Genomic DNA, 137,005 nt, shown 5'->3' on the forward strand with positions numbered 1-137,005 from the left:
ATATCACATAAGTTAAGCTTGTATTATGAAGATTTCCCAGACTGGCAACAATCTTAAGCTTGACATCCATATGAAAATGAAGATTTCTATCTACTCCACCTAAAATTTATATTTTCGGAAACTTTGAACCTGGCTGATTTCAAATCATTGCATGAAACTAAGAGAGATATTGTCAATTTTTTTTGGAAATACAGTCTATTCAGAATTTTGTCAATTTTCAATGTTCAAAGCCAAATTTTGGTCTAAAAATAATGGAACCAAAAATTTGAAGAAAGAAAGCCATATGTGAAAATATTTTTTGAAGTTATGCTGAACTTTGCCTTGATCAGGTAACAATATTACTTTCATGTAACATCATGTTGCCTTTTTTCCAACTTGATTTTGTAGGTACAAATTCTTTTTTCCTTTATTAAAAATGAAAGAAATTAAAACTGATTAAAAATAAAAATGCCATTTTTTTAGCGGCTGGTCATTTAGGAGCAGAGGGAGGGGGTTCATACTAAATCTCAGTCGTCATGTTGTTTAGTCTGGGGAGGCACTCAAGGTAAGTGACCTACCGTTGTGCAACCAGTGCGTTTTCAGGCCTCCAAGTGCACTGTAAGGGTCGAAATGAGTAAAGATGAGAGATGCGCTTTATAAAGGGTTAATAAATAGCCTTGGCAAAGTTTTTTGGGCAAAATTTCAGATATGATCTAACATTTTTTGCCTAAAAAAAATGGACAAAAATTTTCCAGAAAATGCACTGTAGTAAGGGTCGTTTTTTGCCTAGATTTACTCAAATTTGGCTAAATTTTCTGTGCTGTAAGGGTCCGATTTACGGCCAAATCTTGGGTTGCACACAGTTCACTTTTTGATGTCTATTTAAAGATGTACAAAAAATCAAGATTATATCCTATGTTCTCAGAAAATGTACATATTTTTTCAGGTGTCGCAATTGTCTCATGTCCCACAACAAGTTATGTTGCTCAAAGACGACTTCAAAGCATACAGCAAAATCAAGATAGATAACCATTTTTATAACAAGTAAGTTCGAATTTGTAAGTTTTTATATTCATACGAATACCTGCCCTTTTAATTATTGTAGACTTTCTGAAACTTAAAGGTTTTATTTTTAAATAAGAGTGATATCGTTTGCTTACTCTTCAATTTTAATTTACAAGCTTTTTGATATTGAATTGACACGGATTTTGAGCAAGATTGGTCAGAAAGAGGAAAAGAAAAACATTTTTTTGCTCATATCAGAATAATAGGCAGACTCTGACCTGGTATGAAACATGTGCCTGATATGAAACGGGAATGCTTATGTAAAAATAAAACCTTTGAATCAAATCGCAATTTAGGAATTTGCTATAATAGCCTGTACCAGAACATTTTCAAATTTGTGACAGAATAGCTTGGCACTGTTTTAGATCAGCGTGTGGTGCTTTTTATCCAACCTTCTAGCGAATGGTCCGTGGTTTGACTCGCGTTCTTTTCTTTTGTGTTGAAATAAAAGCTCAATCGATTTAGTCGTCACAAGACCTGAATTTCCAGATCTTAAGTCATAATTGCTTTCTTGGCGTTATTATTGTTAATGATTATGAATTTTTCTTATTCTAATTTCTTTCAAATAATTGATGTGGTTATAACTAGCTCATTAAAAAAGTGATATAGTCATTTTAAACTTATGATTCATTGAGAATGATCAAGCCTAGTTTTATGGAAACTCAGTCACAGATTCATTTTGTTAATCTAAAACTATTTTCTTCATGAATGTGTCACAAGGCTGGCCGTTCAGAGTATGCCTTCTCTTGTTTCTGACTCAATGTTTTGATAATTGAGGTTCATACTTTTGACGAAAAATGTAAAAGTATTTCCCTAACCTTTCTGCTTTCCCTTGGTCGCTTTTTTACTAACGGAACACGTTTTTGTGTTTTCATAACGTTAACACTATCTTTTATCTCGACTGAAATGTTTGCTTTCTAAATTCTTAGAAATGAGGTTGTTTTTTGAAAAAATATGTTTGTCAGAAAGGGATTTTCCAGTTGTACAGTTTTGTTTTTTTCCACGAGGAAAATGATAAAAAAACCTATCGAAATTGTGACAGGATTAGAAATTGAATTTGAAAGATATGAAAAATGAGTGAAAAGTAACGAATATCAATAATGAATTGGATATGACATATTATTTCCCACCAATAGAATCGGCCCAAAATTTGAATAGCAAGTCAATGAGATTTGCTTATTTCGAGAAGAAGTATTTAAATTATTTATCAACATTAAGGCAAATTCTCTATATACATTTTATTTTAAGGTTCAATATCGATTTCTGTTATGATAAAGGTTTAAAGCATTTGAAGAAAAACATCAGAATTGAAAACCCCAAAACGCTTAAGTCGACGAAACGAACTTCACATCAATATTATTGTGATAAAGATTAAGAATCATTATTAGCAAAAGCCTTGTACAATCTTTTATAAGAAAAAATCGATTCTTTGTGATTTGGCTGTCAAAATTAAGGTACTCTCATCCAAATCTTACTACTTGACCCAAAAATGCTTGAATTTCAGCAATTGCAGTATCAGCATTCTTCTTAAAAAATTATTTTTTAGTCTTAGTTATTCTTTTGAAGATTTTGAGCCTCACTCTTTCTTAAAAATATGAAATTGTTCTGATAAAAAAATGTTAATTATTTTAATAAGTTTTCACAAGTAAAAATTCCAGACAGGTTATAAAAATTGACCTGTCAAATAATGTCTATTACAATGTCGTGTATGAAAACATAATCCTATTATTCGAAATAACATGTCTGTCATCTTATACGCCTTGCATCTGAACTCTCCCTTGTATTACTGTCTGAAAACAAGAACTATCATAAAATATTTTTTAAACATCCCTTTTCTTAGCTCCAAGCAACTCTTTTCAAGTTTTTCCGTTTTTCGTGAAAGAAAATTGTTTCTTTGGTCCATCACCGCCATCACCAAAGAAGCTAGGACAAATAAGATAATCTCAGTCTCAGCTTTCAGAATTTACCAAGAAAATGCTTTTTTTAGCCCCTTTGAGGCTAATAAGTACATTTTCTGATCATTTAATTTTTTAGATTGCGGGGCTTAGCCAAAGCTTTGCTCCTATTGTCTTTTAGGACTTGCGATGGACTGTAATTTTTTGCCATGAATTAGCGTGGAGCAAAATATTGTATTGTCCATTATCGGAAATCTCTACTCTTACCCCACATTCGTAAACCTTTTTGAAATCTCAAAGAAGAATATACTCTTATAAAACAATTAGAGTATTAATGATTAAAATTATACTTGTTTCAATTTCCCTCTACTGTTTTTAATGTGTTTTCTTTGTAGAGAACACATGCCTGGTCACTTCAAATTCAAAGAATATATGCCGTTAGTTTTCCGGAACCTAAGGGAACGATTTGCAATCGATGAAAAGTTATATGCAGTAAGTACAACATAATATACTCCTCATGACATCGTGATTTTAGGGCTGCTCGGTTTTCTGCTATAGAAAATCCCAATCCTGATTTAAATATTCTTTGGAAAGGAGGTTTTTTTTTTGTTTTCAAGCACCTTTCTTACTTGCTTTCCCAAACTGAATAAAAGCCTCTTCACTTTTAAAAACTATTTTCTTGTTTAGTTAATATTGATGTTTATGAAATTTCAATATTTTCTTCCTTTTTAATAGGCTTCATTTTTAATCCAACCGCAACTCAGTAAAGCACAAGGGAATAGCGGTGCAAAATTTCTACTGACCACCGACAAGAGATTCTATATCAAAACATTGCAGAGCGTTGAAGTGGAAATGATGCATCATATAATGCCTAGTTACCACAGAGTAAGTTTGTTTGTTTGCAAAGATTTTGTTTGAAAATCCTCCTTCGTCGTCACAGCAGCATTTGCTTTTCCTTTCGTCAAGTGTCCCATCGTATCTCTACTAAGCCTAGATTACACTTTGATTTGCTAAAGCTTACTTCACACTAACTGTGCAGCAAATATAGTTTTAAAAACCCTCCGAGTACCTTCTTTTGGGCCCCACCCCATTCAGACCATCTGTATCTTGTATTATTGAATTGATCGTTTTTAATCTCTGGGAGCTAACAAACAACTCCCATTGGTTAAGTTGATTTTTGTAAAACAAGGCGGCATTTTTATTTTAATCTCCACAACAATTAGTGTTCGAAAGTATTTCCACCTACCTAGACTATTCCAGACCCTCTTCTATTATGTACGCTAAATATAAACCTTCCACCGTTCACAAACCAATGGTGAGTTTATGTATGAGTGTTTTTCTGGATTTGTTAGATCCTGACTGACTGAGGACGACGGTAAATAGGCACTTTTACAAATCGTTTCAGTCGCTCCGCCGTCCTCAAAATTGCAAATACATCAACTCGCTAATAACTGGGGAGGGGGCGATAGGAATAAGAATGGCTGGACAAGATGTTGGGTGAAGTGTTTATTAGACTAAAGTGTCTCCAGATATAATTGGCAGTGGAAACAAGAATGCCTGTAACTTTTGATAGTTTTTATTAAAAATAGCGCTTTTGATTCTCTAAAACAAGCAAAAGAATTTCCGCAATTATGTTTGACTATCAAAAGTATTCTTGTTTCCACCGCCAATTATCTGGATAGACTTTAGAGACCGTTCTTCAAGGCGTTTTAATTATTGTTTTTCATTTTTAGTATATCGTCGAATCACACTCGGACACACTGTTACCACAATACCTTGGTATGTATCGGACGACGTTGGACAACAAAGAATATTACTACCTCGTTGTACGAAGTGTTTTCAGCTGCAAGAAGAAAGTACAAAAGAAATACGATTTGAAGGTACGAAGATACAGCTGAGTCACTGTTTTTCCTTATTATAGAGAAATTTTTGTTCTTTGCCCTTCTTTATTTAAAGATATTAAGATTAGCCCGCTGATGGGAGAAGAATCTCTCGAAACGTATCCGAACGTAAAATCTCTTTCGTGGGGCAAACCACGGTGGACTTTCAATCTGATTTTTTAATTACTTATCTTTTCTTCATCACAGGGCTCGCGAATCGATCGAGAAGCCAAAGACTCTGAGAAGGTTTGTAGTTAGAATATAGCTTGCTTCTTGAACTCGCCTTAATATTTTTGTGTTGGCTGGTTTGGGCTACTTGAAACATTGGGTTCACTCGGAAAACTTTTTTGCAAACCTTTTTTAACTTGGCTGAATTCTGCCTCGCAACACTTTCGTACGGTCTTGAGTTCATTTCACAGGTTTTCAATGCTTATACGGACCAATTTTCACCCTCCGGAGTAAAGGCAAGCTTAAACAGAAAAAGTAATTTAATCAACTTGAATTAGATTATTTTCTGAAGCTGTCTGAGGTAACAATATATTTTTCAGGATAAGGAAAGTGTCACTTTCAAAGATAATGACTTCACCAAAGAAAATGCCAGGATATTCATTGGTGCTGAACAAAAAGAAAAATTCAAAGATAGGCTAACTAAAGACGTCAACGTAAGTGTATTTACTATGAAAGTGTATGGGCCGAGGCTGTGAGGTGTACATAATGTAAAATGACATTTGCATAGCATTACGACCAGACTCGCTGCTATTCAATCAGCCATCCTCAGTTGATAACCCAGTAATGTAGGACTTTTAGACGATTGAGAGTATTTGTTTTCATGGGGTCCATGACCATGAACATGAACATGAACATGAACATGAACATGCGAAGAAGTGGGGTTCAGGGATTAAGGGGGTTGTGGCATTGAGACGTCTAGATCATTCCATCACCGCTCCTAAAAAACGAATTTTATTTTGCTTCAGTTTCTGTCTGGTCTGAACATAATGGATTACAGTTTATTGGTTGGTATTCACGACACCGAACACGTCGACTCTTCCGAACCGGAAGACGAACAAGACGGTGAAGGACCTGACGGTGGCACTACCGGTGACGAATCTGGCGACGGCCTCGAAGAGCCGGCATCTCCTACTACTGACGGAGAAACATCTGCCGCTACCCCTGAGACGCTTGCAGCACGTCGCCAACGTTACTCGCGAACGGAAAGTGTATCCAGTAGCGATGGTTACGAATCGGAATACTTTGCGCTCCCGTCCTCTGACGGTTTGTATTTTCTTCAACCTAAGAAGTGTATAGGCTCAGAAAACATCACTCACTCTTTATGGTATCCTTTACTACAGTACCTGAAAATGTTAATTTCAAATTTTTTCTTTTAAAGAATCACTTCATTCCGTATATTACATGGGTATCATCGACGTCTTAACGTATTACGGCGCCACCAAAAAAGCGGCACACGCGGCAAAGACAGTGAAACACGGGGTATGTTTTTTTACGTGCTGTTATTTTAATTAGTGATTTTTTTTTTGGTTTGAGGGATTTTATGCACTTGAAAATCTCTGTAAAACCTTTATGTTTGTATTGCAGACGTTGGGCTTACATTATTAAAGCTATAATTTTTAGTTTGTTAAAATTTGATTGTTTGATGCTTGGTTGTGGAAGCTCAAGTTGATTTCTTCGAAGCTGATCAAACTCGTTTTTTAGATGTCCGAAAAGGAAAATTTCTAACAAAAATAATGACAAATTCGCCTAGGGTGAGTCATTAGGATTAGAAGTTAAGGATCGGCTTATTTCAAAGTAAAAGTCGTTACCTTTCCAACTGTTTCGCTTTACTGTTGGAAACCGCTAACGTTTTGTATAGATTTGAAAATCGATATTTGAGGTTTTAAAGTAACAAGATGTTTGAATAATTCATTATGCGAGATGAGAGAATTTCAAAAGATTCTTTTCATGCATTCTTGTTGTGGGTGTTACTAAGGAAAATATTATGCAAGGTTCACTTTCAAAACGTATTCAATTTCAAAAGAGGGTGGTAACGAATTATTTTCTCAAAGAATTTTCGTTAGGTCATCATTAAAGTAAAATGGTAAAATAATTGTGAAAGTGGGCTGGTTTCTATTTGTTAATTTTATTCGTTTATCTGTTGGGTAAATGAACATTCAACTTGTTGTACATCAATTTTCGATATTGCATAGTTTCTAGAGGGGTCAAGACCCCCCCCCTTATGTAAGAGGACCCCCCTTAAGTGCTAACCCCCCCCCCCTTAGGAAATCCATTTAAAATTAGAAACATGTAAATGATTTTTAAAGTTACGTTTAAATTTTTAGTATGAAATAATTTTCCTGTTAAATCGAGAAATATAAAAGAGTTGATACTAATATTAGACGAATATGCTAAATTTTATACACTTTAAAATAAAATATAATCGACGTAATTTTGTTCAATCATTCCAGCTTAATTATAAACGCTCGGGCTAAACCAATCTTATTTAAATTTTCTCACGAATAAATGAATTAAATATTTTTTTAATCTCACTAATCATTTTGATTAATAGGTGTTAAACATAAAACGGCGTTCGACAAGCGAACCCAATATGCCCAACATGAAACTCAGCATGGAGTTTAATAAGGTAATGTAATAATGTAACACTCTTAATTGATCCTTAAATAATGCTTTAAAAATTAACTATAATGTAAAATTTTAAATTGTAATTTGTTAAAATGGATAGCTGAGAATTTCTAACCACGGTACCAAAAATTCCAAATTTCAAATTTAAGTCTTTTTGGGAAACTGGAAATTGTTTTCAGCTGAATGGGCTTTGATTTTTGGATTTACATATAAGTTATATATGATTAAGACAAATCTCAAAATCAAAGATCGGGGAACAAAAATTAGCTCTTTCGTCTTTTCTTCTCAGCGAAGTCTAGAAATTTACCGAAATTCAATAGATTGAAATAGATAGTCTAAGATAACTTTTTTTATAGAGTTATTTTTTGTCTAGAACAAAAGTCTTGTCTGCTAATTATAACCTGATAACAGATTGTGTATTTTCTGGCCCAGTACGCTGAAGCTCTAAAGACGTGGGCGAAAATATACAATCTGAAGAATATGGTCGCGCGCCTGTACGCGGACCGCGTAGAATTTTATTTAAGAGGAACAGGTCCGAGTGCAATGTCGACAGGGAAGGGTGTCATGGCCGACAACTTTTGGGTTGGGAGATATGTTAAGTTCTCTCAAAGCAAATTCAGAACTTTTTTGGAAAAGAAGCATGCTAAACATTATTGTATTTCACAGACAAGGTTCTTTAATGGATGAATATATGCTCAAAAAAGAATCTTTTTTGCTTTAAACTAATCACAAAAGAGAAAACAAAGCATAATAACATCATACACAAATATCACTTAAAAAGAAAGGAAAATCATAAACAAACATCTTTATATTATCAGTAGAAGAAAACTGAAGCTATAGAAAATGAATACAAACCATTACTGAATACTTTTATGAAGTTTATAAAGTATAAAGACCAAAAAACTTGAGTTTCAAAACAATAACAAACATCCATTTTCACCTTCCGCCTCCAATTTGAAACCTTTCCACTCGCAAAGCATTGTGGGACAGAATTTTAATTCCTATCTATAAAACGCACTTTTCATGGAGCGCCATTTTAATTTTTAAGTTTTCGGCACTAAACAAAAAGTTGACTCAAAATTTCTGTAGAGATAGGGCCATTTTCCTCAGATGTTAGTTTTCAGCGATCTTTAGAGCTTTAGCGTGTCGCGTAGAAAACTCCACAGCTGCTATCAGGTTAGCTAATTATAGACGTTTTGTCACTATGGTTATTGTAAAAGAAGTTAAAACGATCGACTTATCGAGTTTTCCGCTAGCAACGCTAAATGATTGACCGTACTTTTATAATGTATTTTACAGGCAGGTGCAGAAATATCCACAGTCAAACCACATCTTTACGCCACGAGGTTTTTAGAGTTCATGGATTCGGTCATGGAATGAAAATAATTTTCGTCTGTTTGATTTTCAATACTTACAAATCTTGCTCTTTTAAATTACGTTGATAAAATGTAACGAAAGAACATTGGTGATTTGGTGATACGGAAATCTGACCGAACCCCCAACAACCTGGCTGTGTTGGGTGATCGATTCGAGTTTTGACGCCTGGTGACTATGCTGCTGAATCTCGGATTATCAGAGCTCGCTTCAACCGTCTTGCTCACCAAACAGAAAGAAACTGTACGCATTTAAACCAGTACGAGGGTCACAATTTGTTAAAATTGTATAAATTGTACATCTTGCACACGTTAGAGGATCTCGAGAAAATGGATTTGGACCCGTTTCACAATGCTGTTAAGTTTATGTTCAATTTGAGATTATTTTACAAGTCTCGATATTTGGTTGTTTAATGATACAAAGAGTTAAGTCTCGTCCAATCTGAATTTTAACTCATATATAATAAAAAAACACTAACCCCTGGTAAAATTCTTGACTTAGGCTATACCCGCCATCTTTAGTCAGAGTTATACTTTTGAAATGGGTACCCGTAAAGAAGACATTGCATTACAACTTTCTCTGATAAAAAACGATGCTACATCACAATTGTCTAACGACAAGTATATCTAGCGCTCTCAACGCATTCACATCACTGTCGAGTAGTGACATTATTAGGGTACTACTCCGATCAAAGGTTTTGGATTGAGAAACTTCCCAGGGTTTATATAAAGTTCAGTGGAAGAAAAACATGTCTTGAAGTCATGATATTGTAAAGATATTTCCCACTATACTTTCATTCCTCCACTTTCGGGATTAAAGATAGCTTAGTACTTTTCCCTCTATGTATCAAGTAATTAAAGAATTTATTTTGCATTATTTTAAAAAACCCGATTTACCAGAGAATTTGTAATTGTATGTCTTAAAATCTTTTTAATGAGGTTTTTGACAGTATTGTTATTTTTAGGTTAGCTTTATCTTTCTTATTAGAGCGCGAAATTTCCCTCCTTAAAATTTAATTAGAATTTAGATGATCTATAATCTCAACTAGATGGTATTCTTCAAATTCAATTCTTAGCTTAGAAGCCTTTACCCAAGCATTTTCAATTTAATTTTAGCTCATAAAAAAACCGCTAAAGGGCGTGCTAGAAAGTGCTTTTCAATGGTAACACATGTTGGGCTGCACCTTGAAAACTTTATAATTATGTATATTTTGAAGCAAAGAATAGCATGTTTTTTGTACATTATTTCGATAAATTTTGACCTTATTTTATTCATGCGGGCCTATACAGAGAGTGGACAAATCTTTATGTAAAGTAAAATCCTTACCTAAAATCAAACCTTAAACTGGGCTTAGAATAATTGGAATAAATTACAATTCTTTTTGTAATAAATAGATATTCAATCCCCAAGATGATTGAATAGGTTCTTGAGATGAAAATATTAAGTAAAAAAGTCATAATATTTGGCATCAATTTCGAGGATTTTACTTTATGTAAAAAATGTTCCTCTTTTTTCGGGACACACTGTATTGTTTGGATATCTTAAATCTTAAACTTAACTGTCTGATTTAGTATGAAAAATCTATAAATGTGGCTATACTAGAACTACTACGTATTGAGTTTTGATCAAAGAAATTTAACATTTAGATTTTTTACATTTCAAAGCCTTGAGATCCGCAAAGATACTTTATTTTTTAGTTATATTTTCCCCTTTTGTTTTTAGTACAGTAATAATTTTTGCTCTTATTGTTTTTTAACAAATTGTCAAAAAGATTATTTCAACATATTAAAAAAAACTCTACAAAATTTTTATTCGCAATATTTTTTAGCATTTTACTTTAGTTATTGTGTCTGTATATTGGCGTTTTTCCCAAAAAACGCAAACTTGGCGGAAGTAATTTTACCGTATACGGCTAATTTTTAAGGGGACTCGTCAATTCTCGCCAAAGTTTCCTATCGCTCAAATTTCTTCTCTAAAGGCATATTGACTTGCCCCAAATTTGAAACAAGTTGATTTGTAAATATTTAAAAAGATCTCCAAATATTTGGTAAAACTGGAATTTCGTCTTATTTACAGAGGTGTTTATCTAATACTGTGTGTATATAGTGTGTATAATGTGCATAGTAAATTCCCATGAGTAGACAGCACCTGAAAAGTGGGGAGTTTCTAAACATCGACCAGAAATGGCGACCACGACCAGCGACCACGACCGGCGACCAGATAAATTTGGGTTATCGAGTTTTTCCTCTTTCTCCACCTTAGAGTCTTTCTCCTATAATCATTTATTTATCGAATTGAAGAGTAAAAACTCACCCCTGTCTCTTCTACAGTAATTATAAAGCCACGTGCAAAACGTGTAGAACAGCCATTTTAACGCTCTTGGAGCTTAAGAATGGGGTGTCAATTTCTATCCTTTTGTATTTTCGGCATCAAATTAATTAGTGGCAAATTTTTTGCTGAAATTCATTTAGGAAGCTTTATATTTGATCATCAGATCATTATTTTGTCAAAATAAGTCATTTTGACAATGTAAGGACAATAGAATAATTGATGAGATTGATATCTCTAAAACTGCCCTTCCCAGCTTTTGCCTGCTGACAATTTCTATCTATTCATACTAAAGACATCTCATTCAGCATAATTAAAATATTTGGTGTAATAAAGTTTACAGGCATCACACTTAATTGCCCTGTCGAAATTTTTGTCAAAAAGTGTCACTTTGTCTAGAAAATGACTGGTAATGTCAAAGGTCACTTTTGGTATTCTAAGCTAGAGTAATTCTCAGCCACGTGCTCAGTGGTTCATTTGAAAGCCACATCAGGACTCGATTTGGATGCCCTCTACGGTGGAGAGAGCAGATAAACTCGATAACCCAAATTTATCTGGTCGCCGGTCGTGGTCGCTGGTCGTGGTCGCCATTTCTGGTCGATGTTTAGAAACTCCCTGAAAAGTGTTATCAAAACATGATTAGGTAGATCAAATTTCTAACTATCCCTTTTCTATTGTTTCAGATGAAAATAGAAAATAACGAAAATAACGAAACCGTGGAAAACGAGTCGTATCGAAATCCATCACCTCCACCATTAACAGATGCTGAAAAGGAAAGTGTAACTGGAGACTTAATTGGCAATACAATTTTCAGTCAGCGATGGGTACTTGATGTGCTACTTAAATTGTATAAGCACGAAGAAGACACTATTTATACATCGCTGGTTGAAAACATCAAAAACGAGGAGAAAGAACAAGGGTCTGAACACACTTCAGATAATAATGAACGTTTTCTGAAAGATGATTTCGAAAATGACCTTTGTCAATTATGGGACATGACTGCGAACAGTGAAGTTGCTTTGTTTATTACCGAGCATGATTCAAAAAATATTCTTCTAGATGCGTTGAGACAGACACAATCCCCACGTTTAATGGAGATTTGTTTCGGAATTCTTGGGAACTTATTTTGTGTCAAAGAAATAGGTTCTTCGTTAAGTCAAGATGGGGAAATGAGATGTGAGATTTTAAGCTATTTAACAGTTATGGATGCGTTAAGCCTTGTGGAGCTTACACGATTGTTGTGCACGTGTTTATCATGTCATTCGACACTGTTGCTATGGGTAAACGACTGTTGCCAAGGCAAAAACCTTGAACATCTTTTGTATCTATTGAATAATACACTGAACGTTACTTTGCTTTGTCATGTTGTTAAAAATTTGGAGATTATTTTTGACGAGTGCGAGGATCCACTTGACTCGTTTATTACCAGTGAATTTATTGATGGAGTTATCGAGTCATTTGACTCGCTAAATGAGAAAGGTGACCGAGTTGAGTATTTAGTCTCGATGATATACTTATTACAAATTCTAACAACTAACAATAAAGGTAATGAGATAATATCGAACAAGAAAGAAACCTTATTACACTTATTTTCGAAATATTATCATTTGGCTGATGTAAAAGGAGGCTGTGAAATGACCGAATCTAATCGGTTAACTATCTATGCTTCTATTTTATCCATTCTCGATTCGTTGGTGTCTGAGCATAAAGAGATCGTCTCTGAAAAGAATCGAAAGTTCGTTCAACAAAGTGTAGAATATTTTTCTCGTTATATTACTGACGAGCTACAAGACGAAAATACTAACGAATTTCAAGTTGTGGTTTTATGTTTCGAGCATTTAGCCTCGTTGCTGACAAAATTGGAGAGCGGTGTGCTAAATCTTTATAAAGAAGCAGTTGACAAACTTATGAATGCCATAAAATCGAGTAAATTCGCATCGACATTTTTAGGATATTTTACAAAACCAGTTTTATTAGTAGAATTTCAATCGTAATCTCTCACAAAATTTTGTAATTTCTTCATAAATTTCAATATACAAGTTTTCAGTAAAACACTTCTTCTACTTTTCCAGAATTATTTTTGGACCTACCCCGGTGGGGTGGAGGTCCTATAAATTCACCTCTGTCCGTCCGTCCGTTCGTTACCAGCTTTTCTCGAGATTGAATCATAGGAATCATCTGATTTTTGGTACAAAGGTGCAAAATGGTGGTGGCCAAAATGTAGCAGAGTCCGATTTTCGAAAAAAAAATTTGGGGGCCAATTTGGGCCAAAAAACGGCTAAAAAACGGGTTTTTTGGACTTTGTGAAAAATTGGATCATTAATTTTTTCTGATTTTTTACATGAAAGTATGTACCATCATAGGTAAAAGATGGCTCAAGCAGATTTTTGCAAAAAAATTTATTTGGCTTAAAAAACGCATGTTTATCTATAAGAATCACTATTAATAAGCATACATCAATGTTCTTAGTCAAATTACTCAATTTTTTTATGAGATATATGTTTTTTTTTGCTCAAAAGGGCTTACTTTTAAAGAATATGTGTGTTAGCCATGAAATTTTGGTTGCTTTGGGTGTTTTTATAGAAAAACTGGCCAAATTCGATATTTTTTTATAAGCACATTATCAATTACTTAGGTATTAGCTTTTCTCGAGATTGGCTCTTTCATTCTTTATGACTTTTTGCACAAAGATGCACAACTATAAACCCTCGAATGTGACGGAGCCCGATTTTCGAAAAAAAATGTTTTTGGGCAAATATGGGCCAAAAAACGGCTAAAAAAAGGGTTTTTTGGACTTTGTGAAATATTGGATCGTTGATCGTTTGATTTTTTGCATGAAAGATGGGTCAAGCAGATTTTTGTAAAAAAAGAACTTTTCAGCTCAAAAAACGCATCTTTATCTATAAGAATCACCATTAATAAGCATACATCAATGTTCTTAGCCAAATTACTCAATTTTTTGATGAGATAGATGTTTTTTGCTAACGAAGTCTTGAATATGAAAGAATATTTGAAGAGCATGAAATTTTGGTTTTTTAAACGTTTTTTTTTTTAATAAGAAACAAACAAGTAATTTTAATAAATCGTCACTATTTGTGTTCTGAATGACTGTTTAACGTTCATATGCTCACGTAGATATCAATTATATATGTGTTAAATGCATAACCAGGTAGGGCCATAAAAGTATCACTTGTTTTTTTTTTTGGGGGGGGGGCGGAGCTTGGCTTTGCCCGGTTTTTAAGTAAAATGGAAAATTTACAACATTATTTCATTAATCTTATTTAAAAAAAAAACCTACCAGTACATTTGAGTGTCTTTAACTCGAACCTCTATAACTAGAATGTCTCCTTAACTCGAATAAGTTTAACGGTACCTTCAAGTAACAATTATTAACCTTACTCCATAACTCGAAATCCCCTTAATTTGAACACATTGCGCTTCCCGTGCGTGTTCGAGTAATGGAGACTCCACTGTATCATAAATAAAAAACAACCCCTACCCCATCTTATCAGACTTTATATAAAAATGGATTTAACTCCAAACATCCGGAAAACTTGGGAACTTTTATTAATGGCATTCTTGCCTAGCCAGGGTATGGATGTCTTTTCGGTAGATTTATTTCTTGTAACTTAAACAATTTTGCGACCACCTCCTTCGTTTAGATTTTTCTATGAGTGTGGTCACTAGTTTTGTTAAAGACAAATAAATAAACACTACCACTCTCTCCTGAGACACAAAACACGGGAAAAGTGTTTATAATAAGAATTCTCATAAAAACAGTACAGCACCTGATCCCGAGAATGTAGGTTTCTCATTTTCAAGCATTGTAGCCTTAACGATAGTTCAACTTCATAAAAAGTTGTATCAGGGCATACTGTTACATATTACTTATTATTTCTAGACATGAAATTTTAACTTGAATTAATTTTTTCCAACGGAAATCTGAATCGAAGTTGACTGGATACTACCCGAATTGAGACATTTTTTAAATAAATCCGCTCTAAATCGAAATCTATTGGAATTAAGTTATGATGATAAGGTATTTTCTTATTCCTAATGAACTAAGGAAATGGGGAAAATAGTCCATTTCAATATTTATTGTTCTAGGTTAGATATTTTGACGAAAATGTTTGACCTACCTTTTGGGGTTAGTTGACCTACAATTTGGGGCCCTTCATAACCTGACATGAAAAGTCTGTCAATAGTTATATAAAACTTGTTTTTTGTACTTTCATTAAATGAAAGTACTACCTGAGAGATAATTAATGTTGACATTTTGAGCTTTTACGACGTGTCCCAGACCTACTGGGACCCAAGCCCAATCAGAAGATTTGCCTAAGTTTGGAACCCTAGAATTTCCATCCCCATTAGGACTTCAGTAGAAATTTTTGTCCCGCTGTGGGAAAAAGTTCCACTGGGGCTGTGAGGTAGGGGTGTTGCCATTCTTAGGGCATTTTTTTTCGAGACAAAAACGTGAAAATGGGTCTCAATTCAAAATTGAGATAAAAGATTTAAAGGTAAAGATATCAAAATATATTCAGAAATTTCTCAATGACAGGATAATTTCCATATGAACCTGATGATACACCGACAAACTTCGAGAAAAAAATAGTCCAAGTTCTTCTTAGTAGGCCTGATTGGTGTAATTATCGTGCAAATTTGGAACAAAGCACCAACTTTGAACCTGACATGCCTAACACCCTATGGATTGATTTTAAAAGGACGACCCAGAAAAATTTTAAGGGTAGCTCTTATTTTTGGACCCATCTATCGAAAAACTAGCCCAAAGACATCACAGACTGGAGACGTTGTTGCTGATATACTGATTATCCATCAACCTGGAAATCGAACGAAATCACCTTGTATGTGATATAAGAACATTTATTTGTCTCGGAGTGAGGAACTGACCTAACACACTCCTGATATTTTGGGTCGAACAACTTTCTTCATCAATCAATGGTTAACAAAAATCACCTTCATCAATGGCGAATCGGTACTGTAAACATTCGAACTGGAAAAGATGATATAAAGCTAGAGAACTGTATTACTGAAATTGCTAAAGCTGACCTTTCTGTATGTGCTTTCCAAGAAGTCCGTCGTCTCAATAGTAACTCGGTGAAAATTGAACCCAAGATAAACGATAAAAACTATAAATATGAACTGTACTGGTGTGGCTATTCTATGAAAAGACAGCATGGAGTTGGTATTGCAATCAAAATCGAAAATGATATTGAAATAGAGGAAGTGCTTCCAGTAAGTCCGAGAATAATTACTGCAAACATTACCATACGTGGCTGCTCCCTTCGAATAATTTGTTGTTACGCTCCGACTGAGGACGATTCAACCTCATCCAAAAACCTCTTCTACGCCAACCTAAACAAACAATTCATCTGTGAAAAGACACGAAAAGTAATCTGTCTTGGTGATTTTAATGCTACCTCATCAGCCACCTTATATAATTCTTCCCTTCGTGAAAACACCCTGATCGATGACCTTATAGTAAATAACAATGGTCTTCGCTTTCATGAATTTTTCAACCGTAATCGACTATCTGTTCTGAACACTTGGTTTACCCACAAAAAGTGCCGTCGAATCACCTGGCATTCGCCAGATGGAGTTACCAAGAAAGTATACGATTTTGTATTATGTTGTAGCTGGCTTCGCCAATATGCCAATAACTGTCGTGTGTACAACAGTTTTGACTTTGACTCTGACCATCGGTTACTTATAGCAGACATCTGTACACCAAGCTCAAAAATTGGTCGATACATTTCAAGAAATAGGACACCGAAAAGTATCAAGCTGAACTTGAAGTGTCTACAGGATACGCAAATTTATAACGCATTTCTCGAAAATACCGTTACTAAACTGGAACAAATCGATTTACTTCAAAATAATAACTCTATCATCAATGAATCGTTTATTACGTATATAAATTCATCTGCAGAAGAATCTATTCCCAAAATTGAGAGATCAAGATTATACCAACCATGGCATAACGATGAGGAATTGAAACGTCTGTACGGATTGAAAGATGAATTAACTCTTCGTAACAATAGTAAGGGACTATTTACTATTAGAAAGAGGATACGATTACGATCAAAACATCTCAGAAATCAGTATTATAAATCAGAAGCTGAAAAGATCAATCAATTTGCCATCAATAGAGAACTCGACAAACTCTTTTCGAGGGCTAAAAACCAAGAGACAACCCTTAGAAGCACAACTGCAAAATGCCCCCCAGAAATGCTTCTAAAACACTTCCAAAAACATTTCAATCCTAGCCGTGATAATCTCATAATCCCTGAAGAACTCTCGACTAACGTGCCAGATTTTATAAATGATCTTCGTAACATTTCCACCAACATCCCTATAGACACTGATACCCGTCCATCGAGGAAATTCAAAAGCACCTTCATCAACTAAAATCAGACAAAGCTAGCAATGACATTGACCCTGAAATCCTCAAAAAAATGCGAGCACCCGTTATGCTCCAAGTTATCCAAAAATTGGCAGAAAATCTTTGGTCTAATCTGGATCTACCAAGCGCCTGGGGAAACTCGAGATTGAAAACGCTTTGGAAAGGGAAGGGTTCCAAATCCGACCCAACCAAATATCGGGGAATCAGCATTGGCTCGACTGTATGTAAATTGATGATAAATATCATACTGGATCGAATCAGACCGTGGTATGAGGCACAAATCACAGATGAACAAAATGGATTTAGAAAAAACAGAGGTACAACAGACGGAATTTTCACTATCAAAAGAACACAACAAATATCCAATCGAAAAACGCAACCACTCTACTTACTGTTTGTTGATTTAACGGCTGCATTTGACCATATACCCAGAGACTGGCTATTTCAATCAATCAGAATTCGCTTTCCTGATAATGCTGACCTAAAACTATTCGATATCTTAGAGAAGTTATACAGTCAAACATCCTTGACCTTCCATGAAGCGAACACTTCATTCCATGTATCATCAGGCGTTCGTCAAGGAGGACCTGAGAGTCCTCTGTTGTTCAACCTCTACATTGACTACGTCATGCGAGTTTTTATTAAAAAATGTAACTTTACTGACGAGGTTAGTTTCTTTAAACATAAGTATCGAATCAATCCAAGATCGATCTCTAGAGCAGAACGACTTCGAATGCGAAATCAGAACGGGAAGCTATCAGGTGAATCATCACTCCCATGGTGTGGGTACGCAGACGACCTGATACTTTTCTTGACTGATCTTTCATCTCTACAATCAGCGTCAACACTTCTAGACAACTTATTCGTTAAATTTGGTCTTCGAATCAACGAAACCAAAACCGAGACGATGATTCTCAATCACTGCTACCTCGAGACAAACTATCCTGATTAGCATCATTAATATTCGCAATGTCCCGTTGAAAAATTCAGGCCAGTTCAAATATCTTGGTTCGCACATCTCTCCAAATGCGCCTAATACCGGAGACATTGAAATCAACTATCGCATTCAGATGGCACTTGGAAAATTCGCAAGTATGACAAACCTCCTTCAGAATCATGGAATTCATCTATCTACAAGAGTTAAATTTTTTAACTCCTTTGTGAGAAGTAGACTAACGTACTCTTGTCAGAATTGGAATCTGACCGCAGCGCAATTTGATAAGCTTGATTCAACGTACAGAAGTCTACTTCGCAAAATGATACGACGTGGTTTCAGTCGAGTCAATACTGAAGAAGGAGACTTTCGATTAAAAATTAATAACGCTAAGCTCCATTCTATATGCCATACTGAAGACGTCAGTAATTTCATTCGAAAACAGCAAAAGAATTATGCAGGACATGTCGTTCGAATGTCTGTAGATCGTGGTATTAAACAGTTAATGTTTAATTCCGATAAATATCATAGAATCGGAAGAACAACTCCCTCTCTCCTAGAGCAGGTGTTGTCAGATAACAATTTGACTATCGACAGATTTATAAATTTGAATATGAAATAGTGATTTTTACCTAACAATTTTTTATGATTAAAGTTTGACTTAGGTCCCATTTACTAGTTATAGTTTATATGGTAAAATAATATATATATATAAAGGTCCGATTTCTATGGAAATTACAAACTCATTTTAGGCCAAAACCAATTATAGAATTTGAAAGCTTTCGAAAAACTAAATAAACTATATAGAAGACTTTTAAGCGAGTATGGTCGATACTTAACATGAGTTATTTGATGAAGAAGTGGTGGTTTCCCCCTCATTTTGGTCATAAATTGCTAATAAAATGACATCCCGTTCAGTACAGAAGTATTGGTTAATGTTCAAGCTCCTTTAACCTAAGTAATTCCAAGAAATAAAATTGTGACGGAATATTGTCGGATTTTTTATGCCAATATTGAAATACAGGCGGCAACGAAGCTCGCTTCAAAGACACAATGGAAGATAGACGTCCAGTCGTTTATATGTTCATGATAAATCCAATAATCAACGAAAACCTATTGAAGGGGGGGGGGCGTACGGGGTTTGCGATTTCCAAAATACCGAATAATTTTACCAAAATTTCCAAAATTCTATAAAAAAATAATTGCAATTCCGATACCGATTTTTTTTTGGTATTTTTCCTTGTTTTGACTAATTTTTCATCAAATTTGATTTTTCATGTATGAACTCCGAAAAAGGGGGATAAAAACTTTATGATACCGAAATTTTAAAGCAAAAATTCATGGATTTCCGATACCGAAACAATTTCAGAATTCCAATGCTTTTCTTTTTTAATGATTTTCTTAATTACTTTGAGTCATAAAATTTGTTCATGAAATCGAAAATAGATTAATTTAAAAAAATTATTTGATGTAACAACAAAAGCGACAAAAAAAAATCAAACTTTGAAAGCAAAATTTGAAAAAAAAATCTACCGTGGTATAATATTCATGGTACATCAGGAATTATTCAATGGCTGTTTTGCCTGCAGGTATGTAATAATTAAACTTAAACATATAAGAAACTTAGAAAAAGTTGTTAAAGACTATAAAACAATTATTTTACAAATTAGAAAAAATTTCATAATAACGTCAAAATTTTGTTGTGAACCACTAAAATACAGCTAAGTGTAAAAATATTAAAAAAGAGTGCAGAACCCAGTTGGCGTAAATTTCACTTCGGAAAAGAAAAAATTTGCGAAAGATAGCCTCTATTTCAATCCCTGTGTCTCGCAAATCTATTATAGAGAATGTTGAATTTAACCACAGATATCGAAAGATGAAGGGTTCGAGCTTCTATACATCTACAAATTGACGCATTTTACTTCACTCGACATTGCTGCTAGGGGATTTTGGATTCCTGGCCAGAAGGCATTCTTCGACGTAAGGGTTTTCAACCCAATCGCCAAAAAGTTCAGGAATTCTACTGTCTCCAAAGCATGCGATGCAAACGAAAGGGAGAAAAAGAACGTTTACAATTCAAGAATCATGAAAGTTGAGCACGGCTCCTTTACCCCAATTGTTTTCACCGCAATGGGCGGAATGGGGAGAGAAACGAAACATTTTTACAAAAGACTATCAGAACTTTTATCTGAAAAACGAAACGAGTCCCTTGCCATCACGACAACTTGGGTAAGAAGAAAGATTAACTTTGCTCTCTTGAGTTCGGTTCTCCTGTGCCTCCGCGGCAGCAGAACTCCATGGAGCAAAGATAGTCTTTCTTCTTCGCTCTCACATAGTTCTAGTGATTCTGAACTTTTGTGTTCCTGTTAGATTTTCGACAAAACTTATTTTATTTAACATATCTAATATTTGGCGTGCCGGGACTGCCTCCGTGCAAAAATTGTGTAGTATATATGTTAATTTGGCGTGCCGGGCCTGCCGTGCGAACCCCACACTCCTCCGAGTCAAAAAAAAAAAAAAAAAAAAAAAAAAATTTTTACTTCACTGTTCAGTGCAATATTTCTATTTGAATTTTCTGACGCAAACTGGAAAATCTAAAGTGATCCTCAAACCGTTATATAGAAAAAATTAAATCAAACTGAATAAATCAAATTAGTGTTTTTTACTCCCTTTTAGTGACCATTTGAATGCGAAAGAAGTCCCAGCAGATATACTGCAAATACACTTATATATAAACGGGAATCTTTATAAATTCACGCCAACTGGATACCCCACTCTAAACAGCAAACTCTTTTATTGCAATCGTCTCGACTCTATTGTAATATTGTTGATTCAACATGGTTAAGACATTCGGAGGTTTTCTTTACTGTCTTGAACACGAGCACGTTGTGAACATTTGATGACAATAAGTGCAGTAAGAAGAACAATGACGATCACTGCCAGTACGATACACACAATCAGTAATGATTGATTCTCCGCGCATACTTCAGATTCTAAAATATAAAAAAATCAGAGAATTGTTTTAATCCCAGTCGAAGCACACATTTTAAGCGATTTCATATATTTTCGTTGTAAGGTGGTTTTAAAATTTTCTTTTCGGCTTGAACAGTACTTGGCAGCACTTGATGGTTTCTTTCGAATCTGAAAGTACCTTTATGTTCTGAGCTTGGTTGAGGTCGAAAAATCGCTTGATGCCTGGAAACGAAATGAAACACCCCTTCTCGTTTTCTATGATTCTGATAACGCTCACAAATGTATCACGTCCATCAGTAAAACCAAAAGGTGGTGCTAGTGCCTCTTGATACGAGAATAGCAAAACATCAAAAGGTCATTTTCAATATGCAGACGTCAGCATATTCTTTAAACTCACCTTTATGTGGGACATATTTCACATCTCTTTCACGATCATTGTAAAAGTTTTGACATACTGGAAAACCATGAGGGGGCGTTTTTTGTTTATCAACGCCTTCGTTAATAAGCATCGCCATCCCATCCAGGGAATGTACTTCAATATGACAATGCAAGAACCATTTTCCTGGATTATTTGATCGAATCCTTATCACAGCATACGCACCGGTCGGGATAATCAAAGTATCTTTACGAGGTGGGTTAACAAGATTAAGTCCAGGGATGTTTCCATTTGTCCATGAAGAATTCCTCCATTTTGCTTCGTTACAGAATTGTTTACCTCCACCGCAGTCCACATCTTTGTTAAACAATTCATTCTCCATGTCCGAAATGGTTGCTAGTTTACCGCTCGTCTGATTCTGTGGTGGATAAGACATTTTCAGGACGTAAAAACTGTGGCCATGTAAATGCATTGGATGACCCCAACCAGCCCCTTTTCCAACATTCATCCAAATCATCTGAATGGTTTTATCGGATGGTATCTCTAACTGATAATGACAATAACAAATCTTATCGTGACCACATTCGTGACGATCGCAATCATACTTTCCGATTTGTTCGTTCTGTGTCAGCGAATTGACACCCGGAAATTCAAATTTCCGGCCATTTACACTACCCGGCGTTACAGATTCACCCGGGAATGCAAAATTCAGGAAATGCTCCTTGCTGTCATTTTCTATGAATTCAGGAGCTGGATCTGATGAATCTGGTGACGTCAAATCAGACATCAAAACGCATTTAATGTTCATTTCTGTGGGGAAATAAGTGAACGGGCAGTTAACGACCGTACATTCGGATTGAGGACAATTCTGTCGGTCAGTATTCGGTTCATCGTCAGTATTCGCTCCTTCGTAATGTAAAATGGCCTTTTCACTGTGATGCTCGACATTTGCCTGTGGAGAAAAATATTTGTTCAATGAAAAATTAAAGGGAATCTTAAAACATGGAACTGGTGGCAAACGCCTGGTTTTTCGTGTGTTTTTGTATGAAAGATTACGTCATAAATATCAAGAATTTATAGCCAGCAAGAAAATACATGTTTTAGGATCTCCTTAGGCTGCAGGCATCCACTAACGGATTCGTGCCCCTATACTACCTGCTGTTTTGTAGAGGGCTGCGATTCCGACTAAGATCTCCTTTAATTTCACGATACCTCGAATCTATACTTCGCTTTCTCTTCGCAAATGCAACGAAAAAAATGATTCCCTATTATCTTCAATCAAAGTCTGAGATTGATAAACAAGAAAAATAAGGAGTGACTTACTTCCATACTAACAATTCGAATCCAATAATTCTCGATTGTTTGATTTGTAGTCAATAGGAAATCGAACCTCTCCCCGGGATTGATTATAAACGACTCGCATTGAACAGGGGCTAAATCGTATCCATCTGAGGCTACAACTGTTAGAGTATGACGGTCAACTGATACACGCAACGGGTATATTGTGCCAGCTTGGATGACACGGAATCGATAAGTTTGATTTGGTTTGACTTTAAAACGTTCGAGTGGTGCTGGAATAGTTTCATCTGTACAAAAAAGAAAGTGTTAGAATGCTTTGATTATAGGGACAAGCTGGAGTTTTTACAAGCTCTTATTTGATTTGGTTGGTCGTTAAGATGTAATAAGAGAATCTTATTGCTTTTTCTAAAGAACGCGTCATCTCTATCACTTTAAATGACTAATTAGTGAAGTATCTTGTAAAAACTCCAGCTCATCCCGGATTATAAGATAGAAAATGTTCTATTTATTACAGTATAAGGAAAAAAAAATTCGAAAGAGTATCAGTAAAAGTCCCTTTGTCTGAGGAATGTTTTTTTTATTCAATGTATTTTCATTTTTTCAAAACCTTTTTCTAATCTTGTCGCACTTGTTTTTACTACATCAGCATCATAAAAAAGTTACCTTTCAATCAAAACAAAACCTTTAAATCAGTTGTGACAAAAAAAACATTAGAAAGTAAAACCAATAACAAAAGGTCTGAAATGACATTAAATTTCAAGTTGGCAATATCTGTATAACTTTTCTGAGAAGAACTAAAATTATTATAGAAATAAAACTCACTGTTGTCCGGATTACGATAGCGGCCCTTTCCGTTGATTAATGCGCTGACCCACGGAACCCCTGAAAATCGTCCACCGTCTAACGTTTTGGTTGTCTTGAACGGAATGCGTCCTTTGAAGTTCCCGTAAATCATCTTGATGTAGACCTGAAAAAATGGAAATTTTTCTGATTGGGTTTTTATAACTTTCTTTCAAATCCGGGAATAAACATTGTTGAGTGATTTGACAGACTATCGAATGCATTATCGGGGGGAAAATGTCGGGGGAAAGTGACGAAAATTTTGAGGGGGTGACGAAATTTTCCCTCAGCGAATTTTCCCCGATATTATATCACCTGACCAAAACTTTTACCCGATTTTTTTATCCCCGACCAAAACTTTTACCCGATTTTTTAAACCCCAACAAAAAATCAAATTCAAATTTTTTACACCTTTATTAATCGAAATTAGTGCTATAACGTCAAATTACAAGATCTTTTTTCGAGCTAGTGAAGGAAACCATTTTATTTGGACAATTTAGTCGGGTGAAAGTGACTAAATTGTAAATTTCCTCGGGGAAAAAAGTGACGAATATGAAATTTTGGTAGGGGGAAAGTGACGAAAATGCCCTCTAGGTGACGAAACTTTTCCCCGACGAAAAAAAAAACCGACTAAATAAAACTCCGACATTTTTTTCCCCTTATATTTCTTCAAGAGCAATTTACCAAAATTTACCCATCGCCAATTTTTGTTAAACCAGACTCACATCTGATAATAAGGAGCAGCCCCCTGATGGAAACCCCCGTGGCAAGTTCCAATTCCCTGAACCGGCGATGCAGGACCCGTAATCGGGCCATGCTTAACTCAGATCGTTAGCCCTGACACCAATGTTAGTTGATCAGACAAACTATTGCCCGACGCGCCGGCCGTTACGCGCCGGAAAGGGAAACCCTCAAGTGGCCACAATCTATGATGAAAGTTTGTGCAAATATAACCAGAACACTTTTGGTTGTAAGATTTCTTGTGGTACTCGCAAATGATAAACATTGCAGAAGATGAGTGTTTTTCAAACAAAAATATCTTTGCTTTGTGTAGATCGAATGTGGACTGAGAGTTTTGGTCTGGAAATGTTTTAAATTTAGATACTGAATTTTCCCTGAAAATCTTCATCTAGCACGAGCAGACACCTCGATAAAGCCACAAATCCTATAAAAAATTAAAGCAATTATCTGCACTGATGTTATGTCCACTTCGTATGACTATTACAGACTTCTTTCAAATTCTATTTCCGATTCCTTGATGTTAATGACTTTGCAGAAGCGCTCGTGTCTCTAGATAAATATAACACAAACGAATGAATATATTTCATAGCCACGGTTTCATCCTTCCTGAAGTCGAACAATCATTATGATGACAGAAAAACAAGTACGATATTTTTATTTTTTAGCATGTACTACATATTTTCTTTTTGATAAGCAAGTATCTTCCATTCTTATGCTTGGAATCCATTGTTCTTAAACAATTGAGCCATTGTTTAGGTACCAATGACTGAGCCTGCATATTCTTATAAAAGTTATAATATAAGAAGAAAAAACATGTATGTGGCCTTTTATTTTGAAATCGTTTAAATAAAAACCCGTATTACTTTTCCAACTTCTATATATTATAGCACGACTGGGTCGGTGCCAAGGGGTGGGGCACTTGAAAATGAAAAATGGTGAAACATCTGGGTGAAAAATCGACCCCTACGGTGCATTTTCTTGAAAACTTTTGTCCATTTTAAAAACAAAAGTTTGCAGATTGTCCAAATTTAGCTGAAAGAAACTTCATTTTGTTCATTATTTACACCCTTATGATAACACACTCATCCTGGTAGGCTGTGGTTCTCGTCGAAATAGGTATGGCTGAAGAAAAAAACAATAACCTAAGATTGTAGAAGAACCTTCAATTAATAAAGGACTTTTTCAAAGAAAGTAATATATCAAACAATTCCTGCCCTTCCTGTTATTGTATTTCTAAAAGAATATTGAGAGACTTCATGGAAGGATTTCCATATCCCTTTTAAGGTGAAATTTGAAGAGATGGAAGAAAGAAACAGGAGACAAATTATACTTTTCCTGTTTATTTCCTATCTAGAATACTGAGGACTTGTTTTGCATGTGGTTATGGGTATAAATTGAAGTCCTTGGACACGGTTTGAGCACACAACAAAATCAAGAAGCAGCCAAGAAGTAGCCAAGAAACAAAAATGAAGTCAATGTTGGTTATAACTCTCCTTCTCATTGGGGGTAAGTTCGTATCTTGTATGTATTTATACTTTTGTGAATGATCTACTTCGTCCAGATCATAGATTTCTGCAAAGACCGAAGGGCTAGATCTAGATAGAGTGTTTTGGCTGAAAAGTGTGCCGTGGTTATGTTGGAAATCCTATCTAGGTCACGTGACATTACAATAGAATTTTTAGCGCTTGACCAATCAGAAGCTTCGCGGATTTTCGAAAACAATAGCATTAATATCTTTTGCTATATTCACTTTTTTTTGCTTCAAAATGCCTAAAGCAAGCACTCCAACTAGGCTTTCGGGCTTTACAGAAATTTATGGTCCAGATACTTAAACTTCGGGATAACAAAATATTTGGAATATGATCATTGACAGTCTGTGCCACTAACTCGATCGGGAAGATTCTTCCGAAATGGGAAGAACCTTCCCGAACGGGAAGAACTTGCTATAATTTTTTCTGCCCGTTCGGAAAGATACTTCCTCTTTGGGAAGTTGAAAATTGACTGAATCTTCGGCGAAGCTGTACGATGACCGGCGAAAGTTGAAACGTTTTTGGAGGTGAAAAAGCATCAAATTTTAAGTTTTTTCACCGAAAGAAAAGTAATATATATCCTTATTTTCCCGCTTCTTCCCGATCTGAAAGTCCGTTTTCTAACTCTTACCCGTTTGGGTGTCAAGTTAATTTCCCGTTCGGGAAGGTTCTTCCCGTTTCGGAAGAATCTTCCCGATCGAATTAGTGGCACAGACTGATTGATTTAACTAACATTCGACCGAAAAAGAAATGTATAGCCTATTAAAGGTGTGAGCATTTAAAAACTTTTTCAGTTTGTCTTTTTTTTCAGTTTTTTTGGCCTCGAAGCCTTTTTTTATTATGTACTTTTGTTCTTATTAAACGTCTACAGTTATACATAATTTCATTGTTTTATTAATCAATTATAATATTTTCATTTCAGCATCTTTAAGTTCAGTAATTGGTCAACTCAGACCACAACCAAGAGTAATAAACGTGAATGATATTGATCTACCAGCGGGGATATGTGAGGATAACTTTTGTGCGGGCAAAGCAGAAGGTGGACATGTATTATTCGATGGTTCTTTAGTTGTTGAATGTGGTCCAAATTGTAATGTATTAGGATGTTTCATATGTGCAATCCCCGAAAGTTCTTCCACATACTTCATAACGGCTAATCCTACCGCGTGCGGGCCTCTGTGAATGGCCCAACTACTGAACCATTCAAGTAGAAGTATGAATCTTTAATGTAGCACTAGATTAACCTTTGCCTCTTTTTCTACCCTTCAGGTTCTTTACTTTATTTAAAAAGGCATACATTTTCACGGACTACTTGTTACTTTCACGGTTTTGCCCCTTTTCGCGAGATTAGGTCAGACCTGAAATCATGAAGAATTTTTGAGAAAATTGATGTGGCTCTTAATTTTGTTGAAATTCAGTGTTTCTTTATCAAGAATTCGCAAAACTTTTTCTTAAAGTCTAAAGTAATAGATCAAGTTACGTCGTAAATATCTATTTTCTTAACCTCGCCTTTCATATACGATAAGTATTTAAGACCCTATTTTATTTTGAATTAATTTAACTAATTGTAATAATTTGGAATGGTTATCGTGGAACTTTTTTTCTATTCTGCTTTGTTATTTTTTGGAAAAAATTATTGATATTGATAACTTTTTTATAAGAACGTTCAATTTTTTTTGAAGCCTTCGGAGGTTCTTAGCTTCTCGAGTTTTCAGCCTAAAAATGTTCTTAAAATGTTCTTATTTTCAACATTTTATGAGCATACTCGTGCAATTTCTTAAGAAATAGGGTGTTTTAGAGTCAACAAAGTCTTAACAATGTTCTTAACTTGTTCTTAATATTTTTATCATCAAAACCTTATGTTCTGATATAGTTTGTTCTTATAGAATAAAACTTTTGTGTATTTATTTCTCACTTTTTGACGCACTTTCACTATCCATGTCATGTCAAATATTTTATATACCTAAATTTTCATTATTTCTATTAAAGTTATCGTTAAGTTAAGCCGGTTGCTTTCCAGTAAAATTAGATGTCTTTATTCGAGAACCTGGCGGTAAATCTTAATAATTTAGCATTTGTATGCAAAGCACGCGAGCCAAGCAACTTATGTAGGAATCCAGCTGAAAACGCAATTCTTTTAAAATCTGAAAAATGTATAATAACTAAAAAGTCTCAATGTATTTGGACCATGATTGTACGAGAAAAAGCGATTGCTAGCGTCGTATTTAAACTCTCTAACAATACACGTACTTCCTTTTTTTGATTCATGTAAAAAAAGTCACGAAAAAACGTCGAGTAAAGCTCTAATTGGCTGAATATTGCACACATGTGCATATTCTTTTCCAAATGTCCAGAACATTAGGTAATCTTTGCATATCTCAGCCAATCAGAGCTTTAATCCACGTTATTTCGTGACTTTTTTATATGAATCTGCTGATAGGAAATTTGTGAATAAGGAGAGGCCAATTTAGTTTGTTGTTTTACGGGCAAAGCTACCCAAAATAGAGGGTCGGTTGGTCGGTGAAAAAATAAAAAGGCAGCAAAAACTGCAACTACTAAAAATGCAAAATAGAAAATAAAAAGTTCTGTTAAAAAGTTCAAATTTATGGATAAAATGAAAAATCGAACATTAAATTCTCAAACCATTGGAAAAACTACAAAAAAATTGAAATTTTGTATTCTGTAAAGCAATGAAAATAAAGAAGATGTACTGCCAAAATTAATCGTATTTTTATTTCGATATTTGGAATTTCATGGTCGACATGGCCCGCAAAACAATTGATCAAATTGGTCTCATTTTGAACGTCTTTTCAAGACTGACAAATGCCCAAGAACAACCAACCAAGAAAAATATTGAAGTCATCTACATTGAAACACTAATATAACTCAAACTGAATGAAACAAATAAGAAATTTTGACATAAAAGCACAAACACACAAAAAGTGACGATGACTGGCTTCTCTTTACAAAGGATGCCTAGTTCTGTATTGAGCGGTCTAGAAGTTGTCTCTTTAAACCCGTCTTACGCTGTAGTTTATACTGCCTGCCAGCTCGAGAGATATTGACACACAGTTTTTCGGATAAAGTACTTTAAACACAAGGGAGCAAGACCAGCGCACTCTCTTCTCATCTACAATATATTGTGGAATCGATACCTAGCACAGTAACCGACAGGTTTCTTAAGTTTCTGTCTACCCAATTCCCTAGATATGACATGCAATGTTACATTCATTTGCCAAGTGAATGACAGCACCGAGTGGGATCGAACCCCAACCCCCTGGACGGCAGTGAAGATTGATAACCACTACACTACTTCACACAAAAGGTACGACCAGTTCAACAAAGAAATCATACCTCTTCTGAACTCTCGTGATGCCAGTCACCAATCACCATGATTTTTTCTTCGTGTTGTTCCTTCACATTCTCTGGTTTCTCTTTTATGATCAAGGCTCCAAACAAACCATTCGATCGTTGTGCACCCACGTGACTATGGTACCAGAATGTCCCTTTTGGTGACGCCTATTCGAAGAATATATACAAGTATAAATTAATCATTAAATATACATTTTTCTTTTAGAACAAACACTATCATAAGGAACTCGAAGCTAAAAATGGTCCGAAAAATAACTAACTTTTACGATTGTTCCGCCTAGTATGTTTATTCCATCGTTGTACTTATACATAGTTACATACTTCGTAAATACAATCTTAACAGTTTAGTAAATAAGGAACTCGATAAGGAACTTTGAGGATAAAATTCTCTGGAAATATAAGAAACTTAAGGCTCGGAGCTTATTAAATGTTCCTTATAAAAAACATTCAGGTTACTGGATAGCTCAATCTCAGCGCTAATGGAGGGGCTAGAGAAAGTGAACAAGTGATACTTTTATGGACCTACCTGGTTATGCATTTAACACATATATAATTGATATCTACGTGAGCATATGAACGTTAAACAATCATTCAGAACACAAATAGTGACGATTTATTAAAATTAGTCGTTTGTTTCTTATAAAAAAAACGTTTAGAAACCAAAATTTCAAGCTCTTGAAATATTCTTTCATATTCAAGACTTCGTGAGCATAAAAAGACATCTATCTCATCAAAAAATTTAGTAATTTGGCTAAGAACATCGATGTATGCTTATTAATAGTGATTCTTATGGATAAAGGTGCGTTTTTTGAGCTGAAAAATTTTTTACAAAAATCTGCTTGACCCATCTTTTACCTACTTTCATGCAAAAAATCAGAAAAAAACAACGATCCAATTTTTCACAAAGTCCAAAAAACCCTTTTTTTAGCCGTTTTTTGGCCCAAATTTGCCCAAAAACATTTTTTTTCGAAAATCGGGCCCAAAATTTCATGTCTAAATACACATATGCTTCAAATGTAAGCCCTCGATCGTGAGCAAAAAAACATTTATCTCATAAAAAATGAGTAATTTGACTAAGAACATTAATATATGCTTATTAATAGTGATTCTTATAGATAAACATACGTTTTTTGAGCCAACAAATTTTTTTGCAAAAATCTCCCTGAGCCATCTTTTACCTATGATGGTACCCTACTTCCATGCAAAAAGTCAAAAAAAATCAATGATCCAATTTTTCACAAAGTCCAAATAACCCGCTTTTTAGCCGTTTTTTGGCCCAAATTTGCCCAAAAACATTTTTTTTCGAAAATTGGGCTCTGTCACATTCGACTCGAATCGAGGGTTTATAGTTATGCATCTTTGTGCAAAAAGTCTTAAAGAATGAAAGAGCCAATCTCGAGAAAAGCTAATACCTAAGTAATTGATAATGTGCTTATAAAAAAATATTGAACTTGGCCAGTTTTTCTATAAAAACACGCCAAGCAACCAAAGTTTCATGTCTAAACACACATATTCTTCAAAAGTAAGCCTTCGTGAGCAAAAAAAACTTCTATCTCATAAAGAAATTGAGTAATTTGACTAAGAACATTGATATATGCTTATTAATAGTGATTCTTATAGATAAACATACGTTTTTTGAGCCAACAAATTTTTTTGCAAAAATCTCCCTGAGCCATCTTTTACCTATGATGGTACCCTACTTCCATGCAAAAAGTCAGAAAAAATCAATGATCCAATTTTTCACAAAGTCCAAATAACCCGCTTTTTAGCCGTTTTTTGGCCCAAATTTGCCCAAAAACATTTTTTTTCGAAAATTGGGCTCTGTCACATTCGACTCGAATCGAGGGTTTATAGTTATGCATCTTTGTGCAAAAAGTCTTAAAGAATGAAAGAGCCAATCTCGAGAAAAGCTAATACCTAAGTAATTGATAATGTGCTTATAAAAAAATATTGAACTTGGCCAGTTTTTCTATAAAAACACGCCAAGCAACCAAAGTTTCATGTCTAAACACACATATTCTTCAAAAGTAAGCCTTCGTGAGCAAAAAAAACTTCTATCTCATAAAGAAATTGAGTAATTTGACTAAGAACATTGATGTATGCTTATTAATAGTGATTCTTATAGATAAACATGCGTTTTTTAAGCCAAATAAATTTTTTTGCGAAAATCTGCTTGAGCCATCTTTTACCTATGATGGTACCCTACTTTCATGCAAAAAATCAAAAAAAATTAATGATCCAATTTTTCACAAAGTCCAAAAAACCCGTTTTTTAGCCGTTCTTTGGCCCAAATTTGCCCAAAAATTTTTTTTTTCGAAAATCGGGCTCCGTCACATTTTGGCCACTACCATTTTGCACCTTTGTAACAAAAATCAAATGATTCCTATGATTCAATCTCGAGAAAAGCTGGTAACGAACGGACGGACAGAGGTGAATTTATAGGACCTCCACCCCACCGGGGTAGGTCCAAAAAGTGTTAATTAAGCGTTGATAAACAATCCACCTCCGTTTCAAAAGCAGCTTCGAGGATGAATAAATTTTCCCAACAAAAACTTGACTAAAAAAGTCAAAGATCTCAAACTAAAGCTGTCTGTAATTTTGTTTGTCAAACTTTGAGCTTTTAAAATCAAAACTCTATAAACGCTGTATGAAACTGTTGATTTAGTACCTTTCAGCTACAATGAGTTATTTATGAACAGAAATTATGGAATTTGAGGTTTTCTACGGTCTAATGATCTTAATCTGGCTAATTTTGACCTTTTCGTGACATCTTCAAAGCTATTTAAGCTAAACAATCGCCTTTCTGTCTGTGCCACAAACTCGAACGGGGAGAACTTACTCTATTTTTTTCTGCCCGTTTGGGAAGATTCCTCCTCTTTAGGAAGTTGAAAATTGACTGAATCTTCGGCGAAGCTGTACGATGACCGGCGAAAGTTGAAACTTTTTGGAGGTGAAAAAGCATCAAATTCTAAGGTTTTTCACCGAAAGAAAAGTAAACTTTACCGTAGAAGTTTTGTTAAATTGTGAAAAAACTGCGTAAACTTTGAAGTGTATATAGGCATAAAAAATACGCCATTCAAGACATTGCACTTTATTACCAAGCATTTCGATCAGAAATGGAAAAACAGACATACCTTAAATTCGTAGGTGAACGTCTGGCCCGCCCCAATCGGACACTGTGACACCCATCCAACGCCATCCATCCAGGGCGTATCTTTCATGTGTAGACCATGCCAATGAATAGTGACGGAATCACTTAGTAACAAGTTGTGGACGTGAACGACGACTGTTTGTCCTTCGTAAACAATGATTGGTGGCCCAGGAACAACTCCATTTACTGTGATAGCCATTCTATTATATCCGTCAACAGTAACAACTTTATCGATGGGAATCTGAAAGCAAAATATACTGTTTGTTCAGCAACTCCTTCTATTTCTCATACGAACAAATTTATAAGAAGAAGGGTTTGGCTTATAAATTTCTAAAATAAGAAAGAAAAGGAAACTTAGCGTTAGGGTACCTTCCAGCAAATCAAGAATTCAAGTTTATCAGCTTGGCAAGTAATGGCTTTGAAGTCCAAAGGGACCATATAATAAGAAAATAAAACAAAAACCAATATATACTACCTGTTTGGGTCAGCACTAGTCTAGAGAAATAGAGTGTAAAGCAAGACTCTCCAAAGCCAACTTTAAAAAAAAGATTTGAGCATACAAACTACTGATGCTTATAAAAATGATTCCTGAAAGAATGTAATTAGTTCCGTGGCTGACTCAGGAAGATAATATATTGGTTTTTGTTTTATTTTCTTATTGTATAGTCCCTTTGGACTTGAAAGCCATTTTTGCCAAGCTGATATTGTTGTTAGAGAAAATTTTTATTGAGCATTGAAAGAGGTAAAGGTGTAATTTTATGCTGACGTGCGCATTTTTGAGAAAATTTGTGATGAAAGAAATTACTTCTAACAGATGCATCTTGAAACGTACTATCGATTAGAGGTTTAGTTTATTGGGTTTCTATGGCTAGATCTTGAGATATTTGAGTTTGAAATTTAGATCCTAATCAACTGAGGATAACGGTGAATTAGCACTTTTACCGTCCTCGAGTTTGCGGGTCAAAACTGTAGGATAAAATTCAAAATCGCTTCAGTGACTTTACCGTCCTCAAAAGTACATGAACTCACTAATTTCTGAGAATGCTTATTTAAGCAAATTTTGATCAATTTTAAGAAATGAAAATAAGCACCAGTACCTGTGTAGCATTAGGTGTGGAAGGTCCTTCATCATACTTGTATAATTTCCCTGATACAGGATACACTAAATCCTTCTTCATAATCATTGTTAAGGTTTCTTTAATGGTGAAGTAATAAGTACATGTTGTGTTCTCTGGTGGACACTCATATTCTGGATACCGTTCAGTGTATTCTGTACCCTCAGTCTTGACAGCTTGAGTGCAGGCTAGTGTGGTGAATGCTAGCCAGCAAACAAGAGCCTGTTCCACCTCGTTCATAGTCCAGTATAGGTTTTACGTTTCTGAAAGATGAAAAAAAGTCCTTAAATATGTGATTTTTTTTACCTCTAAAGCTGAATTTAATCCTGATTGCTCTCTCACTGATGGGTAGAAAGGATTCTAGGATCAAATTCAATTCCTAGCATACAAGTAAAGTATGAAACTAAGATAATAAAAAAAATCCGAACAAACTCTTAATCTACCCTCAAACTCACATACCAGACAGCTCAACCCTTTCCCTATTTCAAAGGCAATATAAACATGCTGAATGGACCTTCCTGATGATGAAAGCTAGATAATAAGGCAATAGGGAGAAAAATGAAAACAATCAGTCAGATGATATAGCGTTGTGCGAAAATGCATAACACATTAGATTTTATCATTGATTGTTGATGGGGGAAGAGGGAAGGGGAGTAGGGAAAATAGAAATAGAAAGTTCCGGTTCCGGTTCATCTTTCATCAGTGCTCAAAATTTCATAAAAAAATACAGCTCGAGAAATTCAAGAAATACTATCTTTCCGGCGAAAATAGGCTGTTCAAGCGATTTTTGAATAGTTCCGGCTTCAAAAATCAATTTTTTTGAAAATTGAAACATGCTTGATGGTGGGCATTGCTATTAATAATGTTTTTGAATGAAAAAACAACCAATTATAAGACAAAAATCCAATGAAAATCCAGAAAAACGGCGATTTCCGGCATATTTCCGGCATTTTCGGCCGGAAAAAAATGCTTTTCGAAAATCGGGCTCCGTCACATTTTAGGCGTTGCCATTTTGCATCATTGTGCAAAAACTCAGAAAAAAATAATGAGTCAACATTGAGAAAAGCTATATTTTCTTATTTGGTTAGAGGGAATTTCCCCGAAAATACGAAAATTCATTTTTTAAGGCGAATAAGAATTTTCCAGGAAAACCCACAGCCATTCTTTAGAGAATCTTGCCCTCCATCTTTGTACAAAAAATCAGAAAAAAAGTCCTATTTTTAGGCAGTTTTTGGCCCAAATTTGCACAAATAATTTTTTTCTCAAAAATCGGGCTCCGTCACATTTTGGGCATTGCCATTTTGCATCATTGTGCCAAAAATCAAAAAAAACTAAAGCGCCAATCCTGAGAAAAGCTGGTAACAGACGGACGGACGGACGGACGGACGAACGAACGAACGAACGAACGAACGAACGAACGAACGAACGAACGAACGAACGGACGGACATCGGTTAATTTATAGGACCTCTACCCCACCGGGGTAGGTCCAAAAATTTTCCATTGTAAGTATTTATTTGCCCATAGCACTGACTAGAAGTGATGATATATATATATTTTTTACAAGGCCAAACTATATAAGAACATAAGGCTTCGATGGCCAAAATGTTAAGAACATGTTAAGAACATTTTAAGGCTTCGCAGACTCTAAACCACCCGATTTCTTAAAAAAATGGACAACAATACTCAAAAAAACGGCGAAAATAAGAATATGTTGATAACATTTTTAAGCTTAAAACTCAAAAAGTTTGTAAGAACATCCAAAGGCTTCAAAATTATGGATGTTCTTATAAAAAACGTGTATTTAATGAACCACATGGTGCGTTAAAAAGACAATCAATTAATGTAATTACCAAAGACGATTATGGTATTAAGTTTTAGATAAAAGAACAGTGTGCTAATCTCCGAGCAGATCCTGGTTACTCTGCGTATGACATGTATTCACTCTAAAAGGTCATGGTTCCGTAAGAGAATTTGTCCGGGTTAGTAGCCCGCATTGATGATTTTCATCCAGATTAGGGACAAACATTTTACAAATGAGCTTTTGAGCGCGGTGATTGGATAAACATTACGTCATTCGTTAACATGAATCCCGTCGTTTTTCGCAAAGCAACTCAGATGATATCATCACATTTTCCACACCTCTTTTGGTGCGCCTAAACTCAAACTAAAAAATATTATGTCTTCGTAACTTCTCGCTCAACAACTTCAACAGAGACCTCCACGATACTTTATCCAACGAAAATATCAAGCTTTTTCGAAAAAGTTCTTGATAAACATGCTCCAAAGAAAATTAATCGTGTTCGAGGTAATCATAAACCTTACATAACTAAAGAAATACGTAAAGCAATCATGTTACTCAGCTTCTACAAGAACAAACGTAAAGAAGCAAAAAATCCATACTGGTCAACTCTCTACAAACGCCAGAGAAATCGTGTCGTCTCATTAAATCAATCAAGAAGAAAAAAGTTCTACGCTAAACTTGGTACACCTGAACCAATGTGGTCAAACATGAAACCATACAAACTGTCGATTTTAACCACTTTCAATTACCCTGGTTGACAAAATTCGTGAATGCTATGATAATCAATGCAACTTTCCCCTCGAGTCTTAAACTGCCTGACGTCTCTCCAGTTTTTAAGAATGATGATAAATTTGACAAAGCTAACTATCGACCTATTAGCCTTTTACCAGCATTTTCTAAAATTTTTGAACGAATAATCTATAATCAGCTGGAAGGATTTTTTCAAGATAGTTTTTCTGTGTTTTTGTGCGGTTTTCGATCAAAGCATAGTACACAGCATGCCCTTCTTCGTCCTTTTTCTGAGTGGAAAAAATCTCTTGACAACAAGGGAAAAGTCGGAACCATTTTAATCGATTTATCCAAAGCTTTTGACACTCTAGACCTACTTATTGCTAAAAACTGTCTCAAAATAATTTGCAGCTGAGACAAAAAATAGCTGTAGCTTTTGATAGAATTTGAATGAAGTTGCGATTTTGTGCTCGTTGAAAAGATTTTTGTGAGTGGAGTATTATCAAGCAAAAAAAAATTGAAAAATAAAGAAAAATGAAAATAAAAAATGAAGAAGAAAAAAATCAACTTCTTGTAGAAATGTGGTATAATTACCATTTTCACAGGAGTGATTCTTCAATCTTTGACCATCATCACTGTGAAAATATTTTTCAAAAATATTCGTTCAATCAAAAGATATCAAACATGGTTTGTCATTGGTTGATTGACAAAAGGCTGTTTTTTTGTCGTTTTTTACTACTTTATAGAGTCAACCAGCAATAATTTTTGTTTGATATCTTTGATTGAATGAATATTTTTGAATTTTTTTTTCACAGTGATGATATTAAAGGACAAGAATTGAATCTTGTTACAGTGGCTGGCTAGAAATATCTCTTGGAGTCCCACAAGGTTATATTCTTGGCCCTCTTTTATTCAACATATTTATTAACAACTTTTTATTTTTAATTGCAAGCATCTGTAACTTTGCGGATGGTAATACTCTCTTCTCATGTGACCCAAGCATGGATAGCATTCTTTCTAACCTCACATCTGATCTTGCCACCGTCTTAGAATGGTTTAAAAACAACATGCTTGTGGCAAATCCGAAAAAGTTTCAGATGATGCTACTAGGACATAACGTTGATCAATCTATTGAAATAAAGATTGAAAATTTTATTATCAAAAGCTCTGATTCAGTTGAGCTGCTTGGTATTGTGTTTGACTCCAAGTTATCCTTTGAATCTCATATTTCTAGTCTTTGCCATTCAGCAAACTACAATGTTATCAGATTCAACAGAATCAGGAAGTTAATCAGCTACAAACTATCTATTTTATTATTTAATGCTTTTATCATTTCAAAATTTATGTATGCCCCTATTGTTTGTATGTTTTGTAAAAAAAAAACTTTACCTAAAAATTCTCAATTCAATCTCTCCTGAAACAGAGGATGTGCCTTTACGAAATCCCACGACTATTTCATGAATCACACCTTCGTCAATCACTTTCTGAAGTCTTCAAATCTCAGAATCTTGGAAATCCTGTCTTCATGTCATGGATGTTCCCGTCCCGGAAGATCGAATGTCACCTTCGTTCTAAAAATCATCTTTTAGTTCGTAAAAAAGTCTTGACGGTACGCCATGGCTTTAACTCTTTCCCATTTCGAGCTAGTATCTTGTGGAATATACTTTCGGATGAGCTTAAGAGTTCCAAAGATATTTCCACGTTTAAATCTAGTTTGCTTAAGCTTAAACTTTTAGATCTATGTACTTGTAATATTTGCAAAATTTACTAAACTCCACTTTTTCAAATCTTTTGTTGTTGTTGGTGTAAATCAGATATTTATCTATGGTAAACTAACTTGAAATAAATGAAATAAATTTTGAGCAGGGCCTCGTGTGCGCAGATTGGATTATGATGATTCTGCTTTGAGATACTCAAGAACAAACAGTTTCAGGACAAAAATAAAAAGACTTAGGGAAATTATATGAACTTGGTCAGATACTGTGAACTCAAAAACATACACGTTTTTTTATAAGAACAAACTATAAAAGAACATAAGGCTTCGATGGCCAAAATGGTAAGAACAAGTTAAAAGCACTTTAAGGCTTTGTTGACTCAAAAACATCCGTTTCCTTAGGAAAATGAGTAAAAATGGTCACAAAATGGTGAAAATAAGAACATTTTTAGGCTTGAAAAGAAGTTAAGAACATCCAAAGGCTTCAAAAGTTTTGGATGTGCTTATAAAAAAGGTGTACAACTCTGGAGAGTTCATTAAAATAACGAGAAAACAACACGTACACACAACATACAGAAAATTTCATATACTTGTCTTATTCGATTGACCCAGTCCTGTTTTTAATACATACTGTATATACGTCCCTGTAAGAGGGGCGCAAAATTTGTGTAGGAGAGCAGGTTTTTACGACACAGTAATTATCTTTTTACATTATAAATATATAATTAATGTGTCATAGAAATCTGCTCTCCTACACAAATTTTGCGCCCCTCCTGTCTACACGCTACTACTAGAGTATTACTATTTGTAATCTCTCCACCCATTGAAAGATAATGTTGCCAAATATTGAATCAATCTGTTTACTTTCAGATAAAGTATTAAAAAATCACGACACAATAAACGGGGATCTCCTTAGGCGAAATACCACTTCAAACAACTTTCCACGTTTCTGTCACGAACTTATATCATGCCATGTTATGTTATGTAAAATATTTAAACACTACAGAGTGTCCCAAAAGTTTATAATACTTGAAACACAAATACAGAAAAAGGGTAAAGGTTATTGATATTTGATCCTTTTTTGAAGGGGATAACAGATAACATGAAACCTGGATATCATCAGTTTACTTAAAACAGGCTTGGTCTACAATTGAATATCTTCTGCATCATAAATGAATAGTTAGAATATTTTTTCAAAATTTGACCCCATGGCTTCAATTCATGATATTCATGACGTAATCTTTTATACGGAAGCACCCGAGATAACCCGGAACTAGTGGCAAAATAACAAAAGACTAGTGGCAAATTTTGCCACTAGTTCCGGATTATTTTGTGTGCTTCCGTATAAAAGATTACATCATGAATATCATGAATAAGTAAAAGTTGGTTATTTAGATTTATTAACCCGAGGTGATGTAATATTCAACGAGGCGAAGCCTTGTTGAAAATATATCACCGACATAACCAACGAAAACCTATTAAATATATGTTTTTTTATATACCTATAGGCAAAAGCAAAATATAAGTTATGTAAATAGTCGAAAGATTCACATAAGCGAACGTTCGAATGTTTTTCTTTTTTAATGATTTTCTTATTTACTTTGAGTCATAAAATTTGTCCATGAAATCGACGATAGATTCATTTTAATAAATTTCCTTTTGATAAACATCAAGAGCGACAACAAAATCAAACTTTGAAAGCAAAATTTGAAAAAAAATGAGCCGTGGTAATAGCAATGGTATATCAGGAATTATTCAATGGCTGTTTTTGCCTACAGATATATAATGATGAGGATTTTCATCTAAAAAGTTTTTTATTTTTTACTCTGGTCTGTGAAATACATGGTTACCCCAAAAACCAGAAAACCTAGCTCAATTGACTACCTTGTTTTTTAGACCAGCCAAAGGAAATCGGATTCTAAAAAAGAGAATAACAATGTTTGATGAGATGTTAGTATCCTCTCGCCCTAAGATTATAAGGCTCTCTCTAATTCGAATTTCAAGGAACGAATAAATTTCTTCTAAATGAAATTTGGACCAGCATTCGAATCAGAGAGATAGTTGACTGTAAGTCGTGTCGAAAGAATTGCCAATTATTCCAAAACTCAACCATGCAATACAGGGTGTCCCGAAAAAAAGTATTGAGTTTGAACAAACCATTGAGTAGAAAAGTTTGCATGTGTTATCGTTAAAATATGAGAACGTACTCCATCGTACAGACTTATTACAAAAGTTAGTTTAAAAAAATATTAATCTATAGCCCTTTTTACTATTCCATTGTTACGTAATGATAAAGAAAAAAGGGAGAGCTCAAAATACAATTTTTTTAAACACACATAAAATCTTTCTACTCATAGTTGTGTTTCGACTCGATACTTTCTTTCAGGACACCCTATACATAGACGTATATCTTATGCTTTGAAAGCGTTAAAAAGCTTATTATGCACAGACTCAAAAGTGAGAATAATTACATCTGGTGAATCTTGGATTTTGCAACTGGCAAAATTGATATGAGACCTCACAGCAATTAGGTAATTACCTTATTACACGAATATTACTAGTCATTTTATTAACACGAATTGAAAAATTTCGTGTTATTAAAAACTTATTTAATTAAAACCAGCCGCTGTTTCCTTGAAAAAGCAGATAAAATTCGTATTAATTTTGCGTGGTAATTTCAAGGCCATTGCATACTTTCCCTAGTAATATTCGTGTAATGATTCCATTGAAATATTATAGTCGTTCGTGTTACGAACATGTGCTTGAAAAACGCACTCTTAAAGGACTGCACCTACGGAAGGTCGCTTATCTTGAGTGCCCCATCCTGGCCCCGAAGTTAAGAAAATAATATGATACACGTTTTTTTTTATAAGGATATTTTTTTGGCTGTTCCACTACCCTAATTTTTTGTTTTATGCTTAGATATTTTCACAAGTTATTCTATAGATGTGTATGTTATTGAATCAAACTGGCGAACACAAAAAAATTATCGACTCCAGTCAAATATAGAGGGACAAAGGTCGTGATAATGCAATTAGGTGACACAAAACAGCTTTTTTTCGACTCATTTAAAATACATTTTTTGAGTTCGCCAGTTAGATTCGGAAAGATTAAATAATTGGCTACATGAATAACCAAAAAAAATTGAAATATCTTAAGATATACCGGAAAACAGGGTATAAGTATGTACCCCACCTTTTTGAGTGGTCATTTCATAAAATTTCCCTTTCCAATTATCTTTGCCGAAAATCGGGCTCCGTCAGGCATCATCTGGCTCCATTCGGGACTTTCTCCGCTAAGTAAAGTTTCAAAGGAATTTTAGTGCAGAAATGGGAAATTTATAAAAAATGACGGTAGTAACTTTAATCTCGACAAGTCCACCATTCCTCTTTTCTTCAGTATACATTAAAAGCCTAAACTCTACGCCTGTGTTGCACACAGTGTGTTGAGAGGCAAAATGTGTAAACGTAGTAACAAGATGACAAAAAAACAATACAATACAACATCAACATAGGTGATTGAATTAAAAAATCGTCAACTTTACATTTCAATCAACTCGACAATAGCATTGGTTTTGTAGAATCGAAAAAAATACAGCGCTTGAGAAATTTAAAACCAACTATCAGTGTGTCTTTTTATCTGTTCAGCAAATCCTCATTTGATAAAATGACATCAATTTTTTAATCAAAGTTGCGAAACAAACAAGGCTTTCAGTTAAGCCGTAAGTGCCATTATGGAATTTTAATAGGATTTTGAACATATCAATGGAAATCTTATAAAAGAGCAAAAGGGCCATTCAATTTTGTATCACAAAACTTTGTCAATGGTAACGGGAATTGGATTTTAGGATTTTAGGATTTAATCCCAATGAGAATTTGAGCTCATCAACGAACTATTTCGAAAATGATCACTTTGAAAATGTTTACTGGCTTCAAAGAAAGGCTTAGCGAGACCAAATTAATTATTGTACTACGGGCCCGACCGAAAAAATAATAATATTGAATTTGTAAAGTTGGAGGATGGACTTTATAAGTTTTTTGAAGATATTCTTAACTGAATAAGTTGAAAGAATGTTAAATCATCCCAAAACTTGGATGAATTTAAAAAATCACAAAGTGAATGGCACGAAAGTTATACCCATCGATAAAGAGGAAAACATCTAGTGCTTCAAAACGTCACAAATTTTTTAGATCTTGATTTTCCGACCCTAGATTTTAAGAAATTCATTTTTATTATACCAACCGACCGACATAATATTCTTGTAAAGCTCTTCCCGTAGGACAATAGATTAATTTGCTCTCACCTAGTTTGAAGGCACTTAATAATGATAAGAATACTGATAACGTAATTCCAAATTGTACAATTCGCAGAGGAGCTTAATTAAATCCACTAGCTTTTCAAGATCGTTGAAAATAATCAGATAAACAAATCGTCACTGCAAAATATCGTGCTAGTTTTTCCATCCTCACTGAATTTTATTATGCGTTGAAAACAATGGAATTAAAAACATAGGAGTATCATAGTGTCGAGTTTGTGTCCGTTATTTTTACCCCAACTGGCAAAAAAAATCCAACCGGGTCTGTGAGAAGGGGGTGTTTTTTTTACCAACGAAGTGATGTGCTCTACCCTGTCACCATATCAAATCAAGTCAAAGTATTTCCTCTTTTACATGAGATCAAAAGCTGTACATTATGTTTGATAATAAATAAGACTTCGCAATTCAAACTGATACGTAGACTGGCACGCCAGTCGGGCTGGAACGGTATCAAGCGGGAAAAGTGAGCACAGGAATTAGGTAAGCGTAGGAAGGAATTTTGTCGGCTGCAAGGGCTGAAAGCTGTTAATCAGCAGCCTCTCACTAACTTTTTCTCGTTCTCCTACGCAGCTCCTAGTTTAGCAAACGCCCGCCGCCTTTATGTTCTCGCCCTCTGACATGATTTATTAACAGAGTAGTTTGCTAGTCTAATTGATACGACATATCATGTTCTTAGACATTAATTCAAGAAAAATGACAAATGATTCCCTTTAAAAAAGTTTGCTTTCAGGGCGTTGATATTCAAAACCAGTGATTTAAATTGCCTGGACCGCTTCACAATTCTTATACATGTACACGCAACCTTCGCTTCTACATGATCCTAAACTTCACATAAGGGTTCAAAAACAAAATCCGACAATTTTGATATGACAGTAAGTTAAAAAGCGGTAATTCAAGGACAGTGGCAAACAATTCATGAAATGACATTTACAGGTCTCCCACTCTTGATTTAACTAATTTTTTATGAATTTATGACAGTTTTTAATGCTTTTTTAGGACATTTTATGACATTTTTGCGTGTAAAATTCATGACAATTTATGACATTTCAACAAAAGTTAGGACATTTTTATGACAAAAATTCTTGCCCTCTTTCAAATTATTGTTTAACAGATTTTAAGCCCTATGAATTCACGTCCAATAAAAAGCGGAATAGAAATGATGTAAATCAAGGCCCTCTAGCAATTGTGATACTGTAATCACTGTGTATTCATTATCTGTTTAATCAAAATAACTAAATAAACAATAACATAAAAGGAAGCATAAAATGCAAAACTTGGGTTCAGACCAGACGATGTCAACCGAACATTATCGAACCAATTTTCGTAATCGAACAATCGAATTTCATCGAACTAATTGAACGATAACTGTTCGATTACCTAACCAAATCGAACAGTAATCGAACTTTACTGGAAATTACTGTTCGATTATAGTTCGGTAATAATATATTGTTCGAGGGTTAAGTTCGTTTAGAGTTCAAATAGAGTTCTATTAGTTTGATCTAGATCTTAAATAATGATGTTTGTTTTACGGGACGGGTGCCAACTACTTCTGCCTCACCTTGATGGTGCATTTGTGGCCGCCCCTGATAACGAGTGGAGGTTGAGGTCTATGGAATTGAAATCAAACACATCGAACAGTTATCTAACACAATCGAACTTTACGGGGACTTCCAGGTTCGATAACTGTTCGATGAGGTTCGGTAATCGAACAGCTATCGTTCGTTTAGTTCGATGAAATTCGATTAGCTCGATTGTTCGATGGTTTGTCTGGTTCAGAAAAACTCAAACACTTCAGTCTTTAAACTTTAAAAGGGGAAAACTAAAGAATGAAACTATACAACAAGTTTTTTCAGTCTAGCATTAATATCCATCTTTTCTAAAGAATGAATTAATCAAACTAGATTGTGATGGGAAAGTTTGTAAGAAATTTATGAAATTTATGACAAATCTTCAAAATTTATGAACAATTTAGGAATTTATGACAAATGGGAGGCCTGCATTTACATTTCAAAGCAAACAGTCAAACTTTTGTATGAATAATAAATAATGCAAAAAATAACCCTACCTTGAAATTTCGTCCAAGAAATCATCCACATGTGGATTGCTTGACAATTCCAAAGGTGACATTTTTTGTATTTTCTAATTTATCATATCTGAAAGTTAAAAGTAAATATTAGTTAATCGTCAATTTCTAAACAAACCATTTCTTTCAGGGGGGGGGGGGTCGGTAGTAAAATCTCAGACATATATGAGTAGTAAAAGGATTTTTACGAATTTTTACATACCACCACCCAGACTCTTGGAAGAGGTATTTTACTACCCTGGTAGTAAAAGTTTTTGGGACAATTTGTCATAAAGACCACCTATTTTTGGTTGCTTTTCGGACTGATTTTACAAAAAAAGCTAAAAATGATTATTTCTGTGACACATTTTTCACTTTGTGCAAAAATTAATGTTTTGCCCTTAGAATGAAAGTCTTTTTTGTATTGACAAAAAATCTTGAGAATTTTTTGTTTGCAGCAAAAACTTTCCAACAGAAAATTTTTCCAAGTTATAAAAATTTTCAGATTTTTTCAGAAAAGTCATCCAAAAAATTAAAAGAATTACAAAAATAGCTAAAATTTGCTAATTTTACCAGTTTTAACTACCTAGGTAATAAAATTTTTTCAACATTTAACACATAGATACCACCCATTTTAGTATTTAACTACCCTGGGTAGTAAAAGTTTCGATTTTTCGTCACACCACCACCGTAGTAAACGTCATTATGTCTGAGATTTTACTACCGACCCCCCCTGTTTCTTTAGTAGAGGAAATTCATTGAGAAATTCATCAGAACTTAAAATATCTGTTTCAAAAATGGGATTATTGAAAATGCGAAAATAGATCACTTTGCAATGGTAAACACGTTTTTTAAAAAGAAAATCCAATTTTTTTTAAGAAGCTTTCAAATGTTCTTAATTATTTGAGATTAAAATGTTCTAAAAATATTCTCAAAATGTTCTTAATTTCACCATTTTATTTTTGTGCAATTTCCCAAGAAATTGGGTATTTTCTTAGAGCCCATAAAGCCTTAAAATGTTCTTAAACTGTTTTTATATTTCGGCCATCGAAACCTTATGTTCTTTAATAGTTTGTTCTTTACATAAAAAAATGTAACGACTGTTTTAGAAAGATAACGATACAAAACCAGTTAATTTTGGAAAAGCCTCAATTTTTCATAATTTTTTATACCGGGTGCACCAACAAAAAAAGTATACAGGTTTGTCGAGATATTGTGAGCTTCATGATTTAAATTTTTTGTTCATTCTTTTTTTATTGTATAGAGGATGCTCTAACTTGAATTTTGAGCTATCATACATTAAATTTGAAAAAGTAGTTCGAAAGTTATTTCCAAAAAACTGACTTTTTTTCCATGTCGAAATCTCAAAAAATCATTAAAAACAGCGAGCAAACTTTTCTCGTCCTTCTTTACACATAAAAATACCAAAGTTGTATACTTTTTTTTTGGTGCACCCGGTAGAATAACCATGAAATCTTTGAAATTATAAGAACAATGAGGCCCTTCAAATTACACAAAAGTCAAGAAAAAAATCTGAAAAGATGGCGGTTTTTTTATTGTTATGATACAAAAATCATTCTATTATTTCTAATAAGGTAGTGGTATGTACAAAGAGAACTCCAAATTGAAATGGGTTACATCAGTCAAGAAGGCTACATTCAAGAGTGCTCTTAAAAAATAAAAATAAATTCATTAGGTAGCTTTTCGAACTTTGATGTCGAGTTCAGCATCTGAAAGTGTTCCTTGTGATGCACTCCACATTGTATATAAATCTGCAAACAAATAAACACAAAATTGTTGTCAAGGAACAAACGTAACTGTAGAAATCTACCTATCGCTTACCGCATAACAAGAAATAACCCTTGGCAGTAGATTACTCTCGGGTACCTAATAGCCGGGGGGGGGGGGTTGAAATAGGAGAGGGGGGTTGGAAAAATCTCAAAACTTAATAAGCGGGGGAGGGGTTTGAATGAAAATGTCCTGAGTGGAAAAAATTTATAAAGGAGGCTAATACAACAGAATTAGGACAAAAGAGGAAAAAACTTTTTCCCAAAAATTAGTAAGCGTGGGGGGGGGGGGTTTGAATAAGAATGTCCTGGGTGGAAATTTTTCGAAAAATTAACTAGCGGGGGGGGGGGGGGGCCGGCTATAAGGTACCCGAGAGTAGGTACCTGAAACGATTTTGATCCGTATCAGGTCCGAAAAGGCCATAAATGGCTAACATTTTGATGCAATAGAGAGTACTCTTTAGCTCTTTAGGTGCCAAATAAACATTTCAATGTCAGTTGTTCGGTTACTTGAACAACTTAACAATAAAATGGGCAGTAAATTTGTTAAAAGGCGTAGTCGTAAAGTGGTCATCGTCCATAAATTTCGTGTGAGAGTTCGATTCCAAGGCCATTGTGACAATACGGTTCACTTGGCAAGTGGACACACCTTTCCCCGGATCAACTGATGCCACATGAGGGGAATTGGGTACTATCACTTCGATACAAGAGTGTGGTTGATATGCCAGACATTGCAATGTGTTGTGACACTCATCCCCTTCTACGCTTGCGACAAGCAAAATACTCTACCGCTTAGTTCAAGTGTCAGAAGCATGAATCATAGTATCTGTGTGTCGCGTGCACAGAACCAGCAGTGTCTAGACAGACAGCTTGAGAAAGTTGCAATTCCTACTTTGCAAAGAGTAGGTTCATATCATCAACTTCAAAGCATCCAGACCAAAAGAATTTTTGTTCAGTAGAATTTTAGCGTTTTACAAGGAAAAAAATCTCTAGATAAATTGCTATTAGGATAAAAAGCCTCATCGATGCACGAATGGGAAAAAGCTCCAAAGGCCGCCATTTTGTTTGGTAATTTTGACATTTTCAATACTATTCAAAGCCTTTCAAATTCAACCGTCCTACTCTACGATCTACCCACGAAGACTAAGACATATGCACAGTACTAGTAATATATCAGAACGCAAGCTGTGCAGGCAGTTCGTCATGACAGCTATGCTAATTCTCAGATTGTTGGGAATCTCTTCAGAGAAATTTCAACTAATTCTAGAATAATATTATTTTATACATTGTCAAACATATTTGATGAAAAGGATACATATTGACGTCACACTTCCCACCAATAGACCAGACACCAGTAAATTTCCTCTCCGATATTTACGGACCATCATTGATGGTGGTGGTGATGGATTCTTGTATTGTTTGCTTTCCATTGTTTTTTATTGTATTTTTATAATATTTGATTTTTGATATCTGTAATTAAAAAAAAGTAATTATTAACAAAATGTAATGATTATTGACTGGCTGAGGGCGGATTTTACAGTGTAGATATACACTGATATACACACATTTTAAGGTTTTAAATCTCATATTTTTCTTGAATTCGAAAATTTGACTCGCACACCCCTGTAAAGACATTAGTTTGTAACACATTTTGTCTGGATAACAGTGTGTATAAATCACAGATATCTGTAAAGCCCGAATAGGCAACTTTAAGCTTTCTCCAGCAAAAAAAAGTGAAGCAAAAATTTGACTTTTTAAATTTCGTGCCGATGGATAGGATCTAGCATTTTAATTGTTTTCGGAGCGCGAGATAAAAAAAAGTAGGCGGCAAACGCTATTTCACATCTCTCAAACCGGTGAAATTGCATATTTTAGTCACGTGACTTTGGTAGGAAATCCTTCCCAAACCTAGGCTTCACTTTTCGATAAAAGCCGCAAATCTAGCCCTTCGGGCTTTACAGATCTGTGGTATAAATACTTCGTAGGCTATATCTCATCCTCTTCCTGGAGGTGTGACTATTTTTCTCTCGGGTCTGTGTCTGTGATTTAAGCTGCGTTTTAATTATGTGGTATTAAAAACATGGTAAAACTTGCAGACCAGATATAGCGATAAAATAAGTGCATGAAAGTCATAAGTAGTCTATTATATGATAATATCGGTAATTATGTCACTGTTCTCTTTGTTAATTCAGCTTTCTAACGTAATTTTTTACAATATGAAATAATAGAGAATAGAAAACAAATCAACAAATAATGTTTGCACTACATTTAGCCAGTAAGGATGCTTTTTAAAGAAAGAAAATCATTACAATTTATTAAATAATGTATATTAGGGCTAAAATTTCATCTATTAGGAATTTCCCTTAGACCACAAATATAATTATTTATTGTAAAGATTCTGTTTTCAAGATTTAAATTTGCAATGCCAGCTAATTTTAAACTTTTTTAGAAAGTGTGAATCATTCTTGATGTTTCTTAAGCCTGATTTTCTCAGGTCCTCTCACGTCCATTAGAACTAAAAACGTCTCAGCGAATAGAATCTGAATATAAGCTGATGCCTATTGGACAAATTCAATAGTGTATGCGGATTAAAGAGAGTTCCTTCCCATAGCTTTTTCAGTGAGCGGTTGCCAACAGTGTGCTTGAAACACACAGACCTAGTAACCTGTATATAGTATAGTATAGTAGGTCTACTTTTATTTGTAGCTTTCAAATGATCATGTATTTTGGAATTCTGAAGTGTTGTCAATACAAAAATATCATAACCATGTATTTTTGAAGAAAGTCGTGATGCTTTTATTAGCCCGGGCACAAATATTAGGGATGTTTATTCTCTATTCCCATAGCAAAAATAACCCTTTGATTCATTCATGGTTGAGGAAAAAGTTTTTGAATGGTTTCCTTATTAAATATTGACGAGAATTCGAAATCAGCAAAATTCAAGTTAACCTCATAAATCAGGGTTACATTTATCTTATTGTCATATCATGAGTCATGACAATGTTTGAGTTATTTATATACATTCAAATGGTCATTCTTCATATAAATTGATTATAAACCATATTTCGACCTCCTTAGTGGAGGTCTTCATCTATTTATCTCATTGATCTGGGAGGTTGACTTAATTCATGATTCCATTAATTCTTAATCTCACTGGGAATTGATTATATAAACAATATTTCGATCTCCTTAGTGGAGGTCTTCATCTATTTATCTCATTGATCTGGGAGGTTGACTTAATTCATGATTCCATTAATTCTTAATCTCACTGGGAATTGATTATATAAACAATATTTCGATCTCCTTAGTGGAGGTCTTCATCCATTTATCTCATTGATCTGGGAGGTTGACTTAATTCACGATTCCATTAATTCTTAATCTCACTAGAAATTGTATACTAATTTATCGAATATAGTTTAAAGCAATTTTACTACAAGAAAATAATATGACCGGTGTTCTGTCTGAAGGCTATTTCTAATCAATCTTTGACTAATTTACGGATATTTTTATCAAGAAAATGAAACTACAGCAGATACACATCATTATTTCTTTGTATACCTTGACCACGAACCTTGAAATGTGTTATGGAACGACCATCAACAGTAAGGTGTTACGAAACCACACCATCATTGGAAAACATGGTAAAGAAATGAGAGTTACGTACATCAGTATGAAGAGAATTCAAAATAAACTTTTATTAGTTGTACCCATTGGAGGTGGATACGTTTCTAACAGTGACGAATGTCAAAAAAAATGCGCTCTAACCATCAATTGTATTGCTATGAATCTTCAACCCACCGCACCAGTCAGTAACTATTCACTATGTCATTTATTGGATAAAGATCATTACAAAAGACCACACCTTTTGGTAGATGCTGAAGACTCTGAATATCACGTCGTTTCCGTAAGTTAAAATAACATACGTTGTTTTATAAGAACAAACTACAAAAGAACATAAGGCTTCGATGGCCAAAATATTAAGAACAAGTTAAGAACATTTTAAAGTTTTATGGATTCTTAGAACACCCTATTTCTAAGGAAACGGCATAAAACTGCTCACAAAATCAAGAGCACTGTAAGAACATTCTTAGTCTCAAAACTCAAAAAGGTTAAGAACAGCCGAAGGTATACACGCTTTTTTTTTAAAGAAACAATAAATCACTCCTGAGGCTCGTTTGCTTGTTACTTTGAGCATCAAACACTTTTCATCCCGTCCTTTTCGCTTTGATTTGCTTAAAATTCTACTCTTCCATGCAAAGCTTTTTGTTGCTAAATTGTTCAAGTTTTTTTAGCCTTATTAATGCGCTATTAAATTGTCAAAAGAGCAAAACAGTGTAGATAGTTTAATAATTCAATGACATTTCTAAAATGGCTGATTTGAACCAAACACAAGATATTTAGTCATATCATTGACTTTCAGAGCGGATGTTTGAACAAAACAAATCCCATGTCACCAAAATGCCAACCATCAGAAGCAGGTGTTGAGAAGACAACATATTGCCATCACAACTACTCTGGAGACGAAAATTACGAATGTCGTTGTAGACAAAAATAATTTATGCTTTCTGAATGGTGAGATTTCTTAGATCTTTGGTCTAAGTTTCTGAAAATTTCTGATTGCGCGTAACTCAGCTTCTATCGTTGTACTTAGTCAAGGGGAAAGAAAGGAGACAAAAAAATTAAACCTTGTCTACTCTTATTTTGCACGATCTTTTTATAAATCATTATTTCATTAAGAGTAATCAGTTGGTACTGGCAAAAGTGATGTCTCGCACTTAACAAATTCAATATGACCAATACCTGTCAATAAGCATGCCAAATTCCAGCCAAGTCCGACCACTATTGAAGTCTGCAGGCTGCCCCAAAGATTTAGCCTCGTTTTTGTAAAAAAAATCAAAATTTTGGAAAAATGAAAAACACCCCCAGATGTTCACCCAAGGAACAAATATGCCAAATTTCAGCCAAATCTGACCATGTTTGAAGTTTTCTGCCTACCCTAAAGTTTTTGCGACACACACGCAGATTTTCCGTCTCCGTCAGAGAACCCAATTTCCGTTATTCCGTCTAAATTTTCGCCAAATTCCGCCACTCCGTCCGAAAAAAGGGCCGATTCCGCTCCTCCGCCAACCATGAAACCCCCCCCCTTTAAACTTGAAGCATGTAAACTTGTATATAAATTCTTGAATGGTACATTAAACAAATCATCTTCAGATTTATTCACTCGTCATCCCCGTCTCCATGACATCAACCATCCAACTAGGAGAGACAGTAGCAACAGTGTGGCTGTAACCCATTTTGATCAAACTGACTGTTCTGTTATGTACAACGCCCCCTTAGCTTGGCACCAGTTTGATTGCTACAAAACCACTAAATTCTCTATTCATACTATGAGTCATAATCTAAAAAAGGGCTTGGCCCTAACACATTGTCAGATTCTAGCTCAAGTGAAGTTGAGAATGACTTATTAAATTCAGGGTCATGTTCGTTTCGCAAACAATTGACAATTATCTTTTAATCTTCTTGACATTCCAGAATTGAAGCCCGTTGTTAACGTACATTATGACCGACTACCATTTGCAAGGAACCATTGGTTTATCAAATTCAACCTCACTTTGCCATCTAATATAACAGAAGACGGACAATTTTTCCGTTTCAATAGTTATAGTGAAGGCGAAAACCTTGGATTCACGTTGTTTTATTTATACTTGTCAAATAAAATATATGCTAATTTTCGGGAACCATCTTGGATAAGAACACCTCTTGTGGTTGATCAACCACAACCAAACCAAGTAATGGATATTGAGGCAAAATCATTTTATAATTCTCAAACAAATAGATGGCAGCGAAAGATATATCTTGATGGCGTCCTAAAAGCTGAAGAAACAACAAGCACTACTGGAGCATTTACCATGAACGATGTTACATTCATTTTAGGGAGCACCCCAGCTACAATCACTGATTTCAAATACTCCTTGACTGAACCAAGTGGTAAGCTCTACTTTCTACTTTAAGGGAGCTAATTTTTTAGGTAACTAATTTTTGCGCGAAATAAGTTTCGCGGGAACTAATTTTCCTAATTCCTCTCTCTGGGTCTCCTCCTTTCTAGGCGAAATTTGTACCAGGTATGTGCAGGTAGGTAAACCTCAAAAGATTTTACCTTAAAGTGTCGATTTTTGATTTTTTTTTGCTTGGACATACCTATCACCTGGCAAACATAGTTCCCTAAGACTCCTCCACAAGTAAGGAGCGTAACTGGTCATGTTTTTATTACAAAATGTTTCAAAGTGATAGAAAAATTGTTATGAATAGTGGTGTGATGATAAAGATTGATTTTCAAATTGATCATGGGTAACTTTCTTGCCAAACATAATCTTTTTTTATTAATGTAGAAAATTATCCAATATCAAGATGTTAATTAATCTCCATCTACATCAATATTTGTGGCAGAACACGTATAATCTTAAAAGGAAAGTAGAAAAGCAAAATAGGGCCATAAATATACAGCAACGAGAGCAATTTTTCCCGACAATGTGATTTTAGTTTCTGTTCCTGTTGGTCAAACTTAAGCATTAACCAGAAATACTAAATTATCTTTAGAAATACCGATAGTATACCCTGGAACAAGATCGTTGATAAAATTACCAGCTCTATCTCGCAATTGGATGTTTCATTTTGAATTCAAGCTCACCTCAGATACATTATTGTCGCCTGCATCATCAAGCATACTCATTGTAGATGCTAATGAAGGAAGCCTGTTTTATGTAATCGTGAAAGACCCATTGACCCTTGATTTTAGTGGTGTTGGATCCTTTCAACCGCAAAAGAATGTGTATCATAAAGTTGTTATCACGCAATTTTTCTCACCGTTTCAGAACAGGTGTTTGAAGCAATATCGTATTGATGGGAAAAGAATATCTAATACTTTCTTCACAATGACCTACACAAATGTGAGCGCATATACTACTGCGACTACTGGTATGGGGGCAGCCTCAAATGTAATGATAAAAAACTTTTACTTGTTGGATCTCGACAAAGACGTCTGAGAGAAAATCATGGTCCATTTGCTGTCCAAGTGTGTACCAAATTTTGTTTTGCTTGTCATCTTTCAGCAACCAGCAACCAATGATTCAATTCTAACAAAATATATACTAAATATATACATCATTATTATCCGACGCGCGTAAATAGCGACATTTGATTGGCTTCTTTGCTGTCCAATATTTTCGAATATATAGCTTCCATGGGGGCTACATATTTCAAAAATTGACGTCACACAACGAGTCCAATGACAATTGAGCATCTTCTTTTTGACGTTACGTAAAAAAAAAAAAAAAATAAGACTTTTTTATAAAAAACTACCAAGAAACCAGGTTTACGAGCTTATAAATTGGAATTATGTTTGAAAACGAGAAATATTTTAGTGATGAACGGATAATAAACCATTTATTTGGACGCAGTCTCATCCAATATGAAAAATATTGGGCTACGAGAAAAGATATTGAACTCGGCGAAGCCTCGTCCAATATCTTTTCTCGCACGCCCAATATTTTTGCATATTGGATTCGACTTTGTCCAATAACTGCTTATTACTATCCGACGCACGTAAATAGCAATATTTGATTGGCTTCTTTGCTGTCCAATATTTTCGAATGTATAGCTTTCATGGGGGTTACATATTTCAAAAATTGACGTCACACAACGAGTTCCATGACAATTGAGCATCTTCTTTTTGACGTTACGTCACAAAAATAAAAAATAAGACTTTTGAATAAAAAACTACCAAGAAATCAGATTTACGAGCATAAATTGGAATTATGTTTGAAAACGAAAAATATTTTAGCGATAAACGGATAAACCATTTATTTGGACGCAGTCTCATCCAATATGAAAAATATTGGGCTATGAGAAAAGATATTGGATTCCACTTTGTCCAATAAGCAATAACTGCTTAATATTTTATTGATTGGAACCAACTTTTTTTGAGTGTAATAAAAGAAAACCTAAGTTCACTTACAAGCCTCAAAAGAAGACCTAAGTTCACTTTCACTTTATATATGCTTAACAAAAGAAGCGAAAATTTCCTTCACCGCTAACTCTGAAAATATGCGTACTTCAATTTTTTCTTTACTTTAGACATACAAACTTTCGCGAAATTTGCAACTTTTACTTTCGCGAATTTGAGGAAAAATGTTTTTTGCGAGCATAAACTTTTGCAAATCATTGGATAAAAATGAGAATTTTCGAATAGAAATCACCTTAAAAGATAAAATATTCCTTAAATCCACTAAAGACGGTTGCTCTTCGACTTTAAAGGACAGGCATTAAAGGACAATAATATGTCGAAAATTTGATATTTATTACAATTTTGAGGTTTTATAGATTTTCAATTATTTGCGAGCATAAACTTGAATTGCCCTGTTAAGAATTTTCAAAGACATTTACTTTCGCGAAAGTTTCTGCTGGCAAAAGTTTGTACGCCTTACGCATTTTTCAAGTTGAATATAATATGGATTTTGAGATTTGGTTAATGATAGGGGGCCCCCTGCTTATTCCATCCCCCTGCTTATTCCACCCCCCCCCCCCGCTCATTAGAATTTAGAAAATTTTCTTACAGCAGGGGGCTTATTCAGACCCCCTGTCTATTCGGGAGACAAGAGTAAGTGATGGCATGCAGCATAGGGTACAAAGTCCAAATATGCAGTTCCCGTAATTTTCATATGAAGAGTTAGGTCTATACTGATATACATTACTTTCCCTCAGCCAATAAAAACGTGATAAATTATCTTGTCTCTAGGTAACTGTTGCGGAGTAATTAATTACCTTAAGGGAAGAAATTTTCGCGGGAATTTAATTTCGCGGTTAGTCAAATTATTATTTTTCGCGGTTCATCAATTTTAGAAAAGTTCGCGGGAATTTAATTTCGCGGTTGCAGGATATTTTTGACCAAAAACCTTATTAAATAAGCAAAAAACCTGTTTTAAGGCTTGAAATAGTACGAATTTGGGGGAATGCGTGAAATAAATTAAATTTCACTGGAATTTAATTTCGCGGATTGACGATTTTGTAAAATTTCGCGGGAACTTAATTTCGCGGTTTTAGGCAAAATCCGCGAAAACCGCAAAATTTTGTTCCCGCAAAAATTTCTTCCCTTAAGGTATTCAATAGGCTGTCACGTTCCCAGAAAAACAACTATGATAGTATAATAGCAACAAAAGCAGATTTTACTGGGGTACTTTAATAATGGAATGAATTTTCCCGCCCAGGAGTTAAGTTAGCAGACTGCACTGTTGGGAGACAATTTTTTTAAAGGGACCCCTCGCTTGTTTGTGATCCTTAGGAAATCAAACTATATTGGTCCAAAAACCCCTAACAACATATTCAAAGAACATAAAACTTACTGCTAGTTCTTGTAGAGATATCAAAAAATTCCTCTGAAAACAATATGGCGTCTCCGTCTGACTGAAACAAACACAACCGGGGCTAATTGGGAGTTCTTAAGCTGATAACAATTCTCCAGAAACCAGCAACTCAACTCCAAGCAAAGGGTTTTTCTTAGAAGAAGAGCTCGGATTCTAGACTGTTCGAACCAGAGCTGGCCTCTACACTCATACTATAATTTTCCGATGCATTTGTGTCAACAACTTGGTGTGACAAGAGCGCGAGAAAATTCGGAGGCCTTCAGAAGCCAGTTGAAATTTCTGAAAGATAAGTGAACATCAAAATTTATAATTTGTAATTATGGAGCAAAGAAAGAGTTTTGCATGCTAATACTTTGGGGAGTTGCTTTTCATATGATTATGAGCCTGAACCTTTCATGTCTTTAAAAACACATTGCTTACCTGGTTTGCAGAAAACACTTTAGGTCACGAATGGTTCAGTTTTCAAAGTTTTTAAAAACACCGAATGTCCTGTAAAGCCGACTGTTAAAAAAAGTCCCGACTGGATAATTTTCCCAATTTCATAAAATCATAAAATCTGATGCAAGAAAAGACAAAAACACGAAAAATATCTATAATACAGAATGTGATGTTGATAGTGTGAATGGATATAAAACGGCACCAATCAGAAGCTTGTGAGGTCCCTAAGAGAGTGGTTTTAGAAGGATGAAACTAATTAATCATTCAATTGTTATTTTAATGACTTAATGACAATTTCTGACAAAAATATTGACAGAATCACAAAATATCATGTCTTACAAGAGAAAAAACACAAAAATATTTAGCATGCCGAATATGATGATAACAATATGGCTGGATAGAAAATTACACCAATCAGAAGCTTGTGAGTTCTCTGAGAAGGTAGTTTTAGAGCGATGTGTTTTATTATATGTAACCATCATATAACATTACAAACATTACAATATGTAATATACCTGTTATACGTATAATATGGTTTCAAACATTTTTTGGTCTGCGTTATACACGGCACAAACTGCGAAAGATCGATAAAAGCACATGGTTAAATTTTGATGTTTGAAATGGTTTTATATGGATGAAATTACTTGAGAATTATGTTTTTGATAATTCTTTGTGTTTTCCAAACATTTTCCTCTGCAATGACATTGATTAGAGTCAACCTGTCATCACTGACCTGTGACCTGTGACCTGCGACCTGTGACCTGTGACCTGCGTTTTACACTAACCGTGCACTTTGGCTTGGATTTTATGGAGAAAATTGAGAGTTGATTTATGGAAATCCCAGGAACACAGGAAATGCTGAAAAACACATCACCTCGAGAGGTAAGGTGTTTCTGGGAAATGATTTTTGCCAAAAACACCCCCAAAAAGCATGAAAGGTTCAGAAAAAGTACTTAAGACAAAGTGTTTTCAGTATTTTTGGGACTTTTTTGACATGAAAGGTTCAGGCTCTATGAAGTGAGTGTCTTGTTATCATTTTTAAGCGAGAGGTCCCTTTTTTCTTCTACTTTTACTGCCAAGTCATGCATGTTGATTGTTGATCATTGTAAACAACGAGCATTCAATAACTGATCGATAGCTATTCAATAAAAAAAATCAATAACCAGTTGGGTGTTTAAGATAAAAACGGCAATTATTACCCTTTTCGGCAATTATTTCCGAAAACAGCAATTTTCAATGATGAAATGCTGTATCAGCAAAATGTGTTGTCCTTGTAAGGGCAAAGATGTCAGAGGTATTTGAAAATTGTAAAATTGCATTGAGAAAAAGGTTTTTCGGATTTTTAAAAGTGATTTTTTCAATTTTTCGTTGCTAAATACAGTAGCATGAAAGTCCCAAAATGATATGTACAGTAAAAAGATCCTGCATTGATGCTGAAACACAGCCAGAAAGAGATAACAAAACCCATGTTTTAAGTTTGTTTACATATGACTCGATTTTGCTATCTGCATTTCCAACAAAAAACAGTTGAAAACAAAACTAAACGAGGCACAGTAGGCCTACTTATTGCAAGGGTGTCAAATACCATGTGTTCAATAATAAAATCAACTTTTCTTTCCAAAAACAGCAATAATTGCCGAAAATGGCAATTTTCATTTAATTACTTTTTTTATTTATCTGCTGATTCAGCATTCCAATGTTGAAAAAATTGCCGTTTTCGGTAATAAAATTTTACGGAAAAGAGCATTAATTGCTGTTTTTATCTTAAACACCCAACTGATCACATCTTCAAACCGATGATTTTGTCAAAATGACCTTAAAAGTCGCAAAAAGGGTTTGGCTTAAAGCCACAAAAATTTTCTCGGTTTGGTAGCTAGAACTGCGAAAAATGCTGTTTCAAAATGGTATACCCTAGCAGTGAACAGCAAAAACTTTATTGGAAGCCAAAACACTGACTTAGAATCTGAAGTTGATCAAATTGCCGTATCTAAACAGTGGTTCTTTGGTTTTAAATGTTTATTTTGCTGTTAAATGGAAAGAAAATTAGTTCGAAAGGTGACAGAAAGGGATCCCCATCATTCCTATCCTTGACTTTTAAAAGTCAGTGAAGTCAAGTTTGAAGATGTTCTTTATTAGAAAAATGGTTAAAAGCAGTCAAAAACGCAATTTACCTTACCTCCTGAGTTTGTCTTTGTTATGCTAAAATATAACAAACCTTTGTCATGCTGTCTAATTACAAAAACCACCAATCACTACTTTTCCGCCATCTTGTTTCACTTTAAATGCCGTGTTTTAAAATTCCTTAGCTACATTATATGTACGGAAAAGGTTTTCTCCAGGTTTTTTCAATCCCGAGATTAAACTACGAGGGCAGTTCCACCCGCTTATTTTCCTTTCAGCGCTGAGCCCCAGGAATGCTAAAACAATAAAAGAGATTTTAAGATTAATGTTGAAATGTGTATTTTTGCGATAAATTTAGGCAATACTCAACAAAAAATAAGGTGGTTTTAAACTAGGTCACAGTTTGCTTCAGAGCAAACTGGTGCGACCGCTGTTTTAAAGAGCAATTAACACTTTCTTCAGCAGTCAACAGAACAACATCCATCACCAAATCATGTATGATACTTCATAAAACATGAAAAACAGACATGTAAAATGCAATAACTAACAATGTCGAAAATAATTGCATAGGACCGAAAGAAGTTATAATTCAAAATTACTCCAAGAAGTACATCTAAAAAGAAAGACTACCTCTGAAATCAAAACGCTTGCATCCTAGCTAACACGCTGAACTTTTTCTAAGCCACCGTACCATCCACCCATACCTCTCTGGGCCACCGTACACGCAGGATATCTCTTAGATATTTAAGTGGTTATCTCCCTAATATTCAGCCACCAAAAAATAAAAATTAAAGATGGTAACTCAAGCACGATTTCACTTTCGATTTCAACTTTTCAACCTCCCAGACTAAGCAAACAAAAACACGACGGTAAAAAACCGCCTTCAGGCGGTTGACAAGTCTTGACAAATTGGCGTTTCTTTCTGTTCTAATATATGCAAATCACTTTGAAAAAAAGAATATATTTCTGCCTTTACTTTCACTTTCGCTTTCGTGTTACGCGAATCTGATTGGATGAATACCGCTTGCTAACAAATTCTGATTGGCTGTAAGTCTTTATCTTCAGGATTCTGATTGGATCATTTCCCGCCTCACAGTTAAATTTTGATTGGTTGAAAGTTTCTGAGCGTGAATTGATTGAATACCGAAAAGTANATCACAAATACAGTAAACTATTTCGAACCTCTGTAATTCGAACTAAACATTGATACTCTCTGTAATTCGAATCTCCCCCTTATTCGAAGATATTTATTTTCTCTTAGTGAGGCGCTACAGTGTAGTCAGGCATATTTCCAGGGGCTTTCTGCTACCGGATAACGGTAGCAGAAACTGAATCTTTAATTGAGTTTTGGAACTCAATCTTTATGAAAAATAAAATTAGCTATGGAAAAAGGTAAATGAGTGAAAAATGTCTTCAAATATTTCATATTATAGCACTTAATTCCGCAAAAAGGCATAATTTTCTTGGGGTTTTGCCCCATAGACCACACCAGGACTGTCCTGGACCAGTTGAGCTGTTTACAAGGCCCCAGACCTCCTGTCTGCTTTTTTCGAGCCTAAGGCACATTCTGAAACTCAATCTTTTGATTAAAAACGGTAGCAGCTCCAAATCCTGGTAATTTGCTTGGTAGTAAAGTAAACCGAAATGAATTTTTTATCTGTTTAGAAAAACCAGTGGCGTCTATGACTTTGACACAATATACAGTCAGCTCACTCTAATTGGAACCTCTATTATTTGAATCTCTCTGCAATCCGAACTAAAATATTCTATAAATATAGAACTATAAATATCCCTTCAGCTAGATTTCTGTGGTTCGAAAATTTTTTTTGTTCCCTTGTAGATCGAATTAGAAAGAGAGCCAACTGTAAGGACCACCTGAATGAACGAGCATATTATCTTATTAATATCAAATTCCGAAAAATGATCTTACGAAAGTCTTACCTTAATCGAGGGCATTGTGCTGTAGGATTGTATTTTCTTATTTTTATACCACTAAAAATGAATATAAATTAGCATAGAAAGTGCCTCAATACACAGAAACAGCAGTAGGTTAAAATGAGTTATTAGAAGACTGGATAATTACGAAACATTAAACCATAACAGACATCCAACTGAAGAATCACATCGAAATTGGTAAGTCAGAAAATTGCGTTGAGCGCAAAACAGAGATATCGAGACTAAGAACTTATTCATAATTTCTTTTACGAAAAAAAAATCAATACAAACGAAGAAAACAGTCTAAACGATTCCAATCCAATACGAGCGTCCGTTTGGGTTATGGATAGCAGTGTGTGTAGGTGAAGTATAACACCACTCATACCATACTTTCGTCTTCGACACTTTGCGCCAGAAATGGAGAGTGATGGTACCGCCTTTAGGACAATAAATCGGCTTCTTGATCGGGAAATATGCTGGAAACCAACTGAACATCCCCGGCGATGCTGTTTCAGGGACGATGCTGAGTACCACATCTTTGTAAAGGACCATATCGAAAAAACCAGCGACACCGTGAATCATTGTTGATTCCTTAGATTGGAATTCTAACTTGATATATCGTTCATTGTCTATAGGGTCGTCTTTGAAGTTCGGATGATCGAATGTGAAAACGGGCTTCGGTGTATCGAGGTACGTAACGTTTTGTAGACGGACTACGTATGGTGCTTCGAACGGCGCATCAGGGATTTTCCCGACTTCAGCGGTACCGGCAACTTCCGAATGAAGTTTAGCAGCGGATAAAGGTGTAGCATAAGACGTGTAGGAACACGGGATACTAATACCGTCTTCCTTTAGAAAGCGTTGAGCACCATCAATACATTCTGGAGATAGTTCGTTATCACTAAACGAACCTAGAAGTTCACTAACCAAAATATCGGCTTTCTCCGGTGCTTTGTAATGACGCATATCACATGAAACAACGGTCACGGTATTATTCCATTCCTCCTTATTCAGTGTCTCTAATGTGACGATGGCGTTCGGATTCTTCTCTACAGCGTACATTTTGACTTTACGCCCTGCATCACGGGCGGCATTGAAAGAAGCGCGAACCAAGGGGCCTCGTCCCGCCCCAACCACCATAATAGTGGTCACCATCTCATCAACTTTATCATCCGGCACACGGTCGAGGAGAGCTTTGTGGACTGCGTTTTGATACTCTTGATATTTGACCGGGTCTTTCTCGAAAACTTCATAAGTTTGAGATTCCAGGTTATCCATCAAAGGCTGTAATGGCGTTTGTAAGTAATCTTCGTAACCTTTCGAGAACTGCTCGACAAAGTCAGTCTGGCGTTTCTTATACAAATGATCCAAATATTGATAATAGTAGACAATATTTTTGTGAAGAGGGGCACCCGAAATGATGAATTGTACGTTTTGTTTAAAAAAGGCAGAAACGACATTCTGAAGATCTTTGCTGAGAACTGGATAACCCATTTTATTGGACAAGAAAATATTGGAAGGAAGGACGATCGCTTTCAATGGTTCACCCATCCAACGTTTGGCTATATCATCTAAAGTGATGGACTTGGAATTAAGAATTAGTACAGGAGCTAGCTTACGATTGTTATCACACAGATTTCGAACCTGGTTCCACCATTCCCAAGTGTCATTCACATTTCGTTCAACAGCAACTTCACAACAATTTTCTTTGGTACTTTGAATCAAACTGTGATCAACCAGACTTTTCGGGTTACAAATGGGAACTTGGAGCCAGATTTGTTGGACATGTGTACCATGGATTGTATTATTGATGACGTGGGCCAAGTTTGCATTCTCCATACCACGAAGTTTCATCAAGATGGCAGGCATGCTGAGATGGGTAGCAAAATTCAATTCTTGTTGTATAGCAAGTGAGCTGTTTTTCCTGGTGACTTCACAGGGTGAATCTAGATCAATCCAGGGTGAGATTTTACCAACCACCAAACTACTCCAATCGGACCCAGGAAGAAGAAGGTCAGTCCGAGTAAAAGCACCAGGTCGGACAGGACCACTTTTGTCAACCAGTTCTCGACGATATCTTGGATGAGCTATAGGAGCACATATGAAATCAAAGCCAGCGCTTGAAGCATTGTTTAACACCAACCGAATATCAGGAACAGCATGGAAATCACGACCACATGATAAATGACTTGAATCACTCATTCTTTCTGTTTTGTTTCTTTTTTTACTTTTTCTTTTTATTTGAAATCTAAACGAGAAACAAAAAGATAAGATCGTGAACATTACTATCGCTGCGAAGATATTGTTGAATAAGATTTACAAGAAGATGAGGCATTCAGGCTTAAGATTTTGAGATTTTCTTTGAAAAAAAAAACAACTCAAAATCCACAAAAATCATATTGACATTTAAAATTCTTTTTAGGAAGATCTTATCCTTACAAATCTTTCCCATCCACACAGTGTTAAGATTATTCCATTGTTAAAATGTAAAGCGATATACCCAGGACTCCTAAATTTAATATAATGGAAAAGACAGTTCTGTGATGGTATTTCAAATTTGATTTACACATAAATAAAATACTCTGTCTTGAGCTGAGAAGAAAATTGTTCTCGTTTGATGTATATATTTTTAGACTGTCCATGAATTTTTAAAATTTTGCATAAAGAGTCGATTGAACTGAATAAATTATAATTTGAGGTAAAAAAGGCTTTCCCAGGAATGATGCTGAATGATGATATATGTCCTCACAGATGACTGGAAGCCTTCTGGATGTACTCCAAACATGAAAGCATTCTTATTATGTTCATTAAATGAAATTAACCGCATCGGTCTGAGCCTCTTGGTCGTGGTGGAGCCTTGATGATGTCATCAACACGTAAGATCATTTCAGCTGCTTCAGCAGCAGCTGTGAGAACACGATATTTCACTTTGAAGGATTCTGTGATTCCCAGTTCAACCATGTCCCCGATTTCTCCTTGATTCATATCCAAACCAGCTGTTGAGTTACCGGTAGTATGAGCAGCTCTCAATTGTGAGATCAACTCAGAGCTATCGTAACCAGCATTGTCAGCAATGATGGTTGGTAGTTGTCGGAGAGCATTTGCGAAAGCATCAATAGCCATGGATTCTTTGCCGGGGGTTTCTTGAGCTAATTTACTGACAGCATTTGCCATGACCATTTCAGAGCAGCCTCCACCGAAGACGATTCTGGTTTCTTTGACGGTTTGTTGAAGAACACACAAAGCATCGTGGAGAGATCGATCAGCTTCGTCCAAGATTTGCTTAGTAGCACCACGTAAAACAACACTACATGCTTCTCCCATTTCGACTCCTGAGAAGTGAATCAAACGATCTTCACCAATAATAACTTCTTCGATGAGTTTGCACTTTCCAACTTTGACCATTTCTGGGTTGTGGAAGGTGGAGACAATTTCACCACCGGTAACCAAAGCAAGTCGTTCGACACCTTCAAAATCAGCATGTTCAATAGCCATCACACCTGCATCAGCAAAGAGTTGTTCAGGGTAATTGTAAATCAGTTGACGGTTGATAAAACAGTTGACTCCGTGGTTCAAGATAAGGTTGACTTTATCTTTCATCTTTTCTTTCTCAGCCAATTCGAGTTCAGCTACTTTGGCAACTGAATCGACACGTACTCGTGAACCAAAGACCTTGATTTTGTCAGCATCCATAGCAGTGTTGCCAATGAGAATTGTGGCATTCTCAATTCTTTTTGGTTGATTGTTTCCAATCTTTTTATCTAAGAGGAATCCTTCATCGAGGAAAGAATCATCTAAGCTGCCGCCTAATTTCTTGATGATTTGAATAGCTTCCAAATTACCACTGCCTTTCAATCTCATGACAGCATTTACAGCAAGTTCAGTAAAATGTTCTCTGTGTTGGGTTAAAATTTTAGAGCTCAAAGTGGTACGAGCAATATTCATCAAGTCATTTCTAAATTTTTCGGAATCAGCACTGTTGTCTTTAGCAACGTTTTCTAATGCAGCAGCAGCAGTTTTGGAAGCTTTTCTCCATCCTGCAATGATGGTTTGTGGATGAATTTTTTGTGAGATAAGCTTCTCAGCCTCTCTCAGTAATTCACAAGCCAAGACAGCAACGCTGGTTGTGCCATCACCAACCTAGAATGCAAGAAAAAAACATCATTTGAAGCTATTGGCGCTAAATTCAATACTTCTAAGGGGAAGGTTCCTCACTTTAGAAAGGCGCCAAAGTTGAACTTACTCAATACTAGAGAAGAAGGGGGCCATCTATATAGTATGTACGCAGTGAAGGGGAGAGGGGGTTTAGCAAAAGCATATGTCTATTGTTTAAATGATGTCATTTCTATTGTTCTCTGTGTACAAGGGGGGAAGGGGTGTCAAATATTTGGAAAATCTTTGCGTATGTACTATATGGACAGCCCCAAGGCATGTTACCTTTGACTTCTGAGCAGACCAAGCTTAGGATTAATTAATCTCAAAGACTAAAAATATAACTCCTTGGTGGATTAAAAAAAATCTGATATTTGCTGGGACTGTTTCCAAACTTTGTTTAAAAGTAAGAAAGGTATATCTGAGTGTTTTGTTTTTTTAGTTTTGAATTAATTAATATTTGTAACTATTTTTACAGCACTGTTGAATAAGTAAGAACAACTTGAAAGAAAAGCAGACAAAATGGCAATTCAAAATATTTCAATAATTGAAAGAAAACAGAAAGAATCGTTAAAATTATTTCATCATAAACTCAATCAAACTGATTAAAATATGCCTTTCACAAAATGATAGAGTGAGAGAAATTTGATGATAAGCACTTTTTTATCCAAAATGACACTGTACAAACCTCTTGGTCTTGAACTTTTGAAATATCAACCAAAACTTTAGCTGCTGGATTATCAACACCAACTGATCTCAAGATTGTTGCACCATCGTTAGTAACTTGGATGCTTTGTCCACCTTTTCCTTCTTGACCCATTGAATAAAGAATTTTATCCATCCCTTTTGGACCAAGGGTTGTTTTGACAAGGTCTCCAATGGCAATAGCCCCAACAAAGGAAGAGAGGCGAGCAGTTTCTGCTCTCTCTTCTTCAGCACCTGGAAGTAGAGAAAAATGTATGAGCTTTTATTGGTTCTGGTCAATGAACTGACACTATTCTAAAAAGTAAAAAATAGAACAAATCTCAAGTCTTTCGAAGCTAATTCTACAATATAAATATCATCTCGTTTCATTCTATTAGGTGAAAATTTTGTTGAAAGTTTTCAAACTTTCGAAGACCGATCAAATCTGATCAATACAACCTGGATACCCCAAAATACCATGCTGTCCATCATAAAAAATTATTTACTTGATGTGTATTGAAATGTTTTAGGCTCCCATCACATAATGTGTACCCATTAAAAAAACTACAAATCAAATACTTTAGGCAGACAAACTTTCGCGAATTTTGGCCTTTTTCGTGAAAGTAAATGTCTTTGAAAATTCTTAACTTAATTTGTGAAAGTTTAATAAGCGTGGGAAAAATTCTCAAAAATATTGGAAATCAATAAAACCTCAAAATCGTAATAAATATCTTTTATAATAACTTTTCCCGCAAATTCGCGAAAGTAAATGTCGTACTTCGCGATCTTTTGACCTTGCGAAAGTTTGTACGCCTAAAGTAGACATTATGTAGACTGTCTAACAAAGGGAACCCAACAACCGGCTGTTTGTTTTGGTTTTCAAAACGGTGACAAGAATAATGTAATCAAAAAGAAACATGGAAAAGTTTTGGCATGAAATGAACTTCTCTAAAATTGATATTTTTGGTGAAAGTTTGTCACAAATAAACGTCCAAAATTCTGTAGTGGTGAACAAAGTAAAGAATGAATCTGATTGGTCAATGGAATATGTCCTTCAGTCCAAAGAATCATCCAGGCTAGTTTAATTTATTCTCAAAGAACTTGATAGGACTTGTAAAAGTTGTGTTCTGTGTTTGATCCAATAGCTGCAGAAAATGACTTTTTATGATAGGACTTTCAAATGTTGTGTTTTGTGTGTCCAAACCTTCCAGACGTTGAACATTTTCTGACTTTCAGAGCTTTAGCATGTCGGTTGAAAATTTCAAATTTGAAAATTTGTTCTGAGTGTTTGAGTAGCAGCATTGTACATTGTATCTTTCTGTGAGTCATTTTCTATGTTTTTTTGAATGATTTTCCAAAAGATTGCCAGCGGTGGGATTCGAACCCACTAAAAGTTCTGATGATCACAAATCCAACGCTGTAACCACTGTGCCACTGATTTATGCTTGAAGATAGTTTCTAACGGTTATTTATATAACAGTTATACAAACTACCGTAAGTTAGTCTAATATCGACATTCCTTGTCTAATTCCAACACCCTTCTTTAGAGAAAGGAATAATATGAAAGCTTGAATCACTGTGTGAAAAAGGATTATTCCTCTCTGGCCACTAAAGCAAAGAAAAACAGTTTCAACCTCTCTATAAATAGACCTTTTCGCCTTTCTATCTGCATGCAAAAATACAGGAAAGAAAAAGTCGTGATTGGATTTGGTTGGAAAGTATACAAAACATATGCAAGTTTACACAAAGATTAAAAAGACAACAAAGCATCTTATAACAGTCTGGGAAATCCTCTCAATTGCACGCTTATGTTCCGAGGGCGTAAGCGCGCAATTGCATGGTTATAATTTACGCCCGCTCCCGCCCGGTTGAGATTGCTTAGGGATTTCAAGGGGTTCAGAATTCTCTAATTCGGGCGAAGGCATGGTTTAACGGGCAATCCATTTTTACGGAATCTTCTTCTACGATAAATTTTGAGTAAAACTGCCCTAGGCTTTTGAAATTCAATAGAGCTTTCGGAAGGAATTGCGTGTCAGAATAATAAAGGGTGCAATTGCACGCTTACCGCCCGTTTCAGAACAATTTCGATAAGCGTGTAATTAAAATTCTGCCATTTTGATAACCGTGCAATTGCGCGCTTACGGCCTCGGAACATAAACGTGCAATTGAGAGGATTTCCCAGACTGTATAAATAAATATTATAAGGGGCCGTCGACATTCGACTTTCAAATTTTTTAACGGCATTTGGCCATTAAGGGGGGGAGGGGGTCGACCATGTGCCGTTAAGGGAAGGTCGAAAATCTCTTAAGGGGTCAACTCACCACATATCAATTCTTTTCACCAGAAAATATTGATTTTTGAGACGTTTATTTCATACAAATGTTACTTTCCATATTTCTTTTCCTCCTTTTATCAACTAAGATCTGCTAAAGTCACATACCAGACATACCTAAAGTATTCACTTCGCTATTTTTTAGAATAATTTTAGAAATGCCGCTATTCTTTTGATTATGATTACAGAGATAATTAATTCGCGCAACTTTCGGAAAAAAGTTTAGAAATTATCTGCGTTATTTTTAAAATGTAAACTGAGCGAAGCCGTAGCGATATTAAAGATGGCTGACGAAACAATGATGAAAGTGAAGGAGAAAATTTAGAGTTTCATCGATTTTTGACAATTTTTTAACTTTAGAGAATTTGATGGCCGTTAACGTAGAGGGGGGAGGGGGTCAGAACCATAACGGCCAAATGCCGTTAAAAAATTCGAAAGTCGAATGTCGACGGCCCCTAATCATTAGAACAATAAAATATGGAATTTCTTAATCCAAAAAGAAATATTTACAGAACAACAAAAGCCTTTTAAAAATTTGTTCTTAAAGACAAAGCATATTATGTTTTCAGTTATTTGTTTTTCGGTGGAAAAAAGTGTTTAAAAAAGCATTTTTTGTGCTCAAGGTTTATTTTTCTTCGCAAATTTTTGTCTTCAATCTTAAATAGATGAACGAGTATTTGCCTGATGGTTATGATTTTTTTCACAGAACATTGTAAAACTATTCAGGAACTTGGACCTTTTTACAGAACTTCAAAAAATCTGTTAGTTCTTGAGATATATTGATAAGTTCCTGTTTCACGTTCCCAAACCAAACGCATGTGATACTGTATAAAAGAGATCATAGGTACCTCCTAAGATTAAAAAAAAATCCAGCCCCCAGCCCGCAGGGGGGGGGGGTTCATTCCATGTTTGAGCCAGAGAATTCAGTGGGGACGGAAAACATAACACAAAATCTCGCAGTGACGGTTTTCCTATCTGATTATTTTCAGCGGGGACAAAATTTAGAGTATAATTTTCTACTGGGGATGATATTTTGTCTAATTTTTCCAATGGGAAGGGGCCCCAGTGGGTGTGTGAGAAGCGGGTGTATGACAGATTGCCTTTTTTTAGGGTGTGCCCAGCCCAGATCAGCTATAGACAGGCAGCTGATGACATCAAAAAAAGTGAATCAGTGAAAATTCGAGGGACAAATATTGAGTACTTATTTAGAAATCTTTATAGTTTAGAGAGTCAGAAAAATTTACTCGGCGTGTTTAAAAATCTTTACCGGACGTGTCCGAGAATAATTTATTAATTGATGACGTCACAAGCAAAAGTGAAAAATTGATGTTGCAAAATTTCAAAGTTTTACATACCATTCGAAGCGTTTTCTTATGTAGATTTAAAATCACATCAATCTTAACAAGTAAAAATTTGTATATGAAAAGTTATTGAGGTCCCTAGCTCTTCTATGACGTCATTTTTGAAAAAATGCCTCATTTTATAAGGAATTACGATCTCAATTTTCTCGAGTTAGGCTGAGAAATCGAATATACCCGTTTAATTGTCTTCTATATAGTTTTTGACGAGCTTTCGAATGGTGTAAATTGTTTTTCGATTTGATGACGTTGAAATTTGACATTTTTAGGGGGTGAGAGGGTCATGATTGACCAAAATCACATGTCAAATTTAAGTCATAACTTTTGAAATCTAAATTTTTACCTATTGAGACTGATGTGATTTAGAATCTAGGTCGAAAAATGCGTCGAATGGTATATATATCATTATTATATGCTGAAATCAAATTTTCACTTTTGAGGGTGACGTCATCATTTGACAAATTACTACCGGACATGTCCGTTAAATAAATTTTCGGACGCCGAGTAAAATTTTTAGGATCAGTAGATATATGGGAACAAGAAAAATCAACTCGACGTTTGTCCCAAAGTCGTCCAGATTTTAGATGTCGTCAGCTGCCTGTCTACTACTTGAACTTGTCTATAATATAGTATCCAGATATGTCTCTTCCTATCATGATTCTGAAAAAATATATGAAATATACCTGCATGCAATACATTGATTGGATTTAGGGACGACATTACGGCGAATCTTTGTCAGTTTTCAACGTAAAACAACAAATCCTTCTGTCAAACGCCAGAGCTCTTGTAAACTAAAAACACAACACCTCGAATAGCGAAGAATTTTCGAGAAGGATCCATGCTTCCCCATCAAAGTGAGGCTAAATCAAAAGGCTAGTGAATTCTTTTCTCGCTTATTCACAAATTTTCTTACTTGTTTCTTCGTTCCCACCATAAAACATCGAGACAAAAAAGCCCGCAAAATGTTTTGAAAGTGAAAGTGTTGTAGTCCGCAAAGAGGTAAGTCTGGTGCAGTCGGCTCTTACTACAAAAAGAAAACAAACCTGATGTGAGTACGGAGTAGGTGTGAGTGTGTGAGTATGTCTGCTTTCCTTTTAGTTTGACCAATTTGACCTGACAAATAGACATTACATGAAACCACTGGTAGTAGCCTGGTAAGCATGATAATATATTCATTCCCTGTCTTTTGTTTTTCGTTTTATGAAGATAGGCAGATAGGCTAGCTCAGCATTGTCCTTTCTTCATTGTTTTTTTTCAATACACTGTTTAACACCAGACGGTGTCAATCGAACGAATCGAACGCCGAATCAATCGAACGCAATTGAACGCAATTGAATAATTGAAATTCGATTGTCGAACGCAATCGAATCGCAATCGAATATTACCCAGGATTTACTGTTCGATTACGTTCGATTGTATTCGATTGCTTCGATTACGTTCGATTGTATTCGATTACGTTCGATTGTATTCGATTGTATTAGATTTTATTCGCTTTGGTATGGTACTTAAGCCCTCGGCCGCCCACGCTAAAAAGCTCTAACAGAGTGATCCAATTTGATTTAATCGCAATCAAACTCATCGAACATAATCGTAATCGAACATTAATCCAATATAATTGACAATCAATTGAACCAATCGAACATAGTCAACTATCAATCGAACATTACTTGAACGCAATCGAACACAATCGAATAGTACCCAGGAATCGGCCGTTCGACAGATTCGATTACGTTCGACAATCGAATCGCAATTATTCGATCGCATTCGATTACGTTCGATTGGTTCGATTGCGATTTTTGTTCGAAGTTGTTCGATTGACACCGTCTGGTTAACAGTTTCGCCATCTCCACTGTAGAGGCGGTAGGTAAAAATGCTCACTTTAGTACTGTGGAAGGTTACGGAAATGTAAACATTGCCATTTTTGGACCTACCGGGAGGTCCTTTAATTTGACCGTTGTCCGTTCGTCGGTTACAAGCTTTTCTCGGGATTGGCTCATTAGTTTTTTTTAATTTTTTGCACAATGATACAAAATGGCAATGCCTGAAAAGTGACGGAGCCCGATTTTTGAAAAAAATTTTTGGGGGGCAAATTTGGGCCAAAAACTACCTAAAAATAAGGTTTTTTGGACTTTGTGCAAAATTGCTTCATTAGTTTTTCCTGATTTTTGGCAGAAAGATAGAGTGCAAGGTAGCCTAAAATGTGGCTGAAGTAATTTTTCTCGGAAAATTTTTTTCGTCGTCAAATACGGATTTTCGCAAATTTGGGCCAAAAACTACCTAAAAATAAGGTTTTTTGGACTTGGTGCAAAATTGCTTCATTAGTTTTTCCTGATTTTTGGCAGAAAGATAGAGTTCAAGGTACCCTAAAATGTGACTGAAGTAATTTTTCTCGGAAAATTTTTTTTCGTCGTCAAATACGGATTTTCGCTTTTTTGGGGAAATTCCCTTTTACCATTTTCCTGTTAGCAGCTTTTCTCGGGATTGGCTCATTAGTTGTTTTTAATTTTTTGCACAATGATACAAAATAGCAATGCCTGAAAAGTGACGGCGCCCGATTTTTGAAAAAAAATTTTGGGGGGCAAATTTGGGCCAAAAACTACCTAAAAATAAGGTTTTTTGGACTTTGTGCAAAATTGCTTCATTAGTTTTTCCTGATTTTTGGCAGAAAGATAGAGTGCAAGGTACCCTAAAATGTGGCTGAAGTAATTTTTCTCAGAAAATTTTTTTTCGTCGTAAAATACGGATTTTCGTTTTTTTGTGGAAATTCCCTTTACCATTTTCCTGTTAGCAGCTTTTCTCGGGATCGGCTCATTATTTTTTTTTCATTTTTGCACAATGATATAAAATAGCAATGCCTAAAAAGTGATGGAGCCCGATTTTGAAAAAAAAAATTGGGGTAAATTTGGGCCAAAAACTACCTAAAAATAAGGTTTTTTGGACTTGGTGCAAAATTGCTTTATTAGTTTTTCCTGATTTTTGTCAGAAAGATAGAGTGCAAGGTACCTTAAAATGTGGTTGAAGTAATTTTTCTCGGAAAATTTTTTTTTCGTCATAAAATTTTCAAAAAAAGACGACCAAGTTACACAATGATAAAAGAAAATAAATCAGACGTTTTTGCATTGTTCTAAAACTTATTGTGTTTGCTCAATACCAATAGTAAAATGTAGAACACCTACTTTTATCTGATTTTGATCAACAGGTAGGTCCATTCAGCATGTTGCTTGTTTTCTTTCCTTTAACCTTTCCGCCACGACGACCCTCGACATGGCCCTCGACATGGCCCGAGAATTCTCGGGCCTCTTCGGGCCATGTTCGGGCCGAGAGACCCTATCAATTCTTTTGGCCCGAACATGACCCGAGTCATTCGGGCCATGTTCGGGCCATGTTAAATGTGGAAAGAGTTACATCGGATCGCCCAAAGTACCTTCATGTTTTTATTTTATTTTCTTATCTCTGATCCTGTCTTTCTCTTTTCTGACTGTCTGAGTTTCTGAGACTTAGTTTCTCATTTCTGACTGAGTTTTCATACCTGTCAATCATTTGTCCATCAATTTCGACCAACCTAATTTTCGCACCGAGTGGGATTCGAACCACCACCAAAGAAAGACCTTCTGATTCGGAAGCCAGCGCTCTATCAGTTGAGCCATCGCCGCACAGCAAAATCACGCAATTCATAACATATTATACCGAACTGGCAAAAGACGGGGGTAATGTTATTATAATATGGGGCGAACCCTAAAAATATTTTTGTTTCCGGTCCACCGGGTGACAAAAAAAACACTCACCCGGCCGGCCGCAAAAAAATTTTTTTTGCTAAATTTCGATTCCAAAACTCGATTTTTAAAAGCACTCGTGAAGTTAAAATGATGGTGTTCTTTACCTTAAATCTGTAGTAACTTGACACCGCTACAGGCTTCGGCATAAGAAAAATTCACGTGTGATCATCACACCCCTAGATTTTGATTTATAGTGGTCTAGGTGTGCGATTATTCAAATACTTAATTTTCATCGTTTATATTTTCAATTGTGTTACAATCTCTAATAACTGGACACTCTCTTTCATTTTGAATATTTATCTTCAATTGCTAAAGGCTCCAAACTGTGATAACGAAGGGAACTTTTTTGAGAAAAAAGTAGAGTGAGAGAAACATTTCCCCAATTTTTTAAATCCTCACTTTATGAATGTTTCTTTTTATTTTACTCACAAGTCAGCATGATTCCTTTTATAAAAACAAAGCTGTTTACTTACTGAAAAGTCCCCACTTTGTGAATGTTTCTATTTATTTTACTCACAAATCAGCACGATTCTTTTATAACAACCAAGTTGTATATTAAAAAAAAACATTCCTAAAAGTTGAGTTGCAACCAAGAATCAACAAAAACAATGCAGGGTTTAGTTTGAGATGAATAAAATTTCATTTCTATAACAATGATCAGGATAAAACCTTCATTCCAAGTGATTTCCAGGCGTGCATTTTACAGTAGAATATAAAATATCATGTGCGATAAATCACACGCCTCAAAAACTGATTCACGAAAATTTTTCAAACAAACAAACAAACAAACAAACTAACCCTAACCCTAACGATGATGTCGAAAAAAAATGCGGCCCGGTTACGACGAAATAAATTTTCACCCGGCCGGTGGACCGGAAACAAAAATTTTTTTCGGGTTCGCCTGGGTAAAAGTACCTAAACCTGACTGAAATTCGAGCCGTTACTAGCAACCCTGCGGGGCCCAAGGCGCCGAGTATGCACCTGGCGCAGTGACAAGCCGTTACTAGCAACCCTGACCCTACCTAACTGTTAGTTAATCAATTCCAAACAACAAAACCCCCGGAAAGGTGACTATCAGCGATCCGTGGATAAAAAAATAAAAAAATGAAAAATAAAAAAATGAAGGTAACTTTGGGTGATCAGATATAACTCTTTCCGTTAAATGTTAAATTGATTCAGCATGTCCAGTCAAACAAAATACCGTAGTACAAAATAAGATTTGTCTGTTTTGTTTATATCGCTCAAAACAACTTTTACGAGCTTCCCGTGGACACGCTTCAGTTTAAAACCAGGACCAGTTTACTAGCAAATATTTCCACCCTAAGTATATTTATAACAATGTTTTCATACCAAATAAGACATTTAATATTTATATGAATTTACAACATTCATATATTTAATATAATTATATAAGAGAAACCAAGTTTTTCTCAAAGAAAATGTTAAAAAAATTCAGTCCTGAAATTACACGCCTGTTTAAATCATGTTTTCAAAAATTGGCCCGAGTGTGGCCCGTGCGTGGCCCGCGTGTGGCCCGAACACGGCCCGAATTCTCGGGCTAGCTCGGGCCATACTCGGGCTTTACGCGAATTCCAATAAAAGTTTTGGCCCGAGAATTCTCGGGCCATGTCGAGGGTCGTCCGCCACGCTGTTTTTTATATTTTCACGCTGTCCCAACGCAACTTTTTTTGAGAAAACGCAGTGTTTGGGAAAAGTGCCATATCTCAAGAACTAGAAATCTTGTGGTAAAAAATAAGCTATCCCTGAAAAGCTAATTAAATTCTGCAGCTTTAAGGTTGGGTGAAAGTTCAATTAAATTACTCTAACTAAAATGGTAGCTCTACATTCACCAATGTTTTTTTCGTCACTTTTCGGCAATGTCACTTTTTTGGCATTTTTCACTTCCTATGCAAAAAAAAGTGGGGGGAACTTAATAGACCTTTTTTAATGAGGCCACCCTGTTGAATAATTATGTAGTCCAGCAAAAATAAACATTGATATAGCCATGCATAATTATTATAATATGCATGAAACAGTAATTATGGAGGCCCGGAAAACCCGAGTTACAAAAACTCGAGTTACAAAAACCCGAGTTACGACGAATATGACGTCACAAGTCTCAAATTATGACGTCATAAGTGGGCTTTTTAACTCGAAAAAGTTTTTTACTGTTGTTTTGTAACTCGAATTTTTTTTTTCTTAATATGTTTTAGAGTTACGTAACTCGAAAATAAATTTTAAATTTCATTTTTCGAGTTACGTAACTTGAAATTGTAGTACATTATTTGAACTTTCGAGTTATCTTCAGGTGAAACCAAGTCGGCCAAAAATTCTAGAATTCATACTATTAATAAATATACACCATTTCTTTCGAGAGAAGAATCAATAGATCTGATTAGAATAGAAACTTGTCAAAAGATCTAATTTACAAAACAATAATTATAATAGGATAAAAGAGCAGGCGTCATAAACATGATTTTGAACAATCAGAAAATATTTCAAGCAACCTTCTAAACATTTATTTTAAAACGATTACAATTCATTATATTACTTTTGTACATTGCGCAATCGAGAATCTTTTCAACGAAATATGTATTTTGTTTTCTATAAGAACATCTAAAAATTCAAAGCCTTCGGATCTTTAGCTTTTTTTGTTGAGCCTTAAAATTTTCTTAAAATGTTCCTATTTCACTAAGTGAGTATTTTCTGCAATTTTCTAAGAAATTAGGTGTTTTTGAGTCCATAAGAGGAATGTTAAGAAATGATCTTAACTTATTGTTACTATTTTAGCCCTCAAAACCTTCTGTTCTCGTATGGTTTTTTCTTAAAAAAATTGTGAAAAACCTGTGAAGTTTTTCGAGGTTTTTAGCTTTTAACGAAAGGACAATGAATTTGAATTTAACAAATATAGATTGTGGAATATATTTTTTTATAAGGAACACGTTTATAAGGAACTTGAGGCTGAAAATTGTCTGAGAAATAAGGAATTGTTAAGGAACTGCTCAGGCTGAGAATAAAAAATCAAGTTAAGAAACAGCGAGAGTTCAATTTGAACTTGCACACATTTACAACAACCTAAATAAAAAGACGGAAAATATTGCAGAAAAACCTTTCAATATGTCAAAAAGAAAAAAAATGCTGATAAAGAAGCTACACACTTAGCAAATCCAAACTTAACAGTTAAGTAACTAAGGAACTCGGTAAGGAACTTTGAAGCTGAAACTCTCTGGCAAAATAAGGAACTCCAGGCTCGGAGCCAAGTTAAGGTTCCTTATAAAAAAAAAAAACGTGTATAAGTCTCAAGAAAATAACAGAAAATTAAATTGTTTACTGTCCCCTTTCAATTTTATTCCCTTCCTCTCTAAAAGAAAAAAAGCGCTTTTTAGAATTTTTGGCCAACTTGGTTGCGCTTTAACATAACTCGAAATATTTTTTTAAAATTTCGTTTTAGAGTTACGTAGCTCGAAAAATAAAATTTAAAAGTTATTTTCGAGTTACGTAACTCTAAAACAAAATTTAAAAAAAATATTTCGAGTTACAAAACAGCAGTAAATAACTTTTTCGAGTTAAAAAGTCCCCTTATGACGTCATAATTTGAGACTTATGACGTCACATTCGTCGTAACTCGGGTTTTTGTAACTCGAGTTTTTGTAACTCGGGTTTTCCGGGCCTCGTAATTATGCATGGCTGTATCATTGTTTTTATGCTGGACTACATAATTATTCAATAGGGTTGCCTCTTTAAAAAAAGGTCTATTATTAAATATTTCTTTAGTATTTTATCAATATGTACTTACTCCTGAAGCCATATACCAAAAATAAGTATCCAAAAACAATTCTAGTGGTCACAAGGGCTTTTCAAACATTGCTCACTTTTCTCAGAAATCAGTGTTTTTCCGTCCGCCATCTTGAATCAGTGTTTTTATTTGAAAAGTGCTGACTCACACCGTGATCATAACATTACATCATTATATATCAACGGAAAGCTTAGACTCTCTACTTTCTTTTTCTTCTTTTTTCAACGATCAGAAAGCAAGCCAATCAAAGATATTGCGCGAGAAAGACATGCCTATCAAATTGCGTATATGTACGGCATTCGGGACGTCTCAAGGACGTATATGTACGGCATTCGGGTTCAAAAGGTTAAAGAGAATTTTTTAGATGTTTGAACATGATATTAATGACAATTTTATGTATCTCTCCTGAAAGTTTCACAAAAATTCATATAGAGGAAAAGAAGTTATGATTAAAAGGAGTTCTTTACCTAAGTTTATTTTAAGTTTAAGTATTTATTTATTTACCATTTAACACTACAGAAAAGATACAAGTGATGATATGCACAAAAAATATATGGAAGGAGGCCGCCTTATAGTCAAGCTAATCAAAAAGATGCGGCCACCTAAGTACAGATTGCGTTTATAACACATTGTAAATTAGTTGAAAATGTTTACATATTTTTAAGAATTTTGTTATATAATGAAAAATAAATTAAAAGAAAGTTTGCTAACCTTTCTTGGTAGGGGAGGGTGTGCTCAGTATCTATCTATCTATCTATCTATATATTTCAGTAGTTAACAACATAACTGTTTGTTCTCCCTACATATAAAAGCATTAACAAAAATAAGATAAATGAAATTGGTTTAATAATAAAAAATGTTTGTATGTTTATTCAATAATAAATATGTTAAAAATTCTAAAAAAATCTAAGTATGTTTGGTTGAGGACAAAGCCTAGGTTATCGAGATTAAGAGTAACAAGCACAAGGCTAAACAAAATGTTCTGAGAATGCCAAGATACGTGGAGGCAAAGTAGTAATGAGAAGTTTGAGCCTCAGGCTTAAGTCATGAGTAGTAATTAATAATATTGACGTTCTAGGCAAACTAAAATGGTGTAAAGTTAAATCAAAAGTTAAATTAAAAGTTAAAATTTAATTAAATTAAATTTTAAAATAAACCAGTATTGTGCTAAAAAGATTAATAAACTAACTAGAAATAAAGAGACATAGCATAAGACATAGCTAAAGTAAAAATATTTTTGGTAAGTAGGCAAGTGACGTCAAAACAAAATTGCTTCAAAGATGATTAAGTGAGTAGAGTGCAAAGATATATGAATTGGATAAAATAGGTTAGGGCAGGGAAATCCGATGATTAAGTGAAGTGAAAAAGAGGCCTGACGTCTGGATTTGATTTAAAAAAAACTAATAATCTAATTCTTTAGAAAATAACGAGAAGTTGCATCTTTTAAATTCATTCCTATCTTCCATATTCAAAATGTTAGCTGGCAATTTATTCCACCAGTTAATAGATGCTGGGATAAATGAGTCCTGGTACGCAATTACACGTCCATGTATTGGTTGGTATTTATTACATCCAATGTGTTATCTCCCAAGACAGTGAGTAAGGGCGAGAGATTTAACAAAACTGAAATCAGATTAGCTCAGGGTAATATTTGGGTAAGATCGCTGGATGCTGTTCCAATGTGTTATGCAAAACTTAGAAAGAAAGATTTGTTCCCAAAGATAAGGGTGTTGTAGGAAGGAACAAAAAGTAGTTTCAAACATGCTCCTCTGGTACTTTGAGTGTTTTCGTCTTCAGCATCGAGCTGAATAAAGTTAAAAAACTCCAGAAGGGTAATTTGTTATTTAGGAATCTGTGGACAAAAGATATATTAAGGCATTTGACAAGGTCAAAGATCTTGAGAATTTTGAGATCAGAAAAGAGTGGAGAAGAAGGGCATCGAGAGTTTTTAAAAGTAATAAGACGTAAGGCTTTCTTTTGAAGGATAAATATAGGCTTGGAGGTGGTATTGTCAGTAAGACCCCAGAGTTAGCAACCATACTGAAGATGAGAATGAAAAAGAGCATAATAAATGTTAACTAAGGTTTTTGTTGAAACATAGTGCCTGAGCTTAGATATAATACCATTTGCTCTGGCAAGTTTAGCTGATAAAGATGTAGTGCGGGCTTTCCAGTTTAGGTGCATGTCAATCAAAACGCCAAGATATTTGATATTTAAACTTTGAAAAATTTTCTTACCTCCAATTTTATGAAAAGGAAGAATTTTTCAACAGTGTCTGAAAATTAAGAATTCAGTTTTTCCAGCGTTAAGGGATATTTTATTGGCTTTGAGCCAAGTTTGGAGGGATCTTAGGTCACGATTGACTCTGTTGCAAAGGGAAAGAAGATCATCATTAAAATGTAAAATATGGGTATCATCGGCGAAATGAAAAGTTTCACTTGAAAAGATTGCATTGTGAAGATCATTAAATAGATTAAAAATAAGAGAGATCCTAGAACAGAGCCTTTTGGAACACCATGGGGGGTTATTTTAATAGAAGATTTATTAGATGAAATAGAGACAAACTGGGATCTGTTAGATAAATATGATCTGAACCAGTCATTAGCCTTTCCTCTAACCCCATAGTGGTCCAGTTTTGAAATTAGAATAGAATGATCAATGTGTCAAAAGCCTTTTGCAAATCAACAAAAACACCACACACAAAGTCACCATCATCAAGAGATTTCCAAATACGTTCAACAATATTAAGTAAGGTATGGATGGTTGAGTGAGATCTACGAAAACCAAACTGGCGCTCAAAAAATACTCGATGAGAATCTAAGAAAGTAATAAGACGAGAGTACATAAGTTTCTCAAGAATTTTCTCTATGTTGGAAAGAAGAGATATAGGGAAATAATTGGATATTGCAAGTGGAGAGCCTTTGTTTTTGAAAACGGGAATAACTTTCGAGAGTTTAAGTATTGTGGGGAAACAAACAGATTCAAATGAAAGGTTAAAAAGAAAAGAAAGGGGTCCAGAGAGGTCAAACTTTAGAAGACGAAGAATTTTTGGGGAAATGCTATAAGGGCCAGATGACTTGTTAAAGGATAAAGAATTAATTGTTAGTAAGACTTCAGCAGGGTTAACACGATCAAGAAAAATAGAGTTCCTAATGCGATTTTTGAGATAGTGAGAGAAGTGACGATTGGTTGGACCAATTTTGGAACAGACAGTATCTGCAATAGAATTTCTCTACCATTTCTCTACTGGGTTTTCTTATGATAACTGGATGTTTACCTACCATTCTCTGGACCCCTTTCTTTTCTTTTTAACCATTCTATGGTGGCTTATCTTAAAGTGAAGGTGGTTGAACAAAATGTTTTTGGCATATTGATGTAACTGCATGGTGGGCCCTCAGGTGACTCTCACATAGCTGCATCACTAAATTAGTAGCCGACCTCTGACCTTCAGTCTCCTACCTTCCTAATATTTACTGAAAACCCTGAGTGTGACTAACTGTCATGGATGTCATTTTGAATAATTATATTAAAAACTCCAGCATCATCAAAAATAAAAATGATCAACCATGGGATGTCAATTTGGCCACCATTTCACCGACCCTCCAAAGTCATTAATTTGAGTCACTAACAGTAATGCGAACAGCAAATTATAAAATGAGGTATATGAAGGTCTACGGAAGGAGGCCTTTAAAGGTAGAATCATTTGTCTAGACTTTATTCAGCTTTTGTTTTGAAATGTAATAAAGCCCATCTACAGTCAGTCTAAACTTAAACTCCTATCCTATATGATTAGAAACTAGGCTAGTCTTACCTCTTTTATCTTTTCCTTTACAACAATACAATGCTGACAAGTTGACACAACAGTCAACATATGTGTACATGTACATTGACAAGTAATCCCTGAGAGAAGTTTTTATAGAAATCTGCAACAAAAACGGAAGTGTTCTCTATTCTACTGACTGCTTCCCAGCGCTCCTTCGCAGCTGTTTATCAAATTTCCACCAATGAGGTTGCCACATTTCACACGGCCCTTCTTTTTGGCACCAGTGGCCTTTCAGTGCCTTGCATGACGGGCGGCTGTAAAATCCCACCCTTCATATATTTGTTTCAATCCGTGATCCTTGGCTTAGGTTTTTTCTCATCTTCAATTCACTGAAGAAAGCGGGAATTCGATGCGAGAGTTAGATTGTCAACAAAGTGCCGTAAAAAATCATTGAATAAAAGAAGAACTTAAAATGTTAAATATTTTCATTTTGAAGAATAGGTGCAAAAAAGGTAAACATAGAAAAGTTTTATTTTTCATTGCATTAATCGAAATGGGGGATTTGGAAATTTTAGTTTATTTTTTTGCACAAACCCCTGTAACTATGGGCGAGTACCCTGTTGCTAAGATGTTGGCTTGAAATCGAAAATGAAACCACTCAAAACGAAAGTAAAATCGGCCTGTACTCGAAATTTTGTAATCTTGATATACAAGTTTAAGTCTATACTGACAGTAGGGTGCGCACTCGTTGGGATTTTTTGAACGGAACGAGGAAGAATTTACAAAAATGAACTTCAATGCATTAGTACCTACCTTTAAATCATCCAAATATGTTCATTCTTTTTTTTAAACCAATCAGAAATTATCAGGGAAACAAGTAAAAAAAACTGCATCCATGTATCTATTTTCTTTCCAAAGATATGCATGTTTTTTGACGTCAAGGTGAAAACGGGACTTAGCGCTGACCACAGCACCAGAAAATTCTGAACCCACATTGAAACAAATGGCTGTTGCTATTGAGCTGGTTCATCTTTTCAAATGTAGTTTTTTTAGTAAACCCAGGGTAAGATTAGGCTACAATACATTGTTTTTAGCTATCATTTCCAGCTCATTAGCTATAAGCTAATAAAGTTTAACAGTCATCGGGCCAATTTTCAGACCGCACCGGCAAACTCCCCACACCCCGCCACACGGAAGACTAGATTTCATCCGCCATTTTTGGCGCGATATTGGTGCTTCCGAAAATTATTTATTGCTGGCATGGTGTAAGGAGACGATTCTTTGGAAAGGTGATTTTTTTTGTGTTTTGAAAATGGAATAACTTTGGGAATACTTAACCAGTTCTAATAAATTACCCCTCATTTTTCTCACAAAGGTAAGGACTTTTAAATAAAATAAGTTTGGTTTCGAAAAATTGAGGGGAGAATTTTGGCCAGTCCACCCTATCTACAGTGGGGCTGGAACTTCGATTTTTGAGGATTACAATTTTACCTGTTTTTTAGCGATTTTTGCCTCGCTAACCCAAATCTTGCAACCTCTTTACCTTAAGGAAGATCAAAATTAGAGTTTTTCAACGTTCCGAAAAAAACGCATTGCAGAAATTTTTTCATCTTCACAGGATCAATTCTCAAGAATAAAATACATCTTTTGGTCTTTGGGTTTGTTTCTGACGTTTTTCCTTCAAAGAATATCGATCACTTTCCCTTTCCCCTTGAGCACGCGAGAAAAAATGATTAGCATGTGTCTTCGCACGGGCGAATAAAGATGAGGCAGCAATCTTGCATTGAGGGTTAAATAAAAAACAAATGATAACTGTTTTGTTTATTCCTCAAATCCCCAGGAAAAGTTTTTTTGCCGACTATTTTACAAATCTCGGAAAAGAACTCCCATATGAATTCCGATACCTTACCCGACTGGTTGATTTTGGAACGGTTTCAATAAAGTCATAATGGCAGATAATTTTAAAAGTTTCTGAGGAAATGTGTGTAATTTATCGATGTTGATGGCTTGTTGATTCTTTAAAAGAGAAAAGATAACAGGTATAGCTTTTTCTAATCCTGGAATATCGAGGTTCCAGCTACACTGATCTACATTTAGTAATTTTAATTTCTGTATAGGCTAAATATTTGCATGTGTGACGTCATTGTTGGACTTTCAAAATGAACAGATTTATTTGCTAAACAAGTTTTTCTCTCTTTTTTCTAAACTTTGAGTGAGTTTTAAAAGGAAAAATTCTTTCATAAACCATTTTGGCATTTAAGTTCTGAACTGACTATTTATCGGTACATCCGAAAGCTTGACACAAGGCATATTTTTCTTTGTTCTTCTAACTACATTTTTCTCAAAACATCTCTACGCCTATGTACACCCAAATTATAATTTCTATAAAACATCTTCTTTCTACAAATTTTGTCTTAAGTAGGTCAAATATGCACTGTGCTTGTTGGACCTACCCCGGTGGAGGTCCTATAAATTAACCTGTGTTTGTTCGTTCGTCCGTTCATCTATTCGTTTGTCTGTTTTTTTTCGTCTGTTACCAACTTTTCTCAGGATTGAATCATAGGAATGTTTTGATTTTACCCTACTTTCATACAAAAAATCAGAAAAAGTTAATGATCCAATTTTTCACAAAGTCCAAAAAACGTTTTTTGGACTTTGTGAAAAATTGGATCATTAATTTTTTCTGATTTTTTGCATGAAAGTAGGTAAAAGATGGCTCAAGCAGATTTTTGTAAAAAAATAATTTTTCAGCTCAAAAAACGCATCTTTATCTATAAGAATCACTATTAATAAGCATACATCAATGTACTTAGCCAAATTACTCAATTTTTTGATGAGATAGATGTTTGTTTTTGCTCACGGAGTCTTAAATATGAAAGAATATTTCAAGAGACTGAAAGTTTTGTTTCTAAACGTTTTTTTATAAGAAACAAACGACTAATTTTAATAAATCGTCACTATTTGTGTTCTGAATGATTGTTTAATGGTCATGTCACGTAGATATCAATTATATGTGTTAAATGCATAACCAGGTAGGTCCATAAAAGTATCACTTGTTAATTTTAGAATCAACTAAGTTTTACAAACCTAAAAAATGGTTGAGACTAATAATGATGAGTTACTAATTGTAAAGTTGGAAGAAAACTTCGAATATGAAGAAACTGATAATAACATCTCTTCTAAGCTGGAATTAGAAAGCAAAATCCTTCAAAGAGACAAGGAAAATGCCGAGTTGAAAGCTGCTCTCAAAGATATGAAGTATGAGAAGGAAATATTAGTTGGCAAATATGAAATAGAGAAACTGAGATCAGAGAATGTTCTGATGAAAGCAGAGAAACAGTTTGGAATTGATGTAAAAACAGCAGCAAATAGGAAACGTAAAATTGAAGAAGAATTGGTAAATACTAAAGCAAAAATAACCAAACTGGATGAGCAACAAAGCAAATTTGAAGAAGAAAAGATATTTTTGAAAGAGAATTTTGAGGAGCTTGAGAAAAAAATCACAAAACTAGAGGGGCATAATATTAAATTGCGGAAGCAAAATACACAATTAAAGCACACAAATAACGTACTAAAGGACACAAATAAAAAACACCAAGAGAAAAATATCACTCTGTATAAAGAAAAAAATAAATTTGAAAATTTATATATGGAGTGCAAACATGAGAAGGAAAATCTACTACTTCGACAAAAATCATTAGAAGGTTCATCGATATCGAAGCTCACAAGTCAAAAACATGGTCACAAAGAAATCCCAAAAGAAGTCAGCAAAGTCAGAGAGGTTATGATAAGCTTATCAAATCAACTTGATTATGCTCGAATGCCGCTTGGGGATTTACTCAAAATAGGAGTTGCAATGATTTTTGAACAAGCACCTAATCCAAACTATGTCAATTGGTATAAAAGTATGCACCAAAGATCACGTACAATACTATCTAATATCATTTGGCAAGATTACTTCTTGTACAAGCATTGTGGAGGTCCGTCAAAAGAGCCATTATATATTGACCTTGGAATGTGGCTTCTTCCAAATGGCTGGAATTTACTTAGTTCCAATATCAAAATTCTTCACACCAGAGATAACAGAAAGCAAAAGGATATCGAATATATTAGCGATGATGAATGGCTAATTAGTGATTTGTCAAAAGAGTTTGTACATGAAGGATACTTTCTAATTCTTGTAAAGAAGCAATATTTAGCTTTAGAATAAAGCTTGTTGGATTAGGTTCTTTGTTAATGAAAGTTAAAAAAAATTTAAAAAGAGCTTCTTGTTTGATTTTTATAAGTTCACAATGACAAAAAATTATCTTACCTTCAGGTAAAGGTTGAAAATCAATTTGTGGATTAAATTTAAAATCCAAAATTTTTTCATTTTGGCAGTCACAGGCTTTTGGTTTATATCTGGACACCACTTTTCAAAAAGGCTCAGCTGAATGACTCTTCATCTATTTCACTTTTTTTTTTAATTCGTAGATTAGTAAATAATGGCTACAGCAGGACCAATATCTGCAATGCATCGTTTCTGCCGCCTTCCAACACCCTCCTATGAAAAGATTTATGCTGATGCTAACAATATTCTGGATGACATCATATCACAATGTCATGCTTATCGAAGACCTAATCAGCAAGATATCAGTTTAGAGGTATCTACAAAGAAAATACTTTTTTGCAATTAATTTTACATCCAGCCTCTGTCCAGCCCTGTCAGATATCATACATCTTTACTTGGGTTATTTATTGATTAAGTACGCACCTTTGTTTAGAGCTAGTATAATTTTCCCGACTTTCAGGCTTCAATGTTCTTAAAAAAGTTCTTATTGTTTAATTTTCATTTATTAATTTGAGAAGGGCTTAAATCAGCATACTCCTAATCAATGCTGAATTCTGAGACTAATTTACTCTCTTTAGTTATATGTTCTTATAAGAACTTTTCTTATAAAAAACGTGTATGAATAAGGAGTTTATTAACAAAATTACATGTTTTCCAGGAAATGGTTAGTTTCTTGTCACATGGATGCAAAACTTTACAAAATGCTTCAATCCTGCTGAAGAGTAAATTTGCACAAGTGGTCAACATCTATCTCCCTCTTATGAAGGTATGTTTTGTTTCTGTTTATTTTTTTTAAGGAAACCCCTTGTTTATTTTTCGAAGAAATGCTTTATATTTATAAAGGCTAATCTTAAGCCTTTTTAAAGGTAAATCATTGTATTTCAAAAGAAGAGTTGTATTTTCAAATTGAAACTTTTGAATTTTCAGGAGAAACTATTTTGGTTTGTAAGGGTTAATTTCAAAAGGAGGTAATTTTATGTATAAATTTGCATTGGTTTTCTTTTACCTAGAGTACAATCGACGAAAACTGTGTCAATCAACTTGTCACTTTCTTGTGTCAATCATTGACGAGTGTCAAATCGTCATTAGTTTCAGAGTTTATGAAAGCTCTTGCATTGACGCTGACCGGGACTGGTGCCCTTCTGAACGAGGTATGTGGTGGTTTTTGAAGTCCTCTTTTAAATGACTTTTTCCTTGTTGAGGTCACAGAATATAATTTTAAAGTACATATTTCTTCATAAATACAGTAATTCTTTGACACGCCTGTTCCTATTTCATTGACCAAATGAGAATTTCTTACTTAGACAGGGTCAATGGAATACCTTATCGGCCTTTTCTACACCGGTCCTTATTGGCGTTATTTTTAGACTATCGGCCTAAAATCAGGCTGTGGCGTATTAAGGGCCGGCGTAAAAGATAAGGTAACTAAATGCAAAATGGGATGGAAAACCTTTTTTAAGGATGATATGAAATGGAAATAAATTTTTGTGGTAGTTTTCTTTCCGATGATGGCTTTTCTAACGATGGATGTTCAACCAGATAGTAGCCCTGGGTCAGCTTTTTTATAGACTAGATCGTGCGATTGAGTTACCCAGTAGTATGGTAGCTCACAGTTTTAAGCTTTTGTTTAGGTGAAATATGTAAAACAGTCCACCAAATTCTAGTTGTTTTGGAAGACTAAGAATGGATGGGGCAATCTTTTTATTTGAAAATGGGGATAATAGGGTATCTTCTATGCTAGTTTCTCATTCTTGATTTACAATTTTCAATACCAAGTAGCTTTTTTGCATTTTGGAATTTAGTTGTTTTTCTTTTAAAATGATGACCTCATCAAGCGCCCCTTGTCTAGTTAACTGGACACAGTGTCAGAAGTAAACTCTAGTCTACCAGATCTGTGACGATGGTGGAGATGGTGTTCATTTTATTACTGGATCCCTTGTGTTGAAACAGTTTGAAACAGTGATATTATAGACAAAATCATATGTAATTGTAAAAATGGATGTTCACTTTGTACACAATATTTCACAGTGTTACATTTATCCGCAGACACATGTTTCGTCCTTCCCAGGACTCAACAGTGCGGCTCAGCTAAACGAGCATAGACTGCTGTTGTCACAAGAGTACTCACAACACTAAGTGTTGAGATAATCGCTTGTGGTGAACGGAGAAGCAGCGCTTGCTCGTCAAATTTTACAGTATTATTGATTGACTTTTGCAATCTTTTTAGGATAGTATCATACAGCTCCTTGGGGAAGAAGGGGTCATTTGGATGTACTTGGCGCAATCTGATTGGATTCTATCCAGCTATTCAATACAATGTCTTGGCAATATATGTTTGAGGTTATTTTCTTTTCTAATTATCCTTTGCACGTTGATATATACCATGGAGGCATTCTCTCAATTTCGGTCAAGCAAATCTTATTATCCAAGTTTCTTACTACTAAATATTGGTGTAATACATTGAGAGTGCCAGATCTTCTTTTCACACTGCAATGGCTTATTTGCAGGTACTTTCCCCTTTGGAGCTTTGAAATCAATGACTTTGACTTTGACTTTGGTTCACCAAAAAGAGTAGACTCTTAGAATCAAAATTAGCCATAAAAATTAACTTTTTCTCTCTCATTATAGGTCACAACGGGTAGGCGTGATGGCCAAAGAAAACATACAATTATGTTATTCCAAGCTTTTGGACAAGTTGAGAATGTTCGTCTTTGAAGATACAAATGAGCTGGAACATTATAAGGTATTTATTTCATAAGTCACTTACTCACAGTTCTTTTTCAACCAATAGCAGGTCTACAATTTTTATTCTCTCGCCTCCTTAACAGGTGCTACTCAAAAGACCACATTTTTAAATAAAATTTCTAGAAGGAGATTCCAGGCCCAAATGCCAGAAATCAGGTGGCACACTGTAGCTGCTTTTGATAAAATCTACGTATTTTTAGAAAACACCGTACACGGGGGTAATATCTATGTATTTTCAAAATAGATGACTACCCAAAAGTCATTTTCTTTTATCCTACAACATATTCAAGATTATTATCCGACGCGCGTAAGCTTCTTTGAAGTCCAATATTTTCGAATATACAGCTTCCATGGAGGCTACATATTTCAAAAATTGAAGTCACACAACGAGTTCAATGACAATTGAGCATCTTCTTTTTGACGTTACGTCACAAAATAAAATAAGACTTTTGAATAAGAAACTACCAAGAAACCAGATTTACAAGCATATGAATTGGAATTATGTTTGAAAACGAGAAATATTTTAGCGATGAACGGATAATAAACCATTTATTTGGACGCAGTCTCATCCAATATGAAAAATATTGGGCTACGAGAAAAGATATTGGACTCGGCGAAGCCTCGTCCAATATCTTTTCTTGCACGCCCAATATTTTTGCATATTGGATTCGACTTTGTCCAATAACTGCTTATTGTCTAGTTTTGATTCGAGGAAGCTCATTTTATTTTGATTAGACTTAAACCCTTGAGGTTTTAGTTCCAACCATCTTTACCATGTTGTTATTTTTTCTAGTTGATCAATGTAACGTTGAAAGCTATCCAAAAGATCTTGTCTGGTATCACGATGCATGATAATATCATCGAGCCTGAATTCGCTGTCTTGTTGTTGAAGGTGATTTGTTATTCGACATACAGTCTCAGATCAAATTACTTTAATGGTGAATCGTTAAATTATGGTGCAGTCTCTATGAGAAGACTTCTAGCAACGATCTCTAAAATATATAAGACGACTTTTATTCGGAGATTCGGAGACTTGGACTACGACACTCTTCTGGACACTCCCTTATCTATTTTGTGATGTTTTTTACCACTCGTAGTTGAACATAACATATAATTGACACAAGCCATATTGTACCAAATCGTCGTGATTTTTCTATATATGTCATTATTTTTTTGATGATTATATACTTACTTTAGATATTTTTGATCTATGGATTGCCTGGATATCAAAGTATTGTCAATCGGCTGAAACTGGGTTTACCATCGAGAAAATCAGGTAACCCATCTGGCACACAACATTCTTAGAAAATTTGTTTAACCTTATATGAACGTTATGGACGTTACAAGGACGTCAAAACAACGAACAGAATTTGTGGCGTGTACGAATATTTGAACTCAAAAAATATTTGAAAAATCTGAAGGGTAGTTAACTTTTAGTTACAGTCAGTTAAGCTCTTAAAATCGGGGCCAAAAAAACAAACTAATTAAAAATCCCCAAGAATGAATTAACTATTTCAATATATACCATTTTCACCAAGCCATAACATCCGACAGCTATCAGAATTTTGACACGTACATATTTCCTCCAGCAATCATAAGGTTAAGTTATCGCAATCATTTTGTCCTTAACCTTTTGTGACTGTTCCGGCTGAAGCTTTACTCTTTACTACTTTTTTATAGACGACCTTGACACCATGGAGAAAATCTATCCAACAAAGAAGAAAGAGAAATCGGCAATGACGAAGAAAGTGAACGCCAAGAAAGGTCGAAAGAAAAAGAAACGAAACCTCAATAATTCCATACAAGAGGCTTACGATTCTGTGAACGAGGCTGAATCTAGTGGTTATGGCTTCGTCAATAACTGGAGACAAATACAATCACCGTCAAGTTCCGAATCTGAATTCTCGGACAGTGAATCAAGTCAATCTGAACAATTAAAGTATGTTGGTTAATATTTCTCTCTTGACGTATCTTCCAAGCATGCCTCGTTAGACTTTTTCAGTCCGTTAGACTCTCCGTTCATCTATGGCAAAATGTGTTTCAGTGATTTAGTCATATAACTTTAATTCCAATTATTGGAGTGCTTGTCTCTCTGCTTTGTTCTTTTTACTTCTAGAGGATGAATTGGTTTCTGGGTCGAGGAACAAGCTTAACAAATTAACCATTATTAATTTATTGTTTCTTTTCTCTGCAGCTGTTATCCTTCTAGACGTGTTCATGGCTGAGAAATAATTTCCTTTCATTTTATGTTTTCAGTTCGATCACGTCCAAAATCCGTTATAACTGTGCTCTCACCTTGCAAGAAATATTACGGGTAATAGCTTATAGTGTTTCAAAAATAGATGTTGATGACCTACTACTGTAGCCTTCCTTAGTTTTTGTTCAGTGTCAAGTTCTTGACCGATACTGATTTTGGGCAGACTAATTCTAAGAACAAACTAGTGAAGTCTCCATTACTTGGACACGCACGGGGAACACAGATTTTGTTCTAGTTAAAGGAAATTTCGAGTTATGGATTATAAAAGGTGTATGAGGCATAGTTAACTGAAGGGACCATAAAACTTATTCGAGTTAAGGAGACATTCCATTTAAAGAAATTTAGTTAAAGAGACTATGATACTTAAGTCTGAATTATACGGCCAGTCTCTAACTTAGTGCAGAGACTTAAGTATAGTATCTCAAATAACCAAAATAAGAAAATGTTTTGAAGGTTTTATTTTTACATCATAAGTGTTCCCGTTTCATATCAGACACATATTTCATATCAAGACGGTATCTCCCTATTGTTACATTATGCTGATACAAACAAAAAAATGCTTTTCTATTCCTCTTTCTGACTGATCTTGCTCCACATCTGTGTTAATTCAATATAAAAAAGCTTGTAAAATAAAATTGATGAGTAAGCAAACGGTATCACTCTTATTTAAAAACAAAACCTTTTACGTTAATTGTGATCTAGTTAGGCAGAAAAAATTCATCCGAAATTAATGGTCCATCATAAAAATGTCGATTTCTTTATAATCAGTGCTGTGATAGACGCTCACGATTTGCTTGCTGGCTAGCTGTGATACCAGACACTCTTACTCCTGACGAACCTTCTTTACTATATTCCTTCTTGAAAGAAACGACCACTAAGGTGAGAAATATTTGATTTTAATTTTTTTTGGAAAATATTGGGGAAATTAGCATCGGTATTGAAGAAAAGACCGATCAAACAGCGAGAAACCACGGGGCACGGGACAAAGGAAAATTCAAAGGACTTTTGTTTCTGCTTTCTCTCACAATTATCAATAAAAGGTTAGTATCGAGATAACTAGAAGCCTTCTTCCCATTCACTATTTCTTTTGTTAAAGTAGTGTATCTTGAAACCCGTTATCCTGCATTAACCACTTAGCTCGAGGAAAGTCACTTGAAAATATAAAGAACTATTAGACTTTTTCTAATTTGATAAATCTTTTTCAATTTTAGATGCAAAGCACGCTATTGTTGACCATCATGGAGTTGATTGATGGTTCAAGAGGATTTCTCGATTCCGTCATCACTCAACAAAATATGTAGGCCAAATAATTTCTTCAACATTAACATTTTTTGATCCCGTTCAAAGGGACACTATCTCAAGAATATATTTGAACAAACTAAATGAAATATTTTTTTATGGATTTTGGATTTTTAAAAGAGGCTTGTCCGACTTTAAAAGTTCGGTAGTCATTTAAAGTCATTTACTATCTGAAGCAGAAAACTTTACGTTGACCATTGATTACTCTTGACATGCGTAAGTCAAGATTACCTCATTTTCTCCGGGAAAAACCAGAAATTTACTTTAGTTTTGTTTTTTTATTAACTTTCATGTAATCAGATTCTGATTCTAATCAAACTTTTCGGGTGTTTCCGATAGATGTAAAATGACAGAATGTCAATGACACGTAATTTTTTTCCAGAGCATCGAGCGTGATGAAAGCGGACCGCCCTTTTACGCCCTATTCCGTTCGAATCGTTAACTCGCTGCATCTCCTTCACGATGAAATCATTTCTTTCATTGAATCGTGCAAGTCAGAATTGCTGAAAGAAAAAGTTATCAAGGTACACCTGTTTTTTATACATAAGAACATTTAAAATTTTTGAAGCCATCGGCTGTTCTTAACTTTTTTTGTATTTTAAGCCTAAACTATTCTTAACATGTTCTTAATTTCACGATTTTGTGGGTATTTTTGTACAATTTCTTAAAAATTGGGTGTCGCAGGATCCATAGAGCCTTAAAGTATCTTATTAATCTGGCCATTGAAGCCTTATGTTCTTTTATAGTTTGTTCTTATAAAAAACGTGAACTTACTTACTGCGAATCTATTTTCTTCTAATCTGATAGCGTGTGTACAGTCGGGTCATATCGGTATCTATATTTTTTGGACCTACCCCGGTGGGCTGTAGGTCCTATAAATTAACCTCTGTTCGTTCGTTCGTCCGTTCGTCCGTTCGTCCGTTCGTCCGTTCGTTACTAGCTTTTCTCGGGATTGGCTCATTAGTTTTTCCTAATTTTTGGCACAAAGATGCAAAATGGTAATGCCCAAAATGTGACGGAGCCCGATTTTCGAAAAAAATTCATTTCCGGCCGAAAATGCCGGAAATATGCCGGAAAAACTGGTTTTTTGGCATTTTCTCGAGATTTCATCATTAGTTTTTTCTGATTTTTTGCACAAAGATGCGTATTAGCAATGCCTAAAACATGGATTTGTCCGATTTTTGAGAAAATTCTATTCCGGCTGAAAATGCCGGAAATATCCCGGAAATCGCCGTTTTTGCAGATTTTCATTGGACTTTTTCCTTATATTTCGTTGTTTTTTCACACAAAAACATTATTTGTAGCAATGCCCACCATCAAGCATGGTTTAATTGTCAATAAAAGTGATTTTTGAAGCCGGAACTTTCTAAAAATCGCCGGAACAGCCTATTTTCGCCGGAAAAACGGTATTTCTTGAATTTCTCGAGCTGTACTTTATATTTTTTCATGAAATTTTGCACACTGATGCAAAATGGCAATATCTAAAATATGACAGAGCCTGATTTTCAATTAACGTACTTTTCCGGCCGAAAATGCCGGAAATATGCCGGAAAAACCGTTTTTTTGACATTTTCTCGAGATTTCATCATTAGTTTTTTCTGATTTTTTGCACAAAGATGCGTATTAACAATGTCTAAAACATGGCCTAGTCCGATTTTTGAGAAAAATTCTATTCCGGCTGAAAATGCCGGAAATATGCCGGAAATCGCCGTTTTTGCAGATTTTCATCGGACTTTTTCCTTATATTTCGTTGTTTTTTCACATAAAAACATTATTGATAGCAATGCTCACCATCAAGCATGGTTAAATTGTCAATAAAAGTGATTTTTGAAGCCGGAACTTTCTAAAAATCGCCGGAACAGCCTATTTTCGCCGGAAAAACGGTATTTCTTGAATTTCTCGAGCTGTACTTTTTATTTTTTCATGAAATTTTGCACACTGATGCAAAATGACAATACCTAAAATGTGACGGAGCCCGATTTTCGAAAAATATTTTTTCCCGGCCGAAAATGCCAGAAATATGCCGGAAAACCGTTTTTTTTTACATTTTCTCGAATTTTCATCTTTAGCTTTTTCTGATTTTTTGCAGAAAGATGCGTATTTGCAATGCTCAAAACATGGCCGAGTTCGATTTTTGAGAAAAAATTTTTTCCGGTTGAAAATGCCGGAAATCGCCGTCTTTGCAGATTTTCATTATATGTTTTCCTTGTATTTCTATGTTCTTCACACAAAAACATTATTGATAACAATGCTCACCATCAAGCATGATTCAATTGTCAATAAAACTGATTTTTGCGACCAGAACTTTCTATTAATTTTTCCCTACAACCCTTCCCTCTCCCCCCATCAACAATCAATGATGAATTTATTGCGTTATGCATTTTCGCTAAACGATATATTTTCTGACTGATTTTTTTCTCCTCGCATTGCTATCTAACTTTCATCATCAGGTAGGTCCATTCAGCATCTAGCTTGTTTTAATTGTATGATTTACTATTGAACTTATATAATTCTTTTACTTTGAGTGCGCCAATGAGAATTCTCAAAAATCTTTTACAGGTGTATTCCCAGCTGGCACACAACGTTGTTTCAACGTTTATCTAACGTTCACAACGTTCATAACGTTAGACGAACGTTGAAACAACGTTGTGTGCCAGCTGGGTTATTTGCTTACGCTTTTCGATATTTCAGAACCTATCAAATTTCGAGCGCTACCTTTGCTCTGACAATAAAAACATTTCCCTTTTCAGTAATTTTTTTTTCATCGCCAGGCTTCCCTTTTTGTAAGAACGAGCAGAAATTTGGACAAATTTAAGAACAAATGGACCTTTTCATAAATTACATCACGAACATCACTTGCCTAGTATTCAAACCATATGGTGATAATGATCCCTTGATCCCTTGAGACATTAAATGATTTTTTAAGAATAGAAAGTAGTTTTAATAAAATCCGCTGAGAGTTAATCACCATGGCAATAATTTCAAAACGAGGCAACTGATGTTTGTAACGTAATTCATGAAGAGGTCTATTAAGCAGGGGGTACAGACACAGGGTACTGACCCATAGCCAGGTGGTGGTGTCTATTTTTGCATTTCAAAAAAGTTAGAACCCGGTACTACTTTCGGGGTGGGGGTGTGTATTTTTCACTCTTCAAGCAAGTACAGGATACTATTTGGGTACTTTTTCACAGAATTTTGCTGTTTTTCAATAAAAAAAGTACCGTGAGAGGTCCTAAATCCGACACCACTGCCTAATTCCAACTCCCCAAATAACTGTTATGAAAAAAATTTCTATGTTTACAAACATTCCCTCTCCAAGTTGAACGATAAACTATTGCTAGAACTCTCGAAACAAAACGTCACAAGATAGCTGTAATATCAAGATGTCAATTAATGTAATTAAAAAGTGTGAGTTGTAAAAATAATTACCTTTTATTCTGGATCAGCTCATGTTTAAAACGATAACAGTTTTGTAATAAAAGTGACTTGTGCGGGAAAAATACGAAACAACTTGGGCTGGTTTCCATCAAGAAACAAACAGACTAAATTGAAAAAATGGCGCGAAGTTGAAAAAAGGGCGGATGCGGTAGCACTTAATTTGAATAACAAACATCGAATCAATGAGGCGGCAACTATCAACGCCCTCTTTGCCACCCATAAGTCCGGATGTTTATTTACGGAAGGCCCGCAATCAAGCCAAGTGCCCGTGTAAAGTAATAAAAACCAGGCTTGATTACGTAACGTTTCAAAATGAGCACGCTCGTACACAGACCTCTTTTATATTTTCGTGTGCTTTGGAAAATCAAAACATCTCATTACTTTTTATGATGTTGTCATTTATGACATTGTGCATATTGCAATAAAAAAATATGTTTTGTTATAAGAAGCAATTATTGTTATTTGGTTCAATTGGTTCAGTGTATCAAATCTCTCAGTTTAGTTGACACTTTGGTATCTTTGTTGCGTCACAGCGAAATGTTTTTATTTTAGTTTGTATCTTTGAAAGACCCCATCGGATTTAGGCAGTGGTGTCGAATTTAGGACCTCTCACGGTAGTTTGTTGTAATATTTTGACTTTTTTCAAATATTAATTTTTTTGATTTGAAATTTTTTTAATTGACAAATTATTTTTACTCTTTTGAGAAATCTTTTGATTTTTTTGATGACAAAACTTCCAAAATTGTCAAGAAGTGTGTGATGAAAATCAAAGGACAAAAGCTTCTGACTCGATTATTGATAGTTTGCTTAAATTATCTGTCAATTTTCAGTCTGAAAAACTAACAATAGTACCACTCTATTGGTCTAATTTAAGATTTTAGGGGTGGTGTCCCTATTTTTTTACAGCAAAAATGAGGTAGTACCCGGTACAAAATATGGGTGGGTGGTATTTTAGTAAAAAATCAAGTTAGTACCCAATAGATTAGTACCCTACCTCTGTACCCCCCCCCTGTATTAAGAACTATTTGAGCCTCAATAATACTAGTTGAACCAAGAATTAAAAACAGTTGCGACTGAACCAAAAATTACTTTTCATGTTTTTTAGTGCTTGACATTATTGATGTTAAATACGCCTTACAAGAAACTTCAGAAAGATTACCTTTCAAACATACTGAGATTGGTTATACCATCCCTCCACTCGACCGGTAAGGCTTACTTTACTAACTTAAGGCTCACTTTTGTGGTTCTTCTAAACAATTTGAACTCGGGCCGTTTATGTAAATTTAGATTGAGCTTCTAATATTGCTAAAATTGCATCTGCTCAGCGAAGCTGTGTTTGATGAAGCTGGGGGTCTAGGGTCGAGCCGCTTGAGCCCTCCCCCTCCTCAGTGGGTCCAAGGCAGACCTCTGGTGTGGGCTAGGCTTCCGATGGAAAATCGAGATGGAAAATTTGTTTAGGGAAGGTATTTTTTAGGTTCGTATTTTTACGGCTTACCACAATAACTATAAGAAGAGTACTATGTTCTTAATCCAAGCAGATCGTATTCTAGAAAAATAGGAAAGAAAAAAGCCATTTCGGTATTGCCTCCTCCCCCCTCCAAAAAAAAAAGAAGTCGAATTTTAAGTGATTTTAACGGCGACAAGATTTTTTCCAAAATTTACAACCTTTTCTTTAATGTTTGCCGGATTTTCAATGTAACCATGAAATTGTTTTTTATAGAGGCGACACTGTGTCAATCCGTAATCACATGCATTGCTGCAAGCATCTCCATCCAACCAGACAACATGCACGTTTACCAAATCATTTCTTCGGCTGAGCTTCCCAAAGACATTAAAAGCACTACAAAGAAGAAAGAGAATGCTTTAGCAACGCCCAAAACACAGGAAGCAGGAGAGGCATGGTTGATCAAACATTGCTTGCAAATTTTGTCATTGGCGAGCAAAGGTTTGTCCTAATTTTGTTTGTATAAATTTTTAGCCTTTATCAAACGTGTAAGTCTTTGCCCGCAAGCGGTCGATTCTTTGATCTTAGAATGGGAAAGTAATAGTTTAATTAATGTAATTTTTATTATGGAAAGATATAGCCAAAAGTTTGCAAAACGATGACAAAAACTAAAAAAAACAGCCCTTTTTAACGCCAATCATCAATCATCTTTGCATTTATGATGCATTTATAAAGACTTTAAAAGTTTTTCTCAACTTTTTGGAATTTCGTATTCTTAATTTTTCTTATTTTGAGAGTTCGTTAGTGCAATACTCAAAGAACTTGCAAGTTTTAGAGTCTGCGTAGTCTTTAAAGTTACTTCATTTTTTAGCTTGTTAAATCATTATAAGCTATAAGTTGACCTTCTTTATTTTTTAATTACACACTGTATTTATTCTTTTTCTTCCGATATTAGATGGTGTATTTGAATTACGATTGGTATCAGAGTACATTCAATTATTGACCGTCCTCTTGCGATGTCATCCACAATTGATGAGCGAGTAAGTCACCATCTAGCGAGTACCTCACCAAAAACCAAATTTCGGGAACTTTTTATTTAATACAGTTGACGCTCTCTAATTTCGATTTTCAAAGAGGAATTGGATTTTTATCGAATAAGGGAGCGTATCGAATAGTAGCTACACAGTGGGCCCAGAGGTGGAAATAGGGAAAAAACGAAAGTTAAAATTTTGCTTTATTAATATAATTTATGGAATCTTGAATAAATTTCTGATCAGATGCCAAAGTTTCAGGTCTGTATCTGATTTGTAACTCAAGTTATGTGGCTCCAAAGTTGACTGAAAACCAGATTTTGATGAAAAATCAAAAAAAGTGAAAAATGCATATTTTTGAAGATTCTGAACTAAATTCAGCTTCTAAATCAGTTCATTTTGTGTGATTACCTTAGAGACATTATATTCTAAAGAGAAATTGCTTAAAAGTATGTATAAATGTCCAAGAGCGAGAAAAAACTCAAATTTTCAATCGAAATTCTCATCACGAAAATGCTTAAGGTAACCACAAATGTCCAAATATCTCGAAAACCGCTAAGTGTCACATATCAAACCATATATGTTTTGAAAACTACAAACACTAACCTTTCTAAAAATGCTGGAGTTTTGATGTGACACTTAGCGGTTTAAAAGTTCAAATTTTGCCTGCATTTTCCAAGCTAAAAATCTCAATTTTCATGATAAATCTCAAAAGAAAGTCAAAAGTTGAAGTCTACTATTTTCTATCTCATGTAATGTGACCATAGAGCTCTATGAAAGCCTTTATAATACAAAAATTGTAAGAAATAGTTTTTTGTTGCTCTCCCTCTCCCTATTTCCAAACTTTTGCCATCTGGGCCCAGTGTGAGCTAGAACGTCGAATTAGAGAGCGTCAGCTGTATTCGTATTTTATAAGGGTTGCAGAGCGATCCAAAGTCCACCTTCGGGTCTACATCTAGCAAAATATGATGAAACACTCTAAAAGCTCCTAAACTAAAGGGAACTCCTAACGCCCAAAACCACGGCGGCAACACACCTACTCCGACCCGTCTTGAAAACTGGAAAAATTCAATAGCTCGAGGCGCTGGGTTGTTTCTGTTGGTGAACTATTTTGCTGTGCAAGCCGAGTGGAGGAACGTAAATTACCGCATGAGCTTTGAAAGGTTAAAGTGACGTCAATTTTGAGGTGTCAAATGGTTTTTCGGGTACTTCCACTCTGATGATCTTCTAAAAATGAAGCGCTTTCAAGTATTTCGTAGCCCTTTTCTAATTTTCTTAGAACTTTCCCTCTGATGTATCTACTATTACTAAAAAGAGGTTCGTGTTCATTTGTTTTTAGTGAGCACATCGATAAACTGATTCACTTTTGCACCAATGTCTTCATGTTCTCGACTGATGTCTCCATCAGCTTTCATGCCATCAAGGTCAGATATATTTTTTATGGTAAAGTGTTAAAATACACAAATACTAATTGCTCCGTAAATACTCTATAATTTGGAGTCGGTTTATTTTGATACATGGCCTTAAAGGGAAATGTTAACTAGCACAGTAACCATACTTTGAACTCTTTTAACTGAAATGTTCCGTCTAACTTCCGTCTAACTTCCTCTTGGCATTCGAGCTAAAAAGGCTCCACTTTAATTTTTCTCATTGTATATTCTCTTCTCTCTTTATACTCTTTCAGCTTCTTGAAGAACTATCGAAACACTACAACTCCAATGACCAACGTGCTTTAAACCCCGAAAAGGTTTGTATTGATTTTATTAAAAGTTGTCTGACTTAAAGTATCCATATCAGAAAATAGTGTGTTTAAAGCCATTAAGGGGCGAGAGAGGAATCTTCAACCTTTTTCAAGAAAAAGAAATTGGAACCCTAAAATTTGTGCAGCTTTTGGAATCTAGTCTTTTCTTTGTTTTTACGTATCATATTTTCAAAATCTGGCGATGAATTTTATTTTTAATCCGACATTTTTGTGAAGACCACGCGGTTGACGCGTTTTGGATGTGAAATAAGTAGCTTCATTTCCCGTCAAGAGTTTCAACTCTAGCCCTTTCGAGGCTTTGAGCTCTTTTTGTATGAGAACAATTTGAGATCAAAGTGTCAAAAATATAACGAGAACTGTTGAGCCTTAACTATGGTTCTCATAAAAACAAGTATCTAGTGCTAGAATAAGTATGTTATATTAGAATAATGTCAAAACAATGTTATGATCTTAATTTCATTTTTATTTAAAAGTATGGATTCGTATTTTCAACATCATTGAATAAGTTTTTTGGTGAAATTTTGAATTTCAGGGGTTACACTTTTGGCGTAAGATGATCTCGGGAGCTATTCCACAATACTTAAACAGTGAACCAATCAAACCTGTCAAAGGACAAGCAGCTGTTTGTGATTGGTTATCAAACATTGGCTCACATATTTTTGAAAAACTCAAGGTTAGTTAAAATAATGTCATTATTGCATAAAATTACAATCGCGGGTGAAAAGTTTGTAGGCTTTCAGAAAAATCCCCTCCCTTCAATGTTGTTTTGGTGTAAGTTGTGATGGTGCCGTGCGACGACGATTCCAGCATGATAACTACAACATTGAAACTTTGGACATTTTAGAGATTTTTTATTTTTTATATTTTAAGTCTATAACCTTTTGTCCGTGATTGTATGAGGAATTTTGTTTAAGCCCAATAACGCTCAACGAATTGAAATCTTCACCACCATCCAAAAAAGCTAAGCTTATGTTTATTTTCGCGATTTTGTCCTTTTGATTTGACAAAAATTTCGGTATGAGGAAAACTCGAGTATAGCGAAAATTGAAAAGAACTCGAAGCTCAATTTCGGCCGAAACCTATTAAAAAATCGAGAACAAATCTGGCGTCGGGTTTCCAAAATGGTAGAAAAAAATATTATACAATTTAAGAACGTTCAAGTCTAATGATCACAAGGGAGAAAAAAAAATCAGGTAAAATCAGCTAAGTTTTACTGTAGCTCCAATATATGTAAAATACGTAAATAGAGCACTTGTTTTCAGGTCTTTGTTTTTTTTTTAATTTGAAATTAAATATAGTTTTAGGTAAATTTTATTCTTTTTTTCAGACGCCGGAACAGATTTTTGTGAAGACAGTGCTGATCGGAATGACAGAAAATGAGGAACCGCTTATATCGGTAATCACCTTTTTTATTATGTATTTTTAATTTCGCTTAGCGAATATTATTACGATAGCCTTCCGTGTATGTAGGCTGCACGCATCCCCTCTGATATGATTTGATATAGGGGATGTGTATCGTCTAAAATATCTCTGTCCCAACTTACCCCCGTCTTTTCTTTTTTCTTTTTTGATTATGCGTCATAGCAATACGATGACTTCTTTTTTTCTTTGTTCAATGAATGAAAATTGATAATTAGGCGAGACCAATTTAATTTGTTGTTCTACGGGCCCGACCGACCCTCTTTTTGCTAAAATCAAAAAAAATAATAATATCGAATTTCCACTACAATATATTTTACACACTAGTTATTTGTAAGAATTAAACTTGAATAAACCAGCCGAGGCTGGAAGGTCAGCCAATAGAGCTTAGCTAGATAGCTTTAATAAGTGGGTTAACAGATGTAAGAGATGTACTGAAACAGAGTAGACTAAAAATGTTGAATAATGTACAAAATGTGAAACATTTGATAACTTCATAGCTTCAGCCCCCCTTACTTTTGGGGGGGGGCTAAGAAATATTTTGGCCTTTAAAGAGCCTGGGGGCTAAAATTACCAAAATATTTGGGGGGACCTAGATTGCTGGGGGGGGGGGCTAGATGATCTGACAGACTGTTCCGCTAATTTCAAAAGATCTCTTATCTTACTATTAAATCAAATATGGAAAGCGGATATCCTGAAAAGCAAAATATTTGTAAACATAAATATTAATATAAGTAAAATTAGTTTTCATTTATCAGTACTGTACTCGCATATATTTTTTTTTGACTTCTCTCCTACCGGGGCAGGAGAACAATGTTTTTGTTTTAGGTTATTTTGCTTAGGGGACCTAGCACAAGGCAATTTTTTGGGGGGAGCTAAATTGTTGGACCTTACTTTGTTGGGGGGAGTTAGAAACCTGGCTGAAGCTATGAACTTGATTTAAAATTATTTAAAAACAAGCCTGAGAGCTCCTCCAACCCCCGCCCCCCACGAGAAGCTCAAAGTATACTTCTCTTTAGCATTGTAGCACTGTTTCTATGACATCAAACAATTAAGCTATAGTTCATTACTACAAAATAAAAGAGAAACACAGTGTAATTAAACTTTTTGTTAATTTCATTCCAGTCAGTTATGATACATTTTTTCTGTTGGATGTAGACAATATCCACAAATATACATAGAAACTGTACTTTTTGTTTTACTTGATAAAACTCCAATAATACTTTAAACTAACAAGCTACAAACTTAAGTCACAAAGCGCAAACTCCAGAAAAACCCAATTCCTATTTATCGTAATCCATTTGTCGTAACTTTCTGCAATTCCATTAAAAACAAGTGATACATTTATGGACCTACCCGAATGAAAAATGAACATGTGAACAATTCCTATGATTCAATCCCGAGAAAAGTTGGTAACAGACGAACGGACGGACGAACGAACACAGGTTAATTTATAGGACCTCCAGGTAGGTCCAAAAATGTGACTGATCATTGTCCTACTTTGCACTTGAAGCAAAATCACAAAATCTTGAAGAACACAATTTGCATCCAGTCTGCGTAAATAAATTTTGTAGTTTAGTACCGTCAAGTTACACAACATGCACACTTTGAAGACTTTGCTGGTCGCAAATGATAATCGAAAGCAAAACTTAAAATTCATAACTATGCGGGGAAGCTCATTTTTCCCCGTTTTGCTTTAAACTCGCTTTTGATTGGTCTATGAATTTGGGCGATCGATTTACCGCCTTGGCGGATTAAACACACGACCATAATAGATAAATTCAACAGGGCAGCGGTGTAGCAATTAATTTCAACTGGGAGTCCTCTCTTCTGTGCCAAGCACTGGCAGTGTTTTTTAAACTTTAAAACAATGTTAAATGAAGACCAGATTGATCTGTTTGTTATGGCTGTGCAAGTTGTGACAAGAGTGTAACTTGACGGTATAATTCATTAAATACTAGAAACCATTTTTCATAACTTTCTGCAGCCCGCTTTCTGCAAGTCTGATAAGAGATATGTATAAACTGTTATCGCCATTCATTCCATTCCATCATTCAGTCAAAACGTGCGCCAAGGTTAGAAAAGGTTAGAAAAACACAATCTGCGTCCGGAACTGCATGAAAAATAGTTTGATCAATTTCAACAAGAACTGTATATATTAATATTAATATAAATGATCAAATTCCAAAGACCATTTGTCTTAATTTTGCAAGTCCAATAATAGGAGATGTGATGTCATCATTTGGTTCCCGTCATCTAACCGACCCTGATTTACGGTCAGCAGGTAGAGTTGGAGAGTCGGAAAGCTTTTCCGCTGCTTTGCTGGATTTCCACTGTCGACCTCTGCACGCTCTGTGTTTACAAGTTTTCAAATCGAAGTAGAGAGCCGCATGCTAATGGAGAGTAAACCGAAAACCAGTTTATCCACGGTTTCTCAATTTTAAAATTCGGATCAGTCCACACGGATTCCCTTTCAACAAGATGTAGCTGCTTCTTAACAGAAAAATATTTTCGACCGACCGACCGAACAACTCCCACTTTTTAAAGTGGAAATGACGGGAACCAAACAATTTTTTGCGATTCGCCTTTATATCATTTATCACAAACACGTCCAAACAAAGTCCAAAAAAGCACGATTGCATCCAGTCTTTATCAAATTTATACAGTAGCTGTACTTTTGTAAACTTTATCAAATTCCAATAACATTATAACACCATCAATCCGCCTAGAGGCAAACAAGAAAAATATGTTTTTATTGCAAAAACTATTAAAAAGCAGCATCAGAAAATTCAACATAAACAAAAACTTGAGCAAACGGCTTTAAACCTTCAAAAGATGTAGAAAAAGAATCCCCTTGATGAAAATCATGTCGGATTTGCCGAGTTAAAAAAAAAATTACAGAAATTGAAGCTTGCAACAGATTTACACTGGAAATACTTTGGTACAAAACTGACTTATCACATCTGACTTATCGCTTGAGCCGCCATCTTGAAACACCACATTATGATCTGTAAAAACAACGCACGCTAAAAGCCAGTTTGCAGAGTATGGCAAGGCTGCACTCGAGGAAAAATATACAAATACCAAGTTCCGCACTGGAAGAACGCACCTGATAAATTTTGGTCCGGACAAGGTGCACCTATACCTAGGAAATTTGCCCAAAAAGGCAAAAGAATTGCTAAAATTAGCTGCACTTGAGGAAAAAATAGCTGAACTCTGCACTCGAGGTTAAAAAACCGTCTGAACTTGCACTTGAAAACCTCAAATTTTGCACCTGCACTTGACTTTTTCCGAGTTGTGCACTCGAGATCTCGAGCAAACGTACCACACTCTGCAAACTGGGCTAAAAGTACCCAAAAAGTAAACCCGATCGGAAGAAAGTTTAGAAATAAAAGTGAGATCGGAAAATCGGATTTTTTTTTGCCGTCTTATGGTGGAAGAAGAAGAACCGAATTTTACCTATTTGAATGCTCAGCTTAGGCTGACCAATAAGGGATTCAAAATCTATTATTCATGTTTGTTTCTCATTCTTAATTACATTTTTGGACCTACTTCGGTGGAGGTCCTATAAATTAACCTGTGTCCGTTCGTCCCTTCGTCTGTTACTACTTTTCTCAGGATTGAATTCGAAAAAGAAAATTCGAGTTAATCCTAACTATTACGTCATAATTTAGCTAACTCGAAAATTGCTAACTCGAAAATTGCTTTACTCGAAGATTCCGGGCCTCAGCCAAAGATATCAATCATTTTTAATCATTTTTAATCATTTTTCTCGTGAAATAAACATCAGAAATCAACAAACCACTAGGGGTACCTGTTGGTTTGTATAAAAAATTTGTTTTCAAGATGGCGTCTGATTTTCTACCGTTCTCTTAAAAGTATAACTTCTAGTAAAAAATAAGCAAATGATATATGTACAAAGTGGGCCTACGCCCTAAACCTATTAAAGCGGGCGGTACCCGAAATGTACTCTATAACAGTACCCAATGCACTCTACAATGGTCGCCTACAGTAATGTGAATATTTTCTTAGTTTTTTTCGAAACGTTTTGATATAAAAAATGAGATGGTGCATAGTCAGATGGTCTCGCACTTGCTCCATAATTGAAAAATTTCAAGAAAGCCTTGATTTTGCTCCATTTTGATGACGGCTTAGAAAGAAAATCTTAAATAACTTTAAGGAGGAAAAAGAAATTTCGATGATCCAAAGATGCATGACGTATAGGATGGTTTTCTGCATTAGAATAATTTTTAGAATGTCAACTATTAAGTTTAGTTATTTCAGCTCCAAGAATTTCTTTGCGGAAACTTTGTTCAAATGTAAAAAAAAGTCGAGACTAATTCTCAGCATTAGCGAATACACTCTTCTCGAGATGCATAAATTTATTGTTGTCCTCGTTTTCAAACAGATTTCATTGCTATAAAATTACATATTCACAATGATAATTGTGTTGTTTACACCTCATGAGACATTTTGATTTTCAAGTACTTTTGTTTTAGAGTTAACGTTTGCCTTTTGGGAATTTAAATTGGTTTAAATGTATAATTTCATAGCAATGAAATCTGGATTGACTTTTGGACCTGGACGACAACATCTCCAATGCCATTGAATTCTGGAGATAAGATTTCTCGTGGGAGGGTTGATTATGATGAAAGCTATTCCATTTATAATACCCATAATTGGTGACCATACGTCAAAAATGCTTCTAACTATGCGTGGCAAGCCTTGAGTTGGTCCATGCGGTCCGTGCAAAATTTGATAGCTGATCATCATTCCAACCGTTGCCAAAAACAAATATAAGTAGACTTCGGTGATCCGCACAATTTCTCTTGTAGCCTCTGATATGCTTCTATTCATTCTCTGGTATTCCTTCAGTTTGAGAAATGATAAAGAGTAAAATACAAGAACTGCAGTGAAGACCAAAACATTGACTGGCCCTGTATATTTAAAGGCGTAACCGATATAGTTTCTTGTGTTTAGTATTACTGTAGCAATAGTTTGCGCCAAGCAGGTTAATAGGTACAATAACATTACTAACTGGAATCGTCCTTTTGTGAAAACTTTTGAGTATTCTGCCAGATATTTGATTCTCAAATAACGATCAAGTCCAGTCAATGCATAGAGATAAACAGTCATATAGCCGTAAAAGAGTACAAAGCAGTAATACGAAGTTAAAAAAACACAGTTATGCTGTAAACCAGTGACTAATCCGAAAACCACCCTAATAGAAGTGACAAAGCTGGTGAAAATGTCAACACATGATAGATACATCAGAAGTCTGATGGATTGAATTCGAAGTTGTTTTGTTACAACAATAAAAAGAATGACGATTGAGTTGACCACCATTCCAAGAAATCCTACTATTCCAAACAACGGATAATAAGTTCCCGAACGAATTGTTTCTTCAGCTTTGTTACAAAACTCTTGTGACAACATCCCTTCCGATGTCATGTTCTTCCGTGAAAAGAAGACTTATTCGCTAACTCAAATTTGTTCAGCACACATGTGAGTGTGTTTGTTTTGATAGGGCAAATGTAAAAAAATTCCTCCATGTTCGAGGTATAACAATTCTTATAGACCTCAAATTTTCATTTGCTATTGCAAGGACCAAGAAAAGTTTTAAAACTTTTTTGCAAGGACACAAACTCTTCCTCAAAAGTTGTTTTAACCCTTTGCAATGGTTTTGGCCGTTATTGTATTGTTTTGCTTTTGCATTTTATAAATACTAAAGTAAAAAAGATCAGCTTCTAACTGGCAGGATATTCATGTAAAATACCTCTATGATTTCGATAGTACTTGATTAAATGGTTTTATTTGATAAGTATAGTGATATGATATAAAAAGGTGTTTTTCATAACACGAGAAACCGGAATATTTAGAATCATTGACTCAACACGAACGAGCAAAAAAGTCTTTAACTATAGTTAAGATACGCTAGATGCCCTTCTATATCTAGGAATCATTCAATAATATACGGTTTTTCTGAAAAGCTTGAAACTCTTGACTGGCAGCTTTACATTTCTATTAATTTCGCCTTAGCGAAAGTATTACAATCAGCATTCTGCAGCGGCGGTGAGGAAAAGAAATTAGGAAACGAAAGTACTTAATACGGTGGACGAACTCACTAAAATCAATTTACAAACTACACGCTCGTACAACCACGGACGATTCACAGTTTTGATTTTTCTTTATTTTCTTATAAGCATATACTTTATAAGAATCAAATCAATAACTCTCGATAGACGGTGATATACCTTTTGGTAATTAATTCTTACAAAGTAAACAAGGAATGGCGTACAATGTGAGCATATTTATTTTTCTTATAAGCATTTACTTTAGATAAGAATCAAATTAATAACTTTTCATAGACGATGATATGCCTTTCGGTAATTAGTTCTTACAAAGTAAACAAGGGTTGGCGTTCAATGAATGTGAGCATATTTATTTTTCTTATAAGCATTTACTTTATAAGAATCAAATCAATAACTCCCGATAGACGGTGATATACCTTTCGGTAATTAGTTCTTACAAAGTAAACAAGGGTTGGCGTTCAATATGAGGATATTTGTTTTTCTTATAAGCATATACTTTATAGAATCAAATCAATAACTCTCTATAGACAGTGATATACCTTTCGGTAATTAGTTCTTACAAAGTAAACAAGGGTTGGCGTTCAATATGAGCATATTTATTTTTCCTATAAGCATATACTTTTTAGAATCAAATCAATAACTCTTGATAGACGGTGATATACCTTTCGGTAATTAGTTCTTACAAAGTAAACAAGGGATGGCGCACAATATGAGCATATTTATTTTTCTTATAAGCATTTACTTTATAAGAATCGACTCAATAACTCTTCATAGACGGTGATATACCTTTCGGTAATTAGTTCTTACAAAGTAAACAAGGGATGACGCACAATATGAGCATATTTATTTTTCTTATAAGCATTTACATTATAAGAGATCTTAAAAATTAAACAATAAATGTTCTTAAATTGGTCTTATTTTTTAGCGATTTTAAGCCTCGTTGTTCTTGTAAAATTGTTTCATCAATGCTCGATGTAAAGTAGATTTCAGATTAGCTTCAATCTCTACTTCTTGTTTTTCCCATGCAGTTCAAATTCTAGGCGAAATTTTCGACTTCAAGTCGTCTTGTGGTTTTGTATTTTTTTCAACACAACATTTCAAAAACAGGGGCATAAACCCTGTCACATTTCGATATTGGGAAAAAGTAGAACCTACGTTTCGCTATGGTTTCGTTCCGCTCCGAAATCAAGCTATTCCATTGGTTCAATACAAGTTTTTCGTCACTTCTAACCAATAGAATGGCTTGATTTCGTTTCGGAGTGAAACAGAACCGTAGCTTGTGAGCGTGGTCACAGTGTTTCAGAATCTTTTCGTTTCGTTTCGATACAAAGCTGTAACGTCTGAACACGGTCTTTAACATTATCTAAGATGCTCTTCCACATTTACAGGCTGCAGCGGTACGCGCCATTGGTGTGACCATTGACTACGATTCTATTATTGATGTAAGTATAACCTCCACTGTTTTTGGGCATACGATGAAACCTTTGACTTGTGGTTTTTTAATACGGTGACATTTTGTTATATCGTGCTTAAATGAGATAAGCCAATTTTTGACTTGACTAGTAAACCAGTTTGTTGTATTACACTGTAGATTATGCTTGCCTTGGGTTCACTACGTTCACTGAACACAATTGGCTTTTCAAACCACTCCCCCACGGCAATTCATCTTTTTTATAAGAACTCTTTATGATCACTTTTTTCGCGTTCATATGTCTCAGGAAAGGCAGACGCTTGGTAATCTAAACCTTCGCTAACCCAGCTGGCACACAACGTTGTTTCAACGTTAATCTAACGTTAAATGGACGTTGTGGACGTTAGATAAACGTTGAAACAACATTGTGTGCCAGCTGGGAATGCATATCAATGGTTATTTACATCCGTTTTCGCCTATTTTCCTTATAGGACGTTTGGTTTGTGGTCGACGCGACACGGTCCATTTTGAAGCAATTAAACAACGCTTCGTTGAGTGTTCGTTTGAAAGCTGCATGGTCATTGGCTAACCTTTGTGATTTCATTGCTAAACACGGGTAAATTCTTCTTTAAATATACAATTACATTGTTGAAAAATTGAAATTTGTAAGGGAGTATTCTCTTTTTAGATCTTGATCCCTCTAGAAACTATGGCTTAACCTATCAAGGATCAAATATTGGAGAAATTTAAGAGTTTCCTCAGTCTATCCAACTCTAAAATTACAAAGAGACAACAAAATGATTAAGGGCTCATTAGCAAATAGATAGGTATGCTCTTTGTTTTTAAAATCTTATGATGGCCAGCTTGAACAGTTAAGTAGTATACACGTTTTTTTATAAGAACATCCAAAGTTTTTGAAGCCTAAGGATGTTCTTGACTTTTTGAGCTTTAAGCCTAAAAATGTTCTTAACATGTTTTTATTTTCGCCGTTTTTTGACCATTTTTACCCATTTTCCTAAGAAATCAGGTGTTTTCGAGTCCATAAAGCCTTAAAATGTTCTTAACTTGTTCTTAACATTTTGGCCGTCAAAGCCTTATGTTCTTATATAGTTTGTTCTTATGAAAAAAACGTGTAATCATTTTTGAAGGATCCGTTTTCATTCGTTTAGATTTCTAGCCAATGAGTATCCGGAGACGCTGATCTTGGATTTGCTCCGTGATTCTACAAAAGCTGCTTGCGGTAATGAAAAAGTAAGTTCATTTCATTAAAAAGATTGAAAAATCCTTTGGAAAATGAAAGAAATTTGTACAAAATTTAGGGCAAAAGCACGAAATTTAATTCCCCTAAAATGCGATTTTCATGGCCGAATTCCCCAATTCTTATATTCGACAGACTTTTATCCACAGAACATGCTTGATCGATTATGCAGTCTTCCCATTAAAACCGAATCATAGGAACCGCGGGTAATCAGGACCGCTCCAAAAACTACTTTATTTTGGGTAGTTTTGCACCTAACCAATGGGAACCGTTACTGGGGCGAAATCTTTTGTATCCTGTCAGTTTGCGAGACACTGACATGTGTCTAATTAATTCTTCTTAATACAAGCTACACCACTGTATAAAATAACCCTGTACAATTTATCTTAACTTTCAGGTCAGTCCAAATGGAGTAAGGGCGATCGGAAATTTGTTAAAAGCATTTGATGAAAGGTTGTTCGGTAAGTAGTACAAAAGTCTCTATAAAACCGTTTGGGTAATGTCTTTTCACAAACCGGATACTTAAAAAAGTGAAGAATAAATCGGAAAATTTCAACTTTTTTTTTGGACCTACCTCGGAGGTCCTTTAAATTAACCTTTGTCCGTTCGTTCGATCGTCTGTTCGTCCGTCCGTCTATTACCAGCTTTTCTCGAGATTGGCTCATTAGTTTTTTCTGATTTTGTTTGGCACAAAGGTGCAAAATAGTGATGCCCAAAATGTGACGGAGCCCGATTTTCGAGAAAAAATATTTTCCAGCGGAAGATCCCGGAAATGTGCCTGAAAAACCGTTTTTTTGGCAATTTCTCGAGATTTCATCATTAGTTTTTTTCCGATTTTTTGCACAAAGATGCGTATTAAAAATGCCCAAAACATGACCGAGTCCAATTTGCATTCTTTATATTTCTTCGTTTTTTCGAACAAAAACATTATTGATAACCATGCCCACCATCAAGCATGATTCAATTTTCAATAAAGCTGATTTTTGAAGCCAGAACTTTTTAAAAATCGCCGAAAAACGGAACTTTATATTTCTTTTTTTCCCTACTCCCCTTCCCTCTCCCCCCAGCAACAATCAATGGTGAAATTTATTGTGTTATGCATTTTCGCAAAACGGTATGTCTTCTGACTGATTGTTTTAATTTTTCTCCTTATTGCCTTATTATCTAGCTTTCATCATCAGGTAGGTCCATTCAGCATGTAGCTTGTTTTTTTTTGAAAGATCGAAATTTGGTCAAATTAGTACAAATTATTCCTAAAAAGGGGGGTCGTAAAATTCACACAATTATCCTATTTTTCCTCCTTTTTATTGAGACGCCTTGGAGTTTTTACAAGATACTTCACTAATTGGTCATTTAAAGTGATATGGATGACGCGTTCTTTAGAAAAAGTAATAAGATTCTTTTATTACATCTTAACGACCAACCAAATCAAATAAGAGCTTGTAAAAACTCCAGCTTGTCCCTTTTTATTCCCGCTAAGGGTCCGAGAGTCAAAAGTTGTCCGCCACATATCCGTCAGATCGCAACTATGGTATCCCTCGGGTTGCAAACATGTACAAAATAGTACTACGGGCAAAATAATGTATAGCATTATGAATTTTCTTCCCTTATCAGGTAAAGCAAAATTTGAAGAAGGAGTGAAGGAGTCGATATGTGCAATCATCAAAAATATTAAAACAGGTCAAATGAAGGTATACAGCTCAGTCTTTGGGTTGATGGTTTTAAAGTAGACTTGTCCACCATCTTGCTTTTCTATTTTGTGTTTGATTTTCGAATGTTTTAATTTCAAACAGGGGGGGGTCAAGCAGTTAGTACAAGACACTATGCCGGTTATTACCGTGGTAATGTGCCATGTGAATTGGATGAAATCACTTAGTACTCAGGTGTATGTACTAACTGCAAAAAAGGGTGGTTCCTTGCTAAAGAATTGCCGAGTTTTGGTACTAACTGCGTGAAAAATAGAAATTTGTGAGGAAATTTTCAAAAAAAACATCGTATTTTACCAAATTCTAGGAAGTTTCGAAATTTTCTTAAAACGATTTGTTAGTTGCCGTATAAATTTTATTTTCTAAAATGTTCTAATTTCCTATTGAAAAAAGGAAAATTGAAACATTTGAAATATTAGATTTTGTTTTCTCCGATTTTCGAACCTCTAATTTCTCCTTAACTCGAACAAGTTTCAAAGTATCTTCAGTTAACACATTGTCTTATAAACCAGTCTCTATGACTCGAACAACTTTGTGCTACCCGTGCGTGTTCAAGTTATGGAAACTCAACTGTGTTTATAAACTGAAACTAAAGGAGCATCCAGGGATAGCCTTAACGCCTGAAATTTGCCCACTGACAGGCAAAAGTGTCAGCAAGTATTTTCACAAGTGAAAATTCCGATACTTTTTTCATCCAAAGTATGAAAATTGGTAAAAATGACCAGGAGAGAACCCTGTCAGATACTCATATATTCGAATTTTTAAAGTGATTTTGCGATATAGAATGATGGCAGGACCCTCAACTCTATTTTGACTTGAATGACCCTAGGTGAGGAGATTATGACTATATGACTGCTATCACCATTCATAACAAATACGTCTAGCATGCTAGACGATTAGATTAATTCGGACAAAGTAGAAAATAATAGCAAAAAAATAATGGAATTTTAGAACTAATACAAACTGATATTATCCCGTTACAATTATCTTATTATCTTATTATCATATAACACCCTTATTACTGTATTACATGGATTATGAACGACTCCAGTCAACAATTATATTGAATTTGTTTTTATTTAGACAAGATGGAACGCGTGCTATGCTTGTCGTTATATCTTTGAAAATGTTGACTGTCCAATTGGTACTGCTGACTGGACTGTAAGGATATATCATATTTTTTTCTGTTTGTTATACTTTTTTTCGGACTAGGTTCACTTTAAAAACGTGGTTGTTTTTTTCTAAATGTCTCGTGCGAGAATGATTAATATGTAGTTAACCGTTTTCACTTTGATCGGATTTTTTTCTTTTGTGAGATTTAATTTCGAGATCCAAAAGGTCGTAGCCCTGAAACATGACGATCAACCTATGTTGTTAAAGTAGTGTCACTTTTTTCATCAAATAGGACGAACTGTTTACTGCTTTACTCCAAGCTCTTGGCGAATGCAAAAATTTCAAAGTTCGAATCAGTGCTGCCATTGCCCTGTCTTCGTTGAACGAGCGCTCTAAATATGGGAATAAGTTAACCTTCAATAAAGTTTGGATGGAAACGTTAAAAGCGTTGGAGAAATCCGAAGAATTGACCGACTTCACTGAATTCAAACATAAAGAAAATCTACAAGAACAGGTAAGGCTTAGAGGCTATTAAATTTGACTTACAGTTGAACTCTCGCTCATTCGAACTTCTATTATTCGAACCTTTTTATTTAATTCGAACTTATCCCAGCTCCCGTCAAGGAGAAACCCTCCCAACATACTTTCTATAATCCGAGTCTCTGTTATTCGAACAAATATTATATCCCGTTCGAGTTCGAACTAGCGAGATTCAATTGTATGTAGTTTGATTATTTTCCCATAGTACAATGTAAGAAAAACTCGATTCAAATTTAGAGGATTTCTAGTGATAATTTCAACTAGCGAATACTGTTTTTCAAAAGAAATCATTAACCCTTCAACTGCCGTTCGTATTTTTTAAGGTTCGACCTATTTACCACGGGAAAAAAAAAAGGTTCGACCTATTTGCCGATGTCGGCATATGCCGACATTGGCAAAAAGTAGCGATTTTGACTTCATTTTCTGAATAAAATATGAAGTATCAGCCAAGGACTATAATTTTGAGTTGAACATTGTAGCAAAGAATATTTATTTTTCAACATAGAAAAGTTTGTAACTATTAATTTTTTGGACCTACCCCGGTGGGGTAGAGGTCCTATAAATTAACCGATGTCCGTCCGTTCGTTCGTCTGTTCGTTCAACCGTCCGTCTGTTACCAGCTTTTCTCAGGATTGGCTCACTAGTTTTTTTTGATTTTTGGCACAATGATGCAAAATGGTAATGCCCAAAATGTGACGTAGCCCGATTTTCGAAAAAAATTTATTTCCGGCCGAAAATGCCGGAAATATGCCGGAAAAACCGGTTTTTTTGGCATTTTCTCAAGATTTCATCATTAGTTTTTTCTGATTTTTTGCACAAAGATGCGTATTAGCAATGCCCAAAACTTGGCCGAGTCTGATTTTTGAGAAAAAATTTTTCCGGTCGAAAATGCCGGAAATATGCCGGAAATCGCCATTTTTGCAGATTTTCATCGGACTTTTTCCTTATATTTCGTTGTTTTTTCACACAAAAACATTCTTAATAGCAATGCCTACCATGAAGCATGGTTCAATCGTCAATAGAACTGAGTTTTGAAGCCGGAACTTTCTAAAAATCGCCGGTGCAGCCCATTTTCGCCGGAAAAACGGTATTTCTTGATTTTCTCGAGCTGTACTTTATATTTTTTTATGAAATTTTGCACACTGATGCAAAATGATAATACCTAAAATGTGACGGAGCCCGATTTTGGAAAAAAAAATTTTCCGGCCGAAAATGCCGGAAATATGCCGGAAAAACAGGTTTTTTGGCATTTTCTCGAGATTTTATCATTAGTTTTTTCTGATTTTTTGCTCAATGATGCGTATTAACAATGCCCAAAACATGGCCGAGTCCGATTTTTGAGAAAAAATTTTTTCCGGCCGAAAATACCGGAAATATGCCGGAAAAACTTTTTATTTGGCATTTTCTTGAGATTTTATTATCAGTTTTTTCTGTTTTTTGCTCAAAGATGCCTAATAACAATGCCCAAAACATGGCCGAGTCCGATTTTTGAGAAAAAATTTTTTCCGGCCGAAAATGCCGGAAATATGCCCGAAAAACTGTTTTTTTTGGCATTTTCTCGAGATTTTATCATTAGTTTTTGCTGATTTTTTGCTCAAAGATGCGTATTAACAATGCCCAAATCATTGCCGAGTCCGATTTTTGAGAAAAAGATTTTTCCGGCCGAAAATGCCGGAAATATGCCGGAAATCGCCGTTTTTGCAGATTTGAATTATTAACGGTTTTTGTCTGTAGATATACCCTATGATACTATCAAATTTTCTTATCCAATCATACCCCATTGTTTCTCTCTTGAACTTGCGTTTGAGAAATTAGTTTGTTTTGCTCGCTTTTTGATCACGTGATTAAATTTTAAACCGATTTTAAAAGGAATACTTGATCAAAACGTGATCAAAAACTGAGCAAATCGATTTTTATCTTTTGATATTACCAAAGGAAAAAGCTAACAAATGGAAATTCTATTAGGGTTTTCTTACTAGAGAATGAAATGCATAGTAACATTGCCTTTTTAGAACATATCCAAAAATCTTTTGTTTATTTCCACATTATTTCCACATTTAGACGACTGTTCTACTGCTGCATCTGATATCTATGGCCACTTCTGAAGACGTTCAATTGATGCAAGAAATGACCAAAGAACACCAAGACATTCTACTTGTCAATTGTCGTAAATGTCTCACCAGAATTGAAGTTTGCCAACAACTAGATGAACCAACAACGACTGCGCCGTTAGCGGGGGCCAGTGCCGATGCATACGTTGGGGTAAGTGTCTGTTAAAAGTTTATATCGGTCTTTGTTCTACTTTTCTTGTAGCAGGTACTGAAACACGCACTATAGTCGACTCTCTCTGATTCGAACTACCGCAATTCGAATCTTTCTGTGATCCGTGAGCGTGAATGAAGAGATGAAACCTTCAGCTGGAAAGCGGTACAAAATACTCCCTGTAATTAATTTGAAGTTTTCATTAATTCGATGAATATTCTTTGTCCCTTGAAAATACATTCTTACCAAGATACGCTTGGTTAGAACAACGATGTAAAAATAATAGATAACCAACTACCTCTAGAAGGCACTTCTCCCAAGAGAACAACCATTGTTTTCCTATTGAAATGAGCACTCTATTAAAAAGCTCTGTGTGCAGTGCGTGTTATGCTTTTAGCTAGATTTTGACACACTTTTTGACATCCACTGAATTGATAGAAAATTTGAATTGTTATTTACTGCAAATTTTGGAATTTTTTTCAAAAGATAAAGGTACCAATCTTTAGACAAATTGGCTACGGATCGGCCTGATACCACTTAATCTTCATCTGGATAAATAAACGCTCATAAAATGCTGTTATCTGAAAAATATATGTGTGATTTGAAATGCGATATCTCACGTATGAAAAGTGCATGGAGGTTGCATGATACAAAATAAACAGATGAACGTTTATAGAACAATAATATCTAATTAAAAAATTCCTTCTGTGAGGCTGCCTATAGGAAAATACACTTTTTCTAACCCAAATTTTGGAAAAAATATACATCACGTGATCGATTCTGTCCAATAGAAGGTTGCAAATGAAGCAAGTTTTTATTTAATTGCACTTTTTACGATGTAAAATGCCATTAATATTTTTACAACCGTAACACGGATGTTTTTTGAGAATCAAGGCAAGTTGGTTATCTATTATTTTTACATCGTTGGTTAGAATCTGTGAGTGCTATGATTTATGCACAAAAAAATACCTGGTCATCCTTCTTTTCAAATATTCCAAAGTTGAATTGGTTGTTGAAAGGTACATCAGTTCTAAGCCTATCTTTTATCAATATAATCATAATCCGAAATGCTTGGACGAACGTGGTTTATCGAGCATACCTCCTCCTTTTTTTTCAGTATCCAGTGAAAAATGAGATCAGTGAAGAAGAAAAGCAAAAGCTCTTGTTGATAAGTAAGTTGACATCTTCTTTGCTGCATCTCAATGTATTCTCCTTAAGAATATATTTTTGTATAAACGTGTCAAATTAAACCATTTCTTTTCATAATACACGTTTTTTTTATAAGAACAAACTATATAAGAACATAAGGCTTCGAGGCCCAAAAATTTAAGAACATTCTAAGAACATATTAAGGCTTTGGAGACTTAAAAACATGCAATTTCTTAAGAAATTACATCAAAATGCTAAAAAAAATGCTGAAAATAAGAACATTTTAAGAACATTTTTAGGCTTCAAATCCAAAAAATTAAGAACATCCAAAGGCTTCGAAAATTTTTGACGTTCTTATTTAAAAAGAAACGTGTACACCCAAGAAAACGGCAATCGTATAAATTCTGATCCTTTTTGAGGGGAAATACATTCGATTTAATTTGGTACTCGCAAAATTAGATGATTTTCTTTTTTGACAAATCGATAAAAGAGAAAGTTTCTCCATTAAAACGAGTTGTTCACAAATTCTGATTATATAAGAATCTCATCAGCCTTTTATTTTTATTTTTCAGAGAAACATATGGAAAATGCCAAGATCAATCTTTGCAATGCAAAAAATATTGACAAACAAAAGACTTTCATAGATGTGTTAACAACTGCCATATGTCTAAAAAGGTGACATGTGACCTGAAAATGTTTTAAGTCCTCTAGAGGCAATCATATGAATTCAGGATATTCATGACGTAATGTTTTCTACGGAAATACCCCGGTTTTAGCTAGTAGTGGCAAATTTGAACTAGACAAAAGTTTAATAAAATTTGCCACTATACCGGTAAGAACCGGGGTCTTTCCGTAGAAAACATTACGTCATGAATTTCATGGATATCTACATATCTGTTTCCATATTTTGTATTTAATGTTTAATTGTGTCAATAGTGTTATAAGCTCATACAAAAGATACTTATTAAAAGTGAAATTTCATAGTCTCTACACATTCCTACATTTTTGGGTGTCTTGGGTTTAAATGAACTACAAGCAAGGGTCTTAAATATTTCAATCCCTAAATGGGGAGTACTGTTTGAAAGTTTGAATACTGTATAGCTAGCAAAGAGTCTCTACACATCCCTACATTTTTTTGTGTCTTGGGTTTAATTAAGGGCTACTTAGACTACACAATAGATTGGCGAACAATATTCGACGATATGGTTACGGACCGTAATGTATGAACAATAGTAGAGTACCTAGACTGGAGTCGTTTATAATGCGTGTAATACTAATAATACCAATACTAATAATGATACGGGATTTAGTTTGTATAAACGACTGGAAGAATCCGGTGTTCCAGCCTTATAGATACAGGGGCTAGCTACGCAGAAACTTGCGTAGCGAGAAAACAATTTATCAAGCAACAACAAACTCTCAAAACGAAATCAACTCAAATGAAAAACTTTTAATACACAAATCCACACATATTTTTTTTCTCAAGAATTATTTTGAGCAGGAAAAAATTATAATTGCAATATTGACACTTTTCTTTTGTTTGGAGTTAGTGCACAAAGGGATCTAGACGACTAAAATTGTTCCATTCATTACTTTTTGCTTTATTTCTACTATGTATAAATTAGTCGTCTAGCTTGCTAGACTATAGAGTACCTGGTATTTACTTCTGAAGTAAACTATACTATACTATTATACTATTATAAAAAGAAATTTTCTTTCTGTAAATAATCCCCCTATATTGTTGGATTATTGCAAATCGAGTTGACAATAGATTGCGGACACCCTTTCAATATTTTGCTGGCATTCAGCAATATAATGTGTAGTGTTTGTAGCCCTTTGAGGGGGGGGGTAACGCTAAAGCTCTAAAGGAGCGGGCCAATTTCCCATCATCCATTTCTACATCTGGGTGCCAGATGAATTTAGGGGATGCGCAACGTGTATGAAATTCCCGTCCGAGAGTTACTCCCGTCTTTGTGTTTTTAAGTTTTAGAAACTTGATTAGAAAATTAGTTTTAATTTGAATGGCTACAGGTTAATACAATCATTTGGATTTCAAAACCTTTTTTACACAAATATGAATTGGTTGATCTCTCCATAGTATAAGAAAGCTGCGGCTGGAATATGTACCGCATTGTCTTTTCAGTTAATTGCTGTTCCATCTGTCTGTCTCCGAGCTTTATAAGAACATCAAGATGCTCATTTTATTATTGGTAGATAGTTTTTGAAATTTTGCTCTTATTTTCCTTCACAGAAAGTTTTTTTTTGCTAGATACCTTTGAATCTGTACCCAATAGAACACTTGAACTAATTTTGGAATATTTTAGGGGTATTTTGTGGAATCAATAGTTTTTCGCCAAAATTGAGATTATAAGAACTATATTCAAGATGGCAATTTTCCTGTCAATTTCAATGATAAATTTTGAAGGTGCTGGCTTGAAATTTTCACAGTATTATCTTGATGTACTTTTTCATTGATTTCTAAAATAATTTCACTGAAATATTGTAAAGGCATTCGAGGCACTTTATTAATTTTTGAGTTCTTTCAGCCCAGCCATTTTGTGCTTGTTTAAATTTCTTATTGTTGATCTTTCCTTTACAACAATTTTATAATGCGAGTGTATTATATCAAGGGCATATCATTAATGTCTAAAACGCACTGAGAAGTAAGTATTAACGACAAACCAATAAAGTTTACCATTAAAGGCTGCGTTTAGACCAACTGGCATTTGTAATTTGGCATTTACTCATGAGGGATTCGATTTTGATAGCTTTTCCATTGTATTTTCTGTCATGGCATTTAAGGAATCGTCTTTTTAGATTCGTTACTGAAAAGGTGATTCCCTCAAGTTCAACTTTGACAGATCAAACAATGAAAAGCATGGAATTTCTCAAAAACTGCAGCCATTAAGACTGAAACTTTTTGCCGTAGGGCTAGGCTATGGCAAATCGTGCAAATTTTACAATCTATAGAAAGAACTGAATAAAAAACGTGCAAATACTTTTAAAAATCAAAAATGTCATTTTTTCTCTTTGTTTTGGTTCCTTTGTTTGATTTGAAATGCCAGAAAAGGGGATTCCTTTGCTCAAAATGGCATTTCAAATGCCAACACGCTGGCATCATTAGGCATTTGACAAACCGAACAATTGCGCGGAACAATAGAATTCAAAAGAATACTGCAAGCAATTACAAATGCCAGGCTGGTCTAAACGAAGCCAAAGATGCTACATTAATCATTTCTTGATCAACAAATAGTCATCAAATACGACAGAGATAGTACAACAGAAATTCAGATGTTATCATTCCAGCCGCGGCTTTCTTATACTATGATCTCTCCTTGGAGTTGAAATATTGAAAAGAAAATTAACCTTTATGTTGGAGAATGTTCTTTGCGTTCTTTGGGATAAGGAAAAAGATTATGTCTGTGACAACGGTATGTCATGGCATATGGAATATCACAAGCTCTAGTCAGTATGTTGCTTCCAGGGTGGGGCACTGACCTTGACGGCCGACAGGTACGCCGCTGGAGTTTGAAAAATGGACCTTGTCATGTCAGATATGAATTTTGAGTAAAATTGAAACCCTGTCAGAACGAAAAATCGAATATATAAATAAATTTCCTATTTACACTGAAAGTAGACGAAAAATTTATAATTTCCACCCTGAAAATTGTCCAAATAACCAAAAGTCGACCCTGTCAGATACTGACACATCTTGAAAATTAATAAATTTGGGACCCTGTCAGATATCTTTAAAAAAGGGACCGTGACCAGTGGCATGTCCCCGCACCAAATTTTGCCTATGAGCATGGGTCGGCATGGGTAATCAGGACTGATTGCGCCTCCATGACGGCTTCCCGTTAGACGCAAAAATCTTCCAAATTTTTCAAAACTTTGGACCAATAGTAAATCGCCATTAGGTCCTGATTATCCATCACGCTTTGCGACTGTGAAATGGCCTATACAGTTCGGTAAGTTGCATAGTTCCGCAGTCCTGTAATATCCCATAACGCTGCGGTTTTTATTCGCAACGCTTTCACGGGGGTGCGTTGCTATTCTACGCAACGCTCCCGATTGAATTGAAGCTTGTGATTTGAAATTAAGAGCGCCGAGTAATTTTCTCGAAAACACAAAATTAGTACCGGTGACCAGTCACACCGGAAATCCAATAAGTTTACATCCCAATCTTTTGAGTATAAAAACCTACCATTGAATGACCTCCTGAGAATAATCTTATTATCTTACATCCCAACCATTTAATTTCGGTGATAAAGATTGCTTGAAAATTAGTGGTGTGTGGTTGTGTGTGTCAGGTTTGTGGAAAAAATACTAAGAATATTATCGTTTTTATCTTGTTATCTTTGCCTACTTCTCATCAGGAAGTTGATTATCTAATTACTAATCTATGAATTTTATGGGGAAAATGTTTTTCAGGTGACAAAAAACAGGATTTTCCACGATTTTCCTTTAGAGTTCAACTTTGATATTTTGAAATTTGCCTGGGATTCGATTGAACCCACACACATGAAAAGAACCTTCAGTTCAGAAGCTTCGTACGCTAGCACTAGACCACAAAGCCACAGCACAAATTCAAATTCACAATCTATTTATAGTCTGATAGTGTGTATTCTACAGACTTATGTATATTATTGGCATACCAGGGTTAGCTACAACCCTAGGGATATATCACCATTCCTCACGGACATCTCCATTCCTCACTATTCCTCTTCTATTCCTCACCATTCATCAGCATTCCTCGAACGTTCCTCAGGAATGGATATTTCAAAACTTTGTTTTAGCATTCCTCATCTATTCCTCGAACGTTCCTGAGGAATGGACATTTATGACGTTATTCTTAAGCGTTCCTCACTCGTTCCTCGAACGTTCCTCAGGAATGGAGATATTTCAACTTCATTTCAGCATTCCTCATCTATTCCTCAAACGTTCCTCAGGAATCCAGGAATGGACATTTATGATGTTAATTTTAAGCTTTCCTCACTCATTCCTCGAACGTTCCTCAGAAATGGACATTTCTGACATTATTTTTAAGCGTTCCTCACTCGTTCCTCAAACGTTCCTCAGGAATGGAGATATTTCTTCTTCACTTTATCGTTCCTCATCTATTCCTCGAACGTTCCTGAAGAATGGGCTTTCATGACGTCATTTAAAAGTGTTCCTCGTTTGTTCTTCAGGAAAAGACATTTTCGGAGCTGTTAATACATTTTCTTGGATAAGATGTTCAATATCAAAAACTTTTATGTCACGTTTAAAATTTCAGGATCTGCCTCCAGAGAAAGAGAGAGGGCTAGACAAATACTTTTGTCCTTTAGAACACATTAGTAACGGAAGCTGAATTAACCCATATTCGTGTGTCCGTTTGTTACCAACTTTTCTCAAGATTGGCTCATTCAAAGTTTCTGATTTTGAAAGTTTAGAAACCAAAACTTCATGCTCAAACACAAATACACTGTGCCACAGACCCTCATATCGCATAGGTGCATGACTAACAAACCCTCGAATGTGACAGAGCCCGATTGGATCATGAGTTTTTTCACTTTTTTGCATGATTTAAAGTAGGGTATTATCGTAGGTAAAAGATGGCTGAAGCAGATTTTTGCAAAAAAGATTTTTCAGCTCAAAAACCGCATCTTTATCTATAAGAACCACTATTAATAAGCATACATCAATGTTCTTAGCCAAATTACTCAATTTTTTGATGTTTCACAGCCCGGTGGAACTTTTCCTCAATGGGGATAGGAATTTTGTTGTTCCAAGGTGGAACAAAAATCCAGTGGGGATGGTTTTGGAGTGCAATTCTTAAACATTGAATCTCGAATGGGGATGAAATTTCAGGGTATTTTCCAACCAGGGACCAAATTTTGCAAAATTTTCCAGTGGCGATATGAGGGTCTGTGGCACATGAGTGTATTTGTGTTTGAGCATGAAGTTTTGGTTTCTAAACTCGTTTTTTCGGCTGCAAATACAATGATTTATTTTGACGTTTCAAAAAGTCTTTCCCGTGTCTAATTATAATTATAATTTGAATAATTGCAAAATAATTAACCAAAAAATGTATTGGGCATTAATAAAATATGTAAAAGTGATGAACACTTTACATGAATGTCCATTCCTGAGGAACGTTCGAGGAATAGATGACTCTATGAGGAACAATAAAGTGAAAAAGAAATATCTCCATTCCTGAGGAACGTTCGAGGAACGAGTGATGAACGTTTAAAAATAACGTCATGAATAGTCCATTCCTGAGGAATGTTCGAGGAATGAGTGAGGAACACCTAAAAATTACGTCAGAAATGTCCATTCCTGAGGAACGTTCGAGGAATAGATGAGGAATGCTAAAACAAAGTTTTGAAATATCCATTCCTGAAGAACGTTCGAGGAATGGTGAGGAATAGAAGAGGATTATTGAGGAATGGAGATGTCCGTGAGGAATGGTGATCGGGTTATTAGTGTTACTGGTGGTATCTAGACAAGAATGACCCTGGCATAGCATACCCCTTACTCTGCAATAGGTACCACGTTAGATAGTGTTACATTGAAAATCAATCTCAAATCACACATGGTATATACATCCTTTTTCATTATCCCACTACACCCTAATATTGCATTTTATTAAGCACAGATATGGGTTGTTGTTCTCTTTTTTTGAATAATATTTTGTATAAATTACGTTTAAGAAATAACATGAACTAGTGATAAACAGTTGCAACAAAAGCAAGAATGCTGAAAAGAAATCTTGTTCCTGTTTTCAAAAGACTTTTGATACAGACAAGCCAAAGTGCAAAGAAAAGCACTTTTCCCAGTTATGGTTTGGAGAAGAAATGGGCACATTATAATCAAGCTGCAATTATTGATCAGGCTGGAAAGGTATCTGCTTGCTTTTTTATTTCTATTCTAAAAAATAAATTTGTTTTTTGTAAGCATTAACTGAGAAGCTTTATTATGTCTATATATCTCATTTATAGGATGTAACTAGTATCTGTTAATTTTTTTATGTTTTTAAAGTTTGGAAAGAGGACATACAAGTAAAATATGATAAAACAGAATTAATTTTACTTTTTTGTTTTATTATTGCGCAACTTATATGTTTATCTTGGTTCGTACAGTGTTTAATAATGTCATCTTCTTATTTTATAGCCAGTAAGATTGTTAACTCCAGAAAAGCTGATGTTTGCTGGGAAATCTAAAGATGGAAGGCATCTTATGGTAAAAACATCTGATTCATCATTTTGTAAAAGTTTATAAACCCTGGGTGGGTTAAGTTTTTGGGCAAAATTATTTTAAAGGGAACCAAAAAGTGCATCTGGGAGCTGAAAATTTTTTTTCAGTAAACATTTTAAAATTTATATGTATCATTTCTCATAGTATCTTAAACCCATTTGCAGTTGTTTTAGAGCTACAGCACTTCCGAAACTTGATTTTGCCATTTTTCAGGCTAAAAAGCCTTGAAATTAAAGCTTTTTAGCCTAAAAAACAGCCACAGCCATATCACAAAAAATACAATGAATGCTGCAGTTTTAGTTATTCAAAATCCAACATAGGCCAACAATTGATCAAGAAAACTCATTTACAGCATGTTTGGCCTTCCCTGGATTGAACGGTTGAGGGTTTTATTTTCCAAAAATCTTGGTTACGGAAAAATTAAAAATACTGTAAAGTTTTAAGGAAACATTTTTAGAGTAAAATATTTGGCAAGTTTCTACCTCTTACTGAGTACTTTCAAACCAGGCATAAATTAATTGCCATTGGGGGAAGACTGGTTTTTAATTGAGAAATCATTTTTGGTTACGGAATGACGGAAAATTATCTTACTTTACTGAAATAAAAATTATGAAATTTTCACTTAACCATATCACCTCAAACATTTTTGGACCTACCTCCGGGTGCCCCGGTGGAGGTTCTATAAATTAACCCATGTCCGTTCGTTCGTCCGTTCCTCTGTTACCAGCTTTTCTCAGGATTGGCTCATTAGTTTTTTCTGATTTTTTGCGCAATGATGCAAAATGGCAATGCCCAGAACGTGACGGAGCCCGATTTTTGAGAAAAAATTTATTTGGGCAAATTTGGGCCAAAAACTACCTAAAAATAGGGTTTTTTGGACTTTGTGCAAAATCCTGTCATTACTTTTTTCTGATTTTTTTTTACAAAGATGGAGGGCAAGATTCTCTAAAGAATGGCTGAAGAGGTTTTTCCCGGAAAATTCTTATTAGCCTTAAAAAACGTATTTTAGGGGAAATTCCCTTTAACCAAATAAGAAAATATAGCTTTTCTCAATGTTGACTTATTATTTTTTTCTGATTTTTTGCACAATGATGCAAAATGGCAATGCCTAAAATGTGACGGAGCCCGATTTTCGAAAAAAAAATTTTTTGGGCAAATTTGGGCCAAAAACTGCCTAAAAATAGGGTTATTTGGACTTTGTGTAAAATCCTGTCATTACTTTTTTCTGATTTTTTGTACAAAGATGGAGGGCAAGATTCTCTAAAGAATGGCTGCAGTGGTTTTTCCTGGAAAATTCTTATTCGTCTTAAAAGACGGATTTTCGTATTTTGGGGAAATTCCCTTTAACCAAATAAGAAAATATAGCTTTTCTCAATGTTGACTCATAATTTTTTTCTGATTTTTTGCACAATGATGCAAAATGGCAATGCCCAAAATGTGACGGAGCCAGATTTTTAAGGAAATTTTTTTTGGGCAAATTTGGGCCAAAAACAGCTTAAAAGGTTTTTTGGGCTTGAATAGTTTAAGTGATTTTCGTATTTGGGGAAATTCTTTTTTACCATTTTACATTATTCAACACACAAGCTTTATTTTTCCATTCTGAATTTTTGTACAATTATTGTCACTTTTTTCTTATTTTCATCTGATGTTAATCATTAGGTAGGTCCATTCAGCATGTTGCTTGTTTAAGCTGATACAGTAACTTTGTATCAAAATCTAAGTATTTGATCCATCTTGAAAACCTTTCCATTAACCCTATATAGGGTTCTAAAGTTGAATAAGATTTTTACAGCCGATTCCGTTTCATATCATGTGTACCGCATTCATGATAAATTAAAAAAATTGGTTGAGTGTTACCAAAAATCTTTTTGATTTTCTCAAAGTGTTATCGTTGCTATATGGCAAAAAATCATGACTTTGATAGCATACTCATCAGTCAGTGTCAATTTATTAACCACTTTAACAATGCAAATTTTTGGGTGACACTCTGTTTCATGGAAAAAATCGGCAGTTTTTGAGCTTTAAAATGCCATAACTTTAGTTTCGCTTGTGCTACAGACTTGTATGAGCTCTCATTTTTCAGCATTTTTTATTGTGCATCCTCTGAAATTAAAATCATTCAATGACAAGCTCCACTTTATGCACAATATCCTTTTGAAATCAAGGTGGTCTCTGGTTCCCTTTAAAATAATTTTGCCCTTTTGTTTTTTATCCTTCCAAGCCTACTGATCATAATTTTGATGTTACAAGAAAATGTCTTTCTCACTTTCATTGTTTTTATTTCAAGAGAATTTACTATACTTCAAATTTCAATGAAATAAACAAAAATAAAAATATTAAAAGCAGGGGGGGGTCAACATTTATAATACCAACCCATAGCCCAAAAACCTGACTTTTGACCTTTTGAGCTAAGTTAACACCACCACCCCAAAATTGGTATCGATACCAACTTGAAAATCATAATTTTCAGAAAAAAGGGGGACCCACCCCCTTAATTTGGTATCGATACCAACTTGAAAATCATAATTTTCAGAAAAAAGGGGGACCCACCCCCTTAATTTGGTATCGATACCAACATGACTTTTTGAATTTGACAAAATATCATGGGACCCACCCCCTAATTTAGTACCAATACCAATCTGACAAATTTGAGTTTAAAGCTGTTTTAAAGGGAACCCACCCCCTCCCACACAAACAGGGTACTAAGAGAAACCTCAAAAAAACTCATTTTTAAAATACTCTTTCTTCAACACAACACAAAAAAATGTCATATGCTAAAATAGAAAATGACTGAAAACTGACAATATAATAAAAACAAACCCAATGAAGCTAGCAAAATCAATCTGAATCAATCTTATCTGAATATAATCGATGTGCAAAAACTAGGAGAAGCTATTATTAGTACATAATTTTAGAACAGAATAGATTCACTCATTACTAAATGCTATCACAGAAAAAATGCTTTTGCTTCAGGCTTGATCAAAAATAAAACTTGAAAATATCGAAAAAGTCCAAAATAAACAAACTTCAAAGTCATTTAAACTTATTACTCATTTACAGTCATTATACTCAAAAGCTAAAACAAATCCTATTGAAACCTGTTTAGACTGATATGTACCCCGGGGTATTTTCTAGCTATAAGGGCAAAAATTAGGAAAGTTTTGCTGTCATTTTGATATGGATACCAACTTTCTGAATCATATTATTTAAAAAAACCAGGCAGTGTCAACCGAACCCTATCGAACTGATTTTCGTTATCGAACCATCGAACTTTATCGAACAAAATCGAACGATAGCTGTTCGATTACCGAACCCGATCAAACAGCTAGATCGAACTTTACGAAAATTTCTTGATAAGTTCGATTTAGTTCAATGAGTTTTCTTTGTTCGATGAAGTTCGATTGATGTTCGATGAGTTCGATTTAAGTTCGATAATCGAACAGTTCGATTGACACCGCCTGGAAAAAAGGGGTACCCATCCCCTATTTTGGTATCAATACCAACTGAGGATAACCCTTTTTTCTAAAAAAAGGGGGACCCACCCCCATCAATACCAACTTGACTTTTCAGACTTTTAAAGGAAAAAAAGACACCACCACCCGGCTATGGGTCTGGTATCTGGATGTTGACCCCCCCCTGTTAAAAGCTTTTTTATAATAGAAAAGTGTCCGCTTCCTGCAATCTGAGCTGCCTCGACGTATTGCAAGAAGAGTGATGGACTTTCAGGGTTTACCCTATGTTGTTGCAATCAACCCTAATGTTCAACATGTTGTAAGTAAATTGAAGTTTAAAGCTTTTTAAACAGCCATTCTGAGAAAGTGGGTTGTAGGTGTTATAATGGTGCATGGACCACAGTACTCCAGGTCACTACTGGTGGTCCCCAGTCAAAAAAGAGTGTGATGAAACTTACCCCTTCTCAAATACCTGCCATCATCCCATATTCTCAAATCTAAATGTTTGAAGTTTTAAAGTATTTTCGTTAACCCCATGAAGAAGAAATTATTGACTGTATTCTTTTTTTGATAAGGTTTGGATAGAAAACAGATGGTATAAATCACCAGCATCCCTAGGTCTAAAAAAAATACAGAAAAAGAATATTGTATCATTTAACACCATAGAATAAAAGTAACCAAAATGAAAAAAATTGTTTATATTTCAGTATGAACTGTACCTACGAGCGTTCCACAAGTTGTCCTCTTTCCCTGAGGTATGTATTGCATTCATCTATTTTGTCTCCATGCTTCATCATGTCATTACCTCCATTTTCCTAGTTTACCTTTATATATGATTTAAAAGAAAATCTGAAAATCTATCTGGGGTTTTACATAGTTGCGCATTATTTCACAATAATAGAGTAATTAAAGATCGATGAATCATATTAAACCTTATACAGGGCCCGCGCCACGATTTTGAAAGTGAGGGGGCCAACAAAAATATAGTGACTAAGGAGGCGCAACCATGGTTTATTATTTGGCTAAAACAGCTTCCTTTAAGTTCTGATTTTCCGAAAGATAATACAAACCATGTCCCCTTTTAGAAAGGTTCTAACGTTTTCATTGGCACGCGCACAGAAAAGAAAAAATTAATTAGGTGAAGAGAAATTTTTTTGCCGCCCGGTGGCGCCCTGTTATAGTGTTTTTTTTTCAGGGACATTGTCTTTGTTGACTTAAGGTAGATAGAGTAACACATTTCTTTAGATGAGATATAGGGCTGGCACTAGGTTTGCCAACTGACAGTATGTTCAGTGAAAAAACTGGCTTTAATAAAATCATAAAAATTAAATTAAACTCCTTTTGGGAGCAGAAAAATCCGAATTACAGTGCTCATTTCTTCTCTTATTGAAAAAATAGTTCTTTCATTTTCTCTAGATTAAAACACTAGAAGAGGAAAAAGAGTACAGTGACTTAATACAACGTTTATTGGATGATCACAAAGATGTCATTTCATGTTTAGCTAAAGCTTTCCATGAAGTCAAACATCTCATCTCAGTAAGTCAATACCTGAAATCTGCCAAATTTAGCTCCCGCTAAAATTTGATTAATTCTATGTATTTTCCAAATTTTTGCTATTTGAGAGTTTAAAGCTTTCATAGCTTTTTTTTGCTTAGTTTTGATCAAAAGTATCTTTCAATCACCAAATTCCCGCTAAATTAAATCCCTTCCAAAGAAACTTTTTCAGCTATCCACCAAAACTTCCGCCAAAATGTCCTCGTTAAGTTGTAAAAGATTTTGTATAAATAAACATTTGCATTAATTTATCATGTCATTTTTTATGTCATATTTTTGAGCATTTTTTAGTGTCTAGAATAGAAAAAAATAACAGATTAGTCAAATAAATCAAAAAATCAAAAAAATCAAAAAATGAGAAACTTTTTTTTCAGTACGAAGTATTGGGAGCGTTGACTGAGCGAACGATCAGATCGAGACTTGGAATTCGTCTTCTGGCTGAACATCATGTTGCATTACGTCATCAAAAGGTGAGTTAGATAATTATCAAAATTTAACAATTGACCCTGATGATTCAAGGGGGACTGGGTTTGAATATACCATGAATGAATGACAGTAAAGGGATAATCTATTTTCCAAAGTCGAGATATTCAAGTCAAAAGTTTTTAGACTTTTAGTAAAAAACAAGAGCATTTAAACGTAAAAACCGTGTAAGAGCCCATTTTTTTAATTTCAAATTGTGATAACTTTGGAAAATAGTTTGATAAGAATACTTGAAGGTTTTACTCAGGGCCCTAGAAGATTTCTGCAGGCCAAATATCTCATATATCAAATAATCAAACCATGGCATCTGAGTATCTCTTTAGATATCTGAATCTTTAAATGTGTCAATGCAATGACTTTAGACATTTGACAGCAAACTCAAACTCAAACTCATTACTCTTTCATGAACCTTTTTGCACAAGGGTAGAGGTCTGAGCTATGGATGTTTGAGCTGTAGAGGCTCTACTGTATTAATTTCATTTAGTAATGTTTCTTTTAACCTTAGAATGACTACATAGGCATCATTTGTACCCGTACCTCACCTAAAGCAATCATTGAGAAATGTGTTTACAATAGTCGTCGTATGTGTGAACACGAATTGGGACATTCACCTTCAGTATTTTTGTCTGGTCACACGAAGTCTTGTTTCCCACATTTTCCGTCACCTCTGGAATACATTTTACAAGAATTACTAAAGAATTCAATGAAGTAAGTTGATGTTTTCTTCATTAAAACTATCAAAGGAAAGGTAGGCTTTTTAGCAATTTTCATGAGTTTTGACCTTTTTCAAAAAACTTTGCAATTAAAGTAAATCATTTGATGTATATCCTACAATTTCCTTACACAGCATTTGTAAGCAAAAGAATGAACAAGTTTCTCTCATTTCGGCCCATCGCGAGCAACATTTATAGAAACTCTTTCGTCTTTTCTTTTTTTTGTCAGCATAGTAGAGGCGCGTCTCCTTTCTATGTCTTAAAAGGTTTTGTTTTTAACTAAGAGTGATATCGTTTGCTTATTAATCAATTTTAATTTACAAGCTTTTTCACATTGGATTGACACGGATGCGGAGCAAGACAAGATTAGTCAGAAAGAGAAAGAGAAAAATATTTTCAAATTTTTGATATATTGCTTATATCAGCTTAATATAACAATCGGCAGATGTCCTGATATGAAATATGTATCTAATATGATGAAACGGGAACACTTATGTAAAAACAAAACCTTTAAAGTATAGAATATCTTTAAAATAAAAATATAGTGAGGTCTGTTAGCACAAAAATACTTCAGATGGTGATTAAAGCATGAAATTTGGCACAGATGATCCTTAGAGGGTCAACCTTCGATACCTTTTTATTTTAGCCTCTTGGCTTTGTTACAAATTTTGGAAAAACATGTAGGAACTTTAACCGTGGTATTCTTTTCATAAAGAGAAGCATGTGGCATTTGCAAGATTATTCCATTATTTTCTAGAGCGAATATCCTACAACACAAGAAACTAAACACAGAAAAGCCACTCCCATCTTTAGAAGTCACAATATGTAACAACAGTGATCACTTTATCATTAAGTGAGATATATTCTTATAAATTTGTTTTAAAATTATGTTTAACAATGTTCAAAGTTATTCGGACTAAAACAAATTTCTGTCTGAGTGAAGTATAAAAAGGGGACCTCCGTACATTTAGTACGTCTGTTTTTCGGCAGGAAAGAGAATCATGTTTTGACCCACTGGTTTAACATTTACTTTCAGTCTCAAGTTGACGCTCCCTTATTCTATCTTCAAGGGGAATTGGATTTCCATCGAAAAAAAGAGCCTATCGAATGGTAGAGCGTTTTTCATGGAAGTTTCTTGTTGACAGTGACTTTCAATGTTTTCGAATAATAGAGCGTGTCGAATTAGAGAGTGTTAACTGTATTTGGTTATGTCATAAAGTAAACCTTTTTCTCGCATGCATTGGGTTCTTCCTGAAAATATTCGTACATGGGGGTGGAGGATGTAGTGTCCAGGGGTTGTAAAAAGTCTATAAAATTTGCCTTGTAAACTTGCTATGTCTTGGGGTAATTTTGCTCTTTTTGGGGGTAATTTTGAATGTCCAGGGGGTCAACTGATGCCCTTTTTTTTGGGGGGGGGGTCGAAATTCTCAATGTCCAGGGGTAAATTTCCAAAAAGATATTATATCCTCCACTCCTCTCCCCATATTCACATTTTTTCTGGAAAAGCCCATTTACAAATTCTGTTCTCATCTAGAATTTCTGATCGTGGTGGTGGCATACCTGAGGATCGGATGGAAGAAATTTTTCGTTACTCTGAATCCAGTACACCTGCTGAAGATGAAGAAAGATTTGAACAAGGTGGTATGTTAGATGGGCTCGTCAACGCCGCTAATGTCACAGCTGTTGGGGGCCGCATCTCGGGTCACGGTTTTGGGTTACCCTCGTCACGTGCTTATACGGAGTTTCTTGGAGGTAATCTAACACTAATGCCGATGGTCGGGTTAGGAACAGACGTGTTTTTGAGAATAGCTCATATAACGTCAGATTCCATCAAAATTTAACTCAAGTGTAACGTTCAAGAAAAAAGAGACGGAAATGTACGTTTCAAGGTAGGTGTTTTTAAATTAGTCTATTTTTACAAGGAGATGACGCAATTGATTTTTACGTAGTTTTTTTGTAGTCTATCTTCCAAAGATCTCGAGTTTTTCTGTTTTTGAATTTGGTTCTGAAGATTTAGAATCAAGCAAATTAGAAAAGGTAATCGCCAAATATTGGTATCCAAATCTAGAGAGACAATGTATCATACAATGTTCAGTTTCGAATTAGCAACATTATTTAGCATTATATTATATTTTTAAAGAACACTTTGGTTAAAGGTTAAAGACCAAATTTTTATATATGACAACTAAAGATATTTATCTACATTTTAAATTCATAAGAATTTTAAAATCTATTTCATTTTTGACTCGTGTTAAGTGACTTTTATTTAAAGTTATTTATAGTATTTATAGTTAGCGTAAAATTTGGCATACGTTTGACTAAATAGACTCAGTGTGGGTAATTTCATATTCACCGTACTTCCTTTGAGGAACTTCACTCGGTTGAAAAACGTTTTAGCCACGTATTATTTCATTCGCTTTGCGAGACCAACAAAGAAGAGACTTTCCGAGTTTGATTGACGTGAATATTTTGAATTTGACGACAGCGGTACAGACTAGCAAACTAGTCTTTTAATTAATAATATCAGAGGGCAGGAATAAAAGGGCGGTGGGCATTTGCTTATAAAAAAGGCTGCATAGTTGAGCGAAGAAAAGTTGATGACAGCTTCTCCTGCCGACAGATCTTCTTCGTTAGCTTTTTCTTGCGCGATATCGTTCAGCCCTAGTAGTCTGCTAGCCTAACAACAAAGTTCATCTATCAGCTCGATTCTTACAATAAGTATTTTTAATCGTAATTGAGGATCATTTCCTCGATCAAAACATAGTCCGTATAAAAAACTTATTGTTTTAACTTTTTGTTTCAGTTTTTGATCACGTTACCAAGTACTTCTCTTGGGATTGGTTTAAAATTTAATCACATGATCAAAAAGCGAGCAAAACAAACTATTTTCTCAAACGCAAGTTCAAGTAAGAAACAATGGAAAGAAATAAAAGGCTTCCAGACCGGGTTTTCTTTATTAAAAGGTGTGTATATGAATTAATATCCCGCACTGAGAGTAGAGTAGAGTAAGAATTTTTCATTTTTCGTTTGTGTACTTAGTCCCTTGTAGTTGTATTTACCCTTTTTTATTTATGGTTATTTGTCAAAATTTCAAATACCACAATCAATGAATTACTGCACTGCTCTTGTTATTTCTCCTTTTTAACAAGATTAACCCTTTGACTCCGCACTTGTTTTAAATTTTCATTTTACGCTACGCAGTGGTGAAAATATGACTTTAAAATATTTTTCACTCGACACAGGCACCGAGAGGGTTGCCCTTGGACTCCGCATATGTTCCAAATTTTCATTTTACGCTCTGCAGTGGTTCTTTTTTGAAAATATGACTTTAAAATATCTTTCATTCGACACAGGCACCGATTATAAATTTTAAGTAATTTGAGCCCATCATGGAATAAACTTTTCCATAAATTACGTTACCAACATCACTTGCCCCGTTTTGAAATTATTACCACGGTGATTAACTCCCAACAGAGGCTGCGTTTAGACCAGCCTGGCATTTGTAATTGCTTGCAGTATTCTTTTGAATTCTATTGCTCTGTGCAATTGTTCGGTTTGTCAAATGCCTAATGATGCCAGCGTGTTGGCATTTGAAATGCCATTTTGAGCAAAGGAATCCCCTTTTCTGGCATTTCAAATCAAACGAAGGAACCAAAACAAAGAGAAAAAATGACATTTTTGATTTTTTAAAGTATTTGCACGTTTTTTATTCAGTTCTTTCTATAGATTATGAAATTTGCAAGATTTGTCATAGGCTTCTGCTCATCCTCTAGTGAAAAAAGTATAGGTCTGCGAATCAGACTAGATTTGCCATAGCCTAGCCCTACAGCAATGACTGTAGCCTGGATATCCAGGCTGTAAATTATTTCACAGTCTAGTTTTAGATATTTTATGTTCTGATTTACAGCCTGGTCTCCCTAGAGCGTTTTGCATTCTCATATGAGAATGCAGTCCGCTTGCTTGCGCTCACTTCGCTAAAGCCGTAAGGGCCAATCTACACGGCGCGGAGCAAATCTAAAGCAAAAATAGGATAGTCCGCCAGTTGCTAGTGAAGATAGGACTTTCTGTTACATGAAAACATGAAAAAGAAGAAAACAGGGGCAAGTTCATTTTCCAAGAAAACATGGTTGGTCATGATAATGCATGCAAACTTTTTTATGGACTTTGGTGTAGTCTTTGGATGTTTTAAATAATTGTAGATCTTGTAAGACTGCTTTTTATTAATTTCTGTTTTGCTGCCCTGGGTTGACTAGGAAACATGGGTTTGCACTTTCTTTCTCTAGGGAGACCAAGCTCTATAATTTTAGAACTTTGTATGTTGAGGTAAATTTTGTTTTTTCTAAAATTTTGAGCTTGGATATCCAGGCTACAATAACCTGAGATCAGATTGTGAATGTTTTCTGCACACCACGCTGAAGCTCTAAAGGGATGGGTGAAAACAAACAATCTGACGAATATGCAATCTCGAAATCGTAAGGACTGCGTTCGTCTAAAAGGACTGGAAATGACAACAAAGTTGCGCGATCGTGTTTATGAATAGGGCGCCGTATCAGTTTTTATTTTTCCGGCGCACAACAAGATTCTTGTTGTAGAATTTTCCGCGGGAGGACTATTTTCCTCAGATGTATAATTTTCAAGCGCCTTTAGAGGTTTACCGTGCGCGTAAGAAAATTTCTGTTATCAGGTTAGGCTACAATGACTGCAGTTTTTGAGAAATTCCATGCTTTTCATTGTTTGATCTGTCAAAGTTGAACTTGAGGGAATCACCTTTTCAGTAATGACTCTAGAAAGACGATTCCTTAAATGCCATGACAGAAAATACAATGGAAAAGCTATTAAAGTCGAATCCCTCATGATCAAATGCCAAATTACAAATGCCAGTTGGTCTAAACGCAGCCAGATTTTAAAACTTTTCATAAAAAATTATTTAATGTGTCAAGAGACATAATCACAATGGTAATCGTTTGAATACAAGACAAGTGATGTTCGTGTGACGTAATTTATGGTTCTAATGAACATTTTCTGTGACAAGATTCCTCGTCTTTTGTATCGAATCAATACAGATGAAAGTTTGCTCTTCAACTCTATCGGGAAAGAAAACACTTTTCCCATATGACCAATTTTTTACAAAGAATCCCACTGCACATTCTGCTACTTTTATGGCAACCAATTTATTTATGCTGCCTTTTTCGCTTAATTGGTCATTAAGCCAAGAGAGGTCTAGCCCTCTCTTGGAGAAGAAAAGGTTTAATGACCAATTTTCGACGTTAAATCTGGAATGCTGATATGAAGCGATCAAAATCTGATGTTAAGCACGAATCTTCATTGTATATTTTTTACAACCCTTAGAAATTTATGAAAAGGACCGTTATGAGAACCACTTATCTATCTAGCGTAGTAAAAAAGCACCCTATGAAAAGGTCTATTATTATATAGACACTGGAATAACATTGAATGAATAAACGGTGGAGAGCGAAGTATTGCCTATCCATTGTTTCCGAAAATAATCGATATACAGGCTTTGTCCGCAAAGGACAACTGTCATGGCGGCTCGAAAGGAAAATGATTAATTTCATTTCTAAAAAAGTTCTCTGTCATTTTCTATTCGTACTTTTGTTGACCAAAAGTTGGAAAATAAGGCTAGAACACCAAGCGGATACATTTATGACATTTATGAAATCTAGTGTGAAGAAAATAATATCAGAGAAGTAAAATCAAACAAAATGCTTATAACGACACGACATTTTCAGTTGAGGATATCTTCCCATATTTCTCCGAGAAGAGCTGAGATTGAAGTATACAGGGATATGTTATAGCGGAGCTGGATAACGCACATTTAAAAAAGATTTGTTCTATCTCTGTCCCTGACATTAAAATTTGATATGAAATTTAACTTTTTTAATTACAAACTCGTTAAATTTGGATTTCCTCTTAGCCAATGATTCTGTTGCTGCATTTATCGTTCACGATTAAAAACTTTTAATTATCAAGAGGGTCTGTAAAACATTGGTGAATGACAATTCAAAAATATGAAAAACATTGTTTTCATTAGTAAAGTTATAAGAACTTTCTTCTCTAAGATTATAAATAGTACTTTTTCTCGAAATACCGCGCTACACCGCGGGGTGCCTCACTTTCTAACTGATATTTTCAGATAGCAAGTCGGTATGTCTGATTATGGAAAAAATTTCAAGTCAATTGAAACAATATTTGTCAAAATATTTACATCCGAAATTTTTAAAGAGAAATCATGAAAGCTTCTCAAATTCATAACACACGCTGATAAAAATAGATTTCATTTACAAGGAAGCTTTTGGGGTATCTTCTACAAATATTATTTTGATGAAAAGCGGGAACATCATAGCAAAATATGTGCAAACGTACTGCATGAATACTTTGTCTGCTTCATTTTTCTTATAAAAACAGAACACTCAAGGGTCCTCAAGGGGACAGAGATGGATTTCTATTATCAACAGTTTACAATAGAAAAGACAAAGAAGCAATCCGCTAAGGAATTCTCGTCCTTATGTTCATGCTATAACATATCCCTGAAGTATATTAGACGTGAGTCTTCTAGCTCAACTGTGATTTGGAATGTGATTTGGCACGGTGGTTTTTTTGAGCTTGAAGTTTGTCAATGTTCAATTTCTAATACATAGAATATTTTTGCACCTTTCTCACAACTTAAAACGTCATAACAACATATCATTAGCAATTAAATAGAGGAGTTTGACACTCGGAGGAATACTTAAAGTCTCATTTGGGAATTGCATAAGTGTATTTGATGAGAAATGCAATTAAATGCTGTGAAGAATAATTTTAATGAAGGAAGGAGGGTGAACAATAATGTCATTACTGCGGACAAGACTTGAACATGAGAGATCGATAAAAATCAGTCAGTTGTTAATCCTAGACACTGGATTAAAAACTGACTGATAATTCCATGAGAAAGGAGTAATAAAATCTGATTAAAAGTTTTGAATTGAAAAATCGTGACCCATAGCAATCTTATGTTATACTTTAAAACAAGTTGCATATACAAACTCTTTTGAACACGTAAAAATTTCTTGTAATTTGATAAAAGATAGTTTAATGTAAAGTTCTGGGCTAAAATAGCCGGTGGCTGCTCTTGTAAAATCAGTCTTTTTTTGAAATTCAGGGTTTTGTGTATAATTTAAGTCATTTCAGAAGAGGTTTTAGCTAAAGTTGACAAATTTGGAATTTTTCTTGAGGACTAATTTAGTACAGTTTTCTATATTGGATTTTCTAGGTTGGTTTTTCTATGAAACTGTGAAAACAGCATGATCGATCAATCACTCATTTCCTTGATATTTTTCATCCAAATCCTAAGCCCGAATTTTTACAAACAACTGTTGTGTATTTCCGATGATAGAGAGCTGGCAAGTAAACATAAGATCTCTTTTCTACGTTAATGATCCCTTCTCAGAGTTTCGGTGAAATTGTTTCATCCAATGGATGTAAACTCGATGGATATTGATATTCCCATGTTTTTATGGCTGGTGATTTGAATTCTTGTTAGTCAGAAAATTCTCTTTCTGTAAGTGGGGATGGTAAAATAGTACGATATTTCTAGTGAGGATTTCTTTATTCGATTATTTTCAGCGGGACAAAAATTGGAGTGTATTCTTCTACTGGCTTTCCAGTCTAGGTCTGTGAGAAGGGTGTGTCATGGAAGGAAGTTATTGAAGGATATGCACTGACCTTTACTTTAAGGGCAGAAACTTTCGCGGGCAGAAACTTTCGCGTTTTTCGCGTTTTTAGCATTTTCGCAAAAGTTTCTGCCAGGTAAGAAATTAAACAAGAAATTCGCAAAAGATAATTTCGCGAAAAATGAACTTTTCCTAACAATCGCGAAAGTTTTTTCCAAGTTTAAATAGCCTAGGAGAGTCGATATTATCGATATTATCGCAGTGACTAAGATTCGGAATGGGAGGAAGATGTGCAAATAGTTTAATTTTCATTTATTAGCATGCCACTCTTTCGATTGAAGAAAAAAATGAGATTTGAAATATTTTTTTCACTTTCCCTAGCCACTCGCGAAAGTTATTGCTACTAAAATTGAACATTCACAAAAAACCGCGAAAGTTTCTTCCGTAAATTTTCTTCAAAAAGTAAAAATCGCAAAACTTAAATCCGCGAAATTTCGCGACTTTTTGGTCTCGCGAAACTTTCTGCCCGCGAAAGTTTGTGCCCTTAAAGTA

At 34.9% G+C, this 137,005-nt stretch overlaps 9 protein-coding genes and 2 long non-coding RNA genes across 13 annotated transcripts in view; 7 read left to right on the forward strand and 4 right to left on the reverse strand.

Annotated features, from left to right (window-relative positions):
* LOC136806116 (phosphatidylinositol 5-phosphate 4-kinase type-2 alpha-like) overlaps positions 1-10,071 on the forward strand; it is a 15,670-nt gene extending 5,599 nt beyond the window's left edge. Inside the window, exons 2-11 of one of the 2 annotated variants that reach the window (XM_067062683.1) lie at positions 926-1,023; positions 3,335-3,431; positions 3,675-3,824; positions 4,673-4,819; positions 5,027-5,065; positions 5,368-5,481; positions 5,794-6,091; positions 6,207-6,307; positions 7,380-7,454; positions 8,753-10,071. In XM_067062683.1, coding sequence (XP_066918784.1) covers positions 926-1,023; positions 3,335-3,431; positions 3,675-3,824; positions 4,673-4,819; positions 5,027-5,065; positions 5,368-5,481; positions 5,794-6,091; positions 6,207-6,307; positions 7,380-7,454; positions 8,753-8,833 — 1,200 coding nt within the window. In that variant the 3' untranslated portion in view covers positions 8,834-10,071. The remainder of the gene's footprint in view (positions 1-925; positions 1,024-3,334; positions 3,432-3,674; positions 3,825-4,672; positions 4,820-5,026; positions 5,066-5,367; positions 5,482-5,793; positions 6,092-6,206; positions 6,308-7,379; positions 7,455-8,752) is intronic. The other variant, XM_067062684.1, reaches the window with a different exon arrangement.
* Positions 10,072-11,833: 1,762 nt separating this feature from the next.
* On the forward strand, positions 11,834-13,209 carry LOC136806118 (protein saal1-like). The gene has a single exon (XM_067062686.1). It carries the CDS (start codon positions 11,839-11,841, stop codon positions 13,147-13,149), a length of 1,311 nt encoding a protein of 436 aa, XP_066918787.1. The 5' UTR covers positions 11,834-11,838; the 3' UTR covers positions 13,150-13,209.
* Positions 13,210-16,111: 2,902 nt separating this feature from the next.
* Positions 16,112-17,581, forward strand: LOC136806145 (uncharacterized). The gene has a single exon (XM_067062712.1). The coding sequence runs from the start codon at positions 16,112-16,114 to the stop codon at positions 17,579-17,581; it is 1,470 nt and encodes a 489-aa protein (XP_066918813.1).
* A 3,444-nt stretch (positions 17,582-21,025) lies between these two features.
* LOC136806119 (uncharacterized) lies at positions 21,026-44,615 on the reverse strand. 2 transcript variants are annotated; one of them, XM_067062688.1, is made up of 8 exons: positions 34,350-34,369; positions 33,889-34,169; positions 32,775-33,032; positions 29,623-29,787; positions 23,981-24,125; positions 23,183-23,445; positions 21,881-22,811; positions 21,026-21,503 (listed from the first exon to the last, which is right to left on the reverse strand). In XM_067062688.1, exons 2-8 carry the CDS (start codon positions 34,144-34,146, stop codon positions 21,352-21,354), a joined length of 2,172 nt encoding a protein of 723 aa, XP_066918789.1. In that variant the 5' UTR covers positions 34,147-34,169; positions 34,350-34,369; the 3' UTR covers positions 21,026-21,351. The 2 variants fall into 2 exon arrangements, with proteins under 2 accessions (XP_066918789.1, XP_066918788.1); XM_067062687.1 differs by lacking the exon at positions 34,350-34,369 and adding an exon at positions 44,532-44,615 and having other exon boundaries at positions 21,027-21,503.
* LOC136806121 (uncharacterized) lies at positions 25,367-27,548 on the forward strand. The gene is made up of 3 exons (XR_010846522.1): positions 25,367-25,382; positions 26,094-26,245; positions 27,191-27,548. It is a non-coding gene; the product is annotated as an uncharacterized lncRNA (long non-coding RNA).
* A 1,447-nt stretch (positions 44,616-46,062) lies between the features above and the next one.
* Positions 46,063-47,797, reverse strand: LOC136806122 (uncharacterized). The gene is made up of 2 exons (XR_010846523.1): positions 47,631-47,797; positions 46,063-46,300 (listed from the first exon to the last, which is right to left on the reverse strand). It is a non-coding gene; the product is annotated as an uncharacterized lncRNA (long non-coding RNA).
* Positions 47,798-50,750: 2,953 nt separating this feature from the next.
* On the forward strand, positions 50,751-53,928 carry LOC136806123 (uncharacterized). Its single transcript, XM_067062689.1, has 3 exons — positions 50,751-50,887; positions 51,848-52,303; positions 52,913-53,928. Exons 2-3 carry the CDS (start codon positions 52,108-52,110, stop codon positions 53,356-53,358), a joined length of 642 nt encoding a protein of 213 aa, XP_066918790.1. The 5' UTR covers positions 50,751-50,887; positions 51,848-52,107; the 3' UTR covers positions 53,359-53,928.
* A 6,543-nt stretch (positions 53,929-60,471) lies between these two features.
* On the reverse strand, positions 60,472-62,503 carry LOC136806124 (protein arginine N-methyltransferase 5-like). Its single transcript, XM_067062690.1, has one exon. It carries the CDS (start codon positions 62,428-62,430, stop codon positions 60,532-60,534), a length of 1,899 nt encoding a protein of 632 aa, XP_066918791.1. The 5' UTR covers positions 62,431-62,503; the 3' UTR covers positions 60,472-60,531.
* A 312-nt stretch (positions 62,504-62,815) lies between these two features.
* On the reverse strand, positions 62,816-69,645 carry LOC136806125 (T-complex protein 1 subunit beta-like). The gene is made up of 3 exons (XM_067062692.1): positions 69,438-69,645; positions 65,069-65,319; positions 62,816-64,368 (listed from the first exon to the last, which is right to left on the reverse strand). Exons 1-3 carry the CDS (start codon positions 69,472-69,474, stop codon positions 63,046-63,048), a joined length of 1,611 nt encoding a protein of 536 aa, XP_066918793.1. The 5' UTR covers positions 69,475-69,645; the 3' UTR covers positions 62,816-63,045.
* Positions 69,646-69,823: 178 nt separating this feature from the next.
* Positions 69,824-116,321, forward strand: LOC136806126 (HEAT repeat-containing protein 6-like). Its single transcript, XM_067062693.1, has 31 exons — positions 69,824-69,908; positions 84,563-84,732; positions 85,078-85,185; positions 85,430-85,570; positions 86,647-86,759; positions 87,048-87,162; positions 87,958-88,056; positions 88,362-88,440; positions 88,845-89,103; positions 89,421-89,478; positions 90,190-90,300; positions 90,633-90,718; positions 91,103-91,244; positions 95,264-95,363; positions 95,879-96,103; positions 96,558-96,642; positions 97,973-98,057; positions 98,318-98,380; positions 98,928-99,068; positions 99,723-99,791; positions 107,295-107,348; positions 107,809-107,933; positions 108,487-108,568; positions 108,973-109,036; positions 110,190-110,266; positions 111,365-111,442; positions 111,687-111,908; positions 113,996-114,196; positions 115,314-115,368; positions 115,918-116,047; positions 116,202-116,321. The coding sequence occupies exons 2-30, from the start codon at positions 84,574-84,576 to the stop codon at positions 116,022-116,024; spliced, it is 3,303 nt and encodes a 1,100-aa protein (XP_066918794.1). The 5' UTR covers positions 69,824-69,908; positions 84,563-84,573; the 3' UTR covers positions 116,025-116,047; positions 116,202-116,321.
* A 5,715-nt stretch (positions 116,322-122,036) lies between these two features.
* Positions 122,037-131,894, forward strand: LOC136806127 (branched-chain alpha-ketoacid dehydrogenase kinase-like). Its single transcript, XM_067062694.1, has 9 exons — positions 122,037-122,227; positions 122,498-122,566; positions 126,242-126,352; positions 126,741-126,788; positions 127,450-127,569; positions 127,962-128,057; positions 128,576-128,778; positions 129,541-129,636; positions 130,318-131,894. The coding sequence occupies exons 1-9, from the start codon at positions 122,081-122,083 to the stop codon at positions 130,622-130,624; spliced, it is 1,197 nt and encodes a 398-aa protein (XP_066918795.1). The 5' UTR covers positions 122,037-122,080; the 3' UTR covers positions 130,625-131,894.
* The last annotated feature ends 5,111 nt before the right edge of the window (positions 131,895-137,005 follow it).

The sequence above is a fragment of the Clytia hemisphaerica genome, unplaced genomic scaffold, assembly GCF_902728285.1.
Source record: "Clytia hemisphaerica strain Z4C2 unplaced genomic scaffold, Clytia hemisphaerica genome assembly, whole genome shotgun sequence".
Taxonomy (NCBI): domain Eukaryota; kingdom Metazoa; phylum Cnidaria; class Hydrozoa; order Leptothecata; family Clytiidae; genus Clytia; species Clytia hemisphaerica.

Excerpts from the sequence above, each read along its gene's own strand:
- LOC136806126 (XM_067062693.1), top strand. The coding sequence starts at position 84,574 with ATGGCTACAGCAGGACCAATATCTGCAATGCATCGTTTCTGCCGCCTT. Across the intron at positions 98,058-98,317 it reads TCAGCTTTCATGCCATCAAG|CTTCTTGAAGAACTATCGAA; the intron begins GTCAGATATATT and ends ATACTCTTTCAG. Across the intron at positions 99,069-99,722 it reads ATATTTTTGAAAAACTCAAG|ACGCCGGAACAGATTTTTGT; the intron begins GTTAGTTAAAAT and ends TCTTTTTTTCAG.
- LOC136806127 (XM_067062694.1), top strand. The coding sequence starts at position 122,081 with ATGCTGAAAAGAAATCTTGTTCCTGTTTTCAAAAGACTTTTGATACAG. Across the intron at positions 128,779-129,540 it reads TTACTAAAGAATTCAATGAA|AGCGAATATCCTACAACACA; the intron begins GTAAGTTGATGT and ends ATTATTTTCTAG. Across the intron at positions 129,637-130,317 it reads AGTGATCACTTTATCATTAA|AATTTCTGATCGTGGTGGTG; the intron begins GTGAGATATATT and ends GTTCTCATCTAG.
- LOC136806119 (XM_067062688.1), bottom strand. The coding sequence starts at position 34,146 with ATGAACGAGGTGGAACAGGCTCTTGTTTGCTGGCTAGCATTCACCACA. Across the intron at positions 24,126-29,622 it reads ATCACGAGAGTTCAGAAGAG|GTCTACATCAAGATGATTTA; the intron begins GTATGATTTCTT and ends CCATTTTTTCAG. Across the intron at positions 22,812-23,182 it reads TTCGAATTGTTAGTATGGAA|GCAAATGTCGAGCATCACAG; the intron begins GTAAGTCACTCC and ends TTTTCTCCACAG.
- LOC136806124 (XM_067062690.1), bottom strand. The coding sequence starts at position 62,430 with ATGAGTGATTCAAGTCATTTATCATGTGGTCGTGATTTCCATGCTGTT.
- LOC136806123 (XM_067062689.1), top strand. The coding sequence starts at position 52,108 with ATGGATATTGAGGCAAAATCATTTTATAATTCTCAAACAAATAGATGG. Across the intron at positions 52,304-52,912 it reads CTCCTTGACTGAACCAAGTG|AAATACCGATAGTATACCCT; the intron begins GTAAGCTCTACT and ends AATTATCTTTAG.
- LOC136806125 (XM_067062692.1), bottom strand. The coding sequence starts at position 69,474 with ATGTCGTCCCTAAATCCAATCAATGTATTGCATGCAG. Across the intron at positions 65,320-69,437 it reads AATCAATGTATTGCATGCAG|GTGCTGAAGAAGAGAGAGCA; the intron begins GTATATTTCATA and ends CTCTACTTCCAG. Across the intron at positions 64,369-65,068 it reads CAAAAGTTCAAGACCAAGAG|GTTGGTGATGGCACAACCAG; the intron begins GTTTGTACAGTG and ends CTTGCATTCTAG.
- LOC136806118 (XM_067062686.1), top strand. The coding sequence starts at position 11,839 with ATGAAAATAGAAAATAACGAAAATAACGAAACCGTGGAAAACGAGTCG.
- LOC136806145 (XM_067062712.1), top strand. The coding sequence starts at position 16,112 with ATGGTTAACAAAAATCACCTTCATCAATGGCGAATCGGTACTGTAAAC.